General features: G+C 34.7%; 14 protein-coding genes across 23 annotated transcripts; 7 read left to right on the top strand and 7 right to left on the bottom strand.

The window, feature by feature from the left end:
- The first annotated feature begins 3,844 nt into the window (after window positions 1-3,844).
- LOC117930005 (pentatricopeptide repeat-containing protein At2g13600-like) lies at window positions 3,845-6,031 on the top strand. The gene has a single exon (XM_034850455.1). The coding sequence runs from the start codon at window positions 3,845-3,847 to the stop codon at window positions 6,029-6,031; it is 2,187 nt and encodes a 728-aa protein (XP_034706346.1).
- A 609-nt stretch (window positions 6,032-6,640) lies between these two features.
- On the bottom strand, window positions 6,641-22,761 carry LOC117930299 (protein MICRORCHIDIA 6-like). 3 transcript variants are annotated; one of them, XM_034850883.1, is made up of 20 exons: window positions 22,586-22,761; window positions 19,239-19,594; window positions 18,664-18,738; window positions 18,535-18,569; window positions 18,315-18,393; window positions 18,088-18,177; window positions 17,933-18,008; window positions 17,150-17,228; window positions 15,659-15,793; window positions 15,310-15,408; window positions 15,124-15,225; window positions 14,892-15,038; window positions 13,673-13,765; window positions 11,335-11,389; window positions 11,104-11,224; window positions 9,627-9,886; window positions 9,364-9,476; window positions 7,662-7,729; window positions 7,184-7,226; window positions 6,641-7,003 (listed from the first exon to the last, which is right to left on the bottom strand). In XM_034850883.1, the coding sequence occupies exons 2-20, from the start codon at window positions 19,381-19,383 to the stop codon at window positions 6,902-6,904; spliced, it is 1,917 nt and encodes a 638-aa protein (XP_034706774.1). In that variant the 5' UTR covers window positions 19,384-19,594; window positions 22,586-22,761; the 3' UTR covers window positions 6,641-6,901. The 3 variants fall into 3 exon arrangements, with proteins under 3 accessions (XP_034706774.1, XP_034706775.1, XP_034706776.1); XM_034850884.1 differs by having other exon boundaries at window positions 11,104-11,215; XM_034850885.1 differs by lacking the exon at window positions 18,664-18,738.
- Window positions 22,762-24,384: 1,623 nt separating this feature from the next.
- Window positions 24,385-33,540, top strand: LOC117930300 (DExH-box ATP-dependent RNA helicase DExH17). The gene is made up of 27 exons (XM_034850886.1): window positions 24,385-24,518; window positions 24,968-25,151; window positions 25,636-25,797; window positions 26,197-26,434; window positions 26,531-26,567; window positions 26,662-26,708; window positions 27,030-27,067; window positions 27,246-27,267; window positions 27,390-27,602; window positions 27,713-27,869; window positions 27,955-28,006; window positions 28,862-28,933; window positions 29,064-29,113; window positions 29,206-29,323; window positions 29,411-29,492; window positions 29,572-29,637; window positions 29,719-29,844; window positions 29,935-30,131; window positions 30,215-30,403; window positions 30,512-30,763; window positions 30,876-30,925; window positions 31,185-31,202; window positions 31,653-31,735; window positions 31,823-32,024; window positions 32,160-32,197; window positions 32,288-32,656; window positions 32,750-33,540. Exons 1-27 carry the CDS (start codon window positions 24,442-24,444, stop codon window positions 33,328-33,330), a joined length of 3,720 nt encoding a protein of 1,239 aa, XP_034706777.1. The 5' UTR covers window positions 24,385-24,441; the 3' UTR covers window positions 33,331-33,540.
- Window positions 33,541-36,136: 2,596 nt separating this feature from the next.
- LOC117931289 (putative cytochrome c oxidase subunit 5C-4) lies at window positions 36,137-37,301 on the top strand. Of its 3 annotated transcripts, none has more exons than XM_034852229.1 (2): window positions 36,137-36,156; window positions 36,882-37,301. In XM_034852229.1, exon 2 carries the CDS (start codon window positions 36,889-36,891, stop codon window positions 37,084-37,086), a length of 198 nt encoding a protein of 65 aa, XP_034708120.1. In that variant the 5' UTR covers window positions 36,137-36,156; window positions 36,882-36,888; the 3' UTR covers window positions 37,087-37,301. The 3 variants fall into 3 exon arrangements, with proteins under 3 accessions (XP_034708120.1, XP_034708118.1, XP_034708119.1); XM_034852227.1 differs by lacking the exon at window positions 36,137-36,156 and adding an exon at window positions 36,235-36,338; XM_034852228.1 differs by lacking the exon at window positions 36,137-36,156 and adding an exon at window positions 36,235-36,429.
- A 688-nt stretch (window positions 37,302-37,989) lies between these two features.
- LOC117929444 (cysteine-rich receptor-like protein kinase 42) lies at window positions 37,990-41,767 on the bottom strand. The gene is made up of 6 exons (XM_034849716.1): window positions 40,845-41,767; window positions 40,284-40,397; window positions 39,815-40,165; window positions 39,472-39,706; window positions 38,955-39,099; window positions 37,990-38,840 (listed from the first exon to the last, which is right to left on the bottom strand). Exons 1-6 carry the CDS (start codon window positions 41,605-41,607, stop codon window positions 38,469-38,471), a joined length of 1,980 nt encoding a protein of 659 aa, XP_034705607.1. The 5' UTR covers window positions 41,608-41,767; the 3' UTR covers window positions 37,990-38,468.
- Window positions 41,768-44,157: 2,390 nt separating this feature from the next.
- Window positions 44,158-48,166, bottom strand: LOC117931191 (putative cysteine-rich receptor-like protein kinase 43). Of its 2 annotated transcripts, XM_034852104.1 has the most exons (8): window positions 47,701-48,166; window positions 46,222-46,540; window positions 45,783-45,908; window positions 45,510-45,637; window positions 45,221-45,431; window positions 44,863-45,097; window positions 44,615-44,765; window positions 44,158-44,530 (listed from the first exon to the last, which is right to left on the bottom strand). In XM_034852104.1, exons 1-8 carry the CDS (start codon window positions 48,118-48,120, stop codon window positions 44,213-44,215), a joined length of 1,908 nt encoding a protein of 635 aa, XP_034707995.1. In that variant the 5' UTR covers window positions 48,121-48,166; the 3' UTR covers window positions 44,158-44,212. The 2 variants fall into 2 exon arrangements, with proteins under 2 accessions (XP_034707995.1, XP_034707996.1); XM_034852105.1 differs by lacking the exon at window positions 44,615-44,765 and having other exon boundaries at window positions 44,428-44,530.
- A 710-nt stretch (window positions 48,167-48,876) lies between these two features.
- LOC117931114 (polyribonucleotide nucleotidyltransferase 2, mitochondrial) lies at window positions 48,877-70,760 on the bottom strand. Of its 2 annotated transcripts, none has more exons than XM_034851988.1 (16): window positions 70,334-70,760; window positions 67,585-67,740; window positions 67,314-67,484; window positions 65,245-65,370; window positions 65,008-65,169; window positions 64,750-64,869; window positions 59,419-59,556; window positions 59,175-59,337; window positions 58,643-58,768; window positions 58,100-58,230; window positions 57,464-57,683; window positions 57,269-57,352; window positions 56,414-56,493; window positions 52,299-52,442; window positions 50,337-51,065; window positions 48,877-49,529 (listed from the first exon to the last, which is right to left on the bottom strand). In XM_034851988.1, the coding sequence occupies exons 1-16, from the start codon at window positions 70,667-70,669 to the stop codon at window positions 49,422-49,424; spliced, it is 2,994 nt and encodes a 997-aa protein (XP_034707879.1). In that variant the 5' UTR covers window positions 70,670-70,760; the 3' UTR covers window positions 48,877-49,421. The 2 variants fall into 2 exon arrangements, with proteins under 2 accessions (XP_034707879.1, XP_034707880.1); XM_034851989.1 differs by having other exon boundaries at window positions 70,330-70,523.
- A 9,987-nt stretch (window positions 70,761-80,747) lies between these two features.
- Window positions 80,748-87,338, top strand: LOC117931359 (isocitrate dehydrogenase [NADP]). The gene is made up of 15 exons (XM_034852324.1): window positions 80,748-81,028; window positions 81,331-81,374; window positions 81,481-81,590; window positions 82,556-82,593; window positions 83,374-83,451; window positions 84,252-84,305; window positions 84,386-84,487; window positions 84,629-84,717; window positions 84,800-84,903; window positions 85,022-85,090; window positions 85,182-85,297; window positions 85,439-85,473; window positions 85,597-85,739; window positions 86,324-86,446; window positions 86,992-87,338. Exons 1-15 carry the CDS (start codon window positions 80,776-80,778, stop codon window positions 87,092-87,094), a joined length of 1,461 nt encoding a protein of 486 aa, XP_034708215.1. The 5' UTR covers window positions 80,748-80,775; the 3' UTR covers window positions 87,095-87,338.
- Window positions 87,339-89,941: 2,603 nt separating this feature from the next.
- LOC117931363 (glutaredoxin) lies at window positions 89,942-91,285 on the top strand. Its single transcript, XM_034852331.1, has 4 exons — window positions 89,942-90,067; window positions 90,154-90,242; window positions 90,671-90,769; window positions 90,878-91,285. Exons 1-4 carry the CDS (start codon window positions 90,012-90,014, stop codon window positions 90,976-90,978), a joined length of 345 nt encoding a protein of 114 aa, XP_034708222.1. The 5' UTR covers window positions 89,942-90,011; the 3' UTR covers window positions 90,979-91,285.
- A 519-nt stretch (window positions 91,286-91,804) lies between these two features.
- LOC117931361 (anthranilate phosphoribosyltransferase, chloroplastic-like) lies at window positions 91,805-95,554 on the bottom strand. Its single transcript, XM_034852325.1, has 10 exons — window positions 95,248-95,554; window positions 94,880-95,023; window positions 94,622-94,783; window positions 94,401-94,484; window positions 93,935-94,123; window positions 93,228-93,318; window positions 93,079-93,138; window positions 92,595-92,713; window positions 92,155-92,289; window positions 91,805-92,051 (listed from the first exon to the last, which is right to left on the bottom strand). Exons 1-10 carry the CDS (start codon window positions 95,443-95,445, stop codon window positions 91,962-91,964), a joined length of 1,272 nt encoding a protein of 423 aa, XP_034708216.1. The 5' UTR covers window positions 95,446-95,554; the 3' UTR covers window positions 91,805-91,961.
- Window positions 95,555-96,648: 1,094 nt separating this feature from the next.
- LOC117931362 lies at window positions 96,649-105,537 on the bottom strand. 4 transcript variants are annotated; one of them, XM_034852327.1, is made up of 9 exons: window positions 105,230-105,536; window positions 101,124-101,462; window positions 100,471-100,504; window positions 100,030-100,236; window positions 98,869-98,958; window positions 98,281-98,346; window positions 98,090-98,181; window positions 97,960-98,007; window positions 96,649-97,173 (listed from the first exon to the last, which is right to left on the bottom strand). In XM_034852327.1, exons 2-9 carry the CDS (start codon window positions 101,456-101,458, stop codon window positions 97,056-97,058), a joined length of 990 nt encoding a protein of 329 aa, XP_034708218.1. In that variant the 5' UTR covers window positions 101,459-101,462; window positions 105,230-105,536; the 3' UTR covers window positions 96,649-97,055. The 4 variants fall into 4 exon arrangements, with proteins under 4 accessions (XP_034708218.1, XP_034708217.1, XP_034708219.1 ...); XM_034852326.1 differs by having other exon boundaries at window positions 105,158-105,535; XM_034852328.1 differs by having other exon boundaries at window positions 105,429-105,535.
- Window positions 105,538-105,847: 310 nt separating this feature from the next.
- LOC117931313 (tRNA (adenine(58)-N(1))-methyltransferase catalytic subunit TRMT61A) lies at window positions 105,848-113,258 on the top strand. The gene is made up of 4 exons (XM_034852262.1): window positions 105,848-106,400; window positions 111,192-111,688; window positions 112,297-112,541; window positions 112,698-113,258. The coding sequence occupies exons 2-4, from the start codon at window positions 111,240-111,242 to the stop codon at window positions 112,937-112,939; spliced, it is 936 nt and encodes a 311-aa protein (XP_034708153.1). The 5' UTR covers window positions 105,848-106,400; window positions 111,192-111,239; the 3' UTR covers window positions 112,940-113,258.
- Window positions 113,259-115,177: 1,919 nt separating this feature from the next.
- LOC117929725 (phosphoenolpyruvate/phosphate translocator 2, chloroplastic-like) lies at window positions 115,178-119,875 on the top strand. Its single transcript, XM_034850111.1, has 9 exons — window positions 115,178-115,575; window positions 116,164-116,286; window positions 116,390-116,542; window positions 117,452-117,537; window positions 117,714-117,798; window positions 118,032-118,151; window positions 118,307-118,384; window positions 119,170-119,299; window positions 119,402-119,875. The coding sequence occupies exons 1-9, from the start codon at window positions 115,222-115,224 to the stop codon at window positions 119,476-119,478; spliced, it is 1,206 nt and encodes a 401-aa protein (XP_034706002.1). The 5' UTR covers window positions 115,178-115,221; the 3' UTR covers window positions 119,479-119,875.
- Window positions 119,876-120,427: 552 nt separating this feature from the next.
- On the bottom strand, window positions 120,428-123,715 carry LOC117930004 (transcription factor MYB118-like). Its single transcript, XM_034850454.1, has 3 exons — window positions 123,327-123,715; window positions 123,097-123,223; window positions 120,428-121,039 (listed from the first exon to the last, which is right to left on the bottom strand). Exons 1-3 carry the CDS (start codon window positions 123,713-123,715, stop codon window positions 120,428-120,430), a joined length of 1,128 nt encoding a protein of 375 aa, XP_034706345.1.
- Window positions 123,716-124,071: the final 356 nt, after the last annotated feature.

Raw genomic sequence — 124,071 nt, 5'->3', positions numbered from 1 at the left:
TATGATGTGGATACAAAATAAAACAAAATAAGAAATATAATTACAATCATAAGTAAAATTAAAACAAAAAAAGTATCATAATTCATTGGCTCAAAATGAAAATAATGTGTAACCCATGTTTGGAATTAAATTGTCTCTCCACTTAATTATTTCACTTAATAATTAGGAGTATAAAAAATGATTCCAATGTAGAATAGGATATTGACTTATTATTATTATTATTATTATTATTACATTAAAGTGACATTTGCGGAACATCGATATTTACAAAGCAAATAAAAAATAAGAAAAAAGCAATATAAAGGAGACTATAAATGTTTCTCTTTTATTTTTACCTTTAACTTTTCTCAAATCCTTTTAACATTAAAAAGAAAAAGGGTAATTTGGTCATATGATTCGAATAATTATCAAATTGTAAAAATGATCTTCCAGTTAATTTTATTGAGAAATAACATTTTTTAGACATTTTTACTCTTCATCATTTTGTTTGCGAAAAACATAGAGAGAAGTATGAGATATCCAATTAGAGAAATGAGAGGGAAATGGAACAAAAAGGAGATGTCGTTTTTTTTTAGGAAAAGGGAAGAGTAGTAATGTTAAGAATGAGTTTTTTTTTTTTTAAAGAATAAATGAAGGAGGGTATTCTTTCAATTTCAATAATATTTGAAGTATTCTATTTTTATAAGAATTAATTAGTTAAAAGAGATGAAATAATCTGCATATTTATGAATTTAACATCTTTCAATTTTTTATTTGAAAAATAACTCATTTTTTATATAAATATTTTAACTATTTTATATATTTACATGTATGTTTTAAAAGAAATTATTATTTTTACAAGAAAATTTAATTAAAATTGAAAACAATTTTTGAAAATATTTTTTTAAGAATAGTTTTTTAACCAAAAAAAAACATATTTAATAAACTTCATTTAGGAAATGTTTTTAAAAATAAATTTGAGATATTTTTATACATTTTTTAATAATAATTAAAAATATAAAGAATATTTTATATTTTATTTCTCCCTCTTTGTAAAAAATAAACCACATAAAACAAACCAAATTTATCCTCTTACTTAATTTTGTCTTCTTCTTCACCTCTACATGAATATAAACAATACATACATGCAGAAACAAAAATAAAAAATTAAATAATAATAACAATAATAAAATAAAAATAAAAACACAAAACACCATTGAAAGTGAGTTGAATTAGTACCCTCAGATATCGATCGGTCTACACATATCTAAAACGTCAGATGGTACGTAATAAAGGGAGACTTCATGGTTGTTGGTATATGAAACCGTATCGATCTTGCCTTCTGCTTTATTCACATTTTTGTATGGTTATGAATGAGCCAACAGCAAGGCTCATCCACTCCGATATTTTGATCATGTGCGAACAAGAGTCGAAGATGAAGGAGAAAAAGAACGGGCCTTCGGCCTTCATGTTGCGTCCAAATTTTGATATCCTTTTTACAGCAGTCGTCAGGGTAGTGAGTTTTGGCGTGGAGTTGATTATGGGGACACAGACATTTTTCATTAAGGCCAGTGAAAATGACTTAAGAGTAAAGGAATTATTGGTCCCTTTAGACACTTTTGTTGCGATGTGGGGTAGTTGCCATTCATGCTGCCGAGGAATCTGAGGCTGGTCCTATTTGGGTTCGAAATTATTTGGTGCCTTGGATGGCTTGAGCAGGGCCTTTTTCTAACAACTTTAAAAAAAAAAACCCGAGACCAATCATAACATGTTATGTATACAAGTTAATCACGATATTTAGTATCTAGTATTTATATTTTATTCTCATTTATTTGTATTCTTATCTAACAAATTAAATTTTAGTATATACTTTTAATTTTTGATAAAAAGTTAAAAATTTTCAAATTCTTTTATTACTTATTTTAGGATTTTATTATTGTTTGTATACAGATCCCATATTTTGTATCTGATGATTGAATTTCATCATATGTTTTTAATGATTAAAATTAGAAATTTCAAGACTACTACGACAATTTTTTTTTATAACTCTTTCATGTTTTATTAGAAGTTTAATAGTGATTTAAAAAAATATTTTTAATATTCCTAATACTTGAATGATGAAAATTTTTAAGTTTTAAAAAGACTAAAAATGCTTCTTAAAATTACCATTGAACAGACTCTTAGAAAGTGTTTATTTTTTTAATAAATAGAAAAATGTCAAAATATTTGATATTTTTTATTCAATTAAAATAAATATAATTAAACTGAATCTATTGATAATAAGTTCACTTTGATTATATTGATTGACATCAATATATGACTTTTAATTTAACGGAAAAAGTTAAATATTTTGATTTTATCTATTTAATAAAAAAATAAGCACTATCTTAATATCTTTGAGGGATAATTTCCTACTATAACGAGGTTGCCAAAAGGATAAAAAAAGTCGTGTAAAAGGAAATTACTCGTATTCATGGTAGAAACAGTGAATGGTAATACAAAATGTTAAAAAAAGTGTTATACCATCAATAAAGGTATCTCACAAAGTTGAGGGATTGAGTACAAAAGTAGTTTAGGTGACAAAGTAGGACAAAGAGCTATAATAATTAGGGATCCAATGTATTTAAATCATTGAAAATATTTTTAATTTCTTATTATATAATTATTAAATATGTTTTTATCCCTTTAGAAACATGATTGAAACTATCAAACATATCTATACTTAATACATTACTTGCCTTTTAACTTTTTTTTTTTAAAAGAATAATAATTTTCAATTATGTTTTTGAATTTTAGAATCATTGGATATGTTTGTAGATTAAGTTTGTTTCCTAGTTAAATATATATATATATATATATATATATATATATATATATATATATATATATATATATATATGTAAAAAAATAATGTTTTATGATTTTTTTATTAATTTTTAATCATTATTATTATTTATTATAAAACTTTGATGTGGTAAAATTTCTAAATACCTTAATTTGTTAATTTTTTTTAAATTATTAAATTTTTAATCTCTAAGAACTTTTGTTATCTTTTAATCATATTTTTAATTTTACAACACTAAACATATTTAATAATTTTAATTTTGATTTCAAAGTCTATAGTTATATGACAAAAAAGGTAAAAGAGAAAAAATATTAAATAATTTAAAGCAAGTATTTTGTATTAATAAATGAGACATTGGCGTTGAGGGAGTTGTCACTTTCAATTTTTTTATTTTTAACGGAAATAAAACTTCGAAATTACCTTCTGAAATGCCCAAAATCTAGATTAGCTGTTTCACCAATAATTTTTTTTACCTCAAATCATGAATAAAAATTGAGAACCACTTTATTTTTACAATACAAATGTCTTTACCTTTTTTTATCCTGTCTATTTTCACAGTACAGATTTCTTAACTTTTTTTTTTCATGGATAAAAAAATAAATATAATTTAAAAGAGAAAACTTTTTATAGAAGCGTGTTCTTTCACCTTATCTCAAAGAGAAAGAGAAAGAGAAAGTGTGCATGAATTTTTTTTTTAAATGACCATATAATGACAATTTTTAGTAGTTTTAATCCTCACAAACTGTTTTCATTTTGTTGGATCGGGTTGGGTCAGCCCACTTGGTGACCCAAACCCAACTCCAACAATTTTTTATTTTAGTTTTTGGGAATAAAGAATTTTTTTAATACCTTTTATCTAATTTCAAGTAAGAAGTATCAAATATGATTTTTTTTGTTTTCAAATTTTTAATTTAAAAGAAATGGACCCGCTTCTCATGAAGCGCCAAAACATGGCACACTTCAATTTCTCTTCAGTAACCCTCCACTTTCTCTTCAACTAACTTAACTGTCTCTTACAACATGGCAACTACGTTTAGAACCCTCTTAGCCATCGACCCAAAGAAAAGCTTCAGAGCCTATGCACAGACCTGTGTTTCCCTCTTGAAAAAATTCTCCAATCAAGGCTTGATCACTCAAGGGAACGTCCTTCATGCTCATCTCATCAAAACGGGTTTTTCATCACAAAGATATATAGCCATCAAATTGCTGATACTGTACTTGAATTGCAGAAAATTTGCTGAAATTGATCAGATTGTGAAGGATTTTGATGGGTCTGATCTTGTTGTGAGTAATTGCATGATCAGTGCTTACGTTCAATGGGGAAATCTCGATCAAGCTCGTCTGTTGTTTGATGAAATGCCTGAGAGAAATGAGGTATCGTGGTCTGCGCTAATTTCGGGTCTCATGAAGTATGGAAGAGTGGAAGAATCAATGTGGTACTTTGAGAGGAACCCATTTCAGAATGTAGTTTCATGGACTGCTGCAATAAGTGGGTTTGTGCGAAATGGGTTGAATTTTGAAGCTTTGAAACTTTTCTTCAGACTCCTTGAATCTGGAGTCAGGCCAAATGATATTACGTTTACTTCTGTTGTTCGAGCTTGTGGAGAGTTGGGTGACTTTGGATTGGGAATGAGTGTTTTAGGGCTAGTTGTTAAAGCTGGTTTTGAGCACTATTTATCTGTTTCTAATTCTTTGATTACATTAAGCTTGAGGATGGGTGAAATTGATTTGGCTAGGAGAGTTTTTGATCGAATGGAGAAGAGAGATGTTGTTTCTTGGACTGCAATCTTGGATGTGTATGTTGAGACAGGAGACTTGAGAGAAGCGCGTAGGATCTTTGATGAGATGCCTGAAAGAAATGAAATTTCTTGGAGTGCAATGATTGCTAGGTATAGTCAGAGTGGTTATGCTGAAGAAGCGTTGAAACTCTTCTCGAAAATGGTTCAGGAAGGGTTTAAACCAAATATCTCTTGTTTTGCTTGTACTCTCAGTGCATTGGCTAGCCTCAAGGCTTTATCAGCAGGTATAAACATTCATGGACATGTTACAAAAATTGGGATTGATAAAGATGTCTTCATCGGCAGCTCACTTATCGACTTGTACTGTAAATGTGGCAAACCTGATGATGGACGCTTAGTGTTTGACTTGATTTTGGAGAAGAATGTGGTTTGTTGGAATTCTATGGTAGGTGGGTATAGTATCAATGGCCGATTAGAAGAAGCTGAGGAATTGTTTGAGCTGATACCAGAGAAAAATGATGTTTCTTGGGGCACTATAATTGCTGGTTATTTAGAAAATGAACAATGTGAAAAGGTGTTAGAAGTTTTCAATACTCTACTTGTATCAGGGCAGACCCCAAATAAATCCACCTTCTCAAGTGTTCTTTGTGCTTGTGCAAGTATAGCCTCGTTGGACAAAGGGATGAATGTCCATGGTAAAATCATAAAACTTGGAATTCAATATGACATCTTTGTAGGCACTGCACTTACTGATATGTATGCAAAATGCGGGGATATTGGGAGTTCTAAACAGGTCTTCGAGAGAATGCCTGCGAAGAATGAGATCTCATGGACTGTGATGATTCAAGGACTTGCAGAAAGCGGCTTTGCAGTGGAATCTCTGATTCTGTTTGAAGAAATGGAAAGAACTTCAGAGGTTGCTCCTAATGAGCTCATGCTTCTGTCAGTTCTTTTTGCCTGTTCTCATTGTGGGTTAGTTGATAAAGGACTCTGGTACTTCAATTCGATGGAGAAGGTTTATGGTATAAAGCCTAAGGGTAAGCACTACACTTGTGTGGTGGATTTGCTGTCTCGATCAGGACGCCTCTATGAGGCAGAAGAATTTATTAGAACCATACCATTTCAACCTGAGGCTAATGCATGGGCAGCTCTATTGAGCGGTTGTAAGAAGTACAAAGATGAAAAGATAGCAGAAAGAACAGCTAAGAAACTGTGGCAGCTGGCAGAGAATAATTCTGCAGGATATGTTTTGTTGTCAAATATTTATGCTTCAGCTGGGAGATGGATTGATGTCTCAAATATTAGGAAATTAATGAGGGAGAAGGGATTGAAGAAGAGTGGTGGGTGCAGTTGGGTCGAGGTGAGGAACCAAGTACATTCTTTTTATTCCGAAGATGGAAGCCATTCCCAATCAGATGAGATTTATGGAACTTTACAGCTACTAAGATCAGAAATGCTGGTTCGTTGAAGGGCAGTGGGTTGATCAGTTTTCCAATGAAGTGGCGCTGATCAACCAAGTTGGCCTCAAAATCTTAGCATAATTCCTGCCTGCAGTGCTGGACCAGAAAGTTTGCTTGTGCATTCCTACTCCCCGAACAAGAGACTGGATCAGTTCATATCTGGCTGTTGTTTTATTCAAAAAAATTTTGTTGATAAAGATTAAGTGAAGCCTCTTAGACTCTGCTAAGGGCAATTGAATGCCTGGCCTGCTTTAAAAAAAAAAGTCCATTGCCTGAACAACTGGACAATTTTGTTAGGTTGGTAATGGCAAGAACCTAATTCATCCAAGTTTCAGCCAAAAATCCAGTTGCTCGATTTTTCGAATTTGATCTCACTACCTTGGGAATAAGAAACAGAGTTTTTTCAGTAATGTACAAGGGTCAAGACATGTGGTGGGAGCTAATGCAGGCAATGCCTCTTGTTTAAGGTACTAGTTGTTAAAATCCTTACACAACAATTATCGTTTAATAAACTAAACAAATATCTGTAATGCCACAAACCCAGAGAGTTTCTCTTCCTCTGTTCCTTGGCATGACTTTTATACATTCCTGTTTAACTATCCTTTAAGCAACCATGATTCACAATGAAGCACATATTTAGCTTTTAAGTACTTGTACATGTCAATCAGAGTGGTGAACTTGCACAGAAGAATTAACTGAACTTCTATATTTCCTTTCTATTTACAAGTACAAAAAGCTTGGATCCTTAGGAACAAAAGCTACTTCTTCAGCATACCATGGCCAGGTTTCCAAAAGGCCAAGGAATTTCAAATTTGTGATAAACTACAGAGGTTTGGACAAAATGTCAGGTTATAGACGAGGTATTCTATTTTTAGATATTATCCATTTTCCTCCTTGATTGAATTTAGGGATTCAGACTCGGCCAATAGCTCTGCGTACTCACAACGAACATCTTCCAGCTGTCTTTTAAGTTGTTGCATCTGCACCGAAATTAGAACACTGATCTTTATTGAAAGACAATGATGGAATAGTATTTCTTTTCTGAGATGGTAGAATTTGGGACTGAAGCACAAAATTAATATCAAAAGGATTGTGTTAATGCCACAAGCCAAAGATGCCAGTATGTGTGCTTGGATCTTTCATTTATTTTAGTGAAATACCTTCAGGTTAAGTTCTTGCTCTGTTTTCTCATATTCCAATAACCTGAAAGAGAAAACGCTGAGGAATTCAGAAGATATTCAGATACTTGAAAATTATATGAAATTATGAGGAAGTCTTCATTGAGCCATATCAGGATTATATTACTGGTCTAGAGAGCCTGTTCTGATAATATGGCTAGCCACCCCCATCATCCCGCCCCACACCAACTTAACTATTGCTGGACTTTTATTTCAGGCAATGATTGCAATAATCTAGCCCAATACTAGCTTGTTATGTTTATCAAAGATCAAAGCTGAGTGCAGGTCTAAAATATGCCATCTCAACTAAAATATGTGTTCAAAATAATAGGAAACCAAACCTTTGTCTCAATTATTGAAACATATAAATTCAAGTCACATATACCATAAATTTGAAATTCACATGAGACTTTTGCTGGCTCTAGAAATAGTTATGTAACACTATGTGTTCTATACTCACTGTGACTGTAGCTTTTCATTTTCTTGCATAATACTCAATGTCTCTTGATCTTGAGATTCGGACACAGCCTACCACAAAAGACAGCAAGCATAAGTAACAAGGATTCCCTTCTTAGCAAGTAAGCTTACTATTAAAAGAGTCTGGAGAAAGAAAAACTTGAAGCCATGGTTGAGTGATTATTGTTAACCAAGCTGACAAAACCCCAAGATCACAGAAATACATTTATTTGGTGAGCACAGTAGTATCGAATAGTACATAGTGTTACAAAGATGCATTATAGTTCTTCAGGGTGAAAGGAAAAAAGGGGCTTTTTAGTGCACCAAGTGAGTCGCAAAGCAACAAAGAAGCAAATTAAGAAAGTGCCAAGGAAATCTATAGTGAACTAAAAACACATGCCCCTGTTTCTTAGTTGCACCTATGCCGAATATGTCAAGAATTAGTATGTCAGATATATATATATATCCCATTCCATGTATTCTGACACAAGTAATTTATATATTTTAAAGTGCACAAGTAATTAGAATATTATATCATTTGTTTCGCAACAATCTCTCCTGTCTCCAAGCAAGAAACCTTCTTATCACATCAGCTTAATATAGGAAATGTAAATCTATCTACCTGTGTGAATTACATCCATCTAGACTCTTGTTCCATGCTCTCGTCATCAGAAACTTATTCAGATAGATCCAGCACTCCTCTTTTTGTCCTTATTCATCATATTATTTTATTCAAGTTGATTGACAACCAAACTGGAATTTCAGACAAAATCTGTCAACAAAAGGGAAGTGAATGTTGATGTGGTACTATTGAGAGATCTTGTGAGGCTACTGTCCATTCTCACCAGACCATGATAAAGAAAAAATGAGCTATAGATTAGACCTACACCTCCCAAAAAGACCCATTTCCCTTGGTCTAAACTGAACACAAGAATGCAAAATACCTCGTAACATTAAAACCAATTGACATATTGACTAGCACTAATTTTTTGTTTGATAGGCGTACTAGAATATTTGTTGATAGTGTCTCAAGAAAAACACACACACCAAAGTACACAAGACATACACAAAAGGTTCCAAACCACAAAGATAAGAAAAGGAGAAATAAAAAACATCTCCTTCTGATCAAAAGTGTCCAACCAATCAACAAAATCTAACATAGACAATGAGCCCTCATCTAAAAACTTCTAAGCCCAAAGCCAAAGAAAAACTCAAGAATTTTAGAGCACGATCCACTTGTTCAACATTTTCAAATGCTCTATGACCCCTTTCCTTCAAATGGCCTAGAATAAGCATAACAGGGAGCTCTCCACACCTTCCTACATTTCTTCCCCCAAAATTTCCATGCCAACTTAAAGGAGTATCTCCTAATGTAGAAGGCAATACTAGTTCAACGCGAAATAAAGAGCATAACTAGTGTCACAAGATCCTTGTTTTAGCATATTGAAAAAGGATATGATCAGCCAATTCTCCTTCACCCTTTGCAAAGGTGCCATCTGTTCTTGACTAGCATTGACTTTTCAATTTCAATCAACAGAATTTTAAGAGTGTCATATCATGACTAAAATTGTAGGCAGACCAAAACCATCTCCTTATAATGTCCAACATATCTGTATATGTTTTCTAGTATATATTGGCATTCAGGTTAATTACGATGGGAATTCCTAATGTCAACAAAAATGTGAGATAGGCATCACTCAGCAAACCTTTTCTTCCCTATTGCATAGGATATCAGTTGAATCTGGCCCTGAGCCTTTGTGCCTTTTTGCATGTTCTAGTTCTACAGGGGGTTTGTGCTGCTTCCGCTTTGTATGCAATCCTGTTCAGGCATCATAAAATAAATGTGGATTAGTAAGTGCAAATTTTCATCCCATATTCCATTATAATAACTAATTGAGTTGGGCCAAAGGGTTTGATACAATTGCTTCATATGATTCAGTAACAAGCTATTGCTGACTCAGAAGTGTACCTTGCTGGGAACTAATTTGGTAGCTATCAACAGGTTTTCCTGGGTTTCTAGCTGAGACATGAGGTGGAGTAGTTCCGGCAATTTGAAAGGACCCAATTGCAGAAGAAGCATCTTTTGAACTATCAACTACATGGCAACTGTGGTTCATTAACACAGGCTCTGAACAACCATGAGTTCTTGAATAGAGTGATTCCTGAGAAGGCACTGGCGCTCGAGTTTTTTTCACTTGCTGATAACCAATCAGCTCACAATGAGAATCCCTGCCATGATTCAATAAAGATGAAGTTCATTTTTTTAATAGGTAATTTTTATTCTCTTTTTACAAGCAATTGAACCTGGAGCCTCCCCATCCCCACCCCAACACCTTGCTATCTGAACAAGACCTCAGGCCCCAGAGAAATGCAGTAAATATGGCATGGAATTATGTTAAGAAAAGCTCATCAATTTATTGCAATCTTTTAACAAAACCTAGGCAAATACAGAAGATATAGAGACACAATGAGGACAGCATAAAGCGATCAACAGAGATCTGAAACTAGCTTAATATGGACTGAAATTCCATCAGAATCTTGAATTAACTCTAAAAGACCCAAAAACTTCATGTCAATCCCTAACTCTACCAAGCAATCTTGAAATATCAGAGCCTTCTAATATTTCAAAAGCAGCATAAACTTTTCTTGGGAGAGAATTTGGTAACTTGGAGGAGTAAGAAATAGTCTATGGTTGCTAGGTTGAATGTTGAAGCAGAATTTTGAACCATCACACATTGACTATGTGATTTTCTTTGGATAAAAATTATTCTCAGTGGTCTTAAGAGTAAGTTGGGAAGGTCCTATGAAGCTCCACTTTGATCAAAATCTAATTCAATATGGTTGACTTAAGCATGTTGAAGTTAATCTTGATTTCATCAAGAAGAAATTGGATAGTGGATTGGCATGCACACCCCCCTACATATCATTAGAAAGAGAACATACTGACCATGGAACTTACAACTCAACCACTCTAATCTATCACAAACAAGATGAGAATGAAGAATATTTACTCACCAGCTTAAGAGGAAATGTTGGAGAATTGGTGTAATTATCCTCGGATAATACAACCTGTATGGGTTATAGGATTTAATTTGAACTTGTTTCTTTTTCTGTATAGTTGACATGATTTATTTCCTGTAATTAGTGGAGTGATTTAGTAGCTAATTTCTTTCCTGTAATTAATGGCTCATTTGAGGGAGTAATTCTAAGCCTAAAATAGAGTAATTTCCTTTCCTTTTTCTCATTTTAAACATTATAAATAGGTTGTAAATATATCCAATGAATATACATGTATTATTCACAAACCATTCTTTCTTCTCAAATATATTCTAAGAAATTTGTTTCAACTTCCTATGCATATCATCGAATTTCAACTATTTTTACTTTGCAAAAGATTCCAAGATTTCATTCAACATTAAAAATCAGCCTTAAAACATGTAGCTTACCAGTACTCCATTGTCATTTGCTTTAACCGGTCTTCAAGCCTTTGAAAAAGGGAAGTCTTCTCGAAATCTTGTTTATTGTGAGTAGGCTCAATAAAATTTGCTTCCAAAACACCTACCAGTACTATTTCATAATTCATCAAATATTCACTATAATCCATAAGAATTACACCTTCAAAGTAAAATTTTGACATGTAAGTAGAGAAGAAGAAAAATGCAGCAAGGATATCTTACCAACAACCCCTCTTGCATTACTGTTGGTTGTATTTTTAACCACACGCCAAAATGGCTGCCCAAAGGGAAAATTTATTAGCATAAGGATTTAATGTCCATTAATTTACATAAGTGATAAACATGATAGATCCATCCGATATGATTTGAGAATACCAATTCTTGTTGTGTCCAAAAAATGAATTTTGGTTAGAATTAAACCAAAAAAAAAAAATAAAAAAAAAATCAAATGATAATAGGAACTCCCAATTCTTTGTCAAATAGAGCCCTTTTGATCATTTCTTCACATGTAATTACAATAGCATTCAAGTAATGATGACGGGAACTCCCAATTCTTTGTCAAATAGAGCCCTTTTGATAATTTCTTCACATGTAATTACAATAGCATTCAAGTAATGATGATGGGAACTCCCAATTCCACGTCAAATAGAGCCTTTCTGATCATTTCAGCCTGAGCTTTATAAAATGCTTTTACACAAAATAAGAAATGGTTTCTCCAATGCATAAACTGTTGGGAGTTCATGTTCTCATCATCTTTGGTAAAATCAAGTCCACCCCAAAATCATTCATAAACTGTGATTTAATTGATCAAGATCAAGGGTACAAGATAACATAAAATACTGATTCTAAGCTTAAAAATTCCATCTTTATATACCAAAACAACAGGAAATGCTTCAAAAAAGTAGGCATACAATGTACAAAAATTGCACGCCCTTCTTTCTCTCTAAACATAGGGTGTCCTAACCATCCAAGAGCCATCCCATCCCCATTGTGCTTGAATAATCCCCCTTATATATATATATATATATAGCAAAAACAGGAGGTGCAAAGCAAGCACTCATAAATCCTGCATGGAGTACCAAAATTTACAACAACTCTAACAAAGGCAGATTTTTTAGTCCCTTGAGAGCCCCTCGACCACAGAAGAAGAGACTTAAGCAGGAGTTCAAGCCAACCTAGAGTACTCCAATCCATTAAAATTTTTTCAATTCCACTCTTCTCAAAGGCACAATAATAGGCATAAACAGGTCATCCAGCAGGCCTTCTTCTTGTCCATGCCAATGAAACTAGCCCACCAACCAACCAGTGTGTCTTTGATATAACAAAGCAACACTGGAGATGCTCTAAAGAACACAAAGTGAGTGAACCACACGCTACAAGCATACCCACAATCCAGGAGAATATGATTAGTTGATTCTTCTATTTGCTTCTACAGATACCGCTAGTTTACTAGAATCCAACTCCTTCTCACAAGTTAGTTATTAGTTATTACATGTTTCTCCAACACTGCTTTCTAAATAAAGAACTCAACCCTAGGAGTGCCAGTACCACGTACCTCCCCAGCTAGAGGAGAAAAGGCACCTGAATGCAGCAACTTAGAGAAAGCCTTCACAGAGAAGTACCCTGACTTAGAAATACACTCATCAACCTATCTTTTCCTTCCACTATAGACCACAATGGAATGAATGAGCAGCACAGATGACTACACCAACTTCAATTCCTAACCATAAAAACACCTCAGAAATCTTGGGGTTTATGACCTCTGCCCCCTTCATCTTGCAACAACTAGGAAACCAAGTAACAGAAAATCCAAACAAGCCTGAAAAGAGGTTGGCCGCTCCCCTGCATGACACATCATGCCAAAATCTGGTCCTAGATCCATTATCAACAGAGACAGGTTCAGGATCTGAAAACAGCCCATACTGATACCTTTCCAGAGGACCAACCCATAGGGCTCCCTTTTTTTCCTAGAGCACCAACCTCCTTCCAGTTCCCCGTACTTAGCCAAAATAATTTTCCTTCATAAACCATCCTACTCCACAGCATACCTGATCTACAACAAAAACTTATTCAGCACTAAAAGGCTTCTAATACCCAAACCTTCCTTGATTTTTCCAGACCAAACAGTAGACTATTAACCAAGTGCTTTTTTTTCTTTTACAAGTAACATTTTTTTTCAACCAGCCTGAAACCTCCCCACATCCCACCCCAACCCTTTGCCTCTTGAAGCAAGCCTCAAGGGCACCACGTGCATTGTCCTCTCCAAAAGGCCTCTATGACACCCATGATATTCAGATATATCCTCAGAAAGACCATTCCTAACCAAATGAAATGATGTGGCAATTGGCAAATGCCAAGAAGGCAATTTTTCCCTTCATCAGTACTTTAACTGGATCATTTTTATACTCCTTGAAGTCGCACAATGATTCAAATCACTGTTAAGGCATCTGAAAAATCAGAATACAGGGCTTATAAGATATCTAAGACAAGGCAAGAATAGCAAGGGGTTTACAATTTTTATTATAATGACAGTTTGAGTGTTTCGAAAGAGAAAACTTACCAGTATAAGACGATTGCGATGGTAGACATTGAAACCATGGATATTCACATGTGGAGCATCCTTCAAAAACCCTATGGTAGTAAGAACAGGGACCTGAACAATGAATCCATCAGGCATGATACAATGAATAATGACTTTTTTCTTATAGGTCTGATACAGTGAATAATGACAACCAACACGTGCTCATGTCATCACATAATATGGGGAATGACGAAATTTCTGGTCAAACAAAAACGCTACAAGTTGTTCAACAAGCAGCACTAAAAGTTATGACATGCAGGCTAGATGTTTACACAACACCAATGTTAGATTCCTGAGAAATACTATGGACCAGAATTACTATTGGACACACATAGCCACTGTATGCATGTGGCAAACTCAAAAACACTTTGAAAAACATTGTACTGCGAAAATATATATTTTTTGATAAGTAAATAAAATTGATATTTAAAAGCGCCAAAAAGGGCGCACCAAAGTACACACGATGTATACAACTGTTGCCAAAGAGCGCCAAAAAGGACAGGGAAAACAAAAACTACTCCCTCAAATTGAACCCAACCAATCAAGAAAATCAACTAAGGACATAGAGGTTTCGCTTGTAAACAAATTGGTCCAAGATGACAAGCTGCACAAAAACAATAATTTCGGTTTTTGAACAGAGAGCTCCACGTTCTCAAAAGATCTTCTATTTCTCCCATTCCATATTGTCCAAAAAAGGCATAAAAACGCTACTCTCCAAACTTTTTTTCCACTTTCTTCCAACAAAAGAGCCATGCCAAACCTAAGAAAGCCTCTCTAATTGTGGAGTGAATCACCCAATAAACCCCAAAAAGGAAGAACAAGAGCTCCCACAACACCCCCACCTTTCAACAATGGAAACAAAAAAATATCAAATTATTAGAAACGAAAAAATATCGAAGCCAACCACACCTTAAGTATTCATTTTTAGCTGTTGCTTCTTAATGGAAACAAACAAAAAATATACAGAGAGATTGATGGTTGGCCCTTCATACAGTATTATTCTACTAGCATTTTTCCATGAACTGAAGAACCATATTTCTTCAATTTTCCATTCATTGAAACATGTAGTATTGGCCAATTACAGACCAGCTACCACAACCAAATCAAAAGCAAGCTAATACAAATAAATATCTAATAATTTATATGGCCCAAGTAATACCAACTGGTGCGGACTTGAAATATAGAAACCGATACAAACCTCTACATTCCCACCAATATGAGGCCTATACAAAATGATTTCCCAAAATTTGAGGTCATTGGCTATATTATGATGTTCCACAACTCGGCCACGCAATATTATCCTGAAGCATTGAGGTATCCGCAGGTACAAAATGGATGAATATATCTGTAGAACACTTGAACAAGAATGTGATTTAGTGAACATAAAATTCTTTTACTAAATCAACTTAAAATGGAAAATCCTGACTTACACGGAGTGAATAGTGGTATAAGTTAGCCATATGCTGGTCATAAATTGGGTTCACATGTTTGCCTTTCTGAAATAATTTTGGGCCCCTGTTGATGCAAATATCCTGCAATCATCAAATTAAAAGTAGCCAGCCCAACAACTTAGAAGATAGTAAAGAAGTAAATGAAAGTAAAGAGATGAAGAAAACCTCAACATCTGAGTCAAAATCTAGCTCCATGTGCCCTTCATCATTTGACCAAAGATTGTAAATAACAATTTTTGTTCCATGCTGTCCTATATCATCAAACTGCTCACTGGGTTAGTCGAACTTAAAAAATATAAAAAGAAAACTTAAAAAATTAAAAATAAATAAACTGAACTTGAAGAATTGGGAGATAATTGCCTCCATCAAGCCTTACTTGCACCAAAGTGTCTTCTATGAAGTATATAACTTAGTAAATAAGCATGGAAGTTGTAAACTAGAAGCACTTTATCCTTGTTATATTACCATCATCATCATACCAAATGTCCAATGAGAAAAGGTTCAGCAAGCTTACTTGCAAGAGCAGTTCATCTTCTGTTGAATATGGAGACCACTGCAACAGCATTGACAGATTTAATGAAAAATGTTTTTTACCATGAGGAAGTATGGGGCCATATTTCCCGGTCGATGCATTGAACTCATAATCCACCTGCAATAAATAATAGATTTAACAGTGACTTTTGAGGTTGGGAATTCTGGCATCACTAAAGGAAAACCTGCAGTTCAATTATCATAGCCATGGAAATGTCTAAATGAGGTGTTAAAGAATAGGAATATCATGGTATTTAGGAAATGAAATCATACTGGGAGCTAAATGAGATATGGATAATGGAATTTCATGTCAACTAATCCAATGCGATAGAAGAAAAAAAGCAATGCACAGATTGTTTGGAGAACAGCTTATTTGCACTTGTACTGGACCATTTGAAAGGATTGAAATTGTAGAATGTTTGAGAATTTGAGCATCTATTTCAATCTTCAAAGGTCTTTTCTTTCTCCTCTTTTCTGGTGGTATAGCAAGTCTTTCGGCTTGGGTTCTTTGTCTTCGGTGGAATTCATTGATTGTTTAAATATATTAGTGTTTTGAGGTTGCTAGCTTTCTTTTTTCCTTTATGGGCACATGTCATTTACTTCTTGTGTTGGTTATACTCCCATTGCACTCTAATAAAAACGCCATGACACAATGAGGATCAAAAGGGTGATAACCTAAATGTCTAAGACAAATATACATATATATGTATTCCTTCTAAGTATTGTTGCATATCTTTATATGGCAGCCTAAAAAAGCTACTATGCAAAGAGCACTATTGCCAAACTGTGTCAATTTAATATCCAAGGCTACAAGGCAACAAAATGATGTGCAAGTTTGGTCAGAGCCGACCCAATACAAAATGCAGCCTAAGGCAAGAAACCTAAATAAAAAATTCATATAAAAAGATTATCTTGAGGTAAAATTATATTATCAACACCTTCATTTTAAGATAAAATTAATTTATCTATTTTTTCTTTTCTTTTTTCTTTGAAGTTCTATATTCAAAATATTTTTCTTTTTCATAAACATCTTTTATTTTTCTGATTATAATTTATAACATCTCATTTTCTAATATATTCTCTCCTCTTCATATTTTGTACAATTTCTCATATTTTCAGTTATGTTTTCTAAGCCCCATTTGAGTATTTCTAAAACTAACCATATTTGAGTGCTTATCTTCTTAATTAAATAACTACTCCATCAATCCTAATTCTAATAAAAAAAAAAACAGTGAAGTTTCTCTAGGATATTTCAACTAATTAGGGAAAAAAACCCTTTTTTGAATTTTGAGGTCCTTCCTATGCTGGACATTAGGCAACTGCTTAAGTTTGGTAGACAGTATCCACAGAGCAATTATAACTTTTTATATAATTAATGAATTGAGATGGATATCTACAGGTTTCCAATAGTTTATGCTAATGAACAACAGAATTACCCATGCTGATAGAACATGGTGGTCAAGGTACAACTCACCACTGGTACTACTATTTTGTTGCAGCCTGTTTGTCTCAAAAATGTATAAGAGAGGAGTCCAATGCTTTGAGTTGGTGACCTGATCATGAATATGCCACCAATGTAAACAAAACTTCAAATGCAGAACCAGGCCTATTCTCTTGTCAGCAAGTTGGTGATTGTTTCCTTCACTTTTATAAAGTTTGGAATTCGCATGCTTTCAACAAATATAGAAACATAAAAAGAAAGTAAGAATTCAGATAGACAAAATTGGCAATACCCAAAGGATTTATAGCTCTAAGGACCAATTGTACAAGTCAGGACTCAAAACTGAAATTGGCGTTTATGATATCAAATAGAAGGCATTTATGATCAAAAGTGGATTCACAAAGAATTTACAGCTCTAAGGACCAATTGTACAAGTCAGGACTCAAAACAGAAATTGGCGATTATGATATTAGAATAGAAGGCATTTATGATCAAAAGTGGATTCGCAAACCAAAGCCCAAAATTTAGTTCAATGAATCAACATTGAAATATGGTATATTTTTATTACAAAAGATCCCGTGTTCTCCTTTGATATTTAAATTTGGTGGTGGCCATTTTTTTTTGGTGGGTGGGGAGGGAGATGTTTACTCCATAAACAATCTCCATGCATAAGTGTTTATAACAAGATTTTTTTAAAATATACTTGTTTTGTGCTTTTGCCTATCAAAAAAATAAAAAAAAAGGAAAGTGTTTAACAAGATTTTGAAAATAGAACAAGTTCCATGTTAAGAAAATGGGTAATTATTGGGATAAGACCTCTCTTTCAAGTGGCGGCTGAATACAATCACATCCGCTCCAAGTCTCATTGTGCTTGTCTTGAACCCATTTCCATCTGAAAGGATAGAAGCCAACCACTTAATACAAGATGATGAGGAAAAATGTAAATGGTAGAAGAGAGGTGGAATCCATACACTGTCCAATGGAAGTTTTTGATTTTTTTGCAGAAAATCCAAAGCTCATACAATGCCTTATAGCTTCTGGGTCCATTCCACCACCATCATCTTCTTGTTATAAACCATCAGATTCCAGATACAGAAAATTTAGGTGAGTATCTTCTCCATTTATGTTAGAAAAAATGCTTAAAGCTTCCGATATCACCTTCTCAACAGTGTTCAATAGAATTGAAATGTACAAGTACCTTGTATCAGCAAAGCTGGATTTCCATCCCGTGGATTTGGGATTTTATCTATAACAACAAAAGTTGCCCCATTTTGTATCTATTTCACACAACCAACATTAACAAACAGTCATTTAGTGAGCATAAATGAAGGCTAGTGTGTCACTGAGTCTTCTTCCAAAATCAAATATTTTTCAAGAGAAAGCAGAGACATGTAACAAACAGTCATTTAAGAGTTTACCTCATCAAATGCATTGTCAAGCAGCTCTGCTATGGCTGCAAATAAAGCAAGATAAAAAGGATGCAAGAGATTGCAATGGATGTACAGCTCAACAAACTGAAAAAAGGAAAACATGTATACTGAACATACCACCAAAGGCCCACTTATGTGAGGTGGCATTTGAATGAAGGAACATAGGATGAACGCACAAATGATTTTTCACATCTGTTAGTGAAAAAGTGCAATGGCGTGATTCAACTAGTAAGAGTTTAGAATGATAGTAACATAGACAATTATACAGTTTCAAGTAGTTGTTTTGTTGCTTTTCCCAGTTGCACATGTGCCAACCTTTTCCCATTATCACTCCAATAGTCCAGTTAAATAGTTAATTACTCTTTTTAGTAAAATTTCATAAAGCAAACTGGGGCAATCTCATCCATCCAGCTCCAACACAAAATAGGAACTTAATATCACCTTCTATGATGTGGCCACTGTGGGCTCTCCCTTGATGTCCAATTGGACAGTTTAAAAGGGCTTGCATGGGGCTAGATCATCAGATTAACGTGACGATATTGAACTTTTAATCAAATCGAAAAGTCTAGTTGACCAATGTAGTACATATTTAAGAAATGGATTTGATTTATAAAAATAGGTCAATGCAAGAAGTGGAAAGTGGAATGAAAAAAAGCACAGGCATGTAATTCTTCAGTTAATAGTTCACAGACCAATGCTTTGACTTGTAGCTTTAGAACCGTGTCCTATGTCATAGTTCCCAGCTTTCCAAAATTGTCGGCAAACTGGTGCCGGGCATACAACAGTTGCAGAAAAAAGGCTTGACTCATCCATTGAAGTGCTATCTTGATCTGACATGCTAGAGTATGAATTACTTTGACCAGTGTGAAAAGCAACTGAACTTTTGCTATCATCAGACCATCGCCTTGTGTGCTGGCTTTTTGGTTGCGAACTTTGAATCCTTTTAGCTGAAGCTAAAGCTTGCTCCTTTTTATCATTTTCCCCTCTGACTCTCCTATCACATCATAACTGCACAAATCAATGAAGCCTGAAGAGCTCATAGGGGATTCTGCAGAGGGAATATAATGTCAGCAACAGATTAAGGGCACTACCCAGGGAGTGAACAAAAATAATACAAACTAACTGAAGAAAAGCATGAACAATGAAGTAAAGGAAATCAGTTGAACAAGCTAAATAACTATGATGAATGATACTGCCGCCATGGAATTTTCCACAGTAGCTTTGTAGCAATGCATTGTGAATGAAAATCTGAACAGTCTACAAGCAATTACATAAAGGCTACACATGACCAAAGTTGGTGAATTTTAGACAGAATGATGCATAAACTGTTTGACAGTCCAAAACCAAGTTGAATCAAGAGAACAACTAAGCTACAATGCTAAAATAAAATAGAAACACCCAATGTGTAATGCAAGCAAAAGCTTTAATGTCGCATATTAGAGCAATAACATAAAGGTAAAAGGCGACATCATTCACACACAAAGGTACATGAGGTTTTAACATGGATTTACTAACTATTCCTACATCCACGATGAAAGAAAATCATTCCACAATAACATTGAGAATATTAGAGAGAACAGGAAATAAATAAATAAATATAACTATTAACCTCTAGCATTTTATGTGACCCCCACTCGTTATATCTATATTTTGAATCGGAAGCCTTGCTCCATTGGGTGTCACCCACTCTTCCTCGTATCTCTATGCGGTAGAGTTTTTATAAGTCCATATCTCATAATTTTTTCCAAATATTCATAAAAATATACCTAACAATTTTCTTTATCTTACAAGGAAACGTATTTCCTTAAGGAATTACCTTCTACCAATATATGAAATATTCTATACAATAATTTTTTACCAAAACGAATATATATTAATTCGAAACACTTTCCAACAATAATTTTATCAAGTCAATCTGTCATCTCTCTATGGTACATGTGGGAAAATACATGTATTCTTGTAAATCTAGAATTTCTATATTTGTAAGAACACACATACTTTCCCACAATACATGATCTCCATTGCATACATAACTTTTCCGCATATGCCTTCATCAATGCACACAACTTTGATACGTCAGAATCAAGGCAGTCGCCTAATGGACTCCACATGAAAACTTATCTAAACCACATCCTTACTCCATACCATGGCTTTTTTTAGCACCACAGTTATCATCCATTTCTTGCATGATGATCCCCTTATGCATCGTGGTCCCCTCCTATGCTACAAACACTTATTGTTTACTTTACGGTAGATCGCTAGGGATTCAAAAACAACTATATGCTCTTTAGAACAAAAAAATAGTAAACCACGTATTACAACTAAAAAACATAAATTGGTTTTCTATACTTAAAAACAGAAAACAAGTTGTTTTCATAAAACATCTTTTAGTTATATTCAGTTGTGTTCACTTATTTTTTGATGATTGTTTTAAAAAATGATTATACAAATATAGAAAATGATTAAAAATAAAGCACTACATGTAAAGATTATTTTAAAATGTATTTAAAAACATAGAAAATAGGTTAAAGATATTTCAGTTTTCCCAAACATACATTATTCTACAAAATATTAGAGAAAATTTTTCAAAAACTATTTTTCATAACTGTTTTAAAAAACAATTACTGAACATTGACTGAGTCATTTCATAGCTTCCACCTTGCAAGATTCAATAAGTATAGAAAAGAAACTACACTTATTTCGAAAAACAAAATAAATCATATATCACATTATGACGAGAGAACAATTGACTCCACCTTCAACCAAAATTTCTTCTACATTCATCTTATGTGTTTCATTTGTCCTTGGCTCTTTCAAAAATCTTTTCCTAGTCTCTTCTAGAAATCTTGACCTTGACTCTAATACCATTTGTTATACTAGCGAAAGCTTCAATGCGACTAATTAGAGTAATAAATATAAAGATGATATTTTAAAGTGATCTAACCAATAATTCCCACATCCACAAATGATAAAGAATCATTCTACCTTATCACAAAAAATATTATAAAGGACCGAAAAAAAAAATTACAATTATTGAACCCTCTCATAGTTTATGTTCCCAAAAAAATATAACTAATGAGCCCTAACATGGTTTATGTTTCCCAAAAATTATAACTACAGAGCCCTCCATCCCATGGCACATCACTAGCCTTGCCTTAGTTCTCTTCTCATACCCTGAACTGTGAGTCCTTACTCTGCTGTGTCTCTCCCACCCTTCCTCATATCTATTCCTGACAACTTTCCCATTCCACAAGAGAACCTATTTCCATAAGGAATTACCCACATATAAAATATTCTATACAATATTGTGTTACCAAAATAATATTTCTCAAATAGGGATTTGAGACATTTTCCAACACATTGGATTGGAAAAAAAAAAAAAAGCTTAACAACATTGCAAAATGCAGCATCTAAAAAATGGGTCACTCCATGTTTCAAATAATTTCCGGAACTAAACTCAAAACACATGCAACCAACAAAACAATAAGCAAATGGTTTATTTCCTTCAAAACTAACAAATGGGGATGCCATTCTAGCAGCCAAAGAGGCTAGACTAAAACATGAAGTCAATAATATCAACTCCAGAAACAATAGCAGCTTGCTGAAAAGTCATAAACAGGGTTCACAAAACCCCAACTAACCAAAAAAATCAACAAATGTGAAACCTGACCAACTTATAGCACCTGAAAATAAAACCTAAGGACTCCAAAATATGTGATCTCATTATCAGTATCATCAATCAACGTGCAAACCACTACCTCCACCCAGTTCAAAGAAATTTGCAAACAACACAGTACCCATGGGAGCCAACTAAAATAGGCAAACCCAATAAACATGGAGGAAAGCAAACAAAATCAAATCTCAAACTGACAAAATCTGGTGGAATTTTATGATCAAAGCCTATTAAATCAACAAAGAAATCCACATTGCTTTAAAAAAACTACTACATCACAATGATTCTAAAAGAATCCTGAACTTAGCAGCATTATAGGTAAAGTAATCAAAAAAGAAAATAAAATAAAATGGGAACAGTGGTTACCCAAAGGCCCCAAAACCTAGTTCAAACTCCAAAGGGCAAAAATAAGCATCCCCTTCTAGTTTATGAAAAGGGAAGGCCTCTGTGGAGTATGAATGTTTCTGTGTGAGGGAAGGGAACTGCCAAGCTGCAGAATTATAGGGGGGATTTGGCTAAAAGGTGGTATTTCAGATAGCCTTGTGTTTTTGCCTTCTTAAAGCTAGAGCCAAATATCACAAGGATCCAACATCAAAAATTTTAAATTAGCAGAATTTTTTAAAATAGATTTGAAATAAAACCAATTTTTTGAAAGTATTTTTTAATTATTTTTAGGAACAAAACTCTATTATACATCTTAATACTATTATTTATTTACTGTGAAATTAAGGTGTATGCTTATACATAATGCAAATTTTTTTAAATATTGTATATATTTTTAATTGTTATATAAAATATTATAAAAGCACTTAAAATATTTTTAATTTATTTAAAAGGAAAACTTGTTTTTAAAACAAATTCTAAAGATATGTATTTTTTTTATAAAAATAAATAAATTATTGAATGTGTTTTTTAAGTTAAAAAACTAATTTTAATTATTTATAATAGTAAATAAATATCATGAACTATTTTCACACTCCTTCCAAGAATCTAAGGGTTTGTTTGATAGCCCTATAACAATTTTGAAAACAGTTTTTTAAAACTATTATATTATATTTTATATTATAAGATTTTGTTCGAAAAAATTAAAATATTTTTATTTATTTTTAGTATTTTTTTAAATATGTTTATTATTTTATTTTTAAAACAATTATTTGAAAAACAAGTGAAAATAATATAAACATAACTAAAAATTGTTATCTAAACATACGTTATTTCATGTTATCGAGTGAAAAAAAGTCAAATATGTTTTTTTGATTTTTTTTTTTGAATAGAAAACTGTTTTTGAAAACATTTCCAATAGGCTCTAAATGTTTCCAAAAAACTCCGAAGTAGATTGGATTGGGCTTTCCTTCAGCTTCCAACCCAGCCAGGTCCAATTTTCGGCCCAAGATGATAGTGGTTCTCCCGCCAAAGGACCCATCCTCATGCCCCAGTATAAATATTGCGCATTTCATTTTGAAGATCTGAGTCTCGTTTCTATTTCATCCTCATCAAGGTGACTCTCTCTTGCTCTCTCTATCAGCTCGAATTTCCGATGAACTGAGCTGGAGATCTGAAGTTTCTATTTATTTTCTCGATGAATTTTGATCGTGAACGATTCCGGTCGTTGATCAAGCAATATTCGTTGGTTGCTCTGGAGCACAGACTCATAGAATTTGTACTTTGAAAATCCATAAAATTGTAGAAATTTTATTTAATGTTTGAAATGAAATAATCTCTGCTCTTAATTTATTTTTATTTTTTTTGAGATCTGAACCATCTTTGGTAGGAATTGTCTGATCTTCCGTGCTATGAAGAGATTTGATGTTTTTTGCTTGGTTTTTTGAATGGAAAATAGCTTGTGGCCCTGTGCTACTAAGATTTAGGTGTTTTCTTGGTGAATTAAGGTGTGCTACTGTTGGCTTTTACCATTTCGATAAAAAAATAAAAGAACCGGTTGTTTGATAAAAATCACATTTCCATGTTTGGACGATGTCTTGAACGCAATGGGATATATGAAAAAGATATGCAATTGCTCAATTTTTTTTTCTCTGGATCGGACTGGATTCAATCGGTTCCCTTTTAGACGTTTTAGGTGCTCTTGACATGCAAATGAATTTTGATGTTTCAGGAGTGATCCATGCACTTAATTTAACTATGGTGTTTCTGTCATATATAGGTTGAGAAAGGAGGTCCCAGTTCAAATTCTTTCAGTTGTTTTTCTCTCAAGACACCAAGATATGAGCAATCTGGATTCCTACTCTCTGAAATCTGTCTTAGATTTGCCTGTACCTTTTCAATCTGCTTTTAGCTTCAGGTATTTTAGTTGCTCAGTTAAGTTCTATGATATTCTACTCAAACTTGTAGATAGGCTGTTATATTGGGCTCATCCTTGAATATGACCTTTGTCCTCCAATTTTAAGATGCCCATTTGTACAGGTCATCACTTCTGAACCAACCAAGCCATTGGATGAGATAACAATACATGCTAACTGTTTCATTAGAAATTCTGCATGCAATCGATTTTTGTTAGGCTGACTTTGGTTGCATTTGATTTGGGGCCTTGAAAATGGACTTGGAACAAAATGGAATTGGAGGTCTCAATTCCAATTCCAGTTATTGAGTTACTTTTATACAAATTGATCTCCAATCAAATACAGCTATACACCTGAATCTACAAAATTTAAATTTATTGGAATTGAAATGCTTATTCAACTCATCACAATCAGATAAGGCCTTACTATGTTTCACTCCTTCTGCATGCAGGTATTTTAATTCGCTGCAGAGCGAATGCTTCTCTGCCTGTTTTCTCTCCGATGTAAACATGGTTATTTCAGCACCAACTGGAAGTGGTAAAACAGTGCTCTTTGAGCTCTGCATTCTGAGGCTTCTCTCAAGGTTCATCTCTGAAGAGGGGAGATTCATCCATGTAAAGGGAACCCTCAAAACAGTAAGGTTCCTAACCAATAATGTTGATGGTAAATATGTAGATATTTTAGTAATGGACTAGATGCAGAAGTGTATTATTTTCTCGATTCCAACTTCAGAGGGAGCCACACACACCTATAGTGAAGTTCTTTTGCATGAAAATCCTGGAAGTTTCCCATAGCACTTCACTTTTCATCTGATCGTAATCATAATTAACTTCTTAATTATAATTAACTTCTTAATTATAATTAATTTAGTTTATTTTTTTTCGTTGTTTTTATGATAAATCTCTTTGTTTTCTGCAGTTCCTCCTTTTACAGTATATCATCACTCAGATTTAGACAAGCATTAATTCTGAATTTATAAATTGATAACTGCAAATTTTACTTCTGAAGCCATGCTGATGTGCGTAGTGGTTTATATTAGGCCATAAAAATTGTTTACATATCCACTTGCAAGTAGTGATTTTTTCTTCTGGGTTTCTTTTTCTATTTTGTGGAATGAAGATCTACATAGCTCCATCCAAGGCTCTTGTACAGGAGAAGCTTCGAGATTGGAATCAGAAACTTGGGTCCCTGGGGATAAATTGTCTGGAGCTGACTGGTGACAACGAATTTTACAACATAAGGAATATACAAGAAGCAGACATTATTGTGACCACTCCAGAGGTCAGATGCAGCATCTTATACATACATATGTTTGCATATAAGAGACACTCATTTAAAACTCAACATTGCCACCATCCAATTTACATGGAGTTGGCTACATGATTCTTTTTCTGATGCTCTATTTAGGGCCAGATTCTATTAAATCACAAGCTATCATATTTTCTCCCACATTCTTGATCCATGTTCTTTTTGCCTTGGCTATTGTTTTTGTGGCATCTTCAACTTCAACAAAATCACTTCTGGATGTTTGATTTTGTTTAGGTTAGTAATCAAACGGGCACACATTATTCCTAAAGGATTTTCAATCAACAGAGTGCACTCTCATGTTCTTTTTTAGTGGTTTAAGTTTTAATCATACTGTTGGAGCATGGCTAAATACATTCTTTTTCCTTTCTATAGAAGTTTGATGCAGTGACCCGGTATCGCATAAAAGATGGAGGCTTGAGTTTTTTCAGTGACATAGCTCTTGTGCTTATTGATGAAGTTCACCTATTGAATGATCCACGTGGAGCAGCTTTGGAGGCAATAGTTAGTAGGATAAAAATGCTTGCTCGCAACCCAGAAATGAAATTAAGTTCTCTTTCTCATGTCCGCTTCCTAGCTGTTTCTGCCACTATTCCAAATATTGAGGACCTTGGTAAAGTTGTACAGCAATATTTTGATTCCATGAAAGAGTTGGTATGAAAATTTTTATCATTAATCTTCAATGTGTATTGCATATTTATCTCTACAGCGGAATGGCTAATGGTCCCTGCCCAAGGGATTAAAAGGTACTTTCTAATTTCTTTTACTTGATGGGCGTGCTTTGTTTTCTTTGATGCACATACCCCTTTTATTTTAAATAGCTTTCAAATGTTTGTACAGGTTCGGTGAAGAAATGAGGCCTGTAAAGTTGACTACAAAAGTTTTTGGTATACAGATAAGAAATTTTCCATTTCGGAAGTTAGTTGCTTGGAAGTATGTTTCTCTAAAATGATTGTGATAACAACTCACATAGAAAATTTTGGAGAATAATTTATGATATGCATTTTGATTTGCATGTTTCTCTAGTTGTAATTTTTTTGTGTGTGGCAATTGGAGCATAATTGTAACAAAAGATTTCCGGTGACTTGTACATGAGCATGATATACAATTCAACTATTGATTTTTTTTCTTTTGATAGGCAACTATTGACATCATTCAACTATTGATATCAGTCTTTTTATGTATTCTTGCACCTGCTTTGCTCATAGGCTATACACCAGCAAAAAATGACTTCCTATTTGAAAAGGTAAGAGCTTACACTTGTTCTTTTTGGTCATTATGTCTGATTCTATATAATCTTAAATCTTAGCTTCCCTTTGTTCTGAGGAACTTTGACTGAAAAAGATGAATTTCAAAGTTTGTTTCTGAAAAGTTGAACTTCACCTCTTTGTCTTGTTTTTTAATTCTTCTGTTTCATTATGCAGCGCCTTCAAAATTATATTTTCGGTAAGCAGGGGCCATGGCTCTGATTTTTAAAAAGATTATTCTTTTTGTTTTTGTTTGTCCTGATTTTACACTTTGACACTGTAAACTCAGAAAATGTTGACTCATAGAAAACTGATTTGCAGATATTCTCATGCAATATTCCAGAGGAAAATCTGCCCTAGTTTTTTGTTCAACTAGAAAAGGAGCACAAGAAGCAGCACAACGAATATCTCAGATAGCAATGAACTATGGTCATTCTAATCCATTCATCAGAAGCAAAGAACAAGAGGAAAGGTTAAGGGAAGCTTCACTATCATGCAGTGATAAACAAATGCAATCATACATCCTTTATGGAGGTATAAGCTTATTTTTCTTACCATAATGCTTGTCAATTTGAAAGTTTTTCAATGTCCCTATTGCTCACAAAGTTAGTTTGAAATAGTATAATTTGATAGCTTGTTTTCAGTTGGTTACCACAATGGTGGACTTTGCCCAAAGGATCGCAATCTCATTGAAGGTCTTTTTCTTAAGGGTGACATTCAAATTCTGTGTACCACAAATACTCTTGCCCATGGAATCAACCTACCGGCACATACAGTAGTAATCAAATCAACGCAGCACTTGTATGTTGAACTATATTTTGTACTTCTTAGAAATTGTAAAGATCCTCTTTGTCTTTAGTCATCATCAGCTCTAGTGTTTTTTCAGCAACAAGGAAAAAGGCCTGTACATGGAATATGACCGATCCATGATATTACAGGTGTGTCACTTGTCTTCAATACTTATATTCGAACTTCTGAATTCAAAGCATAGCCAAGCTTTTCTTCAGAAGATGCTAAATGCAAAACACTAGAGCTGAGGCATTCCTATATACTTGTGTGGTATTGTTTTTTGTGTTTGTTTTTGTTTTTTCTATACATCAATGTCATTTATGAAAGGATGTGGACAAAACATGGCCTATGCATGAATTTATCCATTGAAACTGTTGCTGCAGTGATCCAGGGAAGAGATTCTCCCTTAGTTCGTCTTTGTGCAAATATGAAAGGAATTGGAAGTTTTCTTGAGTGAAAAATCCAAGTTAAAGTATGCAATTTTGCATGCAAATGTGTTATTTCGTTATGTTAAGGTTGAAGTTTTCAAGTTGACAAAGACTGGTGGGTTTTCACATTGATTTTTGTGGTCAAGTGAGAAATAAAGCACATGGCAGTCAAGGGTGAGCTCTCTGTAAGCTCACTCATTGAACCACTGCTATTCTTTGAGGAAGGGATATTTTCCTTGGAGACTTCTTTATGAATCATAACACTTGAAAAGGGCTCAACCTAATCAATAAGGATACACATGCTTTCTGTGGACATATATTCAACATATACTAACAATGCTGAGGAACCACAAAAAATGCTCTTACCATAAGCATGTCTGCTTTCCTCAATATTTTGCCGACTTTCATTACTATCAAAAGTTAAAACTTACAAACATACGCATGCTTTGTATGGACATATATTCAACTTATACTAACTGTGCCTAGGGCCCAAAGAAAAAAATTGTCCTAGTATAAGCATGTTTGTATTCCTCAATACTTTGCTTATCATGTCATTAAGTTTGTCTTAAAATGCAGATGTGTGGGAGGGCAGGTCGTCCACCATTTGAGGATACGGGAATGGCTATAATCATGACAAGAAGAGAAACGGTGATTTTGGTCTTGCTTTGTAATCATTATGCAGTTATCACAGTTGTGATTATTATTGAAATAATAACTTTTGATTCCAAAAGTACCTGATCGTTTTGGAACTATATTATAAAGTTTTACATGATGTTAGGTTCATTTGTACGAGAATCTCTTGAATGGGTGTGAATTGGTGGAATCACAGTAAGTGAATAACCTTTAAATTCCCAAATGTAAATAGAAATTTTACTTGTCTTCTACTTATGTAGTTTATATGGTCTTCTTCTTGCTTTTAGATTGCTTTCATGTGTGACTGAGCATCTAACTGCAGAGATAGTTCAACTAACTGTCTCTGACATTACAAGGGCTATTGAATGGATGAAGTGCTCATACTTGTATGTGAGAATGAAAAAGGCATGTATCATTGGGGCTTTCCTTGGAGATTTTTTTCTGGATATTCTTTTTCATCTAAATTACTTTCTTGAAACTATGCTTAACCAGAACCCTGAGAAATATGCATTTAAGAAAGGTATCCCTGGCAACCTTATAGAGAAGTACACTCAAGGTACTGTTATGATTCATTGTTGCAGTTGTAAAGTGCACTAGTGTTCTCTATACTGTTTGATTAATTGTTTGTTATGTCAGATATTTGTGTTCAGAAGTTAATGAGTTATCACAACATCAAATGATCTGGACTGATGAAGATGGTTTCCTCTTGAAACCGCTAGGTATCATGGCTTACAATGCAGTAGCTGGCTGTACTCCATAGTGACAGAAGCACTAACCTTTCTGTATTTTCCAATCTTCAGAACCTGGAAGGTTGATGACAAAATATTATTTGAAATTCGGTACGATGAAGCACATTATGCAGACTCCTGTAGACTGCAGTTTAGAAGATGCACTTCATATCATCTGCCGATCTGAGGAAATTGCCTGTATGTGTGTATATTGCTTCCAGTAGTAAATGGTACTTATATTTGTAAAGTCAACTGGAGGAATGATATTTTATCTACTGAAAAATGAAGGGATACAGCTCAGGCGCAATGAGAAGAAGTTTCTAAATGACATAAACATGGATAAAGATGGCCGGCTTCGATTTCATATTCTTGGTGATAAAGGAAAAAGGAAAAGGCGTATCCAAACCAGAGAAGAGAAAATATTTGTTTTGGCAAGTGACTGCTTGACAGGCGATCCTTCTGTTCATGATTTATCATTGACTCAGGTCTCAACTTCACAATACATTGTCTATTATTCTAATGTGCCTAATAAAGCTTATGAAATTCTGAGCTTCTGGATGTGCTATAGGATGCAAATGCTATATGCTCAAATGGGTGTAGAATTGCTAAGTGCATGAAAGAGTACTTCATTTACAAAAAGAGTTATAAAGGAGCTTTGAACTCAATCCTTCTGTCCAAATGTTTACTTCAAAAGCTCTGGGACGACAGTCCATACTTGCTGAAACAATTACCTGGCATTGGAATGGTGACTGCAAAGGTTTTCTTTATTGGCTTCTCAGTTTCCATTAGAAATATGATTTCCATGTCTTGAATTACTTAATTTTCTTCTCCTCACCCCCTGTCTTCCTCCAAGCACATTCCTCAGGCATTACATTCAATGGGAATTGTTTCATTTGAGGCTCTGGCTGAAGCTGATCCAAGAAGGATAGAGATTGTCACTGGTCGAAAATACCCATTTGGGAACCACATCAAGGAGTCCCTGTCATCACTGCCTCCGAAAGTAGAGTTGAAGATTGAGGAAATTGAATGCCAAAGGCAAGGGAAGTCCAAGATAGAATTAACATTGACAAGGCTATCACAATCCTTCCAATCAATTAAACGATATTATGCTGACATGGTATGTTGTCATGAATTTGCTTTAAACGTTATCCATGCTGTTTGGTTGCAATGCCTTTCATGTCACAATGAATCCATTTTACAAACATTCAACCAAGAACTCTTTCTTACAGGTTGTTGGTTTGGAGGAAGATAACCTGATTCTCTTTCATGAGAAAATAAGGTGATGTTGGCTTCTTTGTTGCTTTCAGCAATTATACATTAGCACAATATCGCAAACATAATACTTGGGGGTCACCAAAAAGCATATGTTTTTTCTATAGTCAAATGTTTGAGCTGTTTAACTGGAAAATTTCCTAGATTGAGCAAATTGTTTTAGTTTTAATATAGACCCCTTAGTCTTATACTTAATGCTACATAATATTCCATTGTATCTCCTTTAGTTACAGAAGGGCTAACTCTATTTGAATTGGTTGCAGCAGAGTGGATGAATTTTCTAGGTAAGCAAACTCAAACCTTTGCTTTTCATTTTTGTGATTGATAAGTCCATAATATTATCTAAGCACTCACAGAGAATAATTACTGGTGTATCATGAAAGTTATGGTCCGGAGTTTCAGTCATGGTGGTCTTGGAAGTCAATGCCTGGACAAAAACGGGATTCTTTTTTCTTCTCTCTCCCCCAAGGAAATTCCTGTTTTTTAAAATATTGATCATCTACAGTTATTACAAAGTAAAAGACTAATTAAAATTTTGTTGTAAAATAATGATTACGATGACAATAAGATTGATTACCATGGTAAGTGGGAAGAAAGAGAAACCTATTGGAAGAAACAGCTCTGGGCACCATCTCTTTACCCTCTTCTTCTAGGGAGGATATGTTTATTCATCTCCCATTATCTCTACCTTGTTATTTGCTATTTGCGCCTAAGGCGGTTGGTTTCTGTTGCAGCCCCTATAGCACAACAATTCTCCTGTCAACGCCTCAGCAAGGAAAGCTGACTGTTAAGGCTGATCTGATTTTTGAAGAATACAGTAAAACTTCTGCTGGGATTGATGAATTTTAACAAAAATTCAAATTCCTGAGTCATGAAGATTCATTTTATTGTGGTGTTCATGCAGTTGGCATTGATCTGCACCAAAAACTTCTAGTGGTGAAGGAAATTAATTCAAATATGATCCATACACGTGGAAGTAAGCAGCTTTCCTCTTTTCCTTTGCCTAAAGAAGTGTATGTCATAGAAGATGACAATGAAGATGCATCTCATTCTTCTTCCAAAGGGCTTGACATTTCAAAGAAATCCAAACGAGAAATGGATTCCTTGTGAGTGCCTTTTCTTCTGATTCTTTATGCTTTATATATCTAACCCTTACCCAAAAGATACCATGGGGTCTGAAAATCTGGTTTTATCATATAATGTTTTCCATATGAATGAGCCATCTGGTTTTCCTGTCTTAGGCCCAATTTCAAACTTATAGATGAAGAGTCGGAAGAAGGTAAAGTTAGGAGACTTCCCTTCACATTATTTAATCTGATTTTCTTTCTCTGTCATTCTTACTCATTACCACTTTAACCTTGAAATTCAGAAGGTTCACCTGCTATTGAAACTGAAGATGATGAATGCAAAATCATAACTGAGCAGACTGTATTTGAACATATACGTAAAAAGTCCAAGAGCTTCAATGTTTTGACCAAATCAAATGCTTCTGTTTCTCCATCATCAGAGGCCTTGATCCTCACAAGAAAGCGCACTCATGAACAGCAGCTTGAACTCCATGTCACAGAAGCTCTGGAAGAAACAGAGAGAAGCAAAATTCCAAGACGGGCCACGGTCAGTCCATTTTTACATTCTAGAGAGGCTGAACTGAATGGACCTGGTATCAGCAAAAATCCAACTACAAAATACCAACCTGCAACTGGTAGTTTGGTTGTCATGAACTTCATGGATGACAGAGGTGCATTTTTTATTTATTTTATCAAATGCTATTATTATTATCATTAGTCTGTCTTGTATGGAGTTTTAAACCATTTATTTGTATCTATTCAAGCTGATCTTCCTGAACGAATAGAGAGCACATCCCAAATCGTGAGTGAAGATACAATATTTGATCACATACGGAGAAAAGCTAAGAACTTTCCGGTGTTCAATAAATCAGAGACCCCTGAGTCTGATTCTACAATTCTGACCAAAGGACACTTCTCTGAGAACCAGACTGTGCTTCATGAGGATTCTTTTGACACATTGGAAGGAACAAATTCAAGTGAAGCCCTGAAGACTACTATAGTTATTTCAGATTCAGAACCTAAAAAAATGGAAAAAGAATCTCATCATGTTAGGGAAGGCGCAAAGATGGACCCCAATATAATCTCTGGAAGCACCTGTGGCGCTCATGGGAGCTTGGATCTTCCCCCAGAAGTTTCAAGCATCCAGACTGATCCCACACATCATGTTTCTAGAGTAAAGAACAATGTACAGAATGCAGACCCCGGAATGTGTGTTAAGAATATCAGGAAGAAGAATCTCTCTCCAAATGGATCAAAAGGGCAGTGCTGCCCAGCAGCAACACCGGGCAAAATCAGGGAAGTAGATTCATTCCTAGGGTTTAAGAGTGTCTTCTCATTTCTCTGATTGCTCTTCTGCCATTAAATGGGACAAATGGTGTCTCAATCTTGGATTGTGATGTTTGTGAAACGGTTCAACTTCATTGGCGCATTCTTGTTCAGAATCTGAAATATAACAAGTTCACTCAACAGTGAACATAAGATACATAGGGTTCAAACAAGGTTCATGTGCATGCTTGAAATGGAGCTGAGAGGCCTGATTCCTCCTGTTTTTGGATATGTATTAGAATTTGCTGATAAAATTCCCAATGAGGATTAACAATACCGTAACTCCAACTAATTTCCAGGTGGCCAAAGGGTTTGTGGATATGATGCATAATGCATTAATTTGCTTGTATTTTGTGGCACATCGAAAGCATCCAGAATTGGAATGTGGACTATTTTTATGGACCAAACAAAGAGGATGCCACAGGCAATACTAATTCAAACCAAATATTTGTTTGAGCAAGATACAACAAATTTGACACCTCAAACCACTAATCTGCTTGTTTTCGTTAATAAAATTTCACCACATATTATTATTGAGTCTCCATGTTCACCTGTAAAAAAAAAATTAAAAAATAAAAATTCTCCTGTTCATATACCTACAATGATACTTTTATTATTAAGCCACCTAATAAATTGAATTGGCAGTTGAACTGGTGATCATTAACCTGGGTTGTTGACTTCTAGTTCACAATGCCGATGGTTTTCTAATATTTGTTCTCCGTAGGGTTGTTTCTTTCTGCATGTCTTCAATTAATGACAGCTTCATGTCAGGTTCTCTTGACCATAGCATCAGGATTTGGGATCTTCGCATAAATGGTTGTCAATTCTTACAAACTGATCAATGCAAAATATAAGGTGGGGAATAAAAACACTCTGGGTTTTCTTTCAAAGATGAGTTAATTAAGGATAATTCACTGACAAACTGGCATATGTGGTGCAAGAAATATGAAGCCAAATATCACTTTGCATCTTGTTGACTTGGACTTGATTTGTAAAGCTTAAAAGTTTATTCAGCTTCTGTGTAGCAGCAGTCAATCTACTAATCTGGTTTATAAATTTTGAAAGATAAATTTACTATATTGTTTAAGTGAAGTTTTTATTATTATTATTTTCCCCACTTCCCTGCCATCGGCTCCTGAGCAGCTGTTATTAGCCGAGTCATTCTGAGTAAGTGGACCTGAATCTTTTCCTACTGGGTTATCTAATTGAGCTGCTGTTACCAGATAAGAAAAGAGCTGAACCAATGACCTCTGAGTGGTTCTCCTATATTTAACTAACCTGTGTTTACAAGAATGCATTACAAACTAATTAGACCCCTCTCCTTTTGAAAATTGAAGATTCTTAATTTGTTGATATATCGACCAGTGACTAATATTGAACTATACCATATTTCACCTTTGTTTTAAGAATGCAACCATTACAAACTAATTTGTTTTATTTTTTCTCTATTTATTTATTATACTTTGGCATATCCTGTGCAGCCCATTGGGCTTGCGTCCGTCCCCAAGATGAAGGTGAAATTCATGTCACAACCTGCTCAAATGATCTTCTCTTGGACTTATATAGGAGAGTAGGAAACTTTTGGAGCAATCTACACTTGTCTATTAGTGGAGTGCGAAAAATTTTAGAGAGACCTAGAGATATCCACACATCTCTACATAAGGTTAGAAGACAAGGAAGTATGTTGGATGTTACAGAGAGTTCAAAACTCTTGTATATAACAATTTTATACAAAACTTTAATATAAGCTCTATATTAATTGGGAGTCTTTGTGGATTCCAAAGAATTCTTTGGACGTCCGTAAATAAAAAGTGACCTCATTTGGTCAAGACACTAAGCATTTGAGTTCTAGTGCAATATAAAGCTTCATTTTTTTAAGTATTGTTTTCGTTGTGCATTCTAACTATTAAGTTAAGTAGTATTTGTTGAAGCCTCGCGTCACCGAGGCCACCGCAATTGTCAGATGGATGCGTATTTCCAACTGAAGATGATACTTGCTTCAATCAACCTCCCTCTCATTATATGAGGGCTCTCCTTTTATAGTGTCAGATGCTCTGTCCCCTTTAATGGTGGGGAGACTTTTTGGTTTGTCATGATGACGCTGAGGTGGTAACAGAGTCATCATTGTCCTGCAGGTGGCTGTCAGAAATCGTGGGGGGATGACTTGCTGTCATTTCTATCATTTCACTCGACAGGCGGCGGAGTGTAGGTTGTAACAGATTGTCTGAAGTGATTCATTATGGTCCCGTCGAAAGTGCTTCTGACAGTATAGACTAGGATAGCCCGCGTTTCACGACCAAGGCTTTTGATTGAGTTGCTAGTGTTGGGTCCGGACAACATGTCCGGACAAGAGAGGGGGTCGCTCGGATGACGGGTTTGAGAGTGCCGTATGCCCCCTTGAGGGAATCCGGACAGAGAATTGATGTGTCACGTGTCCCATGGAGGGATGCTATGCCGGGTTGCCACGTAGGCGTTTGGATTGGTTATCATGAAGGTGCATTTTTTGACCAAATGCTATTTCTATTATTATTATTATATTGTTATTATTGTCTTGTATGGAGTTTGAAACCATTTATTTGCATCTATTCCAGCTGACCTTCCTGAACCAATCTTGATTGGAGATTTTTCTGCTACATGGTGGCACTTTAGTGGGCTGGACCGTCTCATTCTTTTAGTGGGACAGAAACATGGGCCTTCCAAATTGATTTAATCGGGCTTACCTTCTCTGGCGGGGCGTTACAACATAGTTTAGAACATAATATTTTTATTACGCTATGTTCGCGAATCTTCTCAACGTTCTACCGATTTTGCATGGCGGACACGTCTCCTTTCAAAGGGTAGAAAGGTAATTTCATTGCACCAGACTCCGAAACGGCGGACAAGGCGCCAGCTCTTCTTTGTTCTGCGAAGGCTTCCTGGTTGCTTCTGAACCGCCTTCTTTTCTCTTTTCCAACTTGTCTCTCCGTTTGGTGGCTGAGAAAACGAAAACGCTGAAATAGTAGTGAAAATTGGGGAACATCATTACTGGCAAGTTTGCTACCCTTTCTCACTGCACCTTCTCAGCAACCAAACGTAGAATCTGAATTTTGATTCTGCCGGATTTCGCTTCCTGTTTCTTGTAGTGGTTTCCGTCTCTAGCTTTAAAAACGCAATGGCTTCTTTGCGTTTTTTCATCAAATTTTTCTTTTAAAAAAAGTTTGCAATTAGTTAAACATATTGTTGACATTCATGTAAGATGTAACTATGCTGTGAACGGAAGTCATGAATGTTAAGAAATAGTTCATTGATTTTCCATATGAATCGCAGCGAGAAAAAGCTTTTTGAGTAAAGCAGAATTAGCTGTAAGAGAAAGTATGCGAGATTAGCTTGTGTTATTCATTGGAGCAATACGAAATCGAAATTAAAAGAACATCAACTTTCTAGTCCAGAAAATGGAAAGGATGAGTTAGAATGATTCATATGAAACATCACGAGTTAGGATGGTTTAAGTCTTTTTTTTTATTTTTCATCAGTGATTGAATCTAGATTAATATCGAGAAAATAATCTTTAAAATCCCTCGGATTTTGCAGGGGGAAAATGACTGCTGTTCATAAAATAGGCCAAGCTGGTTATCGGGGTCCAAGTATCTTTAAGGAGATCTTGTATGGGCTGACTGCTGGCCTCATTGCAGGAGGCCTTTGGAAAAGGTATCATTGGAACCTCCAGAGGAGAAACAAGGAATTCTACGACATGCTAGAGAGAGGTGAGATCAGCGTGGTGGTGGAAGATGAGTAGGCTATATCCTTCCATGTGTATGAATCAATGTTCAGGTTAGACAATGATCAAAGACCTAACCTAAGATCATATTGTTTTACCAATGTTTTTGTATATGATACTACTGATGTAGGTCCACTAAAATCTCTTGGAGTTTTGCTTATTTTGGTAGCATCCTGAGAGCTCTATCCCAAAAGTTTTGAGTTTGAATGTATCACATTCTCTCATTTACCCTGTTCCAATCTTTTAAATCTGTCCCCAGTGTCGACAGCACAGCACGGGTCCTCCCCATAGGTGTGAAATCTTGTGGAAGAATAGGTCGTTGTGTATATAGGTTTGATTGATGCGTCTTTTTCTTGTCAATGTTGGATGAGTAAGGATGGTTGATGTGCATGAATGAGGATTGTAGATTGTATTGCCAAATTGGAAACATTGGTGATATCATAAGGCTTTTTGTCGGATAAGTTCACAAGTTGGGGATGGGTGGAGTTGATTCGTCTCGCCCTTTTACCATTCACTTTAAATGTTGGTCCCTAGAAAAGTTCAGGCCACACAAAGATCAGTTGAATGGTCCCAGCAACTATAAACAGAAGATTTGTTTTGGTGTAAATTTAAGAACCTCATAGGTCACCAGTTCCCACTTATCATGATGACATGACCCATACAGGGTTTAAAAAGCTGCTTAAGCATCTTTATGCTTGCCATGTTGGATCAATCATCTACTTAAAAACCTAACACATGTAGTGTAGTTTGATTCATTTATTAAGAAAGAGCTTCAACACAACCAACAGAGCTGACTAATATGTTCTTCAATTTAATAGAGCAAGAACTGCACCATCAGTTTATGAGAAGGGACCTAGTTGAAATGGCCTCTCAACCATAGTATTGAATGATCTACCTAAAGCTAGAAAGCAAGCCCACATATGGGAGTAGATAGAATGGTAGAGCAAGTGGGTCTCAAACAACCACATAGATCATTCAACTTTATAGAAAACATTTTTTAGTACAACATGAGGGTTGAAAACTTTTTGTGTCAAAAAACCAAGTACTTCCCTCTATCCCTTGCCCTGCATCTAAAAATCATAGTTTTAGATGTCCAAACTTTGAAGCTACCCTCATTGGGGAATCTCTTGCCTTTTAAATTATGTGAACACCCCGTTTTCCTTCCTAGTAAACTCCTGACTGACTGTAACCTTGTTGAGAATTTCTTTGCTTTTAAACGTGTGAAAGCCTCATTCTTCTTCCTTGCAAAGTCCTAACTGATTGGAACTTCCAAAATGCAGTTTTTTCCCATTGAAATTGTGCAAACTATATTTCCAAAAGACTGCATAGATGAGCCTCTGGATTCACTGATTAGCTTGAACTGATGTATCCTGAAATTGTTGGAAGTTCAAACTGATCTTCTACTGCATCAGTTTCTGTTCTTCTTGATGGTCCATGGAACTGTGCATGCTGGAGGACTCTGTGAAAGGGCCGGACACTTCAATCTTTGTTGCCATATTTGACATTGAAGTGTTTGCACTATTAGACCTGGAGATAGCTGACTCCAGCACATGAGCATTCAGGAAAGGAGGTTGATTTGGTGGAGGAATCTCCCAATCTTTATGAGTTAGCATCCAAACCACTTCAGTCATGGAAGGTCTCAAAGCAACTGAAGCTTGTGTACATAAAAGCCCAATTCGGAGCACATCAGATGCCTCCTTTTCTGGAAAATCATCTTTCAGGCAATCATCAATAGCTTCAACCAATTTATTTGACTTGTATAGCTTCCAAACCTGATGCCAAAATTCCCAATCAGCAAAAGTACAAAAGCTTAACTTGAAACTAAGACTTTTCTAAGTATGTATCAAGGTTTTGCAAGTTCCATGCAGGAAGAATTCAAATCTTACTGTTTGTAGAAGAGAACCGGAGTCCTGTATGAAGACACTGTTCTTCCTACCACATACAATCTCGAGAACAAGTACACCAAAACTATAAACATCTGCTTTCTCTGTAAGTTGTCCTCGAACAAGATATTCAGGAGCCATATACCCTCTGCACCACCAAATGGCATACATTTTTAAAGGAAGAAGATAGAAATATATTTCAGAAAAAAAGAAATGTTGAGAGCTATAAAGGGTGGGGAATAATCACCTCTACAAAGAATTAGAATGTCATCAACATTGTTAAAAGAATTTTAAACGTCATTCCTTGAAATCCTAGATATGATTGTATTATGGTTAAATGGTCACTCTGAATTTTCTGTTTTCTTTCTAGTTTCTCTTTTAGGTTATTGTTTCTGTATCAGGATCAAGTTGTTCACTACCATGAAATGATCTATTGGATTGTGGTATTGCTCATGTGCAAGACGAAGAACATAGATGGGAAGAAATCAGATAAAAAGATCAAAAATGGAACTTTTCTTACAGTGTTCCTGCAATGCCTGTGCTAAGATGAGTCTTATCAGCCCCTAAACACCGAGCAAGTCCAAAATCGGCAATCTTTGGAGTTAGATTCTCATCAAGAAGAATGTTGCTGCCTTTTATGTCTCTGTGGATTATTCGCATCTGCAAACCGCCATGAAGGTATGCAAGCCCTTCAGCTGTTCCTACTATTATATCAAACCTCTGCTCCCAATTCAAGGTTTGAATCTTGTTCTTATCTGCATGGAGAGAGAAGTTATTTTCAGTTTGAAATTATAATCAGGGTAGTTTTTTGTAAGAGATCCAAAATTCTGTATGAATGAATCATATAAGGAGGGAAAAATTACCAAACATGAACTGATCAAGGCTCCTGTTGGGTACATACTCATAAACCAGGAGGCTCTCAGGGCCTTCAATGCTACATCCCAAAAGCTTCACAAGGTTTTTGTGTTGAATGCCACTGATCAAGTTTACCTCATTGAAGAACTCATCTACCCATTGCCTGGTGTTGAAAATTAGCCTCTTGACAGCCACAATTTCTCCATTTGGGAGAGTCCCCATGTACACAGAACCAGCTCCCCCTTGGCCTAATTTCCTTGATGGATTAAAGTACTCTGTTGCCCTCTCAAGTGTTTCGTATTTGAAATTCAAACTAGACTTGTTGATAATAGATGAAACCTTTCCGAGATTTTTGCGTTCTAGGCAATGCAAGCAAAGATCATCCTGTTAGATGCTAAAGTCGCTACTATAGCTAAATGTTTTGGTTTAGATTCCAGGTCGTACTACTTATTACATGGTACTTTTTAGGAATTCTACCTTCTTTTATCTTGGACAAACTTGCATATCCTGCATAGGCAGCAAAGAGGGAAACCAGGATTAACGCTGCTGCAGCTAAAACGATGGCTATGATGAGCCCTGTTCTTGAAGACCCTAAAAAACACAAAACAGATACAGAAAGTTTTTAATAGGAGATCAGTTAGGACTCAGTTTGACAATAAAGAATTACATCATATGAAAAATGATGAAAAGGGATTGAAAAACCATTGTAGTAGAAGAAACCTCAAACGGGTTTTAGGAAGGAAAACAGAGCAATAGAATAGTTGACAGCTTTAAGAAAACTATAAGCAGAGATTAATAATGCAAAAGAATAGACAAAGCAATCAATCTTGTAAATTTTACCTCAATTTAGGCAAGAAACATAAAAAATGGAAAAGGGGGAAGATTCAGGGATCAAGAAAAGGGGAATGGAATTTGAAATTCAGCAAAGAAAGGAGACCCATGAACAAAGAATTAGCAAAAGCCACACCAACAACGCTCAACTCAATTCAATTCATAACACAAATTCGTGAGAAAAGAAAACTTCAGACGGAAACTTACCACTACCACCCTCTGATTCCCCTCCATTATCATAGAATTTTTCAGTTGAATACCTCAAGTAGCAGCCAGCATTCAACCCTCTCCCTTCCTTTCCTGGAAGACACCCTCTCACTTCATTGCTTGCCTTCTGCAAGCAAGCTCTGCATCCACTACTGTTAACTGTCTTCCAACACTCTGCCAAAGCATACACTCCCACCGCTCCTCCCTCCACCACTGCCACACCATACCCACCATTCGCTACTGCAGTGGCGGTCACATTATTGATCACTCGATGAACATTCTTGACAAACTCTAACTTTGCACCCTGATCCACAATCGCCCCACTCCCAGAACTGCAGTTCACGGTGTCATGATCTGGGTCCACAGATTCACTGAAAAAGCTATAGTTGTCGTATCGCAGGAAGCACCCATCAAGGTAGATACGGGCAGAGGTGGCAGGGAGGCATCGGGGGAGCTTGGTGCGGCCGGCGGCATAGCATAGGAGGCAATCAAGGTGAGAAAGGTCCTGATGGCACTGGGCCAAGCCGTACATGGGTGGTGTCGAGTTCACAAAATGAGAACCCCATAGGTTGAGGGTGACGAGCTGTGATAGAAACTCCATTTCTTTTACAAATACGGGGACAAAGTTTTTGTCCGTTGACTTGGCTGGGCTGCAGTAGAGCCCAGCTTCGGAGGTTCTGGGATCGGAGGAGGACAGAGAGAAGAGGATGAAGAAGGAGATCAGCCATGTGGGTTTAGAGTGAACTTTGATCGAGGAAGGCATGGATTTTATATGTATGAAGTTCACTTTCCCTTCCACTCTTCTCTCTTTTAAGACTGAGCTTCAGTTTCTGTGTTCCTTTTTCATAGGTTGCAGAGAAAACTGAATCAAGACCCTCATTTAGCTGCTTCTTAGATAATACGTGTTTCTAGTTTCTACCTTTTACTCTCCCCTGTTTTCGTGGAGCCCTTTCTGAAACTCGAAGCTTATTGTTACCAAAAAAATTGTCTTTGTAAGAAACACACTCACTAACCAACCTTAGTAAACGCTAATAAATTGAGGGATTGTCATTTTCATGGCTATCAATTAAACTCGTCTCCACCTAGATTTGATGGGTGTTTGGTAATGGTAAGACTGAAAAATTAAAAATAACTTTAACTAATAAGTAAAAAGTAATTAACTTATCTAAAGTTTATATATATATATATATATTTTTTTTATATCTTAATCATTTTTACGATCTTTTTTACTATTTTACGACCTTCATTGTTACTTAATCTCATTTTTTTTACTTATAATTTATGATAATAAATATATCATGATGATTAAAAATAAATTTTAAATTAATTTTATCAAACAATTTTAATACTTAAAATAATAATTAAGTAATAAATTTTAAGTCATTAATTTAATTGTATTAAAACTTAAAATTAAATTAAGTTATTACATAATAAATATTAAGTTTTACCAATCACCCTCTTAATTTATAATGACTTTTTTATTTGATTTTTTTAATATTAGAAGTTGTAAGTATCGAAAAAGTAAATATTGAAAAAAAAAAGTCAATGAATATAAAAAAATAGATTTCAAATTGATATTTTTAAATTAATTTTTTTTTATAAAAATATATAAAATTTTATTTTATTTTATTTCTATCTTGAAGAATAAAAAATGACTCTTAGGAGTAGTTTTATCCTTAATTTTGACTAAGATTCTTTGCATTCAATTTCTTATCATATCTTTATTGAAAGGGTTTTCATATTAATTTTGGTGATGACTTTTTGTACGCAATTTCTTATTTTATTATCTTTTCATTGAAAGTTATTTTTATTTTTGAAAAAAAATAAAAATAAAGACGAAGACCCTAAGGCGTTGGAATGGATGATTCACCAAACGAAGCACGCCGTCTATTAGGTATGAGGTCCACCTGGCGCACGTTATTGAAGAGCCTTTCATTTTCCCATGAGGTACAGCCCTTGTGGTGGGAACCACTCCGTTCCCACCTCCAGTCAATAATTTACATGTCGGTGCAATTAAACTGCACTTCTGCCTGTACTCCACCGCGTTGCTCCCTGGATTTTCGATACGTATTGGTTCCAACCGGAAACGGTGTCGTTTTTAGTTGTCTTTGCACTTTTTTACAGGATAGCATGGACCATACAAATTATATTTACATAATCATATACTTCTAAATGCTTTTGCCCCCCGGAATCAACGGACAAAACTTATCAAAGCCCATGAATCATTTTTTTTAATTATTATTATTATTATTTTCTAATTTTAACTTTCCCCAGCTGTCCATTGGCTCATACCAAATCATCACGTTTGGTAATTCATGGACTTCTCTTCTAGACTTGTAGCGGTTTCGGAGTCCAGGGTGTAGTAAGTTGTATGGAAAATATTAATTTTTACCAAAATTAGAAAATAAAATTAAATAAATAAATAACATAAAAGGCAGAACATGGACCAGTGCTTGGGCTCTTGAGTGTTCACATTTTGGTTTCCAAAAAAGGCCAAAGGAATAAAGACTAGTGTCGCTGTCTTTGGTCCAATGACCTTGACTGTTCAATAGTGTCCGTAATAAATGCAGAAGCTAAGTGTCTTCTTATACCCATATGAAATAGAACTTCGGTTACTGGAAATTTTGTCTAGTGGGAAACGGAAGACAAAATTTCAAAGCCTTTTGTTTTGGAAAATTCAAAATCAGCGGCTACCAAAAGGGAAGAAGAAAGAAGATTAGGTTCAGCTGTCTCTTCCTACCTTTTTTCTATTCCAAATTCAAATCTACAGTCTCAAAGTTGGAAATGAAGTCTTTTTTTGTAGCCGTCTCATCTAACGACAACAAATCAATTGACATCTAGTGAAAGTAAGTCAAATCTTTTATAACATTAGATGTCGATTATTGACAAACACTGGGTTAGTGACATTTTTCCAAGACATGTGTTGTGCTCCTCAATTGGATTCAATTTTAAAGTGGGACAAAGGCTAAATATTCAATCTATAGGCCACTTGAATGCTTCATTTTCCTTTTGTTAGGCTGAAGACACTGAGGGAAAAGACAACCCCTCTTTTTGAAAGATATAATTAATGTTGTAAAGGTGAAAGTGACGGCCCAAGGAATACTTGATTTTATCAGCTCTAGCCTCTAGGTGTCTGGGCACAGTACCCATACTTAAGATGACTACTCTGCATGTGTATGTGGGTGGGGTGGTTGGGTCATGATGTCTCCCACTATCATCATATGTGTCTTGATGATTCTAAATTTCCAAAACCCTAATCCAACATCAATTCTTGTACCTCAATTCACCATCACAACTGTAAAAGAATCCCAGATCAAACCTTGTGCAGTGACTTCCAAACAGAAGATGATCATGGGAAAAACATATTATTATCTGAGCTCAGTATCAGAATGATCACAAGATATACATAGATCAAATGAATCCACAGCTGGTCTCCTAAGAGACCCCAATGCAGGAGAAATTGTCAAATTTTCTTCAGTGAATGGAGGCTTGGATGGAATAGGCAATGAGACATCCTTTTGTTTAAGCATTTGAATTATTTCAGTCATGGAAGGGCGTAAAGTGGGTGATTCTTGAGTACACAACAAACCCACCTGAATTACTCTTGTGACTTCTTCCATATCTTCAATCTCCATGCCCTTGTCTATAATCTCAGTCATTGTATTTGACTGAAAGTGCTTCCATGTCTGTAGAAGACAGTAAAAGATAAGATGAAGGCAATGCATAAACATTGAACATATATTTGGAAATAAGTGTTATAAGGAAATTACAGCAGTGGCTAGAGTGTTGAGGGAGTCATCAAGCTGAAATTTGTTATTCTGCATACCACTGACAATCTCAAGTATGAGAACTCCATAGCTATAAACATCCACCTTTTCAGTTAATCGGCCCTGAGCTAGGTATTCAGGGGCCATGTACCCTCTTTTCAAGCCATGAAACAATGGAAGAGTTGAATGTTGAAGAAGATAGTTATAGCATTGGTGATAAAGAAGGGTGTTATGACATTAAGTATACTTACAGTGTGCCTGCAATGGCAGTGCTGGTGAGGGCTCTGTCAGTGGAATAAAACCTTGCTAGACCAAAATCTGCAATCTTTGGTCTGTATCTGAAGTCTAATAAGACGTTGCTGGCCTTGATGTCTCTATGAATGATTCGAACGTGACAGTCTTTGTGAAGGTACTCTAAGCCTTCTGCTGTTCCCATGATTATACCAAGCCTGATCTTCCAGGGTAGTTCTTTCTTCTTCTCTGTGTCTTTCTTCCATGTGTAGCAGAAGAATTTTAACATGTTGATCAGACAGAGTTGATATGGAGTCATAACTAGAACTATGAAACTATGCCCAAGTGCTTGCAAGTGAAAGTTGATTTTAAGCTTACCAAATAAGACTCGATCGAGGCTTCTGTTGGGTAGGAATTCATAGACAAGGAAGCTGTCATGTCTGGTGAAGCAGCAACCAAGGAAACGAACCAAGTTTTTGTGGCAGGCACTGCCTATAATGTCTATTTCGTTATAAACCTCCTGAGCTCCACTCTGTCCCGTTATGAATAAACGCTTTATAGCAATTTCTCTGCCATCTCGTAAGGTTCCCTACTCAGAGGAAAAAGCCAAATGATAATTATAATAAATAGGAGAAAAGAAAGATAGAAAATCTTGAGGGGAATTTACCTTGAACACTTCACCAAATCCACCTTGCCCAAGTTTGTTGGCTTCATTGAAGTAGTCGGTTGCTTTTTCAAGAGTCGTGTACTTGAACTGCAAGCTTCTCTTTACAACCGAGCTGTCCACTTCAATTTCTTCATTAATCAAGAAGATGATTTGAGGAATGTGATCAATCATAACAAATTTCCTCATAATAGAGCTAAGCATAATCAAATTCTGCCTTTATAATTCAAAGCAAAGTTTCAAAATGAGAATGTCTCTTCATTAGCTAGAACTTACCATTTGCTTCATTTTGCTGATTTCGTTTTTGGTAAGCAGCTTTACCAATGAAAAACCCGATAATAGTGGCCAAAATGCAGACACTGACCACGCCAACGACGTGTGAGATGAATGATAATGTAGCATCTGCAAGAGATCCCCATGAAAAACTATAAAAAGAAAAATCAAAGCCCTGATACTGATCAAACAGTGAAGAAGAAAAAAAGAATTAGTATATTAGAGGGCAAGAAGGCTCGGTTCTATAGAGCACAAAACGCAGGCAGACTTGGTACAAAAAGGACTAATGGAATGAGTTGCATATTTGGAAAAGAAATGAATCAGGGGAATGAAGCAGAACGGATATTCACATGGACATCAACTTGCAGAGAAGGGTTCATAGTTGGAAATGCTAGGAAAAGCTGTAAGCACTAAGCAATTGAGCTAACTATTCAGAACTAACCTCGAGCTGCTAGCCATTTGGGGTCATTAACAAATTTGTAATCAGAGTAACGTAGAAAACAGCCAGCATTGAGCACACGCCCTTCTGTAGATGGGAAGCAAGCAAAGGCAGAAATGGCTGCACTAGCAAGGCATGATGCACAACTATCACGGTCCAAAGTCTTCCAACAACTAGCCATACCGTAAACTGTTATACCATTGGCACTTTCATCATATGCTGCATACCCATCCCTACTTGGTGTCATCCTGACCAGTTCATCAATCACACTCTTGGCTATATTATCAAAATTCTGGACACCGCTGATGCTATCGCTGCATCTCTGTTTCCATTCAATCCCCAAAGGGGAAACACAAATACACCATAAATATGAAATACTATTCATTATAAATTTTGGTGTTGACTATTATTAAATTGAACTGTTAATTAGCCCACCACCATTACCAGTACCAGATCACTAGGACCACCTCATCCCTGAACCCCACTTGCAATTAATCCCAAAACAAAATTTTAATTTCAAACGAGCAGCGGGTCAACTTTGTGATATTTCAAACAAAATTTTAATTCAAAGGAGCAACAGGTCAATTTTGGGATATTTCAAATTAGTCGATAGGTCTCTTAATTATATAAATGTGTTTTAAAATCTTGAGAATGCATTAAACCCAAAGAATCTACATAAGAGGAAAGGTTTTATTGTATGATATCAAAGTCTGGTCTAAGTGTCGGACTCTATGTATCTAGCTTGTAAGGGATGTTTAGTTGTTTGTCTAGTTAAGGAATGTTTATTTGTTTGTCCAATTCCAGAATCCTGTAAAACATAACAAGGACATTATGTTTGCATGAATCATATCAGAGAAAATTTCTTACACTATATATATATATATATATATATATGTAGTCGTTTCTCTTAATTATATAGCTAAATTTTAAAAAAAATGAGGAAAAAGAAAAAAGAACATCTTGTGACATGTGATGTTAGGGTACATATCAAATTAATCATGATATCAAAGTTGAACCTAACCTCGGCATGGGACTATATTTCTAACCCCGTGATGGATGTTTGTTTGTTATCTGATATCACAATCTCATGAAAAACATTATGTTTGTACGAGGGTGATTATGATATCTTACATCATATAAAAAAAAAAATTATAGTGACCGACCCTAACCATGTATACAACCAAGTGGCATATTGGCCCGATAAGTTGAAGGTTGGAGATATGGTTAGTTATGGAATCATCTTCGTTGGTGGAGCTCTAGATGTTTGTTTGGAAACATACATTAGTCAATATGAAAAAAAAAAAAATGGAAAAAGGGAAAATTAGGACATCTCGTGGCATATGATATTAGGGTTCAGACCAAACTACTTAATTTTTATCGATCATCGTTTCCTTCTCCTCTGTTGAAAGAAATCATAAACAAATCTAGGGTTCATACTCAGCCAAAAAAATAAAAAAATACTAAGAAAACAAAATCAGTTACCAAATAATCCATGGGCGTGAGAGTATCTTGAAAGAAGCTGTAATTGTCGCCTCTAAGGAAGCAGCCATCAAGATAAACACGACCGCCAGTTGCAGGAAAGCAACCAGGGAAAAGAGAACTTATCTGAGAGAAGCAGGCTTGACAATCCTGGGAGGAGAGATCATCCATGCACTGAGCCAACACATAGATTTTGTCTGGAGGCTCTCCAGCTTCCTTGAATGCGAACTTGGTCTTAGGCAGTTCATCTCGCAACTGGGTTATAATTTTGGAGTAGCTGTCGAGGTAATTGGAGAAATTGTGGGCGTAGTCATTGCTGCATATTCTAGCGATGATGTCGGCTCTGGGGTTGGCTTTTGTGGAATGGATGAAAGAGAATGTTGTTGTGAGGAAGATGATGGAGAGAAGGAGACCAGTTTCCATGAGAAAGAGAGAATGGAATTTTCTTTATTTTTGAAGTTTTTCTTTGGTTTTGATTGTTTCTGGTTATATTTAGTTGATTATACCGGTGGTGGCAATTCTTTGAAGCTTGCGGAGGGAGGGTGAGAAAAAGGTGGCAATACCAATGCCAACCTTTTGCCACCTCATCTTGAAACCCAAACCATGCACTCATGCACGTGCCCGTTACTCATCTAAGCTTCTTTTCATTACTTAGGATTAATGCATTGAATTTCCAACTTCATTGCCCAAAATATAATCAGGATTTATTGACAAATTAAAGTTCTATCATTTAGAGCCCTTTTAAAAATGAATTTAGTCATAATGCTTTTAGTTTATAGTGTTTATCAAAATAATTATAAATAAATAAAAAATCACCTATCGGACGATTTTTCACTCAAGGATTTTGAAAATGATTTTCAAAATATTGTCGAGTTAGTATTTTTGCAAAGAAAATGCTTTCAAATATTAGAAAATGCTTCTTAGTCTCCTAAAATCACTATCAAATGGACTTTTATTGAAGACATACTCATAGCTTATCAAATGTACATGCTTTTACAAAGAGACACATGACATAGTAGTAAACTCGAGACCTCTAATTAATTATAACTCTAATACTAATTATAATATTGTATTAAATCACCAATTTTTCTAAAGGCTTGTAAGGGAGGGAGGGAGGGAGGGAGGGAGAGAGAGAGAGGGAGAGAGAGAGAGAGAGAGAGCAATAAGCAATACAATTACTTCAAAATGGACTTCTAAGGGTTAAAAGGGAGAGATACAGGACTAATTCAGAAATCAATCAATGTAATAAAACATTCTCACTAACAGTTCTTCCATACAATGCAATTTGTTTTTCCTTCCTTTTGACAACCTTCAGATGCCTAAAAATTACTCAGAATGTAATGGATACCAAGATTTACAACAAAATTAATGTGGACCCGATCAAAGATTCACCTAACCAAAATTTTGGAAAATCAGGAGCCACCCATTTCTAAAATATGACACTAGGTTATTGACCTAGCAAAGAAACTAGTCTCAGTCCCAGAGCCAACCTTTGTGATGACCCTATAGATTTAACCGAGTGGCAGAAGCTTTTGCTCAAACCAAGCTACATTATCCATCTGGTTATGTAATGTAAGGATATCCAAGTTTCATCCGTGTGCATTTTCTGCAAAATTTATGTTTCAAGTTCTCTTCTGCTGACACATGATTTTCTTTCACTGATATGTCGTTGCCGGTCGCCACCTAGGGGACATCATTCTCAGAAAATGATAGGCAATGTAACACTACTCATCTTCCACCAAAGACATTACTGGAATCCCCTTTGTAGAAAAACTGGAACACATGACATGCAACTCATCACCAACCTTAAAGTCCCTCTTATCATTATCACCCTGCAAAAACAAGAACATACCAGCATTTTAAATTCGTTACCTTCTCACATAGCAAACAGTAACTACCACAGGACCAGCAAAGGAAAAATGAAAAAATGAAAGAAAAATAAGCATATTCATAGTGTACTTGATAAACATGCTGTTTTAATTCAATAAAGTAAAAGCACTAGTATTTTAGAGCTTAGAGGGCAAAATGTCATTTATGGCAAACAAAGTTACCAAGCCTTAAGGCTTCTATAAAATATGGGGGTATGTCACTCACAACAGTGAAATTGGTTTGCCATAATTTTCATGCAGATTAATTCTTTAGGAATTAAAATTAAAACAATAGACCATCATCAAGTTTTCAATTAGGATTAAATATAACAAAAATCTAATCAACTTGACAGCATAAGGCTAGATAACTTTTACTCTGTTATTGCATTGTCAAGAAAAAAGGGAAAGAAAGAGAGCTGGATCAAGGTCATAGGTGCACAGTTTCAGTCCTCAAAAGGATTATTCAAATTTATTGCAGCCTTGGAACTAAATCATACTTCATCAGCATTAAGAGCACAAACACGAGCAAGAATTATTGAAGTCTTTACATAGTTCTTGTTCTCCCACCCACAACCAAAACACACCCAGCCCCAACCCAAACTGTGGCCCCCTCCCACAACAAAATAAATAAATAAAAATAAAATAAAGATTAATAAAGCCCCAACAACATTTATTGCAGCTTAGGATTAAATCATATTTAATTAGCAATATAACAAATTAAAACTAGACACTGATAATGCTTCTGGCAAATCATGAACAAGTTAAACATACCTCAAACCGATACATTCCTCGAATTCCACCACCCAAATCAAGGACTAGCCCATGGGTACGAATTTGATACACCTTGGCATTGAGCTTCATTCCAAGCTTCAGGTTTTTTGCACTAGTGCAAGTCTCAGGTACTTCTTTAGTATCATTTAAATCATTTTGAGAATTTGCATTGAATGCAGAGCCATGTTTATCCCCATCTTCACCCATACTTAAGATAGTGAAAATGGAGTTTATATCTTTCTCCTTTTGTGAGGATATCTTTGACTTTTTAACATTTTTAGCTGAATCAGACGTACCATTTTGAGGTGGAGATGTTTTTAACTTGTCATTGGAACCCGAAATGCTTCGGGGTTTAGAGGTATTTCTAGAACTCTGATTGAAGCCAGCAGATTTTTCCTCCTCATCACACTCAGCAGCACTTCGAATTAGAAATGATGGTAATTTAGAAGTAGGCAGGCTTCCTTCACTGGTTTCATCTTTGGCAACTGGCAACTCTTCCAGGTCAGAGTTCTGCTTTTCTTCACTGTCAGGAACATCCCCAATTGATGCCCACACACTAGGTGCTTGTTTGGTAATAGGAATGGATCCTTCAACCACATTATTCGTGTCAGAGCCTGGTCGGGGTAAAGTTGATTTGAGTGATAATTTGATGTTACCACGAACATCCTGCCCTATGCACATTAATGAAATCTGCTGGCCAATAGACACTACATCTGAAACGCGAACGACCTGATGGAAGCACCAAAACAAGATGCATAAAGAGGAAGCAAAATGGTAAATACCAATGAGTACTTCTTTAGGCATCCAAATTGGGGTAAAAAAACATGGTGAAGAGTGTAAGCAATTGTCCAATAGGGACAGTCACCAACAGGGAGCAGTGTACTATAAATCATACCTTAGAGGTAATTTCTGATGCTACTGTTTCCATCATGCATTGTATTCGTTAAGCAAAACAATCTCATTTTGCAAGAAACATTTTCCAGGATTTTTATGAAGGCCAAAATTCTGGAAATAAGAATATCTAGATGATAGAAGAAATTCAAGCCTGATTCTGACTCACCACAACATATCATGAGACACTTCCTTTATATACTTAATTCAAATATCTACTTTGACTACAAGGGAGGGATTTCATGGAATGGGCCTTGATTAAAACATCAGGTGTCTAACTAATATCCACCGGTCTCAATCATCTCCACTGAAACTCAGTAACATAAACTAACTAATATCCACCTGTTCCATTATTTATTATTTAAAAAAATTAAATAAATAAAATCCTCCCTCCCCCCAAAAAAAAAAAAAAAAAACATTTACATAACATACAGTCTTGATATATTTTTAACAATATGTTCCATAACCTGGAATACTTTATTAGTTTAAGCTATCCTTACACATTGCCCTTTAACAGCAATGTGTTTGACTGTTAAGACCTACTTTTCTTTAATCAGCATTATTGAGACCCATTTCACATCAGTGTCACATCTCAAAATTCCAAATCAAAGTTTTCACATGTATGTAGGTATACAGACCAATGACATGTACAATTAATCTTTTCTGGGACTTATACTGGCATCTGCATAATGTTTTTCACAAATTTGTCTTCCATGACTTTCAATCATTTCTATTGCATCTCAGGGATGGTCAAAATGACTCACCAAAATGAAATTTAATACCTTGATGACACAGGTCGAATTATGCAGGTTAAACATCATAGCATGTAAAACCAGCATGGAACAGAAGTTTCACATGATACTGACAAAAAAGAAAGGAAATGCATCTCCTTCTCTAGCATGATGTTGAAAACAATTGGAGTGCCAATGATTAAACAATATAAAACTGGATCCAGTATAAACAAGAAAATATCTAAATTAGTCCAGACAATAACCTTTCACCATTAAATCCTTAAAAGAAAAAGTGAAAATAAAATGGGACTGCTCTTAAAGCCATACTCTTCTTACATACCGGTTCATGAGATAACTCAGAAATGTGAAGGAGGCCTTGCTGGCCACCATTAAACTCCACAAAAGCACCATATTCTTTTACTGAAGTTACCACACCTTTGTAAATACCTCCAATTTCAATCTCACGACCAACTATAAAATCAACCTGATGAGACAAAATAACAATTCAATGAACTTTGACTCCAAAACAGGGAAATCAAGATATCGCAGGCACATATGTAACTGAACCATAGACAAGATGAAAATCATTAGGTTAAGAAATGTCTAATGCACATGGTGCAAGTATCACGTGTCTACATTCATAGATCTATCTCAGCCATAAAACAAGGATAATAGTAACTTCAAATGGCAGCCAGTAAGAGCGTTTCAAGCAAGGAAACCAAGGGTTCCTTACCCCTCCATGCCTGCCCTGCCACCCCAAACCCCACCCCCTGGCCCCCAACATTCCCCAAAAAAGGGAAAAAAAAAATCACAATTCAAAGAGTAAAATGAGACAGTTTGAGTTAATATACATAATGGCTCATAACCATTGATTAGAAGAAAACCAAGTAAACTGAGATGCACTTGAATACCAAAGCCAAAGTGCTCAGGAAAATCCATTCATGCCTGACCCTGACACTATGAAGCCTATCAGCCAGTATATTGCCAAATGAAGTATGATTCATTTCATGAAAAAATTGTTGTTGCAAAGAAAAGGGCTTCTCAACCAGAATCGCATTAACCTAGGTCTTACATCCCAAATGCTTCCTTAAGGAGTAAATCTCAGAGAATGAACCACTCATTTATATCTACTTAAAAAACTGTACCATTCTAGAGTAGATCGATTTTTCCCACTTTGACCACAACTATGTAGTTCTAGTGCTCGGGGGAAGGATTTCTCATCCTTCTTTGTACTTTCTTGATCCATGATAATGAAATGTTTGTTTCTCATCAAAGGAAAAAAAAAACCAGTATGACATTCTAAAATATGGTTGGATTGTATGCAACAGAGTTTTTGAAGGGGAGTCATTTCCAGTTACTTTTACTACTTGTACATCATCACGAGAATAGTCTATCCAAGATGAGTATGGACTTTTCCAAATCATTACTCATAATTATTCATGTTGAAAAAACTATTAGTTGGAGAACACATATGAGATAGAAGAACCATGTTTCATAAATGAGGCTTATGAAATAAAAATTTCCAGGACTAGTCTCCATGAGAATTCAACTAAAAATTTATCAGGTGCATTTTTTGTTAAAAGTAAAAGGTCTACACTGCTTAAACACATGGCAAGTAAAAAATAGACCCAACAACTGAATCTCAATTTTATTTCCTCCATGTTACGAGAAAAAATTTAATCTCTTCTATCAGTCTTATCATTTTGAGAATGACAATTGAGTCCCTTCAAATTAGGGGATAAAAGAAACATTGCATTTAAATATATTGGTGAACAAAACTTCTCTAGTTGTTTTTTCCCAAGTAGAAGCTTCCATAGCTGGTTTAATATTAAGAATTTATCTACAGAGTGAAATCTAATGCAATTTGATATATTCTCATGATTTTTTATTTTTTATTTTTGGATAGATAATGATTTATTTTTATTTTTTTAAGCTTGATATATTCTCATGATTTTGATTAGCAGTTAATATTAATAAAATTATTCACAAGCACTACACACATTGAAAAACTTCTAATTTATAATCTTTGTTTTTGTTGATTTTGTTTTATTTTCTCTACAAGAAGGTATACATAAGCACAGTTTAATTTTCTGCAAAGCATTCACAAGATTGCTCCTCAGATATATATATCATGGCCCTAGAAAACTTACAAAGCATTTTTTTTTTCCTGATTTTATTGATTGATTGGGTTGTAAGTGAGGAGAGGGAGTGGTTTTTTGTTTATCTCTCCCTTTTTTTGGCCCTATATACATCATGTATACTTTTGTGTGCTTCTTTGGCGCCTTTAATACAATTGCTTTTACCTATCAGAAAAAAAAATATTTTTTTTTTATAAGTAAACAAGATATGCATTAGAAAAAGACTAAAAGCCACAAAGCATACAGGGAGTATACGAGGCGGCTACAGCCTCAAAAAACTAAAGGACCAGAAAAAAAAACTACCTCCCCTTAAGTGGATGCTACCCACTCCAAAAAGCCTATAAGGGAGAGAGACTTCTCGCCTAAATACACTTTGGCCCAGCTCCATAAGTTACAAACAAAAGAATTCTTTAATTTCTGGATATTCAACACACCCCCCCTAAAAGCTAACCTATTCCTCTCCTTCCAAATCGTCCAAAAAATACACAACGGTATGGATTTCCAAACTTTTTTCTTTTTCTTCCCTATAAATGGGCCCCTCCAGGAAGTTAGGACCTCCTTTACAGTTTCTGGGAAGACCCATTTAACATCTACTAACCCAAAAATAATATCTCACAGAGCTCTAGTCACTATACAGTGTAAAAGAATATGATTTACATTCTCTTCTTCACAACCACACAAAAAGCAACAATTTAGGAGTTGCACCTCTCTTATCTGGAGCCTGTCCAGAGTGAGCACCTTCCTCCACGTCGCCTCCCAAGCAAAAAAAACAACTTTAGTTGGCACCCTATCCACCCATATGCTCCTTGAAGGAAAAGTTGTGGCATTAGGGTTGTCCAATAGCCTATAAGTTTCCTTGACCCTGAATAGACCATTTCTTCCTCGCTTCCACATAACTGAATCTTCCTCCAAAGAAGGCCTACGACCCCTCAAGGTGTGGAGCAACTCCCCAACCATATCCAGCTCCCAATCATTGAAGTCTCTCAAAAAGACTAGGTTCCAGTCTCCTTGACCAGAATTTTGGTCCCACATCTCCTCAATCGTTGCGTCCCTATGCACGGCCAGGACAAAGAGGGATTGAAACAATGGGACAACGGTGTGTCAGTGCACCAAGTATCTTTCCAAAATTTGATTTTGGAGCGCCCTTCCTAACTAGAAAAACCATATTTTCCCAGCACCAATCGGATTCTTTCAGAATCTCCTTCCAGGCCCCTACTCCAACCGCCCCACTAGCCTTCTTTGACCTCCATCCATGATCCTCTTGCCCATACTTCGTAGTGATCACTTGCTTCCAAAGATTATCTTTTTCACAAGCAAACCTCCAAATCCACTTGCCAAGCAAGGCTCTATTCAGTATGGCTATTTTCCTTAAGCCTAGCCCACCCTTGTTCTTTTCTGTGCATACCACATCCCATTTAACTAGATGAACTTTCCCCTCCAAGTTTCCTCCCCCCCATAGGAAGTCTCTTTGAACTTTCTCCACTCTTTTAGCAACAGATTTAGGCATTTGGAAAATAGACATTTGGTATATTGGCATGCTAGCCAAGGTGCTTTTTATAAGAGTGATCCTCCCCCCTTTGGAAATGTACTGCCTTTTCCAAAGCGCAAGTCTCCTCCTAACTCTCTCTTCCACTCCATCCCACATAGAAGAAGCTCTATTAGGAACCCCTAGAGGGAGACCCAAGTAGTGAGAGGGCAAGGATCCCACCCTGCACCCTAACTCAACTGCCAGCTCAAGAATCTCCTCCACTTCTCCAACTAGGATGATTTCACTTTTGGCTAGATTAATTCGAAGACCTGAAGCCGCTTCAAACCAAAGAAGAATCCAGCTTAGATGAGAAACTTGCTCCTTACTTGCCTCACAGAACACTATTGTATCATCAGCAAAAAATAGGTGGGAGATATTCAAAGAAGTTCTACTACCACCCCGAATGATGCATCCTGATAGATATCCCCCCTCCACCGCTCTCCTGATGAGGACGTCCAGCACTTCCATTCCCATAACAAAGAGATAAGGGGATAGAGGATCCCCTTGTATAAGCCCTTTAGTGCTAGGGAAAAAACCAGCTGGCACTCCATTAACAAGAACTGAGAATTTGGCAAAGGACACGCAGCTCCACATCCAACCCACCCACTTAGTCCTAAAGCCCATTTTTTGAAGGACCTTCATTAGGAATTTCCAATTGATGCTATCATAAGCTTTTTCTATATCCAATGTGCAAATAAGTTGCATTACTTCAAAATTTATTCAAAAGTTATGCCGCGGGCAGCCTTGATATAACTCAATGACACAATAACACCAAAAAGGAAGGAATACCTTTTCTTGTACTTTATCCATCACACTTTGATTCTTAGCAACGACAGTAAGTGTTCCATCACTGACAGAGATTCGTGCACCTGGATCACAAAAAGTTTATAACACATGTCATAAGAGCAGTACTCATTTATTAATGTCTGATTTTAAGCCAGATTTAAATTTTCTATATCATAAGCAACCACAATTAGCTAAAACCTCCAACAACAATTAAAGAACTGAGCAAATAAAAAATCAAAATACAAGGTTATTCTATTCAAATCTATAACTCACTGAATAAGCACCAGAATATTTGAAACATTCATGCATGTTCTTGTTAAAAATTACACATTTTATATATACACCAATCTTAGGGCAGTGCTTGGATGTCAAAGTGACATGACAGCTCTACCTGTAAACTTGCTTAAGCAAAATCCTAAAGGCAAAATCATCCATCAGAAATAAACATGAAATTACCTTATCAAAACCAATGATAAAAGATTCAGGCAACCAGCAACAAAAACAATGATAGAAAGGAGCCACGTTAGCTCTTAAAAGGAAGTTGCAAAAGTCATCAGACCTAACCAGGAAAGTATAATTCCTGAAGTCATGCAAATGTACTTTTAAAGGCAAAGCATGGTATTACTGAAGGAATTCCAGAACTTGCATATTGACAGAATTCTCATTCAAACAGAGTGAAGATTTGAAGGGGTTCATTTCAAGGAAATTGGAAAAAGATTATCATCTTATACTGCAAGGGCCTACATCATTTGAAGGGGTTAAATCATTATACAACAGCTCAAAGCCTATTTCTTTCATGCAACTGTGACTATAATTTGGAATTAGTAATATTGGTGGCATGTTCAAGTTTAATCAAACCTGTTTCTTCTTCGATTTTTCTCTTTAGAGCACCCATAGGCCCAAGCAAGCGGCGAAGTGAATCATTGCTGAACTTCAATGTGGCTGCAATATAGATCATAATTTTTCAAGTTAGAGCACAATATTATAATCAAAATAGTAAAGAGTTTATTCCAACTAGAAAACAAAAGGTGCAATGGAAGAGAATTGTTCAACCTAATCGAGGTGAATTCCTGTAATGTTGAGTACGTGGTGCATTTATCTCTTGCTCCATGCGATCAAGGATTTGAAGACGACCCCTGAGTGCAGGCTCTAAACATTCACAAATAATATCTAAAGGAATTCCAGCAGGCTTTATATCCAACTGAATAGCAGTTATTCCTTTTCGTGTTCCGGCAATTTTAAAATCCATGTCCCCCAGATGATCTTCCAGGCCCTAGATAAATTAAATTTCAGCACTCTCTTATATCCACCACAGCAGTAGTGAAAAGCTAAAACAGCAAGGTTTCTGGAAGCTAAAAGATTCAAAAATAAAGTTACAAAACCTAAATACTAAATGAATGCCCCCCAAAAATGTAAAATATTTCCTTCTGAACAAAGGTTTAGAAGATTCAAAAACAAATTTACAAAACCTAAATACTAAATGAACACCCCCCAAAAATATAAAATATTTCTTTCTGAACAAAGGTTAGGCAAATTTAAATCAATATGGACACACACACACATGGCCACCTGCCCGCACTCCCACACACACTATAGGAATAGGAAAATACGGTAAATGAATAAAAAATAAAATTCCCACAACCATAAGGCAGAAGGAAATAATTTTAACAAGTCAAGTAGAAATCTCACCAATATATCAGTTAGTATGCGATAATCCTTAATTGTGTTAGTTGAAGGGTCAACTTCAGTAACAAGACCCACAGAAATGCCTGCTACATGTTCCCTTAGTGGAATGCCAGCATCCATTAAAGCCATGCTACCTAACCAACAACACACCCCAAGACAAGAAGTTAGTATGCAGTATAGAAAACTCCTAATGTGTAATCAGATAGAAACACCATCTCAAGCATGACTAACATTGAAACACAGGCCAAGAGGAAGTTATGTGCATTCATATGCATTACATGAACCCCAATCCATCAAGAAATTTTAACACAAACGAGTGGCCACTAGTAAATTCTTTGTGCACATATCTACTGGTAAAAACAATTCCAACCACCAGAAAAATACAAGAGAACAAAAATCCCTTCTCAAAAACATACCAAGAATTAGAAAAATAGTAGACAAATGATGGTGGGAGTTCAAACAGGACGAAAGACACACTTGGCATCAAAATTAGGGCACAGCTGATTCCTTATGGGAGCCATTATAGCAGTAGGTTGAAAGGGATACCTCCACAGACAGTTGCCATTGATGTGGAACCATCAGAAGCCATAACCTCAGAATTGATACGGACTGTGTAAGGAAACTCTTCTTCAGGAGGCAACACTGCAAGCAGAGCTTTCTCTGCAAGGGTGCCTGCAAACAGTAAAGCAACCAAGCATGAATTAATGCATTATAAAATTCTTTAATTTAGTTAATAAATGAAGTATTGTATAGACAATTATATATTTATTAAGTTGAATAGAAACAAAAAGGTAAAAAACGATGCATTCTCCACATGATAAAAAATTTATTACATTCGAAGCATTTTCACACAATCATTTTCCAGAAATTGATAGCAAATACAAAGTACAGCTTTTGGAAAATTCAAAATTGCAAATATCTATTTGGATTAATATATTCTCATGATTTCACTTATAAACTCTTCATATAAGTAAGCTGCTGTGGATCCTATAGAATTTAATATCAAATACCGCAATAAGAAAACAAAAGATAAGTTCATTAACATGACATAATGACACTGGAAGAGGGATTAGTTTACCATGCCCAACTTCACGTCTGTTCAAGCCAACTCGTTTACCAACTTCATTAATTGAGAACGGGGGGAAACTATAGTGAAGCATGAAGCGCTTTGTTGGAGGACCGACCAGAGAATCCAGTCGTTGAGCATCACCAGGTGCCCCAAGTGTCACAGTACAAAGGACCTTCACACAATTTTTCAATGTCTCTAGTACAATTAGTTATCTAATTCACCCAGAGCATAAGTAAAAAACCTAGCACGATACCTGTGTATCTCCACGTGAAAAGAGTGATGATCCATGCAATATAGGTAAATTGCCAGATTCACAATACAAAGGCCTAACTTCATTGAGATGCCTTCCATCAACTCTAAGTCCTTCTGCAATAATCCTTCTGCGGACAACCTGATATTCTCACAGAACTTAGATTTTCCAACTTAGATGTGAGACCCAAGATAAACAAAATGTAGAAGACAGAGAGAAATATAATTAAAAGTCAATAATCCCTCAAAGAGCATCCTATTGCCAACTCCAGATGCATTCCTCCAAAATCTACTTCCCAAATGCCAAATTCAAATTATCATATCATCACTAGTTAAGGATGGAACTATTGATATTGACGAAAATATTGATGTTGACTTCATGGAAATATCAATGGAAATACCAATATTGTTGAACAACCAATTTTCCTAAAAGTGCAAGCTTTTTGGACTTGGGTCCACAATCTATATCATGCACTCTAACCCTCTCTTCCTCACATGCAGCCTTATACCCCACATGTAAAGAGATAGACAAGCTTCTAGGCAAACAACAACAATTAGCCTCTTTTGGGCTTACACAAATTATGGAAATAAATATGAGGTGAGGCTCGAACACATGGCCTCCCACCAAACAAGACTCTATTACCATTTTTAAACTACCAATTTTCCCAAAAGCTTAAACTTATAGGATTTTGGTCCACAGTATATATCAATATCAATATTGATATTGATATTATATATAATTATAATATATCGGTATGTTGTTTTTTGGCACTTGTTAAATATATTATATATATTTATCCTTGCTTATCAAGTTAAAAATAAAAGAAATCAAATAAATTGACTGCAAAACATGAAAATTTTGAATACAACTTTGAAGAATGATAAAACAATCAAAAATGGACAAATCAAACTAGTTTTTTTAATAAAGTAAGATGCATATGACAAAATTAATGACTTCAAAAGTGAATACATTAAACATTAAATTGCAATTCGAAACTAAATTATGTAACTACTGACTAATATTCTAAATAAAACTTATAGATGCACATAAATTATGTTTAGAAATTAAACTACATAATTTATAAACTAATTGCTTACATTCAGATTCAACCATATTCAAATTGCATATTAAATAAGCTACAACTTAAAAAGAATGCTACATCTTAGAAAAAAAAAATCATGTTAACTAAACTACTATGAAATTAACATTGAATAAGTAAACTGACAAAACAAACATTTTCTTTTAAACTCATAATCAATCCATTGATATTAAAAGTTAGTAACTTAACATAATTAATTAGTGAATCTTTAATTAGTAAAGGTTTAAACTCGAGTAGCACAACCCAGATAGGAGTGAGAGAAAGGCAAAGAGGAAAAACAGAGAGGGAAGCCAAATGAGATAAAACTAAGAGATGGGGATTAAATAAGAGAAAAATAATGGAGGCAGCTTATCCATAGGAATTGGAGTCCAACTAGTCATTGGAGGCCCAAAGTAATTATTAGAAACAATAAACGGGAGGCTCCGACAGTCATGTTGATATTTTTCTGAACTATTGCCAAAATATTGGGAAATATCAGCGATATTTGGACACATGCACCATTAAATTTTCCTCGTATCAGCAATGTTGATAGTTTAAGCAAACTTTGGTGATATATTAGTGACATTTTGAGGGCAATTTGTAGTTTTTACCCCCATCTCCTTGTAACAACACACTCCCAAATTATGGATATTTCAATGGAAATATAGGCAATATCAATTTTTTCATCCTTTTTGATAGACAAACAAGAATATATAAAAAAACGACAATCATAGAGTAGGGGGCACACCCCAAGTACACAGAGGTATACAAAGGATGCCAAAACAAAAGGAGAAACACCTCAAACAAGCAGCAAACACTCTCTCATTTACACTCAACCAATCAATAAAATCAAACAAGGAAACAAGACCATCTTCAATATGTTGGCGAATCCAATGGAAAAAGATACAAAATAAAGGAGTCCTTTAGTGTTTGATTTGAGTGATGAATTCCATCAAAGTATTTGCAATTGCTCTCTTGCCACAGAATCCAAAACAAGTAAAGAGGGGTTGTCTTCCAAATATTTTTTCTATTTTTTACTAACAACACTCCCATGCCATCCCTTTAGCAAGCCTTTTAAAAAGGGTGAGGATCTAAGAAAAGCCAGAGAGAAAACAATAAATGTGAAAGACCCCTTGCCTTTCCACAATGGATTAGCCTATGATTAGTTGATTCTTCTAAACTCAAACACAAACAGAAATGGTTAGTTAACACCTAAATCAGGATGAAAATATCAATTTTGACGGATATATAGGTAACTCGATTTTATGGATATATTGAGATATATCATAAAATATCAGTGGATATTTTGACATAAAATATTGGTAAGCCGAAAATTGATCAAAACTCATAAAAATATTAGAAAAAAACTTCTAACAAATGATAAAATATACAATAATACAAGTATTGAATTTTTTATTGAAGAAGTTGATAATAATATTTAGACAAGTTTTTTATTCCAAAAATATTAATAATTTTGTTTATAAATTTATACTTGTTTTATATTTAGTTTGTATATAAAATACATGATAAGATAATTAAAATCAACTTATTTATAATAATTTTATTTTAATTAATTATAATATAAAATATAAAATTTATTTATATTTGTAAAAGATATTATAATATATATATATATATATATATATATATATATATATATAAATTGATACTCATATTTAGCACAAATGAATATATGGTGTAATGAGACAGGACATTCTTCACAAATGTGAGGTCATTGGTTTGAGCCTTGCTCCTGTGTGCAATTAAGTTTTAATGTAAAGTATAGTTGCCCACATCGACAATCTGAAACACAGCCAAGCTTTATTTAAAGGTTGGTGCCCCTATAACAGCATGGCTGATATTGTGGGCTAGTTAGGCTTACTGGGTTGAGTTTCTCTTGGCCCAATGCACAAACGATTGCAATTTTTGGATGAACCCATTGAAAGGTGCTGATGTGGCACCGAAAAAATCGTCGATATCATCGAAAAATCGATATAATTTCAGTATTTTGCGAAAAATGAGAGAAAATTCCAAAAAATCAAATGAGTGATATATCTGTCTTAGTTGTCATGTCAAAGCCCTCCGATATCCGAAATATCGGTCATATATCTCTGATATATCCCAACATTTCAAACCTTGCACCCAACCTCTTCTCTTAAGTTGATCTAAGGTCAAGAACCTTTCCTAAACAGCCTCCCAAGAAAAAAATTACTCATTTTTAAAGGTGCCCAAGACCCCCACACTACCTTTGAGGGAAAAGAAACTCCTCCATCCAACTCTTAAGGAAAAGTAGAAAGATTTCACCGAGAAGGTCTCTCTCTTACTAACCGTCCAAATCAGCTTATCTTTATCCTCACTACACTTCTTAAACATTTAAAACTCCTAAGTAACTCCTCAATGTTGTGTAGCCCCCACTATTGAAACTATCTTGTGAAACCCAGGTTTCACACAACCTGCCCGCTAATGACCTCGAGCGTTCACCACACAAGCCTCCTTATTAGAAGCTAAAAAGAAAAAAGAAGGAAAAAAGTCCTTTAAAAGAGCATCCTTACACCAAACATCATGCCAAAATTTTGTTTTTCTTCCATTGCCAACCATAAAACCTGTTCTAGCCTTAAAGGCTTCCCAACCTCTTCTTATCACCTTCCACAAGCCAACACCATAACCCTCCCTCCTTACAAGAGAGCACCATCCTCCAAGTTCTTCCCCAAACTTTCCCACTATAATCCGTCTCCAAAGGAACTCCCTTTTCAAAGCAAATCTCCAACACCATTTTCCAAACAAGGATTTATTAAGAGAGGACAAGGCCCTAATACCTAGCTTTCCCAAATTCTAATCTTTGCAAATGGAAGACCACTTGACTAGATGAGGTCTTTCCTTAAGGTCTCCTTCCCCCCACAAGAAGTCCTATTTAACTTTTGCCAATCTTAAAGCCACTGCTTTAGAAATGACAAAAAGAGGCATAAAATAGATAAGCAAGCTCCAAAGAATACTTTTAAGCAAAGTGAGTCATCCATCCTTTGAGAGTTATTGTTTTTTCCAAAGAACTAACCTTTTATGGAACCTCTCTTCAACCACATCCCACGCAGATGGGGACTTGAATGGAGCACCCAAAGGCAAGCCTAAATAAGTAGTTGGAAGCTTCCCCACTTTGCAACCCAACCATAAGGCAAGCTCCTCAACATTAGGAACCTCCCCCACAAGAATCAATTTGCTTTTATCCAAATTAATTTTCAATCTTGAAGGAGCTTCAAACTCAACTCAAGTAAATCAATTGGTATGAGCAAGGCTCACAAAATAGCAGGGTATCATTTGCAAATAGAAAATAAGAAAGCTCCACTCCCTCTCTTCTTCTGCCTCCTAACTTGAAGCCTAAAATGAAGTGTCCTCCCCTAGCTTTCTCAAAAGAATACCAAGGGCCTCTATCATAGCACAAACAGATAAGGTGATAGAGAATCACCTTGCCTCAATCACCTTGAGCTCTGAAAGAAAACAGAAGGTGAACCACTAACTAAGACCGAAAACCTAATTGTTGAAACATAGAATCGGATCCAATCAACCCACCTCCACCCAAGACCCATTTTATGCAACACTACCAAAAGAAAGTTCTAGTTCACATGGTCATAGGCTTTCTCAATGTACAACTTACAAACCACTCCCCCCTTTTGGCTCCTCAATCTTGAATCTATAGCCTCATTTGCAATTAGGGTAGTGTCTAGGATTTGCCTACCTTGCAAAAAATCATTCTAGGAATCGGACAACACTTTTGCTATCACTTCCTTCAACCTATTTTTAAAAACTTTAGCTAGAAGTTTATACAAACTTCCCACTAAACTAATTGGTTTATAGTCTTTTAAGTCTTCAGCCTCCTTTTTTTTGGAATTAAAACTTTAGCTAAAAAATTTTCATCCTTGTTGCTAGTAAGGTTATATCATCCAATAATATCCCACAAGTTAACAAAATTTATAGGTTACTCAAGAAATAATAAAAAATACCACCCCACAAACATAAATATGCTGAGCTATATTTGTAACTTTCATAAACAAGAAAAAGATAGAGAAACATGTACTTCAATAACAATTGCAAGAACTAGATGTGCTAATAGAAAAGTTTTCAAGAAAATAAAGCTCATCCTTGTTTTTTTAAATTCATATTAATCAACTGTTATTTCTGTTAAAATTACATTTTCAATCAACAAAACTTAAGCAAAAAGAAGCCACAGGATCTTGGTGTAAATCTCTGGTGGCACAGCTTACCTCTTTCCTCACTGTGTCAACCACTTTTGGTAGAACTTTTAAGCTTTCTTCATCACATTCTTCTTCGAGGGCTCGTTTTACATCTTGAGTGATTAGATCTAAAGCTTCACCACGTTCGAACTGTGCATGTGATAGGACAACAATAAATCATCTAATAGAGATGTTGGAGAGGAAATGTCACCAAGCAACATAAGGGGAAGATTCCTCAAAATTAATTAAATAACAATTATTTATTGCACAAGTAGGGATGCCAAGCACCTTGCCATATGTATGATCCGTGAAAACAGCTTCAATAGGCGCTTCTGCCAAGTTCCTGACTTTCTCAAATGTTATATCTGACACCATAGACAACGTATATTCCTTTTTACTTTTACCAGCCCTAGCTGCCAATCTGATTTGTGGTTCAAGATATCTAACTGCCTAAACAAATAAAGTCAAGCATCTTAGAAAAATTCATTTATTAGAGACATGTGGAAAATGCCATTTATTACTCACCTCAGGGTGAGCCAGCCTTAGCGCAGCTTCTAGATCTTTCTCAGAAATCTCACGGGCTTGCACATCTATCATCAAAGTTTTATCCCTTGTGCAGGCATACACCAAGTTGAGATCACTTAAACTAAGCTGCAACATGTCCAATATGCATACCAAACAATCAGAATATGCGAAAAATTGCTAGTTGTATGATCCTAGATGTGAGATTTTGTACTAGTATGATGGTGTATGTGCAGTGCATTAGGATATTGAAGCAATAGGAACAACTCCAAGTTAGGTTAAGCTAATTCATGCTGGCATTATCATAATCTTGAATTCCTATAAAGCTAATATTAAAGCAATGCAATGCTAAAATCAGCACATATTCTATAAACACTGCTACAGTGAGCAATCAAAGTAAAGAGAACCTAAACATGCAAAACAATTCATTGAGAACTCAGAGGTTCAAGTGATCAAAACAATACATTCTGAAGTCCAGGTTCACAAAACAATACATTCTGGAGTCCAGGTTCACAAAACAATACATTCCGAGGATAAATAATTCTCTGTAAAGAAGCAGTCCAATAAGAAGCTTAATAAGCCGAGCAACCTATCAGCTCGGGCAAGCCACTCCGACCTGACCATCTCTGATGTACTGTGTCCAAACTTTAAAATCTAAAAAAAATAACACTGCAAATCCTAAGTTGAACTGGAATCATTATTCCAAACTTTTGTAATTTCACAAATCTGATGATACTAAATTTTAGTAATAAAAATACAACCACAAGTGTTTTTGCTACAAAATACAGTGTTCTTGAAAATGCATGATCTTTCAATTCCACTTCTCACAATAGTCACAAACTCAGAGGGACTTGCAACAAATATGACAAAGGTGGAAAAGAAATTAAGCCTCTGTACAATCAATAAAACACCCATTCTCCTGATTTTCATTTTCAGACCCTACAGAAGTTGCTGTCAATTATTTTAGTTTTTCGTGCTAAAATGCAAAGCAAATAAGCTTTTCTTAAAACAAACAAAAGAAAAATCAAGACATCAAGATGTTGCTGAAAAATCAAGAACTCTATCAAATGACTAGATCTGAAGGAAGCATATACAAGGCTATTAGTAGCCCCCTGATGGCACCGTTCTGCACTAGGCCAGTGGGTAGCACCTTGAACCCTCACACATGGCTTATGGCATGAGGGTAACATGCCAAGTGAAGAATGAGGTGTTTGAGAGTGATCAATGCAAATCAACTGTGTAGGAGACATAAGGGTTGGCAGCGCAACAAGCTGAATTCATCATGTGGTGTGCAGGACTGCAGCCCACAGACATCCTACATGTATAGCACTTAGCACAGGCCACAGACAACACATGGTGACAACATGAGTGGCATGACAACTGCTGAAAATTGAAGGTTCAAATTTTGGGTGTTTGATAAGGCACAATGCCATGACATGGTGTAGCTTGACGCTACCCCAATTCCCACAACTAACTTATTTAAATTCAAATGGGCAAATGCATGTTTGAGAGTGTGTACCAACAGTGTATATTTAAGCTACTGCAAGAGGATGTTCTCTATGTAGGCTAAGTGTTGGAACACTTAAAAAACAATTTTGTGTTCTTGTATACTAAATATTTAGGAGTTGCCTTCCTATAATTGCATTGCGTTCTTTTGTATACTCCCCATGTACATTGGTGCACCTTACCCTTTCCCTTTTGTATCACCTTCTTGTACATCAGTGCGCCTTAGCATTTCCCTTCTGCATTACCTTCTTTTCCCTATTTATAAGATTATTTGTGTGCTTATCAAAAAAACAAAAAAAAACAACTGTAATGAGTTTTCTTTCTCTATTGTTGCCTACTAATTTGATTGAGGGCCAACTACATAGAGACTTAGTGCCAAACATTCACATGAAAAATAATATGCAGGGGGTTTTTGTGGGTGTGACAACTACCAAGCATGGAAGAAAATATAATTTAATATGAAATAACTGAAATGACCCTAGGAACATGAGATAATTGATGATTATGAACAAGAAAATTAAGAACTGCCATCACTGGGCAAACTAAATTTAATATAACTGCAATACCTCATCCATGCTAGGGTTAACAATAAACTGCCCGCAAATCCTCCCTATACGTATAACTCCAATGGGGCCGCCCCAAGGAATATCTGATAACATTAGAGCAGCAGATGTTGCGTTAGCTGCCATTACATCTGGATCTTGTTTCCCATCAGAAGAAAGAACACTTGCCATTACCTATTAATGCACAATATGGATCAATCAATAGTAAGAGCAGAAGAGTCACCAAAAGAAATTCATCAAGAAGTAGGAAACAACCCAAACATTAACAATTTACCTGAACCTCGTGATAAAAGCCAGCAGGAAACAGTGGTCTTATTGGTCGATCAATAAGACGGCCACATAAAAGTTCCCTCTCTCTTGGAGCACCTTCCCTCCGCATGAATGTGGTTGGAATCACGCCTTGTGCAAATTGCTTCTCTTGATAGTCAACCTTATAAGAAGCAAAAGCTCTTTAGAACAACAGAACAACCCATGAGCATATATACTATTCAATAAAAGGCACACTGCCTTTTTAAAACACAATAAAGGCAAACAAGAGAGGAATGTTATCTAATTAGCTAACTTTTCCAAAACCATAAACCTAAGTAAAATGGTAATATCATCAAAGGAAAAGGCTGACTTAGTATGAGCAGCAGATTTTTCTTCTTCTGCACTCTTCTATCAAAAATTATGAGGCATTCACCAAAAGTGGAGATTAAATGGTAAGTTTTTCAGCAGAGACAACTTGGTACTCATTTGATATCCTTTTGTCAACTTTCTTTCCTTTCTTTTTAGGATAAGAATCTCTTTCTTGATCTATTTGATTTTATTTTGACCACTAACTAGCTTACTAGGAGATGCCCCTCCTCCCAATTCTTCTAGGATTTCTAGAAAGCCAAGAACTTGAAGATCGCATGACTTCTGACCACTAAATCTCCTAACATCATATGTCCTCCATGATGACATCCACTGAAAGCTGCCAGAACAACTTCTGGGAGTTAAGTCCAAGCTTTTCTTAAGCTGATATATATAATGTAAATGTTCCCCTCCACCTGTACGCTTCAGTATCATTTCACAAATAAAAACTATAATCTTGACAAATTAACGATATCAAAATACAATCTGATTTCCTAATATCCATGTGCAGGTTATAATCTTGACAACCCCCCTATTTGCAAGTACCATACTGTCAAATGGATGAAAAAGGGGCACCAACCTATTTCGCCTTATTTGATAAAAAAGAAATAGTTTTGACAAGAGTTGCAAGTATGTGTTTCAAGGGGCAATTCTCATGAAGTTAGGAAAGAAGTTTAATCTTTAACAAGGATACATGACATTAAGTATTTCCTGACCAGGACAAAAAGTCCGACTGTAGAGACTTCTTGGTCTAGTTTCCAACTTCAATTGCTCTTCCCTTGATATGATTTTCTTTTACAACAGAAGTATAATTTTACAAATCAATCTCTTATCCAGATTACGCATGATATGACTGAATGTCAAGTTTAAAACTTTTCTTAGATTATTAACCTAATCTAAACAATATCAAAACCTTCCCATACTTCACAATCAACAACAACAATGTGTTCATGGTTCTCAGAAAACACTCAGAAATAAATGGGAAATATCAACCTTCTGATGCATGCAAAAGTTGGAAAAGCTCCACAAAATACAAATACCCATGAATCAGAACATATAATTAAAGTAAATATGTAAAATATTGCTGAAATAATCATCTATGACAGCTTCATAACAAATGTTGTGTCTTCTTGTGCAGGAACTGCAACTTATGTGTGAATAAATATATCATGGAAATCAGTTCCAGCTGGAATGATCAAACTGAAATGCATGTTTAAGCATTTTCTTCCCACTTTCTTCATTCCTCCAAAAATCAAACAGAGACTAAAAATTCAATTTAGCTTTATGGGCATTTGGTTGGAAGTTGTCTTGAATTCTTATTAGAGAAGATTTATCTTCTAGAATTCTTTTAAGAAAACCTTTTCTGGTTGAAACAGAAGTTACTTACATTCTTTTTTTTTTTTTTTTTTGATCATAAGTTACTTTAAAAAAATTTCTTGATAGGCTTATAATTTTTTTTAATATGCACGCCAAATATTATAGACAGCCTCTAATAAAGCAGCACACCAAGGTATACCGGATTTTTGATAGGCAAATAAATTGGATTTACTAAAGGAGCGTACAAAAGGGCCATGGGTTTAAGAATCTATAAAAAGAGATTCACTGTGTGGTTTTGGTTGCACTCGAAGTACAGGGGTGTTGCCCATCTTATGGAGTGGGTTTTAAGTTAGATCATGGTGGCTAATGCGACCATTGGTTCACTGCATTTCCCTTTTTGGGTTTTATTTCCAGTACTTGTTTTTGTAGCCTTGTGATAGACAACTTGTATCTAATGAAGTTACTTTTGGTTTTAAGCTTTGGGGCTCTCCGCTAGTAAAGTTTATTTACCTTCTTGCAGCAGACTCAGCACTATTGGATGATGAATTTGGTATGTGGGAATAGGAATGGAAATAGGATGGACATGAAGGTGAATCACAATACCATGTAGAAGAGAGGAATCAAAATCTTAGTGAGAGTGGAATTTGATTCCCGTACTAATGAACTTTTTATTCCTATTCCATTCTAAAAATAAAAAAATCCAAAAGCATTAAGGAATGGAAATGGAATTCATCTCTATTCCGGCATTTCAAACACGACCTTAGTCGATGCGCTCACTTTTTGCCACCAGAAAAACCCAAATCAGCCACTTTGGCAGCGCCAACAAGCGGTATCCGAACTCCCAGAAGTTCCTACAATTTTACAATTAAGCTTGAGAAAATTTGCATTTTATTTCCACCTCAGCTAAATTTCTCTAGGAATTTTTTTTTTTTCTCTGCAAACAAGCAGAGCACCCAGAAAATGGTAAGGATAGGCATTAAAATCAAAAAATAAATAAACAAAACATCAAACACCACAGCTTAAAAAAAAAAAAATTCAGATTAAGGAATGAACGTGTCTATTAAATTTCCATGAATTGTAATATTACATACGGTGAGTGGCAAGAAATCACGAGCTGCGTCGCCTTTGGATGAAGCAACGGTGGAGAGGACTTTGGTCTCATCCATGGACATAACAACAGCGCCATTAGCGAACCGAGCGATCTTGCCGGTTTCGAAAGTGATCGAGCGCGATCCGATTTCAAACTCCTCTTTGAAAGTTTCTAGAACTTTCATTCCGGGGACGGGGATTTGTTCGGAAATGGACGGCGACGAAGATGCAAAGCCGAGATGGCCACTGCAAATTGTACGGTACCGGAGGGATCTCCACGTGAGGTATAGTGGCAGCGACGTGAGGAGAGGGTTTCTTCTGCTCGCCATGGCTGCCATGGCAATGGAATCAGAATAGAGAAAGACAGAGCTGCCGAGGGTTTAGGGTTTAAGCGGTTTTAGCGCCAGATAGACTGAACTCTGAAGGGGTTTTAGGAGGGGTGCAGAATTACTACCCGTCACCTACCTTACCGTATAAGATCTCCTCTCATCACTTATTTGGGCCGAATGCAGGCTGGCCCAAGTTAGATTAGACCCAAATTTGACTCTGGGCCTCTCCTGCAGGCGGGTTCAATCTAGGGGCCGAAACGAGGCAGGTATTACCCGCCCGGTCAATCCCTACTAGCGCATGTTTGGGTTAACTTCTCATCCACCTGATCCCCTCGACCAATGATCATGTTTAGTGGTGGGGTTAAATCCTTATTGAAATATTATGATTAGTCATGGAAAGACTTAAAGTCTATTTGGTAATTAGGAAATGCTTTTAATATTTCGAATACTTTAAAATTTTTAGCATTCGTGTTAAAAATTATAGAAATGTTTTCTATAATTATTCTCTAATGCACTCTTAGCATTCTAGAAAATAATTTTAAAAACCTTTCTTCAATCCCATTGTTTTTAAAAAACAAAATTTTATTTGAAAATTTTAAAACAAAAATATTTTTCTCAATTTATTTTTCAGGAATATACTTGTTGAGATATTAGGAATGCTTTCATTATATCATTTAGTGTTGAGATATTAGGAATATTTAGATATTAGGAAAGTTGAGATATTATGAATATTGATATATTAGGAATATTGAGATACTAGGAATATTGAGATATTAGGAAAGTTGAGATATTAGGATATTAGTTGTTATTTCCTTATATCATTCTTTCCTTGTATCATTCTTTCCCATTCTTAGAATGGTGATTACCCTCTATATATACTCTGTACATGAACAATGAAAGTATGAATGAAAAACTACCATTCATCAATTTGAACAATACTATATGCTTGAACTTCTCAAATCGTTCTTGTAGACCCCCTTTGAAGAGCCAAGGAGTATTTAGCTTTGCACCTGCCATGCGTGGGACCAGTTGCAAGAGACGCCATGCTGCTGATGCTGGTGGTCAGGGACGCCATACCTGCTGAGAGGAGGAACAGCATGGCAGGTGCGGCTTTTCCGGGGAGAGCAGATTTTAGAGGCAGCAGATTACGAGTAGAGGTGGGTGACCAAAGGAAGAAAAGGAGAGCTGGAGTGAGCGGGAGGGGGAGGTAGGTTTTTTTTTTAGAGAAAAAAAAATCTGGAGGAAGGAGAGAAACAGAGAGGGAAGTGAAGCAGAGAGACGTTTGAGGTGAGATTTTTCTAGAGAGGCAGCTGTGTGAGGTGTCTAGAAGGCTGCCGTTGGAGAGATTTTGAGAGGACATTTTTTACTGATAGGGGGGAAGCAACGACAGAAAAAGGAGGAAGCTGAAGGTTACGGAAGGGGAGAAGAGCTTGAGGAAGAAAATCAGTGAGGAGCTTTGAGAGAACATGAGAGAGAGTAAGCTTCAGAGAGGTGTAGCCTGGTAAGTTTATTTAGGTTTATCGTTCATTACCTCATGATACTTCTTCTTATCTATTTTTCATGTGATTACTTTGCATTGCTTGTGAGTTTGCCTTGGTTTGATTATCGTAGTTTTTCTCTGTTTTCATTCAAGGACGATCCAACTGGGCTTTAATTTTCTGATTTTACTCACCGATTTTTGAACCCACAGATAAAAATGGGTATGTTCATGTTTATTGAGTACCCAATCCTTGTTTATTTCTTTTTAAAGAAAGCTTCCCTCCTTTGTATTCTCTGTTTCTACCCATCCCGTACATAGGTGTTTCGACATAAGTCGTGGTTTTGGATTCCACACCTGGGGTTCTACAGGTGATGACTGTTTGATTTTGAAACAATGCAATGAATATAAAATGGGAAGAGTGGGTTTCGGCATTAAAAAGAATAAGAAAATCAAGTTTAAATTGTGATTGATACACTGAAAGTGCATTGGAAAGTGGGCTTGTGGGGGTTTGTATGGCATTTTTGTAATATGGGAAATAGGTTTGTGGTGTTTCTTTGGTGTACTGCCACATGGAAATGTTATTTTTATTTGTTTATTCCTTAAAAGACATGCATGTACACGTATGCCCATGCTAAGCCATTCCCATTTTTTTTAGTTATTATTTTCTTAGTTTTCTTTAACTTTGATGCCAAAATTTTTATTTTCAAAATTTTAGTCTTAAGATAATTTTTTAAAAAAACTCCAATATTTTAAATTTAATTTTCATAGTTCCAAACTCTCAAATAATTTTCAACATTCCAATTTCTTTTAAATTTAATTTCTAAATTCCAATTCTTAAACTTAATTCACAAACTCCAATTTTCAAATAAATTTCAAAAATCTAGTTTTCTCTCGAACGGTTTTAATTCCACTCCACTTTTTCAAATATTTTTAATTCACAAATTTTCTTTTATTTTCAAATGATTTTATGTTTATCTTAATTTTTAATAAGCATGGAGACAATTTTCATAATTCCAAAATAATTGAATTTGTGATATTAATTCATGCAAAATAAATCGGGCTTTGGTGGGGGCCCCACATATGTGATTGATCGATTAATTGACTGATTGTTTGCTTTGATTATCATACATGATTGATTTATTCTGCTCTATGACATACATGAGATTATTCTTTAATTGTGAACTAACCCTCTTTCTTGATAGCGCATAGCGGATTGCTGCCCAGGTACGCATCCACATCCACTTTGGTAATTTTCTATGTATGTTTTGATTCTCATATATGCATGATAGTTCCGGGTACTCACTGTTTTACTCATCCATTGCCATGATTGCCTCATTTTATTAGTAGAGACCCGATTTTAGGGACTTAGAGGGGTGCTACGGTCTTTACCGTACCTTCCTGATAAGTAACCTGACCCCCGAACCCGATCCGGTTTTTCACAGACCGCCTTTTCCAAAATAAGGAGTCACATTTAGGGTTTTTCTTTCTTATTTTGTTTACCCTTTTAAAAATAAAACAAAAATAAGTGGCGACTCCAAGTCATTTTTCATAAATAATAAATCATTTTTCAAAATAAAAGTGAGTTTCGCCATCGAGTGGGAAACGCATGAGCCGAAATGCGGGGTCCACAGTTCTATATCATTTTTCTTTGTAGGTCAAAATGTGATAAAAAAAATACAATTAAAAACTCCTCAAATTTGTTTTCGAAAACAAGTTATTTTAGAAAAAAATTACCCTCAAATTTGTTTTCAAAAACAACTTATTTTAGAAAAAATTATGAGCAATTTGTTTTTTGTTATAAGTTTGTTAAAGGCGGTTTTTGACCTAAACAAAAACACATTTTCAATAACAATTCATAAAAAACGGTTTTTGAAACGGTTAGAATTATTTTCAAAAACAATGAGAACTAAATATGAAAATTAGTTTTATCACCTTAGTAGACGTTTATTAAATCAATTCAATGATTTAGTTTAAGTTATTAAATTAATTAAGTATGTTTAACGAAATAATTAGATCACAACTGAATGTAAAAAAAATCACTTTAAGATGATGTTTGTTTTTTTAAATTATCACTAAATCCAATTTGCTTTTTGACTTTTTAAGATTTGTTTATTATTATTATTAAATATTTTAAAAATAATAATAAATAGAAAAGGTAAAATATTTTGATTTTTAGCTAAATGTTAAAAATAATTTTTTAAAACAATTAAAGCTCAGTCTTAATATGACATTTACATGTTAATATTTAATATTTAATTAAAATAAAATGATAAAAAACAAACAACTCAATCTTTAATACTAGTAAGTTGAATTTATAATTAAATTAAAATAAATTATATTTGGATTAAGTAAATATATATATATATATATATATATATCACCCAAATGTTCAATCAAAATAGTTAACTTATTATTAATATCAAATCATTTTTGCTTTATTCATTCATATTTAATGAAAATGTATTTTACAACTATAACTCTATATTTATAGCTTGATTTTTATAATAAATATATTTTTTAGTTATAATATATATTTAGAATATTTTAAATATGAATATTTAAAAAATAAATTCATTACATAATATTAGTGAAAATATAGATATCAACAAAGGTAAATATGTCGATATGATGATTTATAATAAAATTTAAAATAATTTTGTAAAACAATCTTAATATTTAAAATAGACGATAAATAATAAGTTTTAAATCAATAATTTAAAAATAATCCCACTTAAAATCAATTTAATTTATTAAATAATAATAAAGACAAAAATGCCCAAGAATTCTGATTGTTTTACCGACTAATTTCGCTTTAAGTTACGAGAATCATTATTTTCACAGTAGAAGAGCACTGACACGTAAGGACAAAAATGAAAAAAGCACTGGCACAAGTAACATTTACCACACAACCGCAGATGACATCATCATAAAAAATATTTCTTAAATATAAATAACTTACCCTATGAATCAAAATGACTTCCGATATAATAACTAGTTTTTTTTTTTTTTTTTTTTTTTTAAAAAAAAAGGGATTTTAAATTGTAAAAAATATGATAGTTTCAAAACATCCCAAAATCTATATTTTATTTGATTAAAGACCCAATTTTACCCATTCCTTAAGCTGTTGGGTGACTTTAATAAAAATTATATTTTATTTTAAAATACCTATCACATAAATAATAAACAAAATCATTTAGAGTTGATTTGATAGTAATTATAAAAAGTATTTTTAATTTAAAATATATTTTTTAAAAAAATTAAATATTTGATAAAATAAAAAAAATACTTTTAAAATATATAAAAAAACATGTACTTTTAGAGTATTTAAAAAAATATTTTTAATAAAAATATTTTCAGTAAAAATATTCTAAAACACACTCTTAATATATCGAATAATTTTTGAGTTATGTTGAATAAAATTCCTAACCACCACCGATTTTTAAATTGAACCTAACTTTTAGGAAAGTAGATGCTAGTTTGATTAGAAATTTGAAATATTTTTAATTTATTTTTTAAATATTTTAAAATAAAAATTTATATTTAACTTTTTAAAGTTAAAATAATTAAAAAAATATTCTTTAAAACTACTTTATTTTTTGTTTCTAGTTTTTATTCTAAAGAACATAAAACTATTTTCAAAAGCGTTTTTCAAACTGACCCATCAATTGAAAGTTGATTCTTCAAATAATTTTTAATTAAATTCCTTAAAAGTTATGTTAATTTGGAAATGATTTTCAAAAGTGTCGAATATGAACTGCAGTACTCCAATGGGTCGCTTTTCATATTTCACAAACACAAGATTCTCTGATTCTCTGGACCATTGACAGTAACCAAACACATACCCCACGAATTCAAACAAAAAATCAAAAGCCCATTTTGCTGCTGCCATCTCTTGTCTCACTCCACACTTCTTCTCCCTGCTGCCCTCCATCACGGGTTTTCATCATCGTCTCAATGATATTTTCCTTTCCTTTTCCTGGGACTTTGCAATGGGAAATTCCTCAGCTTTGGATCTTCTTGTCTCTTTTGATGACTACTCGACCGTACTGCTCTTGAAATGGTGGATAGAACTGGTCCAAGTTGCCTCACAACTCAGTAGATGTGTACGTGTGTGAGAGGGTGTGTTGCAGTAGGGTCGTTTTCTGTATATCTTCTTTGTTGACGGTTGCAGATAAGCTATCCATCTATACAAATGGGAAAGAGGAGGAGATGGGTACCCTTCTACAAAATCGCAGAACTGAACGAAAGGGAGGAAAGCTTTTACTGGTTTGACTGAAAATCGCATCCTTCTCTGCAATTTCTCTACTCTATTTGCTTGGCATCTCGATCATACCCACGAATCACCTCGCCTTTTCCCTTTCTTTTTGGCAGCAGTTTTTGGTACATTCGCCATGCAGAGTTTCAAAGAAGCTGCCAAAACCTTTCTAGGAACAGCCAATGACCTAGGAAACATCATTAATGGCCCCGTTTGATTTTTGTCCATTGAGGATAATTTATACATGGAAAACCGGTTTGTTAAAGCATAGTGAGAAATTGATGGATTAAAATTCTTTATCACTGAGTTTTGAAACTTGGTCTGAAGAGCTGGAAAGAAATGAAACCAATGGCACCCAATACTTCCAATGGATTGGACTGTGGCTGGATGCAATCTTCCGAATCAGGGGGTTTCTGTGAACTTCCAGACATATTGGATGATCAATAAAGAAGCCGTAAATTGCATAACATGGAACTCTCAAAAGAAGAAGAATGAAATTGAGTACAGAGAAGCAAGCTTTTGTAATATAACAAAGGCAGGCTCTGAAAGATGAGTACAAGTAATACAACAAGAACTGAAGCTCAGCTCCATCACTGAAAAAAAAGAAAGAAACAGCATCTTCTACAAGGAGATTAGTTGGTTTTGAAGCTGCTCCATAACTCATCGATTGTGAAGTCTATTAGCGCCACCGGGTGTCATCCTCTTCTGTTCTTTGGAGGCATTGTTGCCCTCTAATCTAAAGCCATGGCTGCTGAACCTTCCCCGGCTGAAGCTTCTGCTGCTGCTTTTGTTTCTCCACATCTTGAATGGAATGCCTTCTGAGCCTGAAGAATCCTGCAACTTACCCCCATCACCACCATGTACCAAATTCACTTCCAACAGCAGAGAGACCAGAGAGAAAACAATTAATATTCTCCTGAATCTCATGTTTTCCTTCTCAGTCTGGACTCTGGACTACTGTTAATTGCCTTGAATTAACAGAGATGAGGAAAAAAAGCTTGCCAACATCTGATCTCTGTGTATGCATGTAGAATATATATATGATCTGAGTCAGTAGATTGGTAGGCCAGTACTCCGTGCGATTGAGGATGGGGTCTAGCACAGGTACTGAACATTGAAGTAGGGGACTTTTTAGTTTTCCCCTTTGGGTTAATTTTTATTTACTTCGTTCAGTAACATCTCCCTTTCTGTTGCGTTACAGTAGCTTGTGACATTCTCTAGTTGATTTTAAGCCTCTAATGTTATAGGCTTATAGCACAATTCACTTAAGAAATTAGTTGGGTGGGAGTGAATATAATATTGGAGAAGTACTAGCACTAGATATATAGAAGCTTCACCTTAGTATGATTGTCCATTTGTTATTATTTTATCCTAAAACTCTCTCTCAAAATCTTCTAGAATCAAGAACAAACTTTTAAATTTTTATTTTTATTTGTATTTTCAACACCATGCTTCATTTTTACATGCAGTCAAATAAAATATTAAAAATTATATTACTATATTTAAAAATAAACTATTAGGGTTTGTTTGAAAAATATTTTTAAAATATGTATGAAAATTTTTTTAAAAAAAAATTTTAAAAAAAATTTGTTTGGAAATCGAAATATTTTTAACATTTTTTTTTGTATTTTTACAAATGTTTTAAAATTAACTTTTAAATGCAGTGTTTAATTTTTAATTATTCTTCATATTTATATAGTTTTTTAAATAATTATTAGAAAATAAGTAAAAATAATTTTAAAAATGTTTTGTGTTTTTTTAGAATAACAAAAAACCATTTTTAAAAATACATACTAAACAAACGCTTAATACCCCTGTTTTTCTTTTTTCATTTTTTCACTTTTTCCTTATTTCTTCTTCTCTCGCTCTGAAAAATAATCAAAACATATAATACCCTGTTCTTTATGTTCGTTTTTTTTTACTCTACTAAAATGAAATTTAATATTTCATCTTACCATTATTTTAGTTAATGATGGTTTTGATATTGTTGATATATACCTTATGTAGAAATAAATTATTATTTTGATAAGATTTTTTAGTTAGGTCAATTGAAAATTTAATCTTAATTAATTAAGTTCTTTATGAATACGACCCAATTATAGTTAAGTTTAAATTTAATTTTAATTAATTTTGTTATAATTAAAACTCAACCATAATTAAGTCATGATGAATATTTGAATTGGAACTAAATCCCAATCTTCTTCTAGATTTTGATTAAGCAGATTATAATCTTCCTAAAACTCCGACAATCTCTTTATCTTTCCCATTACATTTCCATTTTTTTTTTCTTTTGCTCATTCTCTTTAATTTTTCTTTCTTATTTTATTTCCCTAACTATTTAAATGACGAATTTATTTTTTATATTAAACTTGTATTTTGAAAATAAAAATTCATTTTTTATATTAAATTTATCCTTTTAAATGATGAGTTCCATTTTTATCTTAAAAATTTTTATACTAAACTCGTCTTTTCACTTTTATATATATTGAACTTGTATAATGAAAAGACTAGTTACTTTTACACAAAATGTACCTTTCAACTAATTTTCTAGTGTTTGAACTTAGATGATTAATCATTTTTAATATTTTTCTCTTAAAATAAAAATTGTAAAACACATCACAACCAAATTTTAAAATATTTGGATATATCATTGATATATCCTCAATATATCCAATATCCGTGAGAATTCGATATATTTCCGGATATTTTACAAATATTTCACCATTTTTTTTATTTTCTCGCATTTCAATAGATATTTCACTTTTTTTTTTTTGAATATTAAATAAAATTAATTCTAATTATTTTATTTTTATATTTGAATTAATTTATTATCAAAAATATTAATCCATATATATTATTAAATAAAAAAAATTGAAAAATTATACGTATATTATTATTTATTTGATATCATTGAATATATTTATTTTTATGATGGATCACTATTTTAATATTAAATATATTTTAAAATTTGACATGTTATCATAATATTATCGCAAAAAATATATAATACAAATTAATAATAAATGTACACTTATAAAATTTATATTTTTTTTTATCGATGTAGTGAATATTATTATCAAATATGGAAAATTATATATATCAATTATTTAAAAAAAAATACTTTAAAATGCCTGTTTTTACTTTTTATACAAAATTTAAAAGTTTTTTTCTTAATATTTTCATAATTTTTATTAATTTTTGCCATTGATATTTTGTGTCAAAATATATTTATGTCGATATATATATATATATATATTCTGTAAAATCGAAGTACCCATATATTTATAACTACCAATATTTTCATCCTTATCACAACAACCAATTTCCACTAATAAAAATATAAGATTTTGGTAATTATTTTTCTAAAAAAAATAAAATCATATTACCTTGCTCATTTCATTTCTCCCTTCGTCGAATGCTATTTGTTTCATCCCTTCTTAAAATATCCATAATTTAGGGTATCAATGTTGTACGAGGATATGATTATTTTATCACTAGCTTATTATACAAATGTCATATAAAACTGTAGATATAACACAAAGATAAATTCAAATAATTTTCTATTTATGAGAAATTATAAGAATGAATCAAAATACTTATGTCTATTAGTGCACATTTTGTTGTTATCTAATATTACAATAATCACTTATATTATTTTTCTTAAAAAACTAATTTAAGATACATATTATTATATTTTTTAATGATTTTTCAATGTTTTATCTACAATTTTCATATTTTTTTAAGTTAATTTTCATAGTTTTTTTTTTTATTTCTCTCAATATTTCCTTAAAATCAAAGTATAATAGAAATGATTATTGGATTTATGATTTTTTTTCAAATTAAATTGATATTTTCATCCATACCTATACTTTTAATATAGTTTATCTTCTATTTTCCTATTTTAATCCTTTGTGTTTGATCCCTTTTTCATATTTATCTCATCAATTTACCATTATTATTATTATTAGGGTTATTTGATTAAAACGATCACTAAAAATTTAATTAAAAATCTATTTTTTTTTTCATATTTTGATAAAAATATTCTTATTTTCTTTTTAAAAATAACTCTCTTTTTAAAAAATTAAATGTAAAAACTTAAAATAATTAAGGGTATTTATGTAAAATAAATAAATTAATTTTTAAATAAAAATATAAAAGAGGTTAAATTCATAAATACAAATATTATTCAATCCTTTTAAGTTTTAACCAATTTATTATTATTATTATATGGAAAAGAAATATAAAAAATGTAAAACTCAAAGAAGGAGCGAGGAGAGTGGGTGCGCATTGTACAACCAAGTGCCACCGTTTGGCCCGTTTCCAAAGCCGAGATACGTGTGCTGCGGCTCCAAAGCCATTTGCAAAAGTTCCAGAACTCAAATGTTAAGAGTCTTAAGACCAAAGCTCCGCTTCGGCGCTATGTCGGGCGCTGCGATTTTCCCATCTTCTTCTTCTCTAGCCCTCAAAAACCCTAATCTTTCAATCTCTTCCGATCAGAGGTTCTTCAATGGAATTCTCTTCAAGAACGGCTCCACTCTCCACGATCGCTTCCCCAACGCTTCACTTCGCTGCTTCGCATCCGCGGCTACTTTTGACCGAGTTCGAGTTCAGAACCCTATCGTCGAAATGGACGGTAAGTGTGATCAAACTCTGGTGTTTTGGTAGTCAGTGTAATTCTGCGTTCGGTTGCGGAGAAAGGGAGGAAAAAAGGAAAGGAAATGGAAGTCTGAATCTTATGCCTTCTTTTTGTTGTCCCAGCTTCCAGAGAAAATGAGAATGGTTTTGTTGATATCCAAAATTTTGTTTTATAACGGCTAGAATTTTGTGCCCATGCGTTTTCTCAGCAACCAAGCAGAGTATAAGTTGCTCAACTTTTCATTTTTCCATTTTGAAATCTAATTCTATCGCTGTTGTATATTTATTTTCTTCGTCTAGGTGATGAGATGGCGCGAATTATGTGGAGAATGATTAAAGACAAAGTAAGAATCAAACTTTACTCTGATTTTCTTATGCTTTTGTGGAGGCATTTTAATTCCGTCCTAATGGAGTTTTTTTTTAAAAAAACTTTGTTCTTCTTGATTGCAGCTTATCTTTCCTTATCTGGATTTAGATATAAGATATTTTGATTTAGGAATACTGAATCGCGATGCAACTGATGATAAAGTTACAGTAGAAAGTGCTGAAGCCACTCTGAAGTAAGTGGGCAGAATGTGATTTCGTTTGGTGACATTTTATTCATAGAGGGATATTTAAATTGAATTTCAGTTAATTCCTCTCATTCGTGCAGCTCTTTTGTAGCTTGGCTTGTTGAGTTCTTTATTTCGCTTTAGGTTATTTATTTCTTGGTGTTGATTGCCATTTGCAGTTGAATTTGGTTATTTTTGGTTTAATTTGATTACTGTTGGCTTATGGGTGTTTATACAGAGACTTAAGATTAGTTCATATCAGATTTTTAGGTTTGCTTGTGTGGAATTTCTAGTTACCGTTTTCTTCCAAAAGCTTGTAGGCCACCGGTTTTCACTATAATTGCATCAGCTATCAGTCTTGTCTAAAAAAATTGGTGAACTGCTCTCATCCATAAATGTCTATGTTTTATGTCCTTTTTTTTGGTGTGGATAAAAAAAATCTATCCTTTATGTCCCTTTTTAGTGTTTCTATTTTTTATCCAATCATGTTTGTCCATTGATACATTTGAAATTATTTTTTATGCTGTGGATGAATATTTATTGGTTTCAGTTGTAGAAGGCTTTGAATGTTTAGTTGCTGAATTTCTACCAGGCCTCCATAACATACAAACTTTTGAGGTAAATGGTCTTGGATGTCACAAGACTTGTGCTTCACGGATATTCTTCTATTTGCTAGGGTAGAAGCAGGTCTTCTAGTTGGGAAATCATTCTCAAGATGATTTTCATTTGAGATTTCATGGCTCCATGGTTTGTCATTTTTGTATTGTTGTTGCTGTTTTGTTTCTCTTTGGTTTTGCTCTTTTGAAGTTAATCTATTACTTGTTCTGTGGACAGAAGACAAAAAAATGGGATGGTTTAGGATTGTAAGGAAGCCGAGTTCATTTTTATACTTCCTTTGTTCTAGCACAGTCCCTAAACCTTTAAAGTATACGTCATATTCTTCTTCCATTCATTTAACCCTGTATATGCTGCAGGTATAATGTTGCTGTGAAATGTGCTACAATAACTCCTGGTTAGTTAACTTATTCTTCTCTAGAATCTTTTCCTTTCTTGTGGCTGTTAATTCATGCACATGCTAGTCCTGTAGTCTGTAGTAGTTTTTTTGTGATCATTCTCTTAGTTTTTTCTCATTAATTAAATTCATGTAGATACTTCCATAAAAAGGAAAGAAAAGGTATATAAGTTCCATACTTCCACAAAAAGAAAAGAAAAATATGTCCCCTAAGGCTTGGCTTGGGTGAGAAGAAGGGAAAGTTCCAAGTTCCATTCCATGTAAAAGAAGGTTACCTATTAAGAAAAGGAAGAATGTAGAATTCATTGTAACACTAAGATACAATCTAATGACACTAATATTCATGTGCTTTTTACTAGTAACTATTACAAAGGAGTCAGTTGCTCTTGTTTAATTTTTATGAAACTGCCACTTTTGCTTCCATGTCAAATCCTATTCAATATTTTTCAGCTGCATGTGTTTTGTGCTAGTGGTCTCCATATTTTGCCATTCGATACAGGATTATTCTTCCCTGAAATTCTTCTGTCTTTAGAAAATTTGATTTGCAAATTTTGTCCATTACTAGTTTTGATATTGGTTAAATATTCCTAATTTCACGGTTTTGTTTTGTTTTCTGGTTATTACTTTTGAGAATATTCTTTGCCCATGCCAAGAGTGATTTCAGGAGAAAATTTGAAATTATGAAATTTGATAGCAATTCATTAGTTATTTGCCTGCGAGGTCAAATAGTTTTTTTTCAGCATGGTCTAATTTGGTTTGATTTCACTTTCTGTTTATCAGATGAGGCCAGGGTCAAGGAATTTGGGCTTAAGTCTATGTGGAGGAGCCCTAATGGAACAATTAGAAACATTTTAAATGGTATGAATTTGAATTTACCTTAATTTCCACATTGTTACAATGGTAGATGCCTGTGCTGCTGTTCTTGTTGCTGTGCAGACGTTTGTTTTTTAATGTTTAAAGGAACGTAATTGCTCTGGTATCTCTCTGAAAGCTTACAGTTGTTTGCTCGGGTGTTACATGTACATATTTTCTATGTGAACAATGAAATTACTGTCTTAAACTCTAAAGTTACAACTATGAACCTACGTGTATCAGGATTAATATTTTTCTTTTCGGTGGGAGAGGGGAAGGATAACAACCCTGGGAAATTGATTTGTGAACCCTGTGTTTTGGTACAATCTGCAGTGGAATCTAATCAGTGGACTTAGCAAGCTTCGCCAAAGTTAAATAAAGTATTTAACATTATCATAGATCAAGGCTAGAATTTTGAGGTCAATGTATTGACATCTTATTTAATGAATCGATTGTATGTGTGTGTGTGTGTGTGTGCGCGTGTTGGATGCCAAGGAATTATATTTCTTTTGTCAAATAAAACCAGGCTAGAAGTAGTATTGAGATTAGCGATATCCCACAAAGTGATCCCTTATTATCTGGAACTGGCTCCCTGTTGTGAGAAAATTGATTGATTTAAAGAAACCTTCATTTGTGTTTCAAATTCAATATGATTTTTAAGGAACTGCAAATACAGGTGCTTGAAGACAAGTGATCCCATTCATGTCGTCATGCATTCATCTTTCTTCTATCTAGTGTGTTTATTATGTTAGTTTGCTTCTATCTGCTCTCTCTTTCTCGTTAAGGGGTCCATTGTCTTTATGTAGGCACTGTTTTCCGTGAGCCGATCCTATGTCAGAATGTTCCCAGAATTGTTCCTGGTAATATGTTGTCCTATCATAATCTTGTATGCGAATGAAATTTTGCAAAGCAATGTTCAATACTCTTTTTCCCATTACAGGTTGGAAGAAACCCATTTGTATTGGTAGGCATGCCTTTGGGGACCAGTATCGTGCCACTGATACTGTTGTTGAAGGACCAGGAAAGCTTAAACTGGTCTTTGGTAAGCTGATATAAACTGTAATAATCATTAATTGAACTGATTTTTTTTTTTTGTTTATTTTATTTTATTTTATTTTCCTTGCTTTATGGGTGTCAAATGATTGTAGTAGTTATCAAGTTGTTTGTCTATTTCTTTGACCAGCTCCAGAAAATGGGGACCCTCCAGTGGAGCTCAATGTTTATGATTTTAAAGGCCCTGGAATTGCACTGGCAATGTATAATGTTGATGAGGTTTGTTTTTCACTACTGCTCGAGTGTGTTCCCCATATTATCTTGTCTCACTGTTGATATAAATATTTGCATTATATGCCAGTCTATTCGAGCTTTTGCTGAATCATCTATGTCACTGGCATTTGCAAAGAAGTGGCCTCTCTACTTAAGCACCAAAAATACGATCCTTAAAAAATATGATGGGAGGTAGTGGAATCTTCCAAATTTATAATTAATTCGGTTTCCTAGTTGCTTTTGTAATTTGGTCAGTTAATTGCAAAATGATCACAAATTCATGATAGTCACAGTACTGAGATCATTACAGGTTTAAAGATATATTCCAGGATGTATATGAAGAGAACTGGAAGCAAAAGTTTGAGGAACATTCCATATGGTTTGTTTGTTTTGAACATGATTATGGCTTTATACTTTGATTCGCTGCATATCTTTGCGCGGTTTATTAGAAATCTTTCTCTGGCATTCAGGTATGAGCATCGGCTAATTGATGACATGGTTGCATATGCACTTAAAAGTGATGGTGGTTATGTTTGGGCTTGCAAAAACTATGATGGAGATGTCCAGAGTGATTTACTTGCTCAAGGTACTGTAAAGTTCTAACTTTGCTTCTTCCTCTTGGATTTTTCCCTTCAGGCTTTCTGCTACACATGAGGAATGAAAGGTCAGATTATGCTGTTCTTTTTCATTTGGTAAAGTCTTACCCTATTCTGTATGTTTTGTCCAGGATTCGGTTCTTTGGGTCTTATGACTTCAGTATTGGTTTGTATCAAATATATTTATTTTCATGGTTAATGCTCTATGCTACTGCTTCTTCTTCTTCTTCTTCTTCTTCTTTTTGGTCTTTAAATGTTACAAATCCTGACAGCCATCAGTGGTAAGCAGTTATCATCTGATGGCAAGACTTTAGAAGCTGAGGCAGCTCATGGGACTGTCACTCGACATTTTCGGCAATATCAGAAGGGACTTGAAACCAGTACAAACAGTATTGCTTCAATTTTTGCATGGACACGAGGGCTAGAACACAGGTAACATTTCATGCTTTCTTTTGGAGTTGGTCAGGCAGCATCTTTTAGTTTTATCTTCAGCTAGTGCATTCTAATTCAAGGTCCACTTTAATTAGTCAATTTCTCATGTTTGATGCTATTAAAATGGGGATAGAGAGAATGAACCAAGCTGTCTGAAAATCTGGATTAGACTAAAGAAATCTGTGTAGTATACTTGTGCCTTTCTTTACACACTACTTCAAAAGCTTCACTCTATGCAAATGCATCTTATGTTACAGAAACACAATATTGTGAGTATGTATTTGGTTGAATAACATGAAGCTTAGATGTTTGTGAGAATTTTGATATTCTCAAATGACATTTGAGCTTCATTTTGTTACGCACTTCAGCACCTTGCTATTTAGTATGCTGCACCAACGGTATGGTTATGAATCACTGTGTATGTGATTCAGCTACAATTTTACTAGGTTCAGGGAAGTGTGTATCACTCCTTTGAAGCCAGGTTTAATATGCCTTTAAATATCACCAAATTTCTATTGATTTTTTTTTCCTGTCAATGGTCATTTGCCTTCATCTTTTTCTACTGCTTCAAAACATTTTTTTAGGGCTAAACTTGATAAGAATGAAAGGCTGCTGGATTTTGTTCACAAGTTGGAGGCTGCATGCATTGAAACAGTGGAGTCAGGGAACATGACCAAGGATCTTGCAATTTTGATCCATGGACCCAAGTGAGTGTGATTTCACATTTAGTTTTTTGCAATATTAACGGATCTCATGACTTCATGAAGTATTTATGGAATTGTTACAATATTATTATACACATAAACACGTACTGTACACGAGGTTTAGACATAATTTGCATTTACTAGAAACTTTAGGATGTTAAAAATGAGAAGAAATTAAACCTAGGGAGCATGTAATGCCCAGTAACTGAATGAAGATTCTAGTTTTAAGATGATTCAAAAACTTTGATTCAAAAGCCATGTAAAAATAAAATGATAGGGAAGGTGTAATAAAACCTTTTTTTTTTCTTTTTATGGAAAACTGTATACATACTTATGAATTGTATCTGGATAAATAACTGTCTAATTTGAACCAATTATCTTCCTAATTCTAAGGTTTTGTCCTCCATACACCCTTTTCTTCCATTCACCACACCAAGAAAATATTTTTAAAACCCGACAGTATCGACTCCTAATTTTTAGTGGTGATTTGAGGCTGTGTGGTCTCACTACTGTTTTCAAATTAACCGGAAGGTTCTCTGAAAATGCAGGGCGTCGAAGGAGTTCTACTTGAATACTGAAGAATTCATTGATACTGTTGCACATAATCTGGAGGCTAAGCAGTTTTGTAATCAGATCCACAGTTATTCTTAGAAGGTGGACTATCAGGGCCATGTACATCAATTGAACTTATTTGGGGATTGAATGCTTTTGTTTATCTTTGTTTTATTTAAAGTAGATGCAGCTCCTCCATAAAATGTAAAGCAGTCATCTGGGGGTTTTGATCAGATGGACGGTGAACCTGCTTCCCAAACCCTACCACTTTATGGTGAACTTCAATGCCTTTGAATAAACCATGCCATGGTATTCTCCATGGACCTACCAATTTAATTGGTTAGATGTTCTGTTAACAAATTTGAATATTTTTCTTGAGAGCTCTCTCCCAAATTCCAATCAAACATGGAGGAGCGAGGATATTTTTTAAATAGTAAATTTGTAGTTTTATTCCGGAAAAGGAATCAACGTTCTTCTAAATTTGTAGTTTTGTTCCGGAAAAGGAATCAACGTTCGTGTATGCCTAGCTGTCCCTAGATAGCTATCATTTTTAAACATTTATTTATATCAATTTTTCAATTAATGCTGGCGTGCCGGCCAAGGCACTCTCATCAGCCATAGCATCTTGACTAGAGTCTAGAGCTTAGAAAATCAGACGCATTCTAAAAAATGTGTAGGCCATAGATTCCACATCATCCGCATGTAGCCACTACCGTATAGCTTGAGTCTGTCGGTGATAATGACCCAAATGAGTCATTAATTTTTGGTAAGTATTCGAAAAGTTGTCAAAATATTAAAACTCAAATATGTTCGCAACACTTTTTATTTTAAATTCAAATATATCCAATAATGCATATAAGTAATATAATTAATTATAAATTATGGTTTCATTAATTATCATCTTAAAGATATTATAAATAACTTATTCATAATAATAATATCATCTTAAAAATTATTATCTTATCATGATAATCAAAAAAATAAATTTACTATATTTTTATTGTGTAGATTTCATAAGGAAATATCACAATATTTTTATATCTTTATTAAATATATTTTAGAAATTTTGAATTATTTAAATTTACAATATAATTATTAAGAAAATATTATAATAAAAAATTGATTTTTATAATTGTTAAAAAGAAAAATTAACACATGTAGTAGTATAATTTTATTATTTTTAGTATATTTATATTGTAAGTTCAATATATAAATGTTTTACCAATAATTTACCTTTTTTTTTAATAATAATAATATTAATAATTAATAATAAAATTAAAATTTTCAAATTTTATGAAATCTATATAATAAAAATATAATAAATTTATATTTTTAATTATCAAAATGAAATGATAATTAGTAGAATGATTATATTATATATTATTATGAATAAGTTATTTATAATATTTTAAAAGTAATAATTAAAGAAAACATAATTTGTAATTAATTATTATATTATTTACATGTATTAATATTAATATTATTCTTATTTGATAGGTATAAGAATAAATAATTAATATAAATTATTGTTTCTTTAATTATTATTTTAAAAATATTATAAAATAACTTATTCATAATAATAATAATAATAATAATAATAATATAACTTACCATCATGATCTGTAGCAGCTACCAATGCAGAGGCTTTCTCAGCAACATTAGCCTTTGTTTTTATTTCGGCAATAGTTGCAGTCGAAGTTTTCTTAGAATCCTTCTTCCGTTGATCACGATTATTATCATTAATAACAAAGTAATGATAGCCTAAACATGATCTAAAGGTCCATGATTCAAACCTTCGGTTCCTCATTGTTTTCCTAATCATACCAAGAGTTGTTGCTTTGAAATTGTGGGATATCCAGACTGGTGGGATCGGTCTTTATCTTAGGATGGTTGATCGCTGTCAGACTACCATAGCGACAATGGCTCTGATACCATCTTCAAATTGATAAATGGTAGTTTTTTCATTCATTCTTTCATTCGTTCATGTATAGAGTATATATAGAGGGTAATCACCATTATAAGAATAGAAAAGAATAATACAAGGAAATAATGATATAAGGAAATAACAACTAATATCCTAATATCTCAACTTTCCTAATATCTCAATATTTCTAATATTTCAATATTCATAATATCTCAATATTCCTAATATCTCAACTTTCCTAATATCTAAACATTCATAATATTTCAACACTAAATGATACAAGGAAAGAATGTTCCTAATATCTCAATAATAGTTTCATTTTATAATGAAAAACATGAACTTAAAAAAATATATATCTTTTAAGGTTAATTTATAATAAAAAGAATTTTAAGGAGTATAAGACAAATATTCAAAGTATTTTTTTTAAAAAAATTAAAAATTAAATTAAGTTGTGTTTTAATATATTATATATTTAAAATATTATAAAATTAATGTATTTTTGTCGTATATATAACTTAGATATAATATTAGAAATAATATTAATAATATAAAACTAATATCATAAATAATAATATTAATAGTTAATAATAATAATAATAATAATAATAATAATGAGTAAAAAAGTAAAAAAAAAAATATAAAAAGCTAAAGTTAAATGAAAATAAGAATAAAAGTGAAAAAAGAAAAAAGAAAAAGAAAAAAGAGAGGCTATAATTGGAATTTTAAAATGATTATCTTTTCAAATCATTAGCCAAGAACATCATAGAAATTTGTAAATAATGTCGACTATTTTGGGTGATTATCACCCTTAGCCCACCCTACATGTTAATTCTCCCCTCAAAATTTCATTAGGCTTGTCCTTCGTTTTCTTGATAAGGAATGGGTCACAATGCCGCTCCCTTCAACGGTTCCAAGAAAAAACATTTCCATGGAATTAATGGATGGTCTAGATTCCATGATATTTGTGGACCCCATATTCGATTCTGTATATAATCATGAAAAGAGGGAGAAGACGAGCATCGAGAATTAGGGCTAGAAAGTAGAAGAAGAAGAAGAAGGAGAGAGAGAGACAGAGAGTGGTGATTCTGAGAAATGGCGTTGCAAAAGGCCCAGGAGATGGTTTCTTCAAATCCTGTCGTCGTCTTCAGGTTTTTCTCCTTTCTCTCTGTTTCATTTATTTGTATTTGATTTTTTTTTATTATTCGATTAATTTGATTGGGTTTTGGAATAACAGCAAGACGTATTGTCCGTTCTGCGTGAGCGTGAAGAAGTTGTTATCGGAGCTGGGAGCTACTTTCAAGGTCGTCGAATTGGATACTGAAAGTATGTTCTTCATCTTCCCATTTCTTTATTCTTTTCACCATCCTCTCTCTATCTCTCTCTCCCCTTTGTTGTTCTATTGTTTACGTTCTTTCAATTTTTCAACGGGAAATGAACTCGTTCGCATGACATGTGGAAAATTATTATGTATCCAAACATGCCCTAACTGAGTCCCATTCTGCTCTATGAAATATGCTCTTCCCAACAGAGATTCAGCTCATGTAAGGGCCTCTTGCTACAAGAAATGGAAACGATTTTTCTTTTTGAAGAAATGTTCTGATTTTTCTAAATTGGAAAGGAAGAATATATTTCTGCTTGGATCTTTTGGATTGTATGCTTCAATTTCTGATATTGACAAATAATATTATGATGTTTCCTAAAAACCTTCAACTATCTGCAACTTATAACGAATAATTTTCATGTTATTGAAGGTGATGGAGCTGATCTTCAATCAGCACTTGCTGGGTGGACCGGACAGCGGACTGTGCCAAATGTGTTTATCGGTGGAAAGCACATTGGTGGCTGTGACAGTATGATTTTAATCCCTTTACCCGTACTAATTTGTTTGAATAAATTCATTTGTAGCTCATTTTGATTACGTATTGTTGTTGATACACTTGTTTTGAATTGTTTTACAGCCGCCACAGCCTTGCACAGTGATGGGAAACTTGTTCCTTTGCTTACTGAAGCTGGAGCTATTACGTCCTCCTCTAACGAAGGGAGTTCTGTTACCTGTTGAACCGGTTTAACGAGTAAACATCAATAAAGGCATTGTGGTAACTGGTAAACATCAATACCAGCATTGTGGTTGATGCTGTTCCTATATTCTTCGTTGGATCTGTTCTATTACCCAATGACAGACTTGACATTGTTGGGCTAATCATTTGGTGCACCTTTAGCAACTGAATCATATATCATATCTACCTACATGCATGAGATCCTTCAAAATTTAAATTATGTGAAGTTCTCATCTACAAGTGGTTAAGGGTTTTACAGAATATTGATTAAGTATTTAATTACTTAAATGAAGTTTCAAGTTGCTGATATGCAGTGTGGGTTGATTGTAGCAAGGGCTTCCCTTTAGACAGGGTTTGTTGTGGTCAAATTGATATTAGTAGGCATGTGCAGGTTCCAGAATACTTTTCTCTTTGATTCATTAAGAGCTCAATATTGCAGCCTATATTGCCCCCTAGAAGCTTACGGTGTGTTGGTATGTGGGAATAGGAATGGAAATAGGATGGGAATGAAGATGATTCATGTTTGATGTGGTCCTAAACTTGCCCTTGCCCTTGCCCTTGCACCCCTTTGGTGGTGCCTCCATCCCTTCCCCCCTCCTTCCTTTTTCATTAGGTTAGGCTTGTGAAACCCTACTTGAGGCTTCCACCCCACAAACATCAAATCAAAACGCTCAATCACATGCCCCAAACCCATGTGTTCCCACAAAGAGGCGTGATTATAACTGAATACATGAGGCTATTTTTTGGGTCATTGGGTGTTAAGTTACGTCTTCTAGTAACAGGGATGGGACTCAATGAAAACATGGTCTTGGCAGCACAAAACTGCAATTATAGGCATTCAAGCAGTACAGGAATACTTGATATGATAATAAAATTGCTAATACTTGTTTATTTTCATATGATCTTCACAACTCACAGATTGCACTCCATAACTTACATAGAGCTGTCTAATTTTCTCTTCCCTTTAAAACTACCAACAAACCAGTTATTCTTTGTGGTTATTGGTGCCATCGTTCAAAATTCTACCGTCCATCTTCAAGTCAAAATCAGCCATGACCGTAGATTCCTTAACTTTCTGCAATGATCAAATGCCAAAGGGGAAAGATAAGGAAATAAGAGTTCAATTTATCTGCAACCAAGAAAGAAGAAAACAGAAAATGCAGAGGCACAGGTCTTACACTGGAGATTTCAGTCCAACATTCTAGTGTCCTGAGAGCCTTCCCTGATAAATGTGTTGTGCGGGCTACTACCACCCCATCTCCTAGAGTGCTAACGTGCCCACTCACCAATAAAGCTGCTGCTGCGTTTAGAACCTGGTTTTTTTTTTTTTCCAGGCAACAAGTACTTGGATTATGATGTTGGTCAAATAACTAGGCACCGATTATTTATCTTTATCCCAGAAAATGTTACATTATAACTGTTGCCTTTCACATACGTTATAACAGCGGAAATGAGAGAACAAAATGGATGCACGCATACTTTTAGCCTTTCAAAAGCTGAAGCAAAGCTAAAAAGATACTCAACGGCGACCACTTGTTTCAGTAAGTTGATGCCATATTCTATATCTAAGAGCATCAACCAAGGCATTTCTTAGATGGGATGGTGAGAAGAAACTTACAAATGCATCTGCAATAGGCCCTCTCTCACCGGATAACACACGCCTTAGTACCTTTGCATTATATTCTGGGTCTCCCCCTCGCAAGTCTTCTAGAGTGCAGCGGGGAATGCCAAAATTTACTGTAAGGTAATGCACATCAAGCAGAATTTAGAATCCAGGTACAATTTCATTGGAGAAATAGTTGACATCTATGTGCTTCAAGGAGGATTTACACATAAAACAAGTCTATCATGACAAATTTAGATTCATAAAGCTTTTGCATTTGTAGTCCATGTGATATTAGCAGGCACAGGCATGTCTACAAACATATGGGCATGTCTGATCTTAGTCCATGTACAAATCCAGGAAATTGTCAAGAAATCTAAGTCTGATACTGGACAATTTTGGATCAGACAATGTGCTAAAAGAACAAAAAATGGAGGCACCCTAGCACTAATTTAGACCTCAAAGAATAATGAATAGGAGAAAATGAATGACAAATTACCTGGGTCAAAAGTGAATTTTTCAACCTTTCCAGGTGTAACATCAAGGACTACTCCAGGCCCTGTCAAACATAAGTAGGTCATGAGAAAAGAACAAATATACAAGGATCATAGCACAGAAAATTCTCGAGTAGCAAAGGAGGGAACTTACCAAGAGGACTCATTTCATCCAAACCCTCCGAATGAACAACTAGTGCTCTTTTCATGCCATATCTTTGCAGTGCTTTACCCATTTTTGTGACCTATTCAAGAGTGAAATATATTAATTCCATCGGCATCGGATAAAAAAGTATTGAACATAAAAGGTTAGAAATTCAATAATCTTACAGGGGGTATCTAAGAAAGATGGTATTAAAATTCATATCACACAATGGAGGAGAAAAACATAAATTATCCAGAAGCCATTGTCAATGAAGGTTCCACAAATATGAAAATCATGGGCTCCAGATACGGTAGAGCATGAAACCTTTTGACCTCAGCATAATACCGAAACAGAAAGGTGCCATGTTAGATGATAGCAATTCCCAGGCCAAGAAATATACTTGAGAAAATAAAGATTGCTAGGTTGATTTGTGAACATGGAAAGAGCTTTCTGCATCTCAAGTTAATTTTAAATGCAAGGCCCTTGGATGCACGAAAATAATTGTATGGAAACCTCAAGATGGTATAAGAAGCCACATCAACTGCAAATCAGGCGGTGGCAAATTATGTAGTTAAACAAGTTAACCGCTTCATTCAAAAAAATGGAGAATACCAATCAAGGTATCCTAGAACAAACCGTACAGAAAATTAGTCTGCATTTGTCAACAAGTGGGGGGCAATTCACTATTTGGTTAACTTCAAAGGTAGAAAACTTACCATACTGTCCTCATACACACCAACAACAGCAAAAGGAACCCGGGCTGGATTCAACATGGGACCCAAGATATTAAACACAGTTTTCACTCCAAGTTTTTTCCTCACAGGAGCAAAAATCTTCATGGCCCCATGGTACTTAGGAGACATCATAAAACCAATACCCACCTCTTCCACACATTTCTTAACACCCTGATTCGGAAAAAAGAAAGAAAAGAGAACCACTCATATGTTAGTAGAGAATTCCAAAGGCATCAATATGCCAATTTAGTCAAAATTATTTTGTTTCAAGTCCCAAAGGTCAAATAGTAGTATGCTATTAGTTATAGTAACAGATTCAAGAAACCAAAAAGAAAGAAATTATAATCGATAGAATTTGGGGTGTGCTCAAATCCTCAGGATAGGTTTCTATTCAATAGTTTTGTTCCTTAAGATTGACAAACACTATTCAGGGTTTTGCAGCACTAACCTCAGGGTCCAAATCAATGATCACTCCCAAGGCTTCCAATACATCAGCACTTCCACAAGCAGAAGAACTCGATCGGTTTCCTTGCTGCAGTTCAAACACTACACCAATATCATATATTTCCATTTTCCCATATAATCCTAACACATTACAGATCACGTACTTCAACCATGTCAACAGACAGTCCTAACACATTAGGACAAATATAAAACAAAGAATTCGACCTTTGCAACTTTAGCACCACAGGCTGCAGCCAGAATAGCTGCTCCTGTTGAAATATTTACAGTGTTTGCCCCATCACCGCCGGTCCCAACAATGTCGACTGCATCATAAACCCCTTCAACCTTACTGCAACATTTGATCATAGCCCTTGCTAGCCCTACAACCTTCAAACCAAACACCACATTTGAGTGTCTACAGTGAAGATAATCATAGAAAAAACAGCACCATGAACAGTATCAAATCGAAGACTAGGGCATTACCTCTTCAAAAGTTTCCCCCTTGGCTCTTAATAAAACAAGAAAGGCACTTATCAAAGCTTCACTACCATCATTAAGCAAGAAATTAAGCGATTCTTCGGCTTCCTCTTCACTGAAATCCTCACGATTCAACAAACACTCGAGTAACTGCACGACCAATTAGTACAAGCAACACTTCATGAAAATGATTCATTTCCCTCTGTTTGGTTACTGAGAAAACTCGGGAAAATGACAACAAACTCTGAACCGTTTACATTTCCATACAAAAAAAAAGAAAAGAAAGAAAGATTCTTCTACTTTCCTACATTTTCTAGACAAGCAAACAGAGGTCCAGAGAAAGGAAAAATGAGAAGGAAATGACAATTCGGTACCTGCCGGGAAGACGTAATGGGCAAATCCAGAGGTGCGCGAGAACTGGGCAAAACAGTGTGTATGCTTTTCGAATTTCTGCGATTTGGCAGAGGAGCTAGAGAGGCAAAGAAAGGGATTTGAACTGGGGGAAAGTAGAGAGAATTGTTGAGAAAAGGAGAAGGTCGGGAAATGGAAGCAGTGTAAGCAAACACCGCCATAACTGCATTTGTGAAATTGTGAAATGTGGGTGGATCATCATCTGAAACTAGTTTTCCATTTGGTCATTAGCTTTATGGTGAGTTAACTACCCAACCAAAATTTTGAAAAAGGACAGTACTTTTGAGGACAGATTTCATTGTTTCTTCTATTTATTGTGTTCATTGATCATGTCCCAAGGTTCCATTATTCAGTGCATGTTTCTCTCTCCCTCTCCCCGCTCTCTCCTTTTGGGATTTAAATTTATTTTTCTCTATTTATTTTAATAGCATTTGCAAAGAAAAATGTAGTATTAAAATTTCGTATAAGTGCATTTTTATTTCTTCCTTTTTTAGGTGTTAGAAAAAAAATTCAAAAGCTTGTCCAAAGTAATAGGGTTGAAGTGTTTCTTAATAATATAATACTATACGTCTAAAAATATCTTATTTGGATTTTACGAATATATCAAAATTTGGATTTTACGGATATATCGAAAATATTAAATAAATATCGATCCAATAAAAATGGTTCAAAATTTATAAGAACATTTTAAAAAAATTATTTTATAAATATAATTGATATAAGTAATAATATACATATTAAAATCAATTTTATTATCGATTTTTCACCTTCCAATTTTACTGATTTTTTAGCGACTTTTCATCTGACTGATTACCGATTTTATTTCGATAGTGATCGATAGCTGATTTTTCGTTGATATTTTGATAATAAATTCCAATTTTTCAAACACTGTTTAACACTTAAAGGCTCTGACATTGTACCCTCTTTGCGTGTGACCTTAGAAATTATTTTTAAATATTTTTTAATTATTTTTACAACAAACATTGATCATAAATTATGTAAATAATAAACCTTAAATTATATCTAACAATAATATAATACGAATTAAAAAAAAAAGTTGCATAAAAAAATATTGAAATTAGCTTTAAATCTAATTCAAAGACTATTTCGTCGACAAAAAGGGTTTGGGAAAAGAAGGTAAAATGATGGGAAGGGAAGAAGCTGTAATGTGTAAGATAAAACTGACAAATATAAATTAGGCATATTAATAATGTTTAGGTGGATGCATTAACAGGATTTATAGCTTAAAGTGGCTATCCATATAAAGATATGAGGTGGATGTCTCTCTACATATTATTTTTGTTCCATAAATACCATAATCATCAGTCACCAACCACAACCAAACCTGCAAGCTTTTGTGGGGATGAGAAAGGTCACCTGTCTGCCTCATTTTATTTCCTCAGCAACTTGTGGTCCATATTGTCATAGTCAACTACACCCTGTTCTACAAAGAAATTAACTACATAAAAGAATAACACCAATGTTGTTACTACATTTTTTTTTATTTACAGTCCTTTTCTACAGTTCTACTTCATTGTACAGCACCAAGTTTCATCAATTTGTTTCCCCAGAATGGATGCAAGATGCCTCCTACAAAGGAAGCTCTGCTTCTGCTCTCTGTGGAAGCTGATGATCCTTTAAGGGGAACCCTCCTCTGGAGTTGGGGGCATTGCTGAGTTATCTACTTGCCATAGGCAGAACCTGAATGCAGCTTTACTAAAGGATGAAACACCTTCTGGCTTCTGAGGGATCTGAGCTGGGTATGGTTTCTTTATCTTAAGCACTGATAAGATTGGGGGAACCATTTTGATAGCAGGTTGTGTTTTATTTCCACAACTAGTGCAAAGATGGCATAGCATGGGATGTGCATCAGTGCCACTGCTAAGTACCTGCATACCCATCCAAGTAACAGAAATGGATCAGATATACTCTGAAACTAAATTATGGGTGTTTTTGGTTGGAATTAACTTCCAAGGAAGAATAAAATCTGAGTTGCCCAGGGTGATCACTGATAACCTCCTTTCCCATTGTTTCAAAGTTTGCCAAATATATGGAACTGGTACTAACATTCTAGAAAGAGGCCCTAATCAAATTGAAGAGGAAGTTGAACAGAGATAATTTGGCCTGTTATCGGGTAACTCAAGGGGTTCAGTATTTATATCAGGTAAATCCATTTGAAATTTGGTAAATGGAATGTATTATGCAAAACCTTACTGGTAGTTGAATTCAGCCAAAATGTGGTAATGAAGTTGGAAATACAAAGTGAACTGTTTCCTTGCTACGGCCAAAGCAGTCAAACATAGTGCTGTTTCACTTAAAGCCTGTCCTCGAAGTACTATTAACAAAATTTATCCATTCAAAACCCATAAATTCTCTCATCAAGAAATTACAAAAAAAAAAAATTGAAGTTAGATTAAAAGTCTGTTTGGCAGTTTTAGATAACACTTTCAGTATAAAAAGCCTTTTTGGAGAAAAATTAAATGTTTAGAAAAATTTAGAAAGCATTTTTAAAAAGTTGAAAAATCACTATCAATGCTTCCTAGAAAGGCACTTGATAAGTGATTTTCACAAAAAAGTTTCTAGAGAAAACACTTCAACTAAAAGCACTTTAAAAACACTCTGTAATTCTTTCAAGGCTCAATAACAATGAGATGCTTGAGAAAACCATAGCATACCATAATGGAGCAAATGGTGATGAGAGGTCAAGAAATGGGTATGGCCACCTGTAACAAAGGGAATCATCATTATTGGAAAAGAAATCGATAAATTCTCAGATGTGGAAGGACAAACAAATACCAATATTACCAAATCGAGACACAAGCATGAATGATCCACTGAAAAATGACGAATATACCCGTCCATAGAACAAAGTAAGCGATGCGAAACCATGGAAAAGGCTAAAATGGAGCATATGGAAATAATTTGAAGATAGTTATCAAAGGAATTAAAGCAAAATCAATAACAGAAAAGAAACATATAAAAGAACATCAGTTTACCAAGCAATTCAAAGCAGTGTCGCAAAGGAGCAAAACAGCATTGAGTGTATGCATATTCACGGTCATCTGGCATTAAATTGAAAAACACATTGTTCATGTAGGGGAAAGTTGGGGTAGTAGGATGGAAAAGCCAACAATTCATGCTATATACTGGAAGTAGAGGGGAAAAGATATAAGCAAAAGCATCATGATTGAAGTCATACAAATAAAATCACAGCTACAATCATGGGCTGTCCAATTTACCCAACCATAAAACATAAGATATGAAAATAGCTCCAATAGAGTTTAGTCATCTAGACAGCATCTAGGCCTTTGAAGCAGACAGTAATGCCAATAAAACTGTGGCATGCATGGATGCATTGCATCTCCAACATCCCCTATAAGGAAAAGTGGAAATAAGCATACCAATGATCCTCCCAATAATAAGATCTCCACCAAGGAGGTATCATAGAACCAGCTTATGGATCCCATATCATGATTGGTTTTTCAGAATTCCCACATTGAAATATGTTTTCACACATATCTTCAGGCGAGCAAATAAATGAGCAAATTGAGGTAAAAAGCAAAACTCAAGCATGTGCTACTTACAAAACTCATATTGTAATCTTTGATGGTGAGAAATGGAAATATTATGAACCAATAAATGCAATCAGTGAGCATCACTGCCCCAGCATTAATCTGTTCATGACAAAACAAATTAAGGAAAAACATGAGTTACTAGTAATATATGAATGCAAACTGCATAGGAAGCTTCAGTATCAGTTTTAACAGTCAGTCTTTCAACACTAACATAGTATCAAATTTCAGAACAACATTCGTATATAACACCAAAAGCAGTCATAAAAATAATTAGTAATAACTGTATTGAACATTTTGGGATCCTCATGATATCTTTTGGCCTGTATTTTCATAATACATTGAATTCCTGTCAGAAAGTATCTCAAATTCCTAAATTAGTTCGCCTTTCCTAAACTAGAGTCTTTGTAAAGGAGAATTCCTATTTAATTAATGTTTCCTTATGAAAATTGACTTACTTGTTGAATAATAAAATGCATTAGAAATATCTCAATGCACATTCCTATATTATGAGGGGAGAAAGTCATTAGATAGATATGGACTTGAAAAATACTAAGTTTGAAGAAATGTGAAGAGACATGCTTGACACCTGATGAAGCAGGGAAACATGGGATTATTTAAGGGCTCATGTAAGGATATAAATATTGGAAACGAGGGAACAAAGGATTTTTCAAGACATTAGTTTTCATATATGTTCTCTTTCTTATAGATGTTTTCTACAGCTAACGAATTACTTTTCTCACCTACAGATGTAGGAATGATTGGCCCGAATCACATTAGTTCTCATGTTCTTTGTACAAGATTTAATTTACTTTTTACTGTTAGTGCACAATATGTAGTGGCAAATGTTTCAGTGCCACAACAATTCAATGCCAATGAATTATACTATGGCTTTTAAAACATTTAAGCTTCTTCAGCTAAATATGCACTCTTGCAAGTCTAGAACTCAAAAATCAAGACAAAGGAGAAGAATCCAAATATAATAAAAGATTGAAACAAAGTGACAGAAAAACATAGACAAAAACACAAACAAAGACAATTTGCTTGTCTTAGAAACATGGAAAGAAAGCTGGAAGTGTGATTGATCTATCAAGAGATAAGAAATTAAACATCCCAGAGAAAACTCGTCAATGTCAGTGCACTACAACTAGCGATTTTTGGGAGAGAATCTACCTGGAATATAACTTGAAAGAGATGACTCCAAATGGCTTCAGTCTGGAGAAGAGAATTTTCCTCAGGGGAATCCAAGGTCTTTCTCATTCTGGATTTGTTTATACCATCACCATATAAGAGAGGCATATAGGATCCTTGCTCTGAATCTGTCACCCTACTCATTTTGTCATACTGGTAACATCCATAAATGGACAGCAGTGATCCAAACTATAAAAGAAAGTTGAGATTATAATTTACACTGAAGTACGGATTATGAGATTCAAGTACAGAAAAAAATGCCACAAACAGAATTGTAACAAAGAGCAATGTTTCAATGGAACAGACTGAGCGTCCATGATAGCATCTGAAACCACACTATAAGATATATGGATGGCAGATATTAATCAAAATCAATAAAGATGTTAGAAAGAAATATTTCAGAAATGGAACTAAAAGACATACCCCAAAATAAATGGTAACCAATGTAAAGGTCCACCTGTACAGCATAAAAAAGAAAAAACATCACAGCTTGATGTTAGAAAATACATAAAGCAAATACTTTAAACTAAAATGAAAGCTAGTTTCAAAAGACATGATAGCCTATCATCCAGAAGAAAATGTAGCAGAGCCCCAAATGAGGAGAAAAAATGCCCAGCAAGCTCAGTTAGTTAAGGAACCTGGATTTGTGATTGATGCACATTCCAGTTTCTAATAGGAACTGTACATTGTAATCGATTGCTTCTTAGATGAGGATGTATCAAGCTCACCCTAAATGGCTTAAGATTTTTTGAGTTCAGGTAAGTATCATGGTTAACAAGTAAGCAACATTCATTTGTGAAATGCCTGATTTCCAAGTAATATATATTTACAACTTCAAGCCTTTTGAACCAGGGACAGCAGCTAATCCCTGTGTGTTGTGGAGGATTTTTAAAAACTTTATAAATGGAAAAATTGCAACCCACTTTGATGTCCACATTTTGTCATTTCGCATAGTCAAGAATTTGCCTATGAATCCATTAGATGTTATGCATTGTATAACTAGTTCCAAATTTCCACTAATGAATCTATAATTGCTAGTGAAATACTAGGTAAGCCTGAGGAAAGAGATAGCTTACTGAGTATAATAGAAAAACATGCCACCTCCATGAATAACAACTTCTCCAATGAGGGTTGCCAGAAGGAAGCAAAATGAAATAATTCGGAAAGCTAACAACCAACAGGGGTGGATTTCTTCAAGACATGGTCTCCATGCTTTTTCCACAGAAAAAAAACTATCTATGTCTTGCTCAGTTTCTTCTCTTTCAGATTTTGGATGTTTTGGACCTTCATACTTCCATATTATAAATGCTGCTACAATCATTGGTGTTAACACCCAAATCGCGCACAGCAAGACCCTCCAGTTCATCCAATAACTCAGGGTAGTAGTATCAGCGGTCTCCACTAGCAGCATCCTCCTGTTAAAGAAATCATGATGTTACTGCTACTTTTCATTGATTATCACTTTATTTGTTGTTATAATGGTTGATTTTGTTTTCAAATCCTTAAGTTGGAACCAATAAAATAATCCAAATCTTTACATTGAGAACCAATAAAATAACCCAATAATGTTGCGGGGAAAATTTGTTTTAATAAAAACTTAGATAATTTAATGCATGGAAGTTTATACAAAAAAAGCAAGAAGTATCAGATTTCCCTCCAAAGAGGACAAAATCCACTAGCATTCAGTCTTGGGAAGAGTGGATCCAGGAAATAACAGTGGAAAACCCCCTTTACTGATGTGGTTGGGGCACAAGAATCTATATATATACTACACATGTAACAATTCTAAACTATTTTGAAATACTGGAAGTAGCTTCCATCTGTATTTCAGGATTTGCCTTTCCAGAAGTAGGTGCCATATATTAACTTTGACCCACTTAGTGTTTGGGGAAAAGGAGGTTTACAACATGGGAAATGATAATTGCCACTGTTTTCGAGACATAAGAATACAGATGCCTTGAGTATGTTAATAAAAGTTCCAATGTTTCTTCAAAATGATAGAAAACAACATGCTTTCATGACTTAGGGACGTGATTTCTGAAAAAAGGTTGGACCAAACAACTCTATTTAGCTAAGTGTTGCAAATTCTCAGATACTATTGTTTTTATTATTATTATTAGTTTTGATAGGCAAATGAGAAAATATATTAAAAGCGCCTAAGAGGAGGTGCACTCAGATACTACTGTTATTTAATTCTTGTTTTTGCTAGTGTTCGTGTTTGGTGTTGTTGGTAATTCCTGTTCAAACAAAGTGAAGCAACAAAACCTCCTTGGTGCTTACTCAAGCAATTCAACATTGGTCAAGGTTTGGGTGGCCACCCGGATTACACCTATAGATGATGATGTTCACAATGCACAACCACCTCTTGCATATGCCTAGTAATTTTAACATGCTTATCTTGGTATAATTCATTATTTTAGTTCATGTACTCCTCCTTGATGTAGCTGGATACATCCATTTGTTTTTCATTAATCTATTATTCATGGAAATAATCTGGGTGTTTTGTATGCCATCTTTGGGCATATATATGAGATAGTATGTTGTCTTTCTTGCATGATTTCACTTTGTCAATTCCAGACACAAAAGGGGGAGTAGAAAGCTTGAGGTTTTCATGGCTTTCACATTCTTTATTTGGCTCACATTGCTATAAAGTTAATTGATATTTGTTATTTGCATTGAGTTTGAGTAGCATGGACTTCATCGCTTGGTTTATAATGTTTGTTTAATGCTTATATTCTTCATTTACCGTGCTTTTCATGGGCTTGTTTGTTTCAGGGTGCATGGATGATAGATAGAAACCATGGTCATGCTATGTTGAAAGATAATTCAGTTTGCAGCTCTATTTAAGTTATGTTGGTTTGTGGGATATTTTGGAGGACTTTGTGTTGATTAAGGATACTATGTAATTGTGATAGTTTTGAGGTTTATGTTGTATTCCATAGTTTTGTCTTGAAATTGATAAAGGGGAAGATTGTTAGTGTTTAGTGTTGTCAGCAATTCTTGCCAAATGAATGCATTCATTCCTTCTAGGAACTTCAGCAATTCAACATTGAAAAAGGTTTGGTCAAGCTTTGGGTTGCTATTTTCATTCAAATTATGAGCTAAATAGGGATGTCTTAATGTATATGGTGGATAGCATCCAGGTTACATGTTCATGATTGAAATCAGTGCCAAATGAGTAGAAGTGAGCAATCTACTAGAGTACCAAGCAATGAAAGGATGATTGATCATCTCACTAGCAGTGGACCACAACATTTTAATTGGCAGTCTTGAGGAAATTTTCACTTGCTAATGACTGATAGGTTCTCTTGATGATTGACGACCTACAATTTTTAAAACTAAAAATAAAAATTGGTTTTAAACGATTTTTGATTGGTTAAGAAGTCCAAGAACATGTATATCCAATGTTCAATCATGCTACGGCTATTTTTCATATAAAAGGTTTTTCCTAACTTGTAAAAATCCTATGGGCAGTGCAAAATATATGAGAGAGATTCTGTGTTATCCCTCACACACTAGAGATCACAGAACTAAGTGTTGAAGATAGATGTTTCAGCTTGGAGGATCACATGTTTTAGAGGAGTCAAGTTATATTCCATTGAGTAGCAGCTGAAGATTGTTGCATTGAGGAAGGTGAAGAGTATACAAGTGCATACCAGTGTGGGTCCCATGAAATGTGGGAGCATCATGAGTCCAGTAAAATTTTGTAACTCATAATATCTTAATGCATTACTTTGTGACCTATGGTCAATAATTTTACCTTGAGGAAAGTTATTTTCTGGATGGGATTCCACTCTAACAGTTGGCATCTACTTGTGTGGTTGTTATTGTGATTTATGGTATGTTTGGGAGTGATTCTAGTTGAATCGCTTTTATTCTGTGGTGCTTTTGTTTTCAAAAGTTTGTCAAACATCTATTTTCTATAAGAAAACACTTCTAGGTATTATGAAGAGTTTTTGGCCCTCTAAAAATCTCTCCCAAACAGACTCTTAATTTATTTGACTTCTATTTTGCATATTGTAAATTGAATCTAGGATTAATTGTATATTAATCTAAATTAGACAGGCAAAGAAAATATGAACACTCCTAGTCTACCTAATCACCCCTATGTTCATAATTCAAGACGGTGTTTTCAACTAGTGTATCTGTTATGTCCTACATTGGATAGGGGAGAAAGTTCTTGACGCTATATATGTATAGGTCCCTTTTAACTATGTAGACGTGTTTTAAAGCCGTGAGGGTCCCAAAGCGGACAATGTCTACATGATTGGATGTGGGCCATTACAAATTGTATCAGAGCCGATCCTCGATACCGATGTGGGGGTTTGTTTGACCTTGTAATCTCATAGGACACAACAAGGACGTTGTGTGAGTATAGGGGGTGTTCGTAATGTCCCACATCGGATATAGGAGAAAGCTCCTGACGCTATATATGGATGAGTCCCTCTTAACCATATAGGCACGTTTTAGATGTGTTTTAAAGTCATGAGGACCATTTTGGGCCCAAAACGGACAATATCTACACGGTTAGGTATAGGTTGTCGTAATATCTGTTTCAATTTTACATGCAGCCTTATCCAACAGTAGCAACATCCATTTTTTCTAGATTTCATTTTCCATTGCAACATATAAACCCTTCTCTCATTCTTAGCAATCTGAATGTCACAACCTATTAAGAGTACAGAACCAACCTAACCTCTCCCTTTCCTTTTTCTCATTCTTTACACCAATCTAATAAAAATAAAACCCATCTATCAAAATAAATAAATAAAACCCAATCCTCCCCACCAATTCAAACGAAAATGTGTAAGAAATTCGGAACATAACATCTAAATGACACCAACAATTGACCTAATTGTGTTCCCAAAAAACCCATGGAGTGCTAAAACAATAAATAACATACACAATAAACTAAAATGCAATGAACCAGGATCATGGGGAATCATAAAAACCAATACGCTAAAATCCAATAACCCAATGATCCATAACACAAGAGACACAACCCCATCAAATTACAACACAAACAACTGATATGCATATATGTCTACCATAAATGCGAGAAATTAATCAAATAGCAGAGGAAAAGCCATTGTAGCCAAATTTTCGGTACCTCTCCCCACAACTTCTCACCTACCAAGAGGAAAGACCAATTACAAAGAGAAACAAAAAGTGGGCTACTCACAGAAAAACGAGAGAAGACCAACACAAGGTGAATTGAAGAGAGCAAAAGAAATAAAAAAGAGGGCTATGTTGGCAATGAGCCCAAGAGTATTGTGGGTTGAACAATGAATGAATCTGGAATAGAAAGATGGAATGGAGAGACTGCTCTGGCCGGAGGTTTGGATGATGAGTACAGAAAGGAATTGGGATTCGGGACCCACCTCTCTCAGGATTTGGTGTTGGCGATAGAGAAGTGGAAAGTGGGGGGAAGTAAAGGCATGGGGAGGAAGTTGCGGTCTAGCGCTACAATATTTATCCATGTCCGAAACCGAATCCACCGTTTCCCCCATTCATTCTCTCAAATCAACCTTTTCCTTTATAACACGTAATATTACTAATATAATCTAAATGCAACCGTTGATATGTTGCTTTCTCTGTATATTAGAATTTTTACTTTCTACTATAAATAAATTTTTTATTTTTTATTGATATTTCAATTAAATAAATAAAAAATAAAGGAAACTTGTGTTTTGAGGGGTTATTTGGGAAATATATGATTTTCGGAGCCCCATTTTGTGAAATATGAGAATGAGCTTTATAATATAGGAAGTATTATTGGTTTCGTGCACTCAGAGCCGGCTTCGTCCCGAGATTGCCCTTCCGTCTCTCCATGTCAGCAGCATCCAAGCCTCCATATCAACACCGATCGAAAATCTAAACTTCCCCAAAAGACACCCCACCCGACAGTCGTCTTTCTTCACTCTCTCGCACAGCCGAACCAAAGAACCCTGTATATTTTTCAAAAATTTCTCTCTTTTCAGTTCAGAAGCCCTTAATCCCAAACTCCAATCTACATTTTTCTTTCTTCAGCCCCTTCTCCTCTCAAAGTCCTGACCATCCGAACCCAATGGTACCAATTTTCCCAGAACTTCATGCTTTCATTTTGCCCTAACCCCACCGTGTTTCCAGCCAACCACATCCTCGTCAGGTTCGTCCTTTGGGTCCCATCTATTTTCTTCTTACAGTGCTTTCATTTGCTGTCAGAAATCACACCATTTTTTCTCTAAGATTTGTGGACACATATAGTGAGTGTTTTGGGTTGAGAAAGACACGTTTTTGCTAGACATTGAGAGGAGTGAGTGACAGAGGGACTCGCATTTGTGGGGCTGAAGGCTCAGATTTTCTCTCTCGAGGTAACCCATTCCTTCTTTCTCTTGCCTTCGCATTCGCATTCACATTCACTCAAATCTCCTGTTTGTCTGGCTTTTTTCTCAACTAGCTGTGTCTCAAATTTTGGAGTCTAGGTTTTTACAGCAAGACGAGAATGATTTATGGAGTAAAATTTTTCGCAATTTGAAGTGTTTATTTAATTGGATTTGTATCTCTGATGAGTATGTTTATCAATTTGAGTTTTTTTTTTCCCCTTTCCTATGGTAGAGCAAACTCAGAAATTTGGGTTGTTCAAAGTTTGAATTTGTTTTTGTGTATGTCACTGGTTTTGAGGAAGTGGGTTGGTTGATTTGATGACAGAAGTTGAACATAGGAGACTGTTTCAGGATTTCAAGCCAACCAAGTTTTCAGATGTGAATCATCATGGAATTTTGGTTCTATTCTTTTTAATTGAGTGGTCGGTCTCTTGTTGTGAAACCTTCTCTATGTTCTAGGGCTTTTCTGGATCTATAATGCCCTAAAACTCCTCATCTCCCCTGAATACCATCCTCCTTTACATGCACAAAATACATCTCTGAATGCAATTCTGGCATAATTTCACCATATGGACACCAGCCGTCTAATGCAAAGTTCAATCCACCTTCTTGTACATGACTTCCAAATTATTGTGTTTACAACCTAAATCCCAACTACACCGACATAAATACAACTCAACAAAACCCACCTAAGGTCTGTCCAGCACTATATGGTTCTCAATGTGGGTAGTTTCAAGGCAAGTAGCCAACTTGCCATATTGCCTAGTTTAATTTCATTCTAATGATACATACTGCTAAGTGCTAAGTACCATACGCTATTTCATACTATTTCTATTGTAAGTAATCGTGTATTAATCAAACCAGTTTACAAAACCCAAATACAAAAGCAACAAACCTAACCCTTAGCAACATTGCCATGAACACAACCTCCTATATTCAAAGTAGATGAAAAGACAGATGGAGAAAAAGGAATGAAAGGGAATAAAGCTTGATTCAAAGTAGCATGCGAGACGGAAGAACAGAGGAAAACAAAGAATCCATAATAAATCCATGGATGTTGTTATTTGGGCGGAAAGAGAATTCAAAAAATAAAAAATAAAAATAGGGCTAGACAAGCGCTTCAATCCACATACCAAACTCAGCTGTTAGGAGCCTCCAATAGTTCTCCCTCTTCCTTGAGCGCCGTTGTCTCGAAAACACCAAGGGGGTGAAAGCACTGAAGCTAAAGGAAAAATAAGACCATGTTTGGCCATTTATCATAAAACTGTTTTAAATTTTGAAATGGAGAACCATTTTTAAACAGAAAATAAGAATTATTTTCATTAATATTTAATAATATGGACCGCTTGTACCATATTTTCTAAAACTTGCTTTTAAAAATCGTTTTTAAGTTGTATTTATGTCAGTGTAGTTGGGATTTAGGTTGTAAACACAATAATTTGGAAGTCATGTACAAGAAGGTGGATTGAACTTTGCATTAAACGGCTGGTGTCCATATGGTGAAATTATGCCAGAATTGCATTCAGAGAGGTATTTTGTGCATGTAAAGGAGGATGGTATTCAGGGCAGATGAAGAATCCTTCTAGGAAACGATTGTGGAAGATTAGGTGCACTGGGGATACATTCTGATGACTCCCAAGAGCTCTTATTGATCGAGTCGTTTGGCAAATTCCTGAAGGTTGTGATTTCGTTTATTGCTTAGTATGGGGTTGGAGCCTAGGATGTATTTTCTATGTTCAATTGTTATAGATGGAAAAGGGGGCAAAGAGTGAAATCTGGTATTTTTTTATACTTTTCGATCTTGCAATCTTACCCCATTTAGCCTTGAAAGTTTGAATCTTGATTCTTGAAACCACCTAGGAGGGGGGTTGTTTTTAAGGTCAAAAATTCAATTTTTGTAACAATTTAAATATTATTTGATCAATACGAGATATCATATATTAAGGAAAAAATCAATCCCACAATTAACACTTCATGTATGTGGTAAAACCATTTATAGAGTCTCCCAGAAACGTTGCAAATGTGAACACGATGGGTTGATTGACTGTAGAGTAAATTCTCTAATTATGAAAGAATGAGTACAGAGTTTTACCTAAACTAGAGGCTACCTTCAATGGCGGGGCTAGAAACATTTTTCATGGGGGCAAAATCCAGAATGATTGTTCCATTGATCTTGGTGGTAAGTTGTGTTATCTTTCCATGGCTTAGGCCCAAGCTCAATTCCCAATTTTGACAAGTTTCTTTTTAATTTTTCATGGTTACCTTTTCCCAAGGGTTTTACATTGGTCGGCACATTTGGTATATGCCCCATCTCAGCCATATGTAGATTTGCCATTGCCTACCTTCTACCAACGGTTTTACATTGGCCAACACTTATAATTTGTCTTCACGGCTGCCACACAACACCCACATGCTCTTTAGTGAACTCCTCAATGATTTGAGGGGATGCGTTTAACCATCATGAACAATTAGATCAAATTTGGGGCTTTGAGAGTGTTGGGAATATGCAGAGAATAATGACAATATGTCTCTAGGATGTGTATATATCAAAATCAATAATATAAGGTGCATTTATATTCTTGAATACCTAGCAAGTCGGGCTAGTAATATGAAAAGAAATCAGAACAACAAATTAACAGAAAAAGGCGAAATATGTCATGAGTGCTTGAGGGGGTCTCAAGAAGAGCTTGAGTGCTCCTTCTCAAATTTTGATTTTATGACCCATTTGAGTTTTTTTTTTCATTAACACCAGACAATGCTACCATATCATGGTAGACAACCAATTTTCCTAAAAGCTTAAGCTTATAGGAAAATTGATTATCCAACAAAAACAAAACATTTGCATTGCACAATTCATTGTAGAAATAAATGTAAAATTCACTAGAAAGAAATAAACAAGGAGAGATAGAGAAGTTCAGCCAAGGTCAAGCTCAAAATGGCTCGCTTAGGGATAGAGGTCAAGTTCACATTGATTTGAATGCAGTAAGAGCTAGAGGTCAAGTTCATATGGACCCTTTTGCCCCTTTTCCTCATTTTTGTGCTCAAGTTCCTACACCGAATCAAGTTCCAATTGGGCTTATTCCAGACCCAGTTCCTCCTATTTGTCTTGTGCCAAACCAAGGTTTTGCTCGAGGCCAATTTCACTTTAATCCTTAAGTCCAAGTTCTTGTGAACCCTCTTAGCTGCATTCCAATTGGTCCTATTAGAGGCCAAGTTCGTTTTAACCCTCAAGGCTAAGTTCCTCTTAACCCTTGTGGCCATGTTCCCAACATAACTATGAACGTCACATTAATCGACTTCTTTTGGGATCTTACTATTATTATTTTTTTGCAAATTTTTCAATTTTATTGGGAACTCACTGTTTCAATTTTATTATCCATTTTCATATTTTTTTACAATTCCTTTACATTTTGGTCACTCATCTCATTTTCTCATATTACTTTCCTTTCCTATCCAATCACTTCATACAAACCCATCCATACAACAAATCCCACAACTAATACAGCAAAATTGACCACCAATGCAGCAAAACCCCCAATGGAGTGGTGTCAATATGGGGAGTTCAACAACTTTGACTATTCAAGCAATTAGTTTGCAACCTCATCACTCATCTTCCAATTTGATCCTCTTCTTGGAATCATTACTATCACTAAACTTCACTTTGTTGTAATTTTGGTTTACTTTTAAGATTCCCAATTAAATTAAATCATGCATGGTCATGATTTAAAATATTTGATTAAGTGGCGGTTCCATCTTTTGTCCCCACGTAGTTTTCTCATTAAGTTTGTAAGAGGATTTATCTTCCTCCCTCCATGAAACTATTGATTGTTACTAAGTAGGTAGTTTGAGGTTTGAAAAAAAGAAAAAGAAAAAGAAAAATGTTAGACAACCAATTTTCCTAAAAGCTTAAGCTTATAGCATTTGAGCCTATTATATATATTATGCATTCCAACACCCTCCTTCATGTGCATCCCCATACCCGCACATGGAGAGACATATAGAAGATGAATAAACCACAAACAACCTCCTTTAGGCTCACTTATATGTGAACTTAATTAATTCTTATCAAAAAATAAAAATAAAATATGTGAGCTTAATTAAGCAGGGAAATAAATATGTGGTGAGGTTCAAACATATGACCTCTCACCAAACAAGGCTTTGATACCATGTTAGATAACCAATTTTCCTTAAAACTTAAATTTGTAGGATTTGACCTACAATGTATATTATATAGTCCAACATCCTCCCTCATGTACAACCCCATACCCACACATGCAGAAATACATAGTAGATAAACAAACCATAAACAACTTAATTTAGGTTTAGTTACACGTGGGCTTAATAAGTGGGAAAATAAAAGTTTGAATACATGACCTCCCGCCAAACAAGGCTCTGATACCATGTTAGACAATTAATTTTCCTAAAAGTTTAAGCTTGTAGGATTTGTGTCTACAATGAATATCATGCACTCTAATGGTTTCTTAGTTGTCCACTTAAAAATATATATTTTATAAATATAAGATTTAAGTTGCTAGAATTTCCTTTTTCTTTTCTTGGATAAGGTTTCATTCATTGTTAGTTGTTAGTCACAGATTAAAATTGAATATGGCACTGTGATGCATGTCTTTTCCATGAATATTCCGTGAAATTCTCCAAATAAAAATTAAAATAAAATGAGATATTGCAGGGCTTGTTAAGGTTCAGATGTGGGCTACTTAGATTGTAATATTTTCTAGAAGCTACCCCACTTACATGTGTTACAAATTTTGCATTTGGCAGAGAATTGCTCATATTGGCTGAGTATTCAACAAATACAAGCTTTTAAGGATGTTGCCTATTGATGCTGAAAAAAGGATCTCTTTCAAGCGTTGCATTAGTGATGGAGATTTGGTTATAGTGTATGAGAGGCATGACAATATGAAGGCTGTTAAAGTGTGTGAGGGTTCTACACTACAGAACCGCTTTGGTGTATTCAAACATTCGGACTGGATTGGGAAGCCCTTTGGGTCCAAGGTGTTGAGCAACAAGGGTGGATTTGTTTACTTGTTAGCTCCAACTCCTGAGTTATGGACTCTTGTTTTAAGCCACAGGACCCAGATTCTCTATATTGCGGACATTAGCCTTGTGATTATGTACTTGGAAATAATTCCTGGTTGTTTGGTTCTTGAGTCGGGCACTGGAAGTGGATCTTTGACTACTTCACTTGCAAGGGCTGTAGCTCCTAATGGGCATGTCTATACATTTGATTTTCATGAACAAAGGGCTGCTTCAGCTAGGTGAGAAATTTAGATCCCTACTTGATAGATTTCTTTGTAATATTATTGGTAATTATGATATTTATATTCACCAGCTTTTCATTGTTTATGGTGTCATTTTCTTGTTTGTGCATTAGTTTTATGTTCACTTTCCAGAAACACTACAGAGTTTCAGGGACTACTTTGTAACAGTTGAACGGAAGTTTAAGAGCCTGTTGAATATTTGATGAACTGACTTAGTCTGTTTGACCTGATTTTAGATTCAGATTGTCTCTTCATGTTGAGGGAGTGAGTCCCTTCCTAAGAAACCCAAGAAACTCTGATTGTAATTCTCAACTGGTTATTTGAAATATCGTCTATGATAACTTCTGAAAACTTGAAATTTAGATATCAGAAATTTATTTATGTCAAATTACCAATTGGGTTTAATCTATAGCTCATTTAGTATGGCATTGTATACAAGTTATTTGTTTGAGCAGACTTGATCCCCCAAAATGCAAATGTACTATGCTATTGTACTCCTTTCATCAGTTGTAACAACATATACTGAAGCATATTAAAAGAAAGTATTTGTGCTTGAATTCAATATATATCTCAAAAATGTTGGCTTGATCTTTTTTGTTCAACAGGGAGGATTTTGAGAAAACAGGATTGAGTAGCTTCGTCACTGTGGGAGTGAGGGACATTCAGGGTGAGGGATTTCCTGATGAATTTTCTGGGCTGGCGGATTCCGTCTTCCTAGACCTACCACAACCTTGGTTGGCCATTCCTTCTGCTGGAAAAATGTTGAAAGAAGATGGGGTATTGTGCTCTTTTTCACCCTGCATTGAGCAAGTACAACGCTCGTCAGAAACTCTTACATCAAATTTTACAGGTGAGCTTTCTTCTGGGTTTTTAGATCTAGTGGTGAGGTTTTTGGGCTGAGAGACCAATATTTCATTGATTTTTGTTTTATCGCAAATTTTCAATTTGTTGATTGCTGATCCACATTGAAGATTCACTGATGAATATTGTCATATTCTCTCTGTAGACATAAGGACATTTGAAGTGCTTCTTCGCACATATGAAGTTCGAGAAGGAAAAATGGATTGCAGCCAGGGTAATGAAGGCGGTTTTCTTGGTCCTCGCCCAGGAAAGAGGAGGCAGCGCTCAGGTGAAGCAAGCAATGAGGGTGAGATCCCCACATCCACCACAGTCATGGCTAGGCCAGCAGCTGACGCCAGAGGACACACAGGGTTTTTGACATTTGCAAGGCTAAAGTGTCTCTCATGAAGAGGTGGCACCTCTCCTCTCCCCCTCCTCCATTTATGACTGGACTATTGTACCCTTTTACCCTGTCCAGACCAGGCCTAATCCATTAGGAACCCCCCCCTGAACACCCAATGTTCATTTGAAAGGAGGCCTTGATAGAAAATTTTGGTTGATTCTTATTTCTTAGCCCCCATGAATTTTATTTTATTTTTTTGGTGGCATCGTTTCATTTCAGAAAATAGCTTTCAGATAATGGTGGTCACCATCACCCAAAATGCTTATATTTGACATTCTGCTGCTAATTTCAATGATAATGAATCTCTTCTATTTTTCCAAGGGATGTTTCCATAGCTCCAGTTGTGGCTGACAGTCTCTTTAGTTCTTTATCCCTTTTTTTTGGGGGCTTACTGCTCTGGACCAAGGCATGAATCTACCATGAAAATCTTAAGTAGAGAATGCCAAACTACAGGTCATAAACAAAAATGAGAAAAATGGGCAAATGGATCTGGGCGAGTGGTCCTATTCCAAAATGTGATGTTTTAATGGGAGTGATTCATATCATTGTCAGTTTGGAGGGCTACATGCCTCATACTTTTCAACCAATTCAGTACACAAGAGGGTTATAATTCACTCTATCCATTCATTTCCGAAAAGACCTCCACACCACCCATTACCATTCCACAAGTTGGTAGTCACATCTGATAATGATCATTGTTGCTCTCATTCTACAATATCACCTTCATTTTCAACCATCACATGGATCAGAAAAGGATAGAAAAAATATTTTAATGGATTTGACTATTTATCTCCTACAATGCTACTTCCAGTCCTAGCCATTTTCTGATATTTTGCCTATTAGATAACGTTTTTAATAACAGTTTTCTCTTATTTTTTTTAAAAAAATAAAAATTATGGAACTATTTTGTTACCGTTTTGAAAACAATCTTGAAAAATAGTTTTCTAATTTTTGTAAAACAAAAGTTTATTTGAAAACCTAAAATATTAAATAATATATTTTAAAAATAATTTTTATATCTAATATTTTATTTTTAATTATTCTATATATATTTGTATAATTATTTCTTAAAATATTTTTAAGAAAACAAATGAAAATAATAGAAAGCAACAACTAAAACATGAACTCTAAAAACACTTTTTATTTTTAAGAACATAAACAAAAAATCATTTTTGATTGTCAAATATATTTCTTATATTTTTTTTATTCTGAAAAACAAAAAACTGTCATAAAAAACAATTTTCAAACCAGCTTATATATATATATATATATATATATATATATATATATATATATATATATATATATATTAAAGTATCTTTTATACTTTCTTCATATTTATACTATTATTTTTTAATTAATGAAAATAACTTAAAATAATTAAAGTATATTATCATAAAATACTTTGTTTTCTATAACAAGTTCTCAAAAAATAGTTTTTTTTTTTGCCAAAAACTAACAAAGTGTTTTAGAATTTAAAAAATATTTTTCCATTTTTAAAAACAAAAAAAAACCATTTTTAAAAATATTTCCAAAATATGCTCTAAATAAGTTTTCTCATCCTTTTTAAAACAATTATAAAAATTAGTTGTTTTTTTTTTTGAAAGTTCAAATATAAAAACTAGTTTCATCTTTCAAAATTATTTACAATAATCTCAGTTATTTCTATGAATATTTATTAAAAACATTTGAAAAAAATTCAAAAAACAAAATTTCAAAACTAATTTGTTTTAATAATAAATTCTCGATTAAGATTATGAAATATATTTTTTAATGTCTTAAATAAGAGAAAATGAATAAATTATAAAATTATAAAAAAAAAAAAAAAAAAACTGAGGTTTAGTGTAAATACATTAAACTATCACAAGTTTTAAATTTAATCAATTAATACCCTTATAAATTTATTTATTTTAAATAAAAATATTTTATATATGAGAATTTAATAATTCTCTAATAATTAAAATTTATTATTTAAAAAATAAAATTTATATATGAAATATATTTATAAGGGTATTAATTGATGAAATTTAAAACCTATGATAGCTCGTTGTATTTACCTTAAACATGAAGGGTCTCAATCAAATTAACCCTAAAAGAATTTGAATGCTTGTATTCGATAATTACTAAAATATGTTACTATTAAGTAATTAAAATTATTTTTTGGAATGGAATTAATTTTTGGACATGTGCTGATTGTCTCAGTGATGTGGTGGCGTATTGTCTCCATGCAACGTTAAAGCGCTCTCTCTCCGTGCCTGAAATTTTTCTCTCTCTACAGGCTCGAAGAATGCATATCACTGCATTGGCTCTCTCTCCTTCAGCTCCGTTTCTGAAACCAAAAAATCTTCTCAATCGAAACCCTAACCCTAGCCCTGGAGTCGTTCCAGTTCAACTCCACCTCTTAACTTCTACCAATGGTCTCTCATGTCACAGAAGTTCATCTCTCTTCTCTTCTCTCTCCTCTGTTCTGTTCCCATATCCAAACCCCAGATTCAGTGGCTTCAAGTTCAGAGCCTCTTCGGTTCCCGAGAATGCTGAAGAGACCGAGAAATCGAGCAATTTGGGTGGTATTTTGCAGCTTGGGTCTATGTTCGTGATCTGGTATCTGTTGAACATTTACTTCAACATCTTCAACAAGCAGGTTCATCATCTCTGTCTTTGCTGGTTTTGGAAAATTGTACAGGAGTCGTTAATTGTCAGTTTGGTTGCTGAGAAATTGAAAGGAAAGCAAGGAGATTTAAATTTTTTAAATTTTCTTTTTTTTTTTTTTGGAGGAATTTCTTATTTGGGAACCAAGGAAGTAGAAGCTTCCACTTAACTGAGGTTAATATTACTATTTGATCTAGTTAAGGTGAGCTTTTTTTCCTTCGGAAACTTAGACGGCTAAAAACTTTACAACTTATTTTGTGTATTAGTTAGTTTTCCCCCCGGGTTTTCTTGGAAACCAAACAGAGGGCATCGGTCTTCACCTGCAATAATTTTCAATTTCATAGAATGTCACCATAGGTAGGAAAAGAAATTACTCCTGGCCAAACCCAGATAGTTGGATTCAAGGCTTTATCGAGGGAAGTTGAATTTGATAGATGGCAGTGGTATCTTAACATAAATTAAAATTGTCAAATCTTCGTGGAGAATCCGAGTTAGGCAAATTTATGAAGATGATTTTTCATAGATGTGGCATTTCCTCAGAGAGAAATTAGGGAGCATCAGTGCTGCTTTTTTGTTACAGATCCTGAAGGTCTATCCATTCCCAGCAACAGTTACGGCATTTCAGTTTGGATGTGGGACTGTGCTGGTTATTTTGATGTGGGCATTCAACCTATACAAAAGACCAAAAATCAGTAAATCACAGGTAGGTCTATACTTAGAGGAAATGGTCATGTCATATAATTTCTTATACTCATATATAGTTGCGTGATATGACTGTTGCATTGTGGTGATATATCCAATTTCAGTTTTCAGGAATCCTAATCCTGGCTGTGACACACACCATGGGTAACCTTTTGACCAACTTAAGCCTCAGAAAAGTTGCTGTTTCATTCACTCACACAATCAAAGCTATGGAGCCCTTTTTTACAGTTGTTCTTGCTACCCTCTTTCTTGGGGAGGTAAGAATTTATGCTCTTCCACTATTATTGTTTTTGCATTGTATCATTTGGGGGCTTAATCTAGTGGAATTTGATGGAAATTTATATACATTAGATGTGACTACCATTTAGAATTTTAGATCATACCTGCCATGAATGAATGAGATCGATGGTGAATGATTGCTCTTAATTATGAGTATAATCTTTTCTACTTTTGCTTTGGAAACTCCTACACTTTCTCGTCCCCTTTCTGCAAATCAAAAGAAATACCAAGAATGAAAACTAATTTTAAAACAATATTTTATTCTTGAGATCAATAGAGAGGGAGGGGGCTGGGGCAAAGTAAAGAAGGAAAGAATGAAAGGAAAAATTCAATGTTGTTCTTCAATCTGCATGTATTTTCCATGGGAAGTGCTATGGTCTACTGGGGGTCTACCAGCCACCAAAAGATTTTAGTGAATCCTAACAGATTCAGGGTGCAAGGCCCGGCAGAATTAGAATCTTTCAGCTACTGAGTCTCACAACTCGGGAATCCAACTGGCTATTCTTATCCTATTATTCTTGACCTGGATTATAATAAGAGGAAATATCATGTTGTCTTGTAGAATTGAGCTTAGAAATTATTAAACTATCATCTATTGGCACGTAATAAACTGTTATATTTCTTTTCTACTTAGTTCTTGAAATCCAATTATGTAACTATAGAGAAATTAAAAAATGGTGCAGTAATTCAAATTAAGCTCCTGACAAGGGGACATTCAGTGGGTACCATTTTTCCTTTTCTTAATGAGTCATGTGCTCTCCAGGGAGAGCCTTTTGTGAACTAGCATATGTGCTTTGGGAAAATAATCCATCAATTTTTTATACCATTGTTGGCTAATTCATGTACCTGAAGTTGTTTAACTTTCTATTTTACTATATTGTCCACAGAAACCCACTCTCCCGATTGTTTCTTCCCTTGTTCCAATTGTAGGTGGAGTGGCACTGGCCTCATTCACAGAATCCTCTTTTAACTGGTATGAGACCAATCTAAAGTTTTTCAACAGGGAAATTGAGCACATGTGCAATATGTGTTTCTAGTGCTACAATGATTCTCTGTACATATTCTTTCATACTGAAATAATTAGTACTAAAATAAGTTGCAGTTAGCCCTGATGCTCATAAGTGACCTTATCACTCCATTTTGAAACAGGACTGGTTTCTGGAGTGCAATGGCTTCCAATTTGACAAATCAATCACGTAATGTGTTCAGCAAAAAATTCATGGTCAACAAAGAGGTGAAGTGAATTCAACTCCTTATTTTTCATGTATTTGAATCACAACAGCTCCATAAAAAATATTGCTGCTCTAATACAAGTGGAAAAATGATGGTTTCTTTTGTTTGCTGTTGCCTAGTAATTTTGTGGATCTATTGTTAAATTATCACAATGGATTTTTATTATTTATTTTTAAATGTTAATAATATCCTCTGGTTAGTCTGGCAAATAATGGGCAGTATGTTATTGAACAGGGAGCTTTGGATACCATCAACCTCTTCTCAGTAATAACAATCATTTCTTTCCTCCTGTGTACCCCTGTGGCTATTTTCATTGAAGGCATCAAGTTTACTCCTTCATACCTGCAATTTGCTGTGAGTAATATGTCTGAAAAAAGTATACATTTAAAAAATATGTACTATTTTGACATATTATTCTTATATTCCATTTTTTTTTCTGTGAAAGATATTGTAGTCCATTATTTGTTAGATGCCTTGGATGAACAGGTTTTGTGTTCTTTTTACTTCAGGCAAGTCAAGGTTTGAACGTTAGAGAGCTATGTGTGAGATCTCTTTTGGCTGGCATCTGCTTCCATTCTTATCAGCAGGTAAGGCTTATGTTGTATCCCCATTTGTGCTTCTGTTTCCTAAATTCACCGCTATCATCAATCATGCTTAATTTTCTTCTTTAGCTCTAGGCTCCACTTCCCTGTCAGTTCAGTTCTCTTTTATATTGTTCATAGTCCATGTTGCTACAATTTGATCACAAACAAAATAAAAAACACTATTACTTCATGGGCTCTAATTCATGAATCCAGTTTGTCATACTGAAGAGGCCCTCAGCTCGGTTTTGATGTCTTCCTAATCATCTTTATAATTTCAGAAGTTCCACCATTTCTCTTTCTGTAATTGCAATGTAAGCTAAACCTTATATTGATTCTTCCACTCCTCATTTTAAAGTTAAAAATATTGAAAATATTTTCAGTGATGAATTCATCACCAACTACAGCCTTTCTGTCTGAACTGATAATTCTTACTATTCTGTAGGAATATACTCCAATAATTAATCTAATGATACTCCTGAGCACCTCTTAGTTTTGTATGTTCCATATATCCAAACAAAAACAATTGAACTCTTTTATCTAGTCTCAATTAAACCTGCTATATAATAAAACTGCGGACTTGCTAATCATTTAAATTTCTTTCTCGTGTTTTTGCTATCTAGCCAATGATATCAATATGAGCACATCTTTTCACCTGTGTGTTGAAGCACATAAAAAAACAATAAATGAAAACAGTAGTTTCAACTTTGTAAAGCAACTGATGGTAGAATTTTATTATCAGTTCTGTCTTCTTCTACTTGGTGCTAATTCCATTTACTCGAATTTCGCAGGTTTCTTATACGATACTACAGATGGTATCTCCTGTGACACATGCAGTTGGAAATTGTGTGAAGCGAGTAGTGGTGATCATCTCTTCAGTCATCTTCTTCCAAACACCTGCTTCACCCATTAACTCCCTTGGTAAGTACTCCTTACAACAAACTAATTTGTGAAGGAATAATATTTGAATGCAAGTCTCTGGTTAGTCTGCATTTTTATCTGTGTAAATGGCCTCAACTTCAGGAACTGGAGTGGCTCTTGTTGGGGTCTTCTTGTATTCAAGAGCAAAGCGGATGAAGCCAAAGCCGAAGGCTGCATGATTAATTGATGCTGTGGAGAAAATATGTTTGTAAATTTACACTCCAAAAAAGAAATTTCCAATTAATTTGATTGCAAATGTAAAAATTAGCTTGAGTAGAGCCCAGATCTCTTGAAGGTTTTCATCAGTTCTCTTCATCAGAGAGCCTCCTTTGACAGAAAGAGAGGAAGCCAGGTTCGCCCATAATCACCTTCTTTGCACAGTCAAACCAAATGTCCTGCTTCTTTAAGGCAGTTTAAGGACCTCTACTTCATCTCTATCCATCCTATCTTCTTTATTGTGTTTGATTCCCAATTAATTTCAACCTTAACATAGAAGATCTGTCCCCAAACTACTATTCATTACCCATCACGATTCTGAGTGGAAGCTGTGAGACTACTCAACTATCATTGGTTTCTTGTGGGTCTTGTAGTTATGGGTCCCAACAGAAAAGATAAACGACAATTGCTATTATTAGATAATCTTGATTCCTGACATGATAGCCGGTTCTGCCGACAAAATTATGAACAGTTTTCTTACAACTTGGTTTGTAGCCACACAAGGATAAATCATCCCTATCAATCATGACAAGCTTATCTAGATCACAGCAAAGCTCGAAGACTTCTACATTGTTTGTTTGCTTTGAAATTAAGAAGATTACCCAAAGAAAGAAAAGAATATCACAGTTGAACTCCCATCTTTTATTGCTAACGGTCCAGACTATCCATACTCATGTTTGGTATACATGTATGTATCGATCTGAAAGTTTGGATACAACCTACAAACAGAATATTAACAGACTCCCGACTCTCAAAAACAACCGACCAACTCTCAGAACAGACTCGAAACGCATAACACAGACACGCATAAAAGCATAACAACAACTACTATAATCCATGCCAACACCCATCTCCTCCATTTCGCCAAAATGCTTGGAAGCCCCCAACCCATTAGAAATGTTTCAGAAGAGTTTACAGGTTTAAGTTGGCAATTGTTTCCAGCAAGCTGACCTCCTTATTCATCCCAAACTGCATCAGAGTATCCATATCGACAGGCATCTCAAGCCCCATTATAGCGCCCTCAGCAATCATAGAGTTACCAGTAGGCGTCTCTTCAAGCAAAGACCCAATAGTACTATAGCTCTCAGAAGAGTTGCAATTCACCAAACCGCAGTTTTCCCAGAATGTTTTTGCATCAAAAGAGGCATCAATGGCTCCGTTGTAGCAGGTAGGGACGAGCTGCTCCTCTGCCCAGTACTGTGATGAGCTCCCTTGCTGCCGCACTTGCTGATTGTTCATGGCATTAGGCACTGATATGTTGGGTTCCGAGCGAGCATTTGGCTCGTAATGATCAGTAGCGCCAGGCAATGAAAAGACTTGCTTCACATAGTTCTGCAAGAGGCTGCTCTTCGGACCATTGCAACTCCGAGCCGACAAATGCCTTCTTTTGGTAGCATTCCAATGGTTCTTGATGGTATTCTCAGTTCTTCCCGGCAGCCTCTTTGAAATCTCTGCCCACCTGTTACCTATTTCTATATGAGCTTGTATGAGAATCCTGTCCTCTTCCTCGGTCCACGGATCCTTCTGCAATAAACCAAAAGAAATGATTGTGTCTGGTATTCACATCTGTAGACTATAGCTAGTAAGGATGCAGACAATGAGATATGAAGAATCAAGCTCAATATTCATAACACTTACGGTGGTCGATAATCAAATGTATTATCACAGGCAACTGCATGGATGTAAGCAACCAGGCATTATCCAAAAACATACTATTGTACTAGCCCATGCAGAAATGTAGTCCTACGTCTACGTGCATGTATGCAGCTGCAGACTTACAGGTGAGTATTATTAAGCATAATTCTCAGAGGAGCACCGAGCACGTGAGTGTACCCAACTATGGAGAAGTCTAGGCCTGTCCATGGCTTATCATGGGAGTAAAGGTTTTGCCTCCCCCATTTTTTTAATCATTTTACTTGTGACCGGGTGATGGCATACATTTCTTTTGAATTCCTCCCTCTTTTCGATCACCAATTTAGACTCAATATACTAAGTTGGTGTTTGGTTTTTTATTTAATTCTAAATAGAACTTTAATATTTAATAGTGTTTAATATTAGATTGTTTATTTTTATAATATTTTATTTCTATTAAGTATTAAAAAGTAAAGAAAAATCAATATATTATTTTTTTTCTATTTAAAAAAAGCTTAATATTTTAATTTTTTTATTCAATAAAAAGTTTATAATAAGTCATAAAAAAATAAAAATAAAAACAAACAACCTAAATTCTAAAAACAAATTATTTTGAGCAAAAAACTAGAAAAACAAACACCCTCTAAAGTTTTGTCGAACTAGCTGCTTTTGAGCTTAATCCCTCGATGATGCTAACATTACTTCACTATTACCTAGATTTTAAGATAAGGTATTTTAAGGGTTAAATTTATTCACATTCCGAATTTGGTTAAATACGTATAATCTCTATTAGTTTAAAATTTTATAGTCGTCCAAAAATTAACTCGAGTGAAATTCCCATCGAAGATCAAGCCTAATTTAACTTGATTATCAAGCAAAGATCGGTAACATATATGACTATCATACGAGGTTTCAAGATAATAATATTTTTTTTCCCTCTTTTTTATTAAAATAATAGTTTTACAAATATACCCTTTCATGAATCCTGAGATGAAAGAGCAAGCTTATTCTAACCTGGTTTTTGCCTAATCTTAACCCTAAGACTTCTAAATTTGCGCGAAAGCTTGAATCAACCTCTTGCCCTAGGCCCGTGCTTATCCTAACTCGATTCGCAACAATTCAATTCTGTTGCTTGCTCGAATTTTTTTTTCCTCCCTTTTTAATTAAAATAATAAAATTTACGAATATACCCTTTTATGATTTCCAAGATGGGAGATCAAGCTTATTGGCCTTTGTTTAATTTTAGCCTAAAACTTCAAGTTTGCCTGAAACCCTAAATCAACCACTTACCATACTACCTGTTTGTTTATCTAAACTCAAGAATAGGCCAATTCTTTTGCTTGATAAAGATAACATATGTGACGTGGCTTGAGAACTGAGACAATAATCATTTGATGAACAAACTTTTTGCATTTTTATTAGAATAATGAAATTACAAATATACCCCTTCGTGAATCCCGAGATTGGGCATGAAGCCTCTTGAGAGATGAGACTTACTTTAAACCTGTGCTTAAACCCTTCTCAAGTCTGCGAGAGAACCTAAGAAACCCTAATCTTTGCTTCCTGTATATCCTTAAAATCATAGAGAAAAGCATTAAAGGATAAGAAAAAAAATCACTTTCTTTGTAGATTGAACAACTTGAGAAAAAACCCTGGTGACAAAACAATATTATTGTGGTATAAGTATCTCTGCATACCAATAAATAAAGTAAATGGAATTTGCATTTAATTAATTGATTAATGAGGTGAGTTAGTGAGAAAATGTAGCGAAGACAAGCAAAATATTTAGTGATTGCCATATATGTATATATACTCCATGACCCATATAAAGAAAGTCATTAGTATATTTATTTAGCTTAGAAGAACAAGGCAATGAAGGCATATATACTGAAATGTACCATTTTATATCTGCATTCATGAAGAGAAGAAGAAGAAGAAGAAGAAGAAACCTTAATATTGGGCCTCAAATGGTTGTGCCATCTCTCCCTGCATTGCTTCCCTACCCTACCATTGAGATGCTTAGCAATTTCAGACCATTTCTTCTCTCCATAGTTCAGCACCATCTGAATCAACAAGCTGCACATAACTTCCATCATAAATCAACTGAAAAACAACCCAAAATTTGGTGGAATTTTTTTTATTTTTTTTTAAAAAAGGAAATAGAAGAAAAAGAATTCACCAGTCTTCTTGGGGAGTCCATTGCCCTTTCACTACATTCAATTTCTTACGGAGTTTGCTTGCTTTTCTTTTCTGCACCCTCCTCTTCTTCTTCTTCTTCAGATCAACCTTCTTTTCATACCCATTCCCAGGAGTGATGCACCAGAAATCCTCTACTAAACTGGTGTTGCCCGATTCCTCAAAAATCGTGGGCCAGTATGTCTGGCTCATTCCCTGAGAACAATTCAGAAGCCCTTTACTCTGAAGTTCTTTCACCACCCCAGTTGCACCAGTCGCAGCAGGCGGCGCAGCCCCCATGGCGCCATAAGTACTGGTATCTCCGGAGCTGTGGTGGTGCAGAGATTCATACCGATTCAAGAGCGGATTCTGGAGCCCAGAAAAGGGATTCATGGAAGAGCCCTCAATGTTGAAGTGGTTGTTGCCAATTAAATGGTGAGAATTATGTTGAGAAAGGAGTTTAGAAGAGGACCCTCCAATGGAAAACCCGTTTCTCAGTTGGGGTTTGATCGGATTTTCCAGGAATGTGTTTGGAAGGTTAGAAAATTTGTGTTTGGAGCTGGTATCAAGCGCCATGCAAGAGAGAAAGTAGAGCAGAAGAGAAAAATAAGGAAAATGAGCGAATGATGTGAAATTTCCGGGGTCTGGTGGAAGTGTTTTATGGGAAAAGCGAAGGTGGGGACACAAATCATAGCCGTCTATAACCCCAAATCCAACGGCTGATATTACTTTTTGGGTGTGTCCACTCG

The sequence above is a fragment of the Vitis riparia genome, chromosome 14, assembly GCF_004353265.1.
Source record: "Vitis riparia cultivar Riparia Gloire de Montpellier isolate 1030 chromosome 14, EGFV_Vit.rip_1.0, whole genome shotgun sequence".
In the NCBI taxonomy this organism is placed as follows: Eukaryota; Viridiplantae; Streptophyta; class Magnoliopsida; order Vitales; family Vitaceae; genus Vitis; species Vitis riparia.
This window is presented reverse-complemented; position numbering and strand designations above follow the sequence as displayed.

Bases quoted from the DNA above. Each gene is read 5' to 3' on its own strand.
- LOC117931361 (XM_034852325.1), bottom strand. From the start codon at position 95,445: ATGGCGGTGTTTGCTTACACTGCTTCCATTTCCCGACCTTCTCCTTTT. The intron at 94,485-94,621 runs GTCGAATTCTTT...TTTGAACTGCAG, and splicing joins GTGGTGCTAAAGTTGCAAAG to CAAGGAAACCGATCGAGTTC. The intron at 92,290-92,594 runs GTAAGTTTCTTC...AAAAAAAACCAG, and splicing joins GGCCTATTGCAGATGCATTT to GTTCTAAACGCAGCAGCAGC.
- LOC117931313 (XM_034852262.1), top strand. From the start codon at position 111,240: ATGTTGCCTATTGATGCTGAAAAAAGGATCTCTTTCAAGCGTTGCATT. The intron at 111,689-112,296 runs GTGAGAAATTTA...TTTGTTCAACAG, and splicing joins CAAAGGGCTGCTTCAGCTAG to GGAGGATTTTGAGAAAACAG. The intron at 112,542-112,697 runs GTGAGCTTTCTT...TTCTCTCTGTAG, and splicing joins TCTTACATCAAATTTTACAG to ACATAAGGACATTTGAAGTG.
- LOC117930299 (XM_034850883.1), bottom strand. From the start codon at position 19,383: ATGTCAGATCAAGATAGCACTTCAATGGATGAGTCAAGCCTTTTTTCT. The intron at 18,739-19,238 runs GTCTGTGAACTA...TTTCACTAACAG, and splicing joins AGCTACAAGTCAAAGCATTG to ATGTGAAAAATCATTTGTGC. The intron at 17,229-17,932 runs GTCTTATCCCAA...ATTCATGATCAG, and splicing joins AGCCGCCACTTGAAAGAGAG to GTCACCAACTCAAAGCATTG.
- LOC117931289 (XM_034852229.1), top strand. From the start codon at position 36,889: ATGACTGCTGTTCATAAAATAGGCCAAGCTGGTTATCGGGGTCCAAGT.
- LOC117931191 (XM_034852104.1), bottom strand. From the start codon at position 48,120: ATGGAAACTGGTCTCCTTCTCTCCATCATCTTCCTCACAACAACATTC. The intron at 45,909-46,221 runs GTTAGTTCTGAA...GATCTCTTGCAG, and splicing joins CAAATGGCTAGCAGCTCGAG to ATGCTACATTATCATTCATC. The intron at 44,531-44,614 runs GTAATTTCCTTA...TGTCTTCTACAG, and splicing joins TCAACACTCTAGCCACTGCT to ACATGGAAGCACTTTCAGTC.
- LOC117931359 (XM_034852324.1), top strand. From the start codon at position 80,776: ATGTTAAGAGTCTTAAGACCAAAGCTCCGCTTCGGCGCTATGTCGGGC. The intron at 84,718-84,799 runs GTTTGTTTTTCA...ATTATATGCCAG, and splicing joins CAATGTATAATGTTGATGAG to TCTATTCGAGCTTTTGCTGA. The intron at 85,091-85,181 runs GTTTGTTTGTTT...TCTGGCATTCAG, and splicing joins TTTGAGGAACATTCCATATG to GTATGAGCATCGGCTAATTG.
- LOC117930004 (XM_034850454.1), bottom strand. From the start codon at position 123,715: ATGAATCCCTTTTCTGGGCTCCAGAATCCGCTCTTGAATCGGTATGAA. The intron at 123,224-123,326 runs GTGAATTCTTTT...AGTTATGTGCAG, and splicing joins TGGACTCCCCAAGAAGACTG to CTTGTTGATTCAGATGGTGC. The intron at 121,040-123,096 runs GTTTCTTCTTCT...GGTTTATTGCAG, and splicing joins ATTTGAGGCCCAATATTAAG to AAGGATCCGTGGACCGAGGA.
- LOC117931114 (XM_034851988.1), bottom strand. From the start codon at position 70,669: ATGGCAGCCATGGCGAGCAGAAGAAACCCTCTCCTCACGTCGCTGCCA. The intron at 59,557-64,749 runs GTAAGCTGTGCC...TGAGAATATCAG, and splicing joins TTGACACAGTGAGGAAAGAG to GTTGTCCGCAGAAGGATTAT. The intron at 57,353-57,463 runs GTTGAACAATTC...TCTATATTGCAG, and splicing joins CAGGAATTCACCTCGATTAG to CCACATTGAAGTTCAGCAAT.
- LOC117930300 (XM_034850886.1), top strand. From the start codon at position 24,442: ATGAGCAATCTGGATTCCTACTCTCTGAAATCTGTCTTAGATTTGCCT. The intron at 29,324-29,410 runs GCATGTATCATT...ATGCTTAACCAG, and splicing joins TGTATGTGAGAATGAAAAAG to AACCCTGAGAAATATGCATT. The intron at 30,764-30,875 runs GTATGTTGTCAT...TCTTTCTTACAG, and splicing joins AACGATATTATGCTGACATG to GTTGTTGGTTTGGAGGAAGA.
- LOC117929725 (XM_034850111.1), top strand. From the start codon at position 115,222: ATGCATATCACTGCATTGGCTCTCTCTCCTTCAGCTCCGTTTCTGAAA. The intron at 116,543-117,451 runs GTAAGAATTTAT...TATTGTCCACAG, and splicing joins CTACCCTCTTTCTTGGGGAG to AAACCCACTCTCCCGATTGT. The intron at 118,385-119,169 runs GTAAGGCTTATG...CGAATTTCGCAG, and splicing joins GCTTCCATTCTTATCAGCAG to GTTTCTTATACGATACTACA.
- LOC117931363 (XM_034852331.1), top strand. From the start codon at position 90,012: ATGGCGTTGCAAAAGGCCCAGGAGATGGTTTCTTCAAATCCTGTCGTC. The intron at 90,243-90,670 runs GTATGTTCTTCA...ATGTTATTGAAG, and splicing joins CGTCGAATTGGATACTGAAA to GTGATGGAGCTGATCTTCAA. The intron at 90,770-90,877 runs GTATGATTTTAA...ATTGTTTTACAG, and splicing joins GCACATTGGTGGCTGTGACA to CCGCCACAGCCTTGCACAGT.
- LOC117931362 (XM_034852327.1), bottom strand. From the start codon at position 101,458: ATGCTGCTAGTGGAGACCGCTGATACTACTACCCTGAGTTATTGGATG. The intron at 98,959-100,029 runs GTAGATTCTCTC...TGTCATGAACAG, and splicing joins TCTTTCAAGTTATATTCCAG to ATTAATGCTGGGGCAGTGAT. The intron at 98,182-98,280 runs GTAAACTGATGT...GCTCCATTTTAG, and splicing joins ACACTGCTTTGAATTGCTTG to CCTTTTCCATGGTTTCGCAT.
- LOC117930005 (XM_034850455.1), top strand. From the start codon at position 3,845: ATGGCAACTACGTTTAGAACCCTCTTAGCCATCGACCCAAAGAAAAGC.
- LOC117929444 (XM_034849716.1), bottom strand. From the start codon at position 41,607: ATGCCTTCCTCGATCAAAGTTCACTCTAAACCCACATGGCTGATCTCC. The intron at 40,398-40,844 runs GTAAGTTTCCGT...TGTGTTTTTTAG, and splicing joins GGAATCAGAGGGTGGTAGTG to GGTCTTCAAGAACAGGGCTC. The intron at 39,707-39,814 runs GTAATTTTTCCC...CTCTCCATGCAG, and splicing joins CCTTGATCAGTTCATGTTTG to ATAAGAACAAGATTCAAACC.